The 127,562-nt window shown below is 45.1% G+C and overlaps 3 protein-coding genes across 7 annotated transcripts; all 3 read right to left on the reverse strand.

Annotated features, from left to right (window-relative positions):
• Window positions 1-42,624: 42,624 nt before the first annotated feature.
• GP2 (glycoprotein 2) lies at window positions 42,625-58,894 on the reverse strand. 3 transcript variants are annotated; one of them, XM_028091675.2, is made up of 10 exons: window positions 58,795-58,894; window positions 54,462-54,848; window positions 53,480-53,590; window positions 51,105-51,316; window positions 50,467-50,615; window positions 49,028-49,273; window positions 47,809-47,971; window positions 46,871-46,955; window positions 45,574-45,618; window positions 42,625-42,683 (listed from the first exon to the last, which is right to left on the reverse strand). In XM_028091675.2, the coding sequence occupies exons 1-10, from the start codon at window positions 58,892-58,894 to the stop codon at window positions 42,625-42,627; spliced, it is 1,557 nt and encodes a 518-aa protein (XP_027947476.1). The 3 variants fall into 3 exon arrangements, with proteins under 3 accessions (XP_027947476.1, XP_087873139.1, XP_087873140.1); XM_088017013.1 differs by lacking the exon at window positions 54,462-54,848 and adding an exon at window positions 53,773-53,779 and having other exon boundaries at window positions 58,793-58,876; XM_088017014.1 differs by lacking the exon at window positions 54,462-54,848 and having other exon boundaries at window positions 58,795-58,876.
• A 5,705-nt stretch (window positions 58,895-64,599) lies between these two features.
• UMOD (uromodulin) lies at window positions 64,600-79,792 on the reverse strand. 3 transcript variants are annotated; one of them, XM_088017015.1, is made up of 12 exons: window positions 77,026-77,119; window positions 74,901-75,677; window positions 74,692-74,799; window positions 73,246-73,454; window positions 72,125-72,288; window positions 70,979-71,090; window positions 70,275-70,288; window positions 69,945-70,190; window positions 67,276-67,438; window positions 66,593-66,674; window positions 65,804-65,845; window positions 64,600-64,661 (listed from the first exon to the last, which is right to left on the reverse strand). In XM_088017015.1, the coding sequence occupies exons 1-12, from the start codon at window positions 77,117-77,119 to the stop codon at window positions 64,600-64,602; spliced, it is 2,073 nt and encodes a 690-aa protein (XP_087873141.1). The 3 variants fall into 3 exon arrangements, with proteins under 3 accessions (XP_087873141.1, XP_087873142.1, XP_027947478.1); XM_088017016.1 differs by lacking the exons at window positions 70,275-70,288; window positions 70,979-71,090 and adding an exon at window positions 79,784-79,792 and having other exon boundaries at window positions 72,140-72,288; window positions 77,026-77,110; XM_028091677.2 differs by lacking the exons at window positions 70,275-70,288; window positions 70,979-71,090 and having other exon boundaries at window positions 72,140-72,288.
• Window positions 79,793-84,869: 5,077 nt separating this feature from the next.
• PDILT (protein disulfide isomerase like, testis expressed) lies at window positions 84,870-119,251 on the reverse strand. Its single transcript, XM_028091665.2, has 11 exons — window positions 119,047-119,251; window positions 106,475-106,681; window positions 100,246-100,379; window positions 99,206-99,343; window positions 95,602-95,712; window positions 95,393-95,518; window positions 92,421-92,618; window positions 90,005-90,125; window positions 87,786-87,964; window positions 86,352-86,441; window positions 84,870-85,127 (listed from the first exon to the last, which is right to left on the reverse strand). Exons 1-11 carry the CDS (start codon window positions 119,246-119,248, stop codon window positions 84,870-84,872), a joined length of 1,764 nt encoding a protein of 587 aa, XP_027947466.2. The 5' UTR covers window positions 119,249-119,251.
• Window positions 119,252-127,562: the final 8,311 nt, after the last annotated feature.

Here is a 127,562-nt window from a genome sequence, read left to right on the forward strand (position 1 = left end):
TGCCCAGTGGGAAGTCTGATTCTCCCTTTCCTTTTCCCCCGCCCCCCCCAACTCCTGCTCTCTCTCTCTCTCTCTCTCTCAAATAAGTAAAATGTATATATTTTTAAGATTTTATTTACTTATTTGTCAGAGATAGCACAAGCAAGGGAAGTGACAGGCAGAGGGAGAAGCAGGCTCCCCACCAAGCAAGGAATCCTATGTGGGACTCGATCCCAGGACCCTGGGATCATGATCTGAGCTGAAGGCAGACGTTTAACTGACTGAGCCACCCAGACATCCCTAAATAAATAAAATAAAATAAATTAAGCAGCACCCAAACTTCCATCTCAGCCCAGTTTCTGGGACTCTGGGTTCCATTTTCCTTTGTAGGAAGCTAAGATGCTGGGATGTTGGGAGCTGAATCAGAAAGAATAGTGAGCTTGAATCACACTGTTTATCCATTCATTCACCAAATATTTATTGAGCATGAAGAAGGAGCCAGGCATTAGAGCTTTAGCAATGACTGAGGCATGATCCCTGCTCTCAAAGAGTTCACAGTCCAGTGATGGAGATAAATATGTGAACTGGCAATTATAGTACCACATGCCCGGTAGATAAAACAAAGACATACAAAATGTCATAAACGCAGAGAAAGAGTAGGCTCAATGTGCTTTGGAAAAAGTGTGTCAGACAAGTCTTCCTAGTAGAAAGGATTTTGATATGGATCTTGAAGCATGAATAAAGTTCACTGTGTTGAAAAAGAAAGGCTGGGGATTGGTGGCAAGGACATTCAAAGAATGAGAAGAATATGGAAGGCTTTGATACACCACAGTCTGTAACATGTTTTGAATGTAACAGAAACCCAATAGATATTTGAATGAATACCTAGATAGTTATCTAGAGGGAAGATTTGGAAAGTTGAGGCTGGAAAATAGGCATAGGGTCAAGTTATGAAGGGATTTTAATATCTTCCTATGAATTTGACTTTTCCTTATTTCATAGCTTTGTCAACTCTTGAGCCGAACAAAATTACAAAAGGGAAATCTGTGATGTTAAAACAACTGCATTTTCTAGGCCCTCTTCTTGTCCAATTCTTCAAGATAATTCAACCAAAATTATTTCCTAAAGATTTCCAAATGACCTTATCTGGGAGGGTCTGAAATTGGAGACTCTTATCAGTTAGGATGAGCTAGGTTGTGTTTAGTAACAAACCACTCCATATCTTAGTGCTTAAAATGACAAGGATTTACTGCTTGCTTCTACTACATGAGTTCTTGGGCCACTGAGTTCATTTTGGGATACAGGTAGTTAGAGCCTCTACCACCTGGAGGTGGGAAAGACGTCATGAATTATTTACCAGCTCTTATAGGCATCCATCTGGAATTGGCACAGCTCACTTTCATTCACATTTCATTGGCCACTGCAAGTCACACCAGAAGCATAAGAGCATTTCCCACTTACTGGCTATGTTATTTTAGGCAAGTCACTAAACCTTTCTGAGCTGCTTTTTTCTTTTCAGTTGAAAAAAAAACATAGGATTGGGGTGCTTGACTGACTCAGTTGGTAGAGCATGCGACTCTTGATCTTAGGGTTTTAAGTTCAAGTTCCACTTTGGTGTAAAGAGTACTTAAAAAATAAAATCTTAAAAAAAAAACCCTATAGGATTTAACTCTAAAATTGCATTTTTATTTTTTTTCTCTCTTCTCTTTTCTCCCTCCCTCTCTAAAGATAAAGATGGGGTGGGACATGATTGGGTACAAAAGGGTCAGGTTCTTTCTTGGAGCACAAGCAGACATCCCAATGAGCCTGAGAGCAAAGGATGAAACTTAACCTCAGAGTCCATAAAAAATTTACAGAATTGCAAAGTGCCAAGCAAAAATATAAAAGGGTTCTTTGCACTCCGGGAAATTATTGAAGCCATAAAGATTCCTGCTCTTGCAGATGAGGCAGTTGCTGAGTGGAGCAGAGCAAATCAATAATGTCATACTTCTCACGCGGATCAAAATACTCAAGGAAATATCTGCAAAGTAAGAGTGGGACAAAGTCTGTCTCAGTCAATCACTGTGCTGGGTAATGCCATAGCAGAGCACAGCCTAATAGTCTGGCCTGGAATTTCGAAAGCCAAGAAAGCATTTAATCAAAGTTTGGAGCCATTGTAGATTCTAAAGGATAATTACTCAGCACTCTGGCAGAGGAGAGTCCTGGAGAAAGGATCTGATAGGGGGTTGTGCATATTTAAATGAATGCTGGTTTCATAACTATAAAGAATCCTCAGGTAAGACAGGGACAAGAATAATTCCCTTTTGGAGGACTGAGAAATAAGGCATTGCAAGGTGATGATTATAAAATGTTGTATGTGCATTGCTCACTGTTAGTTATATCCTTTGCGAGGCATGTCCTTTCATTCATTCATTCACTCATTCATTCATTCATCTGACAAAATTTATTAAACATTTACTATGTGACAGGTACACTTTTATGATCTGGGGTACAGCAATGAACTAGACAAACTAGGTGTCTGCTCTCCTAGAGCTTCTGTTGCAGTGGGGAAGACAGATAATAAACAAGAAAATTAATTTTATCATATCAGATAGTGGTAAACACTATGAAGACAATAAAGTAGAGTCATGGGCAAGAGGTCTAGGATGCCCTAGGATGCTCAGGACTTTTCTGAGAGGCGATATTTAAGCTGAAAGATAGAAAGATCCAGGCATGACGTACAGAAGGAAGAACCTTCCAGGCAGAGGAGAACAGCAAGAGCAAAGTTCCTGAAATGGGAACAAACTTGACATGTTTGAGAAACTTCAAGAAGGTCGGTGTTGGGAGGCCAACGGTAAGAGCAGAGGGCAGAAAGGGCTAGAGGGTGTAGAATCCTATAGGCTGTGCTAAGGCACATAATAGGTGCTCAATAAGGGTTTGCTGAATGACTGACTGACTGAAGTGACTGAATGCAAATATCTACCCTGGGTTGTATAGATAATCTGATGATTGTGTTGAGACTAGAATTTGAGATGTAGCCTCAGGGTCTTTACAGAAAATCACAGTAATCCCTGGTAGATTGGGAATAGTAGGAAGTAGTAGATTTTGGCATGATAAATAGTCTATACCTTATATTTATTGAGCCCTTATATTCATACATATTTGACCTTCCCACATTGCTGTAGGTAACCATTATTATCCTTTTTTAATTGATGATGAGACTGAAGCTCAGAGAGTTTGAGCCACTGACCTCAGTGATCACCAGCAGAGAATGGTCAGTGGATTCCTGATCTCTTGATAGACAGCCTTGATTTTGTTCATTGCTATATCCCCAACTCCTAGCAAAGCACCTGATAAATAGCAACCACTCAGTACATTTTGTTGCATGAACAAATAAATCTGTATTTTAACAGAAATGAAACCATATTCTACAATTGGCTTCTCAACCTACTTTTTTCTCACTGTGAATATTGTTTATCATCAGTAAAAGTCTACATCGTCATTTCTAATGGCTGCATCACATATCATTGTATCTCCATTTATTTTACCAATCCCCTATTATTGGGTATTTGGTTGTTTCCATAGTTTTACTATTGCAAACTTTCCTGCTGACAAAAAAATCCATAATCTGACATCTTTGCCCATCTGTCTGATTTGTTCTTGAGATAAACCCCCTGACATGGAAATACTGGATAAAATAGATGCATATTTTAGAAGCTTTGGAGACACAAACTGCCCTTTGGAAAAGCTGGGTCCATGTTAACATGTTCCTTTGGGGATGTTAACCTTCGAGGGGCATGGATAAAGTGCTGTGTGTTTCAAAGGGCAAAACCCAAAAGCACACTTGTTATGTGAGTAAAGAGAGAGAGAGAGAGAGAATCGCACTTAGGCTGGGAGAGAGGCAGTTCAGAGGAGCCCCAATAACAGCCTTCAGGTTTGGAAACCTGAGAGTCTGATTTCAGAAGGCAAAGGACATAACGGAAACCAAACTTCACGAAAAGTAATGTGTTAAGTTTAAATGGTGGAGGCTCTCGGAGAGTGGCCTGGGAGCAGTCAGCCAAGGAGACATTCATGCAGAAGAAAAGTTGTCATGGGGAAGCTATCAGCTGGAAAAATTTATCACTGGAGTCATTTCTGTGAATTGACTTTTGTGGGATTTTCCTCATTTCCTTTTTTCCCCCTTTGGGCGGCACACAGCACATGGGGAATGATGGTAGTCTTTGGAGCTGGGCAGACCTGGGTTTGAACCCAGACTCCATTTACTCACCGTGTGACCTTGGGTTTCCAAACATTTCTGAATCTCAGTTTTCACATCTGTTCATTGGAAATAAAAATAAAACCCTCCTCATAGTATGGATAGAAAATTAGATGACATTATTTCCATGTGTATGATGCAAACGATGAGAACGTGAGAGCCACTGGCTGAAGCCCTTCATGCTCCAGTGTGTCTCCTCGAGTATTTCTGAGAGGCTCTCAGGGGCCCTTCTGAATCACCAATGATTCTATCCTAGTCTCTCCCTCGTGCCACCGTAGTGCTGCCTCCTTGTCAAAGCCCCACGAGTGTCAACATTCTGGTGGCCAGAGCTGTTCTCTGCTGATGACCCCCATGTTACTCTGGCCTTAGGAGAGGGGCACTGTCTCATTCATTCATTTAACACATATTAATGGAGCACCTACCATGTGCCAGGTAATGTCCTAGGTGCTGGACATTCAGGAGTGAGAAAAACCAGACATGGTTCCTGACCCCTGTGGTATTTATAATCTAGTAAAGAAGGACACTGATAGAACAATGCCATGAATAAATATGCTATTACAAATTAAAAATATGATAATTAGAGAGTATCAGGGAGAGCCTACTAAGTCTTGGGGGGGTAGGTGAGAGTTAGGAGAGCCTGGAAGGGTTTTATTGAAGTGACATCCTAGATAATAGCTCAGGGTGAGCAGGAAGGTACAGGCAAAGTTGCTGGGGGCAGACATTCCAGGCAGAGAGAAGGTACGTGCCAAGGCCCTGAGGCAGGAAGAAATGTGACATATTTGAGGAATTGAAGAATGGCCAGAGTGGAAGCTCTGCTTCATCCTAAGTGTGGGGCAGGCACTTTGCCTTTATTCTGCACATTAGAACAGAGACCAAGATGTAGCAACTAACAAGCTTTTACTGACAATTTGAACTAGTTGAAAAGAAGCAAAACAAGAAATTATTTACAATGACCGAACAGGTCCAGATGTGTCCTCAGTTTCCCTTAACTACCTGGCTTTCTTCTCTCTTTCAGCCTGCCTCTCCATGGCTGGACCTGAGTTCCCTCCTTCCCTCACGAGAAATATTCTAGGCATCTCTACACTGTGGAGTCCAGGCCAAACTGACCCCCAGTTCGGAGAGAGGAGATAATTTTCCATCCCTTTCACTTAAGGCTTATTTTCAGAATCCTCATTTCTTGCTTCAGGATTGACCACTCTCGAAGATTTGACTGTGGGAACATTCCTTCTTTTCAGGGGAAACTCCATCCCCATTCACAGTGGTGTACTCTATCCCTGCTACACAGAGAGAACAATCCTACATCCCATATTTTGGGTTATTTCATATTAAGTAAAGTTGGAAATGGGGCATGGACATCCCGGTCTAGATGAGGCTGTTCCTCTGTCAGAGCATTTTATTTTTAGCCTGTTCTTATCACAGGTTCAAAAATCTTGGAGTCTAGTCTCATTTAGGATCACCTTATGTGGCATATATTGCTAGTGTTATCCCAATATCTATTATCCTCTTCTGTAGTAATAGAGCCTCTCATTTCTAACTGGGTCCATGACATCTGGATTGAAGACTATAATTTCCAGCTTCCTTTGCAGCTGGGCATAGTCTTTGACCAAGTTCTGGCCAATGGGAAATGTGCAGCTATGCCATCTATAAGTTCATGTCTTGGAAGGGGGAATTTCTTTCCTACATTCCTCTTACTAGCTGGCTGGAAGGTAGCACTGCACCATCTTAGAAAAGGTGAAGGACGGCAACCCCCAGAGATGGCAGAGCAACAAGATAGAAGGAAACTGGTATTTCTGATATCTTAGAGCCCCCACTCATCTTAGACAGCTTACTCCTGGTCAGTTAAATGAGAGGGAAATAAAATTCAGTATCATTTGACTACTGTAATGTGGGGGTCTCTGTTTTAGTAACCAAACTTACAGGCTAAATAACATAATTTATCATTTATAAGATACATAGCACATAGTAGGTGCTCACTAAATTGTAGCTAACATTTATTTCTAGAGTTCTCCAGCTGACAGTGGGAACAAAATTGCAGGCACTTCAGGAGTATTCATATAGGAATAGCCTTTAAAGCAGGTGCTTTAATGGAGATGGAGCAATATTGGATTAAGATAGATCTTTATGGAAAAAAATGCAAAAGACAGTAATACATTTGGTAAATGTGTGTGGTTGCATAAGACATATTTTATGATGTAATGGGGATTTAAATGTGAATTTTAGTTCGAGCGAGATGAAAGCATTGATTCTCTTGAAAGGGACTGGGGCTGGAGGGGAGGGGAGGAATTGTGGAGAGTCTCTGGAGGCTGTTTAACTTGAAGGTGACCAGCATCCCCTGTGCTGCATCTGATGTCACAGCCCTGTGCTACTTTCCCCCAGTGATTGTGAGTTATGAATCTACAAAGTTGCATTTCTGTTTGACTTCTGTTTATCTGAATCAGTGAGGGGTGTGATGAGAGCTAAGGTTATTCTTAAGGCCCACCGCCCTTCAGAGAAGGAGAAAGGGAGAGAATTAAGGAAGAATTTCAGATTTTCATGGGTTTTCCCAAGTAGCCAAGCACACCAAGATGGACTCGAACCTTCAGAATGGTTGAGCTCTCACCTCAGACTATAGCCTTCTGTCCTGGAGGCCTTTTTGTGAGGGCAGAACCCCAGACCTCCAACAGAAGCCTTGCACTCCAGGCAAAGTGCCTTAACTAGTACCCAGAATCCACTTTCAGGAGACAGAAGCACATGGGTTTTGGATTCAGGAAGCTCTGAGCTCGAATTTGTACTCTGCAGCTTTCCTACCAGGTGTGTGAACTTGGACAAGTAAATTTAACTTTTCTGAGGTTGGGTTTCTTCATTTGTAATATAGGATTGCTATCTTCTTCATATCACTGTTGTAAATGCTTATTATTAATCCCTAAGTTGGTTTGGAAGAACACAGTCTTGAGATGAATTGACCAGCTCATTGAAAATAAATATGCAAGCTTGACAGAGAATATGAAGTTCAACTCTACAGCAAAAATCATTCATCTTCCCTGTGAGATGTCAGGTGGGAATGGGCACTGGACTTAGCAGAGGGAATGGTTTCCAGCCCTTACTCTATATTACTAACTTAATGTTTGACATTAACTGTGTTCTTCCTATCCTCTGGACCTCTGTTTCCTCATCTCTGAAATCCTTTCCATAATTTCTGTTGGTCCAACAAAAGCTGGGCACCAATGGCATGACTTGGTCTTGGTCCTAGAGAGAATCAGTAAAGGCCAAGACTGGATCACATTCCTGATCTGGAGCTTTTTCCAGTGCGTTTAACATCTCATAAACACCAACTTAGCACTCACTCTGTGCTGGGCTTGGTGGTAGGTGCTATGGGTACAAAGATGGATAAACAAGGTCCCAGCCCTCAAAAGGCTTGCAGTTTAGCTCATGAGACACAGACACGATCAAGGTCATTTACCAATGTCCCAGAAATCCCTTTCCTGCTCATCATCACTCCATTTGTGTAGAGAATTCCTGTGAGCCCAGGACAGGCTTGTGGTTCCCAGAGCAGCTACAACCTCACACCTTGCCTCTCACTGATCCCTGAACCTCTCTCTCCACCTCTGGGCCTTTGCACATGCTGTTCCCACCACATGAGACCCTCTTGCTCTTAAGCTGCTTAGTTTGGCTCATTGATACTTATTGGGCATTATATCATGTTAAGGGTCTTCTTTTAATGATCTCTTGAAAACCCAACACACTTTATGAATATGGACTATTATTTTTATTTCCACTTTATAGTTGAGTCAAACTGTGGCACAGGGAAATTTCATTAACTCACTCAGAAAACATGGTTAGGAAGTGGCAGATCTGGGACTTAAACCTGGAGAGTGTGGATGTGCTGAACCATTGAGCAGCTGTGTCCTCTATGTTCCTGCCAGTCTCTTCTTTGGGTAACCCAGATATTCCCAGGCTCCCAAAGCTGAGTCTAACTAGGTCATGACTAACAGTGATCATACCTACTCCACTGGTTGTCACCCCATCTGTATAATAAAGGGCTTTGCGCTCCCCCCAACCCATTCCAGCAGTCTCACCCAGGTTTTGCTGGGAGCCCCAAGGAGGTTTCACATCAGCTCTTAAATGACACTTTCAGGGTATGTTTGTTCCAGGCTTCTTTTCAGTCGCTCCTGCTGGAATCACCTTGACAATAATGTATGTGTCAGAAGGTGTCAGCCAGTGCTCCTCCAGGCTGGAAATCCATAACAACAGCAACAATACCAACATACTTAGCATACACTTTCTGTATACCCAGATAAGCCCTCTCCGTGTATTAACTCACTTACTCCTCGTAGCAAACTTAGGAGGTAGTCATTATTAATATATCCGGTTTACAGACAAGAAAACTTAGGCACAGACAGGTGGAGAGACTTGTTCAAAGTCAATTAGAAAGAAGCAGAGTCAGGATTTGAACCCAGGTCATCCAGCCCATTGCCTGTAGCCTGCCCCACCTTCTTTCCTGAGCAGAAGCTTCACTTGCTGGAATGAGTCAATTGTTGCCTTGCTCTGCATGTGCCCCACTTTGTCCCCTGGCCCTGAAAGCTGTGTTGCCTGGGCCCCCTGAGTCGCACGGATGTTCCTTCAGCATCTCTGCTGCTCACATCTCTCCCCAGGGTTCAGACCCCAGCCTTGAGGCTGATGGCGGCCCCACTTCTTTCTCCCATCTCCACCCATGTCAGTCAGTTCCTGCACATGGATCACCTGGGGGCTGCTGACCTCCCTCCTCATCAGACCTGAGAGATGGATGGCCTGAAGTCCCTTCTCGGATGGAACCCCTGTTACATCAAACAAACAACAGCAACAAGAACTCCTACGAAATCTGCCCACTTGACCAATTATTTTCCCAGTGTCCTCTCTCTTTGCAGGGAGGCTGGAGCCCATCGGAGAGAATATTTATTTACCCAAAGTTCTGAGAACTCTGCCTTTTTTTTTTTTTTTTTAACTTTTTCAAATGGTCATTGTTCAATTGGGAACATCAGAGATTGACTTTTGAAGCCGAAATTATATCCTAGGACCAACTCTGATTTTATGCTGCAGAAGATCTCTAAGGAGAGCTGTGATGAGTATTTCATTTTTTTTTAAGATTTTATTTATTTATTTGACAGAGAGATAGCGATAGCAAGAGCCAGAACACAAGCAGGGGGAGTGGGAGAGGGAGAAGCAGGCTTTCCGCTGAGCAGGGAGCCCGATGCTGGGCTCGATCCCAGCACCCCGGGATCATGACCCAAGCCGAAGGCAGACGCTTAGCGACTGAGCCACCCAGGCGCCCCGAGTATTTCATTTTCTCATGGGGTATGATGGGGAGAGAGACCAGGAGGGTCTAGCCCTTGAAGCTTTCACCTAGAGGTCAATTCCCTCACTGGGTGAAGTCTTTGAAACTAAAGCAAAGCAGAGCAAAGGGGGCGGGGGTAGCAAAGCAGGAGATGAAAGCCTGGAAGCTTTCTGTAAATGCCATCACAGCGCAAGAAGCTTTGGCTCATGATGACTTTCATCATCACAATAACAGGGTTTAAAACCTGAAGCTAGGATTTGTCAGGATGTACCTGGCAGGATCTGAGATCTTGGGTGCTGGAGACTCAGGTTTTGAGGCCTCAGCGGTGGGGAATGATGACAGGGGGTCCAGGATGCTTGGCAGGGACCAAAATCTCACAGGGGCCCAGGGACTCTTCCACATGATTATGTTCACTTCACCTTTCACTTGTGTCTTTCGGTGGTAATGACTGTATCACTTCTTCCCACATCATTTGCCACAATCAATTTCAACTGCTCCTCACCCAAACCTCTGCCAAGAAGAAACTTCTTTAGAATCACTGGGTGAAAAATTAGGCTCAGTTGTTAGTCTGAAGGCTGGTAAATTTCACCGTCTCCCTACAGACAATACATCAAACACAACTGCAAATGGGCTTCAAACACAGGCGTAATGAATTGGCCACATACTTAGGACTTGGAGCTGAGCTTGCAGCTCAAACTGAGTTTTACGTGCATTTCCCTATACTACATTTGGAGCATTTACTTACAAGCCTCAGTGGAGCTTCCAAAAGCCTTAGGGCATCAAAATCTTCTGGACCCGTAAGCTTATTATATGGCCCAGCAATTCCACTGCTAGGTATCTACCCCAGACATTTGGAAACCCATGTGCCTGAAAAATCATGGCAACATTCTTCATAATAGCCTAAAACGGGAAACCCCACAAATACCCATCAACTGGAAAATGGATAAACAAAATGTGGCATATCTATACAGTGGAATGCTACTCAGGCATAAGAAGGAACAAGCTACTGATGCATGCATGACATGGGTGAGCCTAAAAATAATTATGAAACGTTGTGGAAAAAGCCAGACAGAAAAGACTACATAATGTATGATTCCATTTATATGAAATTTCTAGAAAAGGCAAAATTAGAGAGTGCAGACGCTGATCGGTGGTAGTTCGGGACTGCAGCTATGAGCAGGACTGAGAGCAAATGGGCCAGAAGAATAAGGGATAAATCTAAAACCAGGTGGTGGTGATGGTTTCTTCACTGTGGAAATTTACTAAAATGTACTGACCTGTACACTTGCAATGGGTACTTTTCATGATATGTAAATTATATCTCAATAAAGAGATGTGACAAATAAAACCCAAAACCCTCTGGGTTTCCTTCTCTCCTTCTTTTCTTTATTCCTTGCTTTGTTGTTCTGTCTCCCTGGCTCTCCATTCCTCCAAACATTTGCTAAACCTCAGAAATGTTCCTGGCCCTGTTCTGGGCACTGCAGCCACTCATTTGTCCAGTCACTCAGCAAATATTTATTGAGCATCTACTAAGTGCCAGGCACTGGCTTGGGGATTGGGGAGACAGTGGTAAATAAAATGAAGTCCCTCTCTTTATGGAGCATTTCAGTGGGACAGATAGACAGACAGACACATATAAACATCATGTCAGGAAGCCATGCGTGTTTTTAACAGAGAGGGACAGGAGAGGGATTGTAACAGTCATTCTGGATAAGAGTCAGAGCCTGAATGGAGCGAGGGATTGCGCCCTGTGGTTACCTGGGGGGAGGGACAGACTGAGGAATGAGGTGGGGACTTGCTCCCCTTGCCTGAGGAACCAGGAAGGGCAGGGAGGCCAGTGTGGCTGGAGAAGGGGGAGCACCACAAAGAGGGAGGCAGGGGCCAGATCGTTTGGGCCTCTTTTGCCATAGTAAGGACTTTGGGTTTTATTTTAAGAATAAGAAACCTTTATTTATAAAAAGAAGAGTAGAAACTTCTGGATGGTTCAGAGCAGGATACGACCGCATCTGACTTCTATCTTAAAGGGGATTCTGATCCTCTGTCTGCTGTAAGTCATAGACTGAAGGGATAGGAAGTAGTACACAGAGGCTGTTAGGAGGCTGATGCCCAGATGGGAGAGGACGGTGGCTCGCATTCAGCTGGTCGGGGTGAGATGTGCTCAGAAATGAGATCTATTTTGAAGGTAAGCCTGACAGGATTAGACACTGGAGAGCTTGGAGGCTAAAAAGAGCTAATAATGTAGCAGGGGAAACAGAGCTATAAAGGTAATCGCTATAATGCATAGTTATTGAGCATTTACTCTGCTAAACACATCTTCTAATCCTCGCTATGAGGCAGATGTTACCATCATCACCATTTTACAAATGGGAAAAGTGACGTCCCCAAGAGATGAGGCCATTTGCCCAAGGTCAGGCCTCTAGTAAGTGGTGGAGTTGGGCTTGGAACTCAGGCAACCCAACGCAGACCCTACTTTCTTAACTACTCTGCCATATTAACTCTGTGCGCCGAGGGTTAAAGTAGAAGCAAGTACGGGCCAGGTGGGTGGATGCAGGTTGGATGGGAGAAGGCAGACAGGGCTTCCTGGGCGGGGAGAACTTGGACTGTGACCTGAGGAGACAATAGAAGTTCTCCAGGGGACAAGGTGCAGATGCTGTTCCAGGCAGGGGAGGAGCATGGGCAAAGTTATTGGGCATGATCCAGTTTGGCATGAACATAAAATAGCCTATGATTCCACAAGGTTGGAGCATAGGAGACTGGGGAAATGAGTTTGGAGACAGAGGCAGAGGGCAGATCTTCAAGGGCCTCCCATGTCTGGCCAAGGAGTTTGGAATGTCTGGGTGGCCATTGTTCCCCTAAATAGTGGATACATGGCCCAGGCGCTAAGCAAAATGGCTACAGGTGATATACAGGCAAGCACTTTGATTTAGATGGTTGTGAATTTCTTATCTATTCATGTAAATGTGAATTAGAAAAATATATCATTAACTCATCAAATCTGTGCTTTCATAATATTGCTTAGAATGAGGGAAAAGTTTTTGGAAATAGTTGATTGAAAGGAAGATGCTATGTCATTAATAGTATAGTTGGAAGATTATTCATGCTGTATTGTTTGCAGCATCAAAAGATTAGGAACCACCTAATGGCTCATTAGTTGACGACTGGCTGAAGAATGGGGCAAGTGAACACAAATGAGGAAGCTTTTTAATATTCTGACATAAAACAAGTTCTAAGGTGTGTTGTTAAGTCATAAAAACAATTGGAAGAACATTATGTCCTAAATGCTTCATTTTTGTTTACAAAGGGTATGTCTGTGCATGGGTGTGTGTGTTTGTGTATATGTGTATGTGTGTGTCTATTTGCTTACAAATTAGTAGATGTCCTCTGGAAAGACATACAAGAAACTGATACAGGTTGTCTTAGTTGGCTTAGTCTGCTGTAACAAAATACCATAGACAGGGTGGCTTATAAGCAACAGAAATTTATTTCTCACAGTTCTGGAGGCTGGGAAGTCTCAGATCAAGGTACCAGCATGGTTACGTTCTGATGAAGGCCCTCTTCCTGGTTCCCAGCTCCAGCCTTCTCACTGTGTCCTCACACGGTGGAAGGGGCTCAGGATGTCGCTGGAGCCTCTTTTTTCAGGGCACCAACCCATTCATGGAGGTTCCACCCTCATGACGTTGCCCCGCCTTCTAACACCATCACATGGGGGCTAGGATTCCAACATGTGAATGTTGGGGGGGGGGACACAAACATTCACACCATAGCAATGGTGGTTGTCTCTGGGAAAGGGACCTGAGTGAAAGCGGAGGGTTGGAGAGGTTTTACTATGTACCCTTTTTATAATCTTTGCATTTTGAACTATATAAGTGCATTCAAAACAAGGTTCAGTTACTTAATATTAATGCACACATCATCATGGCAAAATATGAAAGTCAGGTGTCTGAACCCCATATGGAGGCAGTGGGGAATCACAGAAGGGCTGAGCAGGTGAGGAGAGTTTCATAATGGGTTTTACTGAGTCATCATTTGTGTGCAGCACTTGGCTTCATTTCTTTCCTTCCACTCCTTTTTGCATCTATGTTCTCATCTTGTTTTAAGAATCCTATGCTCTGGGGCACCTCTACAGAAGTAAGCGCTGTTAATCAGAGTATGTGTCTGTGACTCAGACCTGAACCAGCCCTGCTGTGTCCACGTGGTCTGAACCCCTGGCTGCAGTGACCCTGAGCACTTCAGTGCCAGACCTGGTCTAACCTCTTCCTTCCTGGATGAGCCCAACCAAGTCATTTCCTCCCATCTCTTGAGCCTCAGTTTCTTCTCTGTAGAGTTGAGATGACAGTACTACCTCTGTCCTGGAGATATTGTGAGAAAAAAATATGGTGACATAGGCAAAGGATTTAGCACAGTTCAAGGAAGACATTAAGGATGTAACATACCTCAGCTCTCGTGGGCTGTGGCTTATCAGAAAATGTCCTCTGAATCAAGAAATATTTGAACACTTACGGTAGGTGCTATGGGGTATGTAAAGGAGCCTTTATCCTTGCAGATTTTACAGTTTTGTTACAGAGCCCTAACATCCTCCTGAAAACAAAACATGAAACATGCCAAAAAAAAAAAAAAAGAAAGAAAAGAAAAGAGAAAAAAAGCAATGCTGTATACCATTAGTGGAACTCATAAGTTATTTCAGGAGCTACACAGACGACAATCAGATCACAGAGTGCCTGCATTTCCCCTCTCATATCTTCTTTGGTCTTTCTAAGGTCTCAAGGAGAATGTCTCAGGTAGTGCTGATTTGCCTTGAACACCCTTCTAACATTTGCAAATCTCCCTTCATAACAAAGGGAGAATTTTACCTTTATACCTATTCCTTTATACCTTTTTCCCTGGCATATTTATGGCATTATGTATTTATGGTTTTCTTATAATGGTATTGGATAAAAGAGTAAGTCAACTCTAGTGTTGGTATTACTTGGGTGTAGAAAACATCATGAAGGTGGGACGGGAATGACAGAAAGTTAAGAGTTGTGATTCCAGAGGTGCTGGAAGAATGAGATGTGGAAATTCAGAGGAGGGTCAGAGTGGCCAGAGTGGGTCAGGAAATGTTTCCTGAAGGGGCCTGGGCATGATCTAGGGGTGAAAGAAGAAGGGAAAAGTTCCAGGGAGGGAAGCCAGAAACATGGCATGCTCTCTCCAGACCTCCCGGGAACAGGCTTCCCACACCTGTCTCCCTGTCTTGGTTCCAGTGTCCCTTCCTCAGAGAATCCTTTCCTGACCTCGCTCCAGGTCTGGCCCCCTCTCTTATGCTCTTGCATATCTCTCTCTCTCTCTCTCTCTCTCTCTCTCTCTCTCGTTGCCTTTTTTTTTTTTTTTTTGCTCAGAATACTTGTCATAGTGTGTAATTATGTGTTTACTTGTGTGCTAATTGGATTACTGCTGGAGCCTGCTCCCCACCCCCTGTTACACTATAAGCTTTTCTAAAGCAGAAACTCCGCCTATTTTTGTGACTGGTACATCCCTGATGTCCAGTGGGGTCTTTGGCACAAGGTAGGGACTTAGTCATTTATCTAATCAGTCAGTCCATTAATTCATTCATTAATGGTTGTGTTTTCCACCAAAGGGCAAGGAAAAAAGAACTGGTCCCCAGGGGTCTGAGGCTGTTGTCTAAAGCTCCCGAATGCAAGTATGAAATGTCTTTGAGGCTTTCCTTTTATCTAAGAAGTATACAAGCAGGTGGTATTCTGTGGCACCATAGATTTGTTTGCTTTAATCTAACAGTCATGTTTTCAATTACTCATTGATGAAATAATTTAACTTTTTGCCCTAAAACATGTTCTGGTAAATTGACTTTCCAGGAAGACACACCATCTTCATCCTGTGGCTTCAAACACCCCCACTGCATGCCCCGTTTTGAGAAGCATGTCTTTGGAGGCCTTTTAAGTTTTTTAGCAGATTTCATAGCTGTGATACCAACTCACCGAGGGACAAAGTTGAGTTTGACTCTGGATTCTTTGGGTCTTTTCTCCCATCCCTCTTTGTTTTCCCAGTTTTGCCCACACTTTCTCCTGCTTTTACCCAGTTCTTTCATCTTGTTCCTCTGATGCACAACCTAAAAAGTGTAGGCTCTTTGGCTTGAATCCTTTAGCCCAGAGGCCCTCAAACTTGAATATACATCAGAATCACCAGGGGAGGTAGGAAGGGGGCTTGTAAAAACAGATCACTCAGGTTTCTGATTCAGTTGGTCCCTGTGAGGCCTGAGATTTTGCATTCCTAACAAGTTCCCAGGTGATGTCCATGTTGCTGGTTCAGGGAATACATCTGAGGACTGGTGTTGTCATCTGGACCCTGTTTGCTCATCCAAAGCACCTTGGGGCTTAAAAACCCCAGATATGTAGACCTCCTCCCAGGCCAACTGAATCAGAATCTCTAAAGGGGAGGCTGAGTCACTCATGTATTTAAAGTTGCCTTGGGGCGCCTGGGTGGCTCAGTCGGTTAAGCGTCTGCCTTCAGCTCAGGTCATGATCTCAAGATTCTGGGATCAAGCCCCACATCAGGCTTCCTGCTCAGCGGGGAGTCTGCTTCTCCCTCTCCCTCTGCTGCTCCCCCTACTCATGCTCTCTCTCTGTCAAATAAATAAGTAAAATCTTTAAAAAAAACAAATAAAGTTGCCTTGGAAATTCTAATGCCGTAAAGCCTAGAGAGGTTGTGATTTACCCAAGGTCACACAGCACAATGAGGCAGAGGTAAGACGAGAGCCCAGGATTCAATGGCTCTTAGAACATCTTTCCCATACACTATCATGCACCTGAAATTGCTAGACTCTTTTATATATATTAGCATATCTAACCTTATTTTACAGATAAGGGAACTGAGGCTCAGAGAGGGGAAGTCCCCTGCCTGAGTGGGTGCCAGTACCACCTGCCTTCATATGCTGCCCTCTCTGAGGGGAGTATGGGAAAGGCCTCGGCTCTGAAAGCAGAAACACCTGAACTTGCATTCTGGTTCCATCACTTGGTGGGACTTGGTGACCGGGTGAACTTGACTATCAACCCTCCTGTAAGCCTCAGCCCCTCATCTGTAAAATGGGGCCGATGGTATCTCACCCCATGGAAGGGAAATGCTCTGCTCCTACATGGCCCCATGTCCATCCGTGTCACCTCACACACTGGCTTCCTCACAGCTGCAGTGATGTGCCCTCCGATGGCCCCTCAGAGCCCATTCTGGCACCCCCCCTCCCTGGACCTGGAGATTCTAGAAGAAATCTCCCTCAGCCACTTTGCACGTCTGAAGTTAGCAGTTTTAAGCTCACATTCACACATCATCTCATTTAATCCCTGTAGCTGCATCCAGGGTAGACATCCCTACCCCATTTTCAGAAGGCTACACTGATACTTGGGGGTTGTACTGCTAACAAGGGGCTGGACCAGGAGCAGCATCCAGGATCTGCAGAGACCATGCTCTTAACAGGCAAAATGACCACTGTGTGCCAGCAAATCTGCTCACTTTCAAAATAAGGGCAAAACTCACTCCTTTGAAAAAAATGTATTCATTTTCCAAACCAAAGCAGACAGCAGGAGGCTGGCATCCCCAGCGCAGTTAGTGAGCAGAACCTGCTGCCTTCTCCTCAGTGCCAGCCCTCTCCCCAATCCCCATCTCCATCCTTTGGGGCCAGCTCACACCCACAGCCTCCTGGACACTAACAGCTCCAGTCTGGATGCTGGGGAGCCACTGCCAGGCTTTTGGTGGCTTGGAATTTCTTGAAATCTCTTGGCTCCAAGGGCCACCTGTGTGGTTCATGCTGCCCTCCTGGAAAGCCCCACCCTGTCAACTTCTTGCTTTGCTTGAAATGCTCCCCCCCCCACTCATGCACTACCATGAAGCCAGACTTTGAGGGAAAGTGGAGGTGATGGATGGGGTGGGTCTTCTCCGGACCATCCAGGTGGGACCCCTGGCCAAATCCTGTGGCCTGTAGACTGGAGAAAGGAGAAGTTCATTGTTTTACAACTGGGATTTCTTGTTCACCATTCTTTCTTCTTCTTCTCTTTCTCCTTCTTTCTCTTTCTCCTTCCCTCCCTCTCTCCTTCCTCCCTTTCTTCCTCCCTGAGTTGAAATCAGTGACAAACTGCTCATCCCTGATGGATCCCCTTGAACTTGGACTCACTGAGAAATCTTTCTTCTGGGACCCCCTCAGGGGATGTGAACAAATTGATCTTCAGTCGACCTGCTCCCCACTGCCTTTCTTGCCAAAGCCTTACATCTTTATGCCAAGATAGTCCCCAAGCCTGGGCTTCCTTGGACAGGAGACTCAGCTCAAGAACTATCCTTCTACTGAAGATTTTGGAGTCAGAGAGACCCAAGTTTGCATCCCAGACTGGTCTCTGACCTTTGGTGTCACCCTGGAAATATACTTAACCTCTCTGAGACTGTTTCTTCAACTGGCAATTGGGAATAATAGGCCCACCAGAGTTGTTGAGGAAATCAGATGGGATAGTAAAGTGCCTGGCACCTAATAGGTGCTAGGGTTTTTTTCTACAGTCACCGTGCTCATGAAGCCCTCTTTTTTTTTTTTTTTAAGATTTTTTAAAATTTATTTGACAGAGAGAGACACAGCGAGACAGGGAACACAAACAAGGAGAGTGGGAGGGGGAGAAGCAGGCTTCCCGCGGAGCAGGGAGCCAGATGCAGTGCTTGATCCCAGGACCCTGGGATCATGACCTGAGCCAAAGGCAGACGCTTAACGACTGAGCCACCCAGGCGCCCCGAAGCCCTCTTTCCTATCAGGGCTGATGGGCAGAGTCACTCAGGTGTGACTGATGATAATTTAAAATATCTATATAATGATTGCTACTTTTTAAATGTACTTTCATTTCTATCATCTCGTTTAATGCCTGCAGTAGCAGTACCTGCCCCTGTGTTAATATTCCCCCAAACCCTATATTTCGGAGGAGGAAACTAAGTCTCAGAGAAGCTGTGTAACTTGCCAGCATCAATGAGTCAGTCACTGGCAGGTTCAGCATTCCACTCAAGGTGTGAGAGCTCCAGAGCCTCTAGCCTGTGGCCTGGTAATATGCCAACACACCCTCCTGCCCTGTGGTGTTTGCTTCTTTACAAGAAGCTCAAAAAAGTGGACCCTCTAGTGGCCTTTCAGATCTCCTTAACTGGCCACTGGGGAGACCAACATTGAAGCAGGAAGACATTCCATGGGGGTTCTATAGTCATATCAGAAGGGTGACCCGGCCTCATAAAGCTAACAGGAAAAAAAAGTCGTTGCTTTTTAGAGCTGGAAGGAACCTCTCAGAGAAAAATCTCTTCCCTGCTGGCACTTTCCACATGATGAAGCGGAGGCCTAGAAAGGAATTTAACCCATGCCTTGTGATCCCCTCTACAGGCCTCTCTGTATGATTTGAGGGAAAAAGGTGACACTAGGCTTCTGTACCCTTGAGTCCCCGTGATAGCGGCCAAGAGGTTCCTCCAGCTTTCAGGGGAACCCCGTCCTCCCTCCTTGCCCCATCTTCAAAGGAACTGGGAGGGAGGTGGAAGGATCTCCTCCTATCCCCCACCAGGCCCATTCTCTGGTACTAGGTTGGGGGCTCTGGGGACCCATGTCGTGACTCCAGGAGGCTCATGACATCCCAGGAGGGATGATCCCCCCTCCCCCACACACACTCCCTCACATGCTCCCCACTTCAGGGGAGACAGAGGGGGAGGGAGATGGCAGTGACTGAGAGCTCCATCGAATGCCAAGCATCGATCTGGCTCTGGGCGTTGTCATGGCAACAGCTCTTCCACTCAGGGAGAGATCAGCTCACCACTATGAGGAGACCTTCTCAGCCCCCTCCCCTTTCCAGGCTATTCTTCCCTCTCCTCAGCCCCCCAGTTCCCTGCCCCCAACTCTCCTAGTCACCTTTCTGTCTGCTCTGGACAGTTATCTTGTGCTGCCACCACCCCTCTCCCCTCCATCATCCTCTACCACCCTTCCACCTCCCCTCCCCATCTCTCCTCTCCCTGCACTCTGCCCACCAGCCATCACCCCTCGGGCCTTAGGGCCACCTCTCTCCTGGGCACACAGAGAGATGCAGGGAATGGGAAAGGATGGACTCTCCCTCTGAGCCTGAATGCTTGAGGCAGCCTCTTCCTTCCAGCAGGCTGTTCTCCCCACTGCTCCCCAGTAGGCAGCCTTCTCCAGGGGAGCAGGCAAGATCACTAAACCACTCTGTCTGCCTGAGAGAACCTGGAGAGAAAAGAGCTCAGACTTCCTCTTGGACCATCCTGGGTTCTAGTCCCTACTCTGCCGCTTACTAGCTTTGCAACTGCTGGGAGATTCCGTTTCTTCAGCTAAAAGAGAAAATAACAGTGTGGTAACAGTAGCCACCTCAACAGGTTGTGGGGAGGATAAAATGAGACCAATAGCAGCACACATTTACTGAGCCCTGGCTATGTACCAGATACTATGTATAGGCACCGTATGTGTGTCACTCAATCCTGTGAAATAGCCACATTTATTGTCCCCATTTACAAATGAAGAGCTAAAGCTTAGAAAGATCCTGTAACTCACCAAAGGTCACCAGCCCGGGAGTCCTGTGGGCAGTCTTTGGTCCCAGTGAGACTGAAACCAGGGTTCTTGGGTTTGAACTTTATCCTTTCTTGCACCCAATATTAGGAAAGTGGCAATCAGATTGCCTGGCACACAGTAGGTGGTGGATGTCTATCACACCCTACCCTGACAGTTAATTAATTAAATCATTTGTTATGTGCCTAACATGTCCCAGGTGTTATAAGTACGATGATAAATTACACACAATCTTTGTCCTTGAAAGGCTTAAGAGGCTGTAGCAGGAGATAGTCATGCACCAGCAGCGTGGTATAGGGGTTTGAGCCCAGGCTCTGGAGCCACTAAGTCTGAGTGCAAATATCACCTGCCCAGGGTACCAGCTAAGTGGTCTTAAACACATCACTGTACTTTCCTGGATCCTCATCTCCTCATCTATACAGTGGGGCTTTGAATAGAACCTACCTTACAGAACTGTTGTGAAGATCAAAAAAGAAAATGTACAGACGACCCAGCAGAATGCCCAGGATAGTTAAATCCTCCATAAAAGGGCAATGTCGGTATTTTTATTCCTTGGAGGAATCAGAAAAGGCTACATGAAGGTGGTGAGGCTCTTGCAGAATCTCAGAGGAATGGCTGTTTGCCAGGCAATCCAGGAGGGGCAAGTGATCTAAGGCAAAGGATTCATCTGGAGCGAAGGCATGAGGCAGACTAGTGTGTATGAGGAAGGATGCACAGTGTGAATAGCAATAGCAGTCTTTATGGAGTATTTACTCTGTGCCTGGCATTGCTTTAGGTCAGTGGTTCTCCCTCCTGGCTGCACATTTAAAAAAAACCCTGCAGAGGTTTGTATTTGATCTGTTTTAATATGAATGCTGGCCCTATCCCCAGAGATTCTTACTTAATCGGTCTGGGGTGGCCCACCCATCAGCTCCTTTGGTGATGCAGATATGAATCCAGGATTGCAAAGTTCTGGTCTATGTGTTTTAGAAGTATTAACTCATCTAATTTCCATGTCAACTCTATGAAGTTGGTACCAAGGCTCAGAGAGGTTAAATAACTTGTTTAAAAAAGTTGTAAAGTTGAATTAAGGCAGATCTGACTCCAGGGCCTTCTTAACCACTATGCTGAGGATGGAGAAGAAGGTGTTAAGGGGAAAATCGGAGATAGCAAGATGGAGAGGATGGGGTGGGTGGGTGGGTGGGTAATAGGTGCCATTTGGGCTGCTACTCTGATTGTCAGCTTTGTGACCCCATCTCTTGTGGCACCAGGCATGGATGCCATCTTCCTACAAATATCTCCAACCTGTGTTTCTAGGGATCAGGACCTAGGCTGCCTTGTCCCTAGCCCCAGTCTTCACTGAGATGGGCACTCAAGTTTGAACATATGTATGAACCACCACAGAAGGGGTCTTATTAAAATGCAGATTCTGATTCGGTAGGTCTGGGATGGGCCCTGAGATTCTGCACTTCCAACAGACTCCTAGTAGCTCCCAGCAGCTACTCTGCTGATTTGAGTAGCAAGTGAATAAAAATGCAAATATAATTTTTTTTTTCTATCTGTGGGAGCCCATGTGTGCTTGAACTTGGGGAGAGCTCCCTTCTTTTTTCCCTATGAGTGACTTCCACATCTCTGCGTCCCGTAGAATCTGCCTCCTCACGCTTCAGAAATGACATGCTTTATTTGTGCTTCCCTTAGGTGACACTACAGTATTATCTCAGTATGGTTCTCAAACTTAAGCATGCAGTAAAATCATTTGGTAGGCTTGTGAACATACAGACATACAGATTGCTGGGCCTCATCCCAGAGTTTCCGAGTTAGCAGGTCTGGGTAGGGCCTGAGAATTTGTATTTCTAACAAGTTCCCGGGTGATGCTGATATTGCTGGTCTGGAGACCGCAGTTTGAGAAGGGCTATATCACAGCAGTATCTCCAGGACAGCATTTACATCACCATGTTCATTGTGGTACTGGCTTACATGAAAGAGGTAGTCGGTATGGCGTCAGGATCTCCAGCTTCAAATCCTGGGTGTGCAACTAGCTCCATTAGTGACCATATCTGCTATGGACTGAGTTGGCTGCTTATAATGAAAAACCCAAATAACAATGACTTATACAAAATAGGGGTTCGTTTTGGTCTCATGTGACATAAAATGCAGAGGTAGGTAATCCAGGGTTAATATAGTAGGTCCTGGATGTCATCAATATTCCAGACTCCTAACTTTCTGCTCTCTTCTCTTTAATTTGTGAGATAGCCTCATGAACACAAAATATCCACCTCGGCTCTGGGCCTTCATGTTTGTGTTCCAGAAGAAGAAAGGGGGAAAAGGCAAAGGGTACGCCTAAGTCAAACCTTTTAGGAAGATTTTCTAGAAGCCATACCTAACAACTTCTACTTACATTTCATTGTCCAGAACCCAGTCACATGACATCCCTCCCTAAAAGGGAAGCTGGGAAATAAAGTTTTGTTTTTGTCTTTTTAAAAACTGTGTTAATAATCATCACCAACAAAATCTGGGTTCTGCTCATAAAGATGAAGAAGAAAATGTCTATTGTGCAGATAAGTAGCAGTCCCTAACACAGTTATCCTGGGCAAGCGATTTCCACTCTTGGCCTCCATCTCTGCAAATATAAAATGAAGCTGGACTTGGGCGCCTGGGTGGCTCAGATGGTTAAGCGTCTGCCTTCAGCTCAGGTCATGATCCTAGGGTCCTGGGATCAGGTCCCGCATCGGGCTCCCTGCTCAGAGGGGATCCTGCTTCTCCCTCTGCCTCTTTCTCTCTCTCTCTCTCTCTCTGTCTGTCTCTCATGAATAAATAAATTTTAAAAATCTTAAAAAAAATGAAGTTGGACTTAATGATCAGAGATCCCACTCATCTCCAAGGTTGTCAGATTTCATGACTCTATACCTAAACTTATTTACTAGTGGTATTCAGGGAAAGTGAAAGAGGCCTAGACATTACTCTCATGCAGTACTCCAGGTGTCCTCACTTTTAGGAAATGTCAGAATCTATTTCAGCCTGTCCATCCATTCATGCAGATACCTATTACAAATATTTTTGAGTACCTGCTATCTACTAAGTACTAAGGAAACAGCTGTGACTAAGACAGGTGTGCTCTCCCTGCTCTTCTTGCCCTCTTAGAGCTTACAGTTTGGCTAGAAGACAGACATTAACAAATAATGCTACAAATGTGCAATAAAGTGCTCTAATGAAAGTAAATTACTACATGAGTGCTATAAAGAAGATGTGAGGGTATAATTTAGATGGAGGAGGCAGAGAAAATCTCCCCAAGACTTTATTTTGAAGCTGAGACCAGGAGAAGGAGTCAGTTATGCAAAAAGTCAGAGGAAGTGCGTTCCAGACACAGAGAACAGCAAGTTCAGACACAGGCCCTAAGGCAGAAAAGAGCTGGGCTCATTCTAGGAAATGAAAGATAGCCAGGGTGTCCAAATGTCATCAGTGAGGAGGAGGCTGACATGGAATGAGGATGGAGTGGTCAGTAGATACCACAGTTGCAGCCCCATGTAGGCTCTGGGAAGGAATTTGGATTTTATTCTAAGGACAGTGGGAAGTCATTGGTATGTTTTAGGCAGAGGTGGGACAAGGCTGATAAAATCAAATCTGCATCATTACAGAACCTCTAGATGCTGTATGAATAGAGATTTGAGGGGGGCAGGGTGGAGGTGAAGAGCCCTTTAGAAGGCTATTGCATCTGTCTGAATAGGAGCTGAACAGGGCTTGGATGGGGGTGGTAATGAAAACTGGTCTCATTGAGAGTTATCTGGTATATTTACCTAGCCACCCACTCATCCACCCAGGCATCAATCCACTTATCTATCCATCCATCCCTCCATCCCTCCATCCATCCATCCCCCCATCCATCCAGCCAGCCAGCCACCTATCCGTCCCATCCACCCATCCGTGCACCTATCCATCCATTCATCCATCCACCTACCCAATCAAGAAACATTTATAAAGTGTCTTTAAGTGCCAGATTCTATGCTAGATGTGTTGGGTGAATAAGATGGTTTATTCCCTTTCAGAGTTTGCAAGTTAGAAGGGTAGAGACATACAAACAAATCATCACAGTTCAGCACAGGCCATAATAGCAGTGAGTTCCAAGAGGTGTGGGAAGAGACTCTTACCAGAGGTGATCTGTTTGCCTAGTGCCAATGGAAGGTGAAAAGCCACAGTGTGATTCATAACTCTGGTTGCCAAGGGTGAGGACTTCTCTGGGCCACAGTGAAATAAACACACTTGAGGGCAACAGCAAGATAAGGGGAAGTTGACAGCCTTGGAATTTAGCTTGGGAATAGACAAAAATCCCAGAGGATACTAGGAAGTAGACACATCCAGAACAGATTCAGCTTTCCTATGACTTTATCCTATAGGGTCATTCTGCATGAGTTTGAGGCCTCCTTGCTGACAGCCCATTGGTAATTTATTGGCTGGACTCCAGCGGCTATCAATGAGAGCAGGACTGGCTATCTCTGCTTTAGGCATCAAACAAACCCTTCAAACTAGGATGCCAAGGCTCTGGGAGCAGAGAAACCATGGGGCCAAAAACAGATGGGTTCAGATAAACAGTATAGCATAATGGTCAAGGATGCACATTCTGTAACCCAACTGCCTGGATTCAAATCCTACCTCTACTGTCTGCTAGCCATGTGACCTGGCAAGTTATGTCTTTGTGACTTAGTTTCCCATCTTACAGGAGACTACAATTGTATCTACCTTGTGAGGGCTCAAGGACTTACTATTGCTACAATACTTAGATCAGTCCCTGCAACATGATAGACACTGTTCATGTTTGTTAGTAAGATCTGCTCTTAGTTCTTTCATTCAGCTCTGCAGACGGACTTTCAGGGTGAGACGATGTGTTCCCTGGCTTCCAAGGGACTCGGACCTGGGAATTGCATCCCAGGGGTAACCTTGGAATGTGCTGATATCAGGTGTTGTATTGGGTCAGCTAGAAATCTGTATTTTTCTCCCATTAAACCAAAGCTCCTGGAATGGTTGCCCCAGTGACTTACTTCCTGTTCCTAAGTACCTTGTCACTCATTGCCAAGACTGTCCCTCTACTTTCCCCTTGCTCCAGTAGGTAGAAGGTATACGGTAGTGGAATAAGCTTGGGTTTGGGAGTCAGACTTGTTTCAAGCTGCTCAGCTGTGTGTAGGTAATTCAGCCTCTCTGAGCCCAGTTGGTTTAACTTTAAAGTGGTAAATAGCGCTGAGCTTGCAAGGTCCTGGAATAAAGTGGCTGAGGCCCAAGTTCAGTGACTGGCGCATAGTTAGCGGAGCAGAGAAACTTGAGGGGATAGAAGCCACAAGGATCAGAAAGGCATACAACAGTGGTTGAGTGTGGACTCTGGAACCTGACCTCCTGGGCTCAAATCTTCCAATTTCCTCTGCTTTCATTTGTGTTCCATTTGGGTCTAGAAAACCATGTGCCCAAAGTCATGGCTCCACAGGTGGGACAATGCCAGTGTGTTCTCCTTTGACCATTGGTCCCAGACCTCAGAGCATCTTATCAGGCTCTTCTCTCTGACAAATGAAGGGCTGTCATCCTCCTTTAGATTTGGTAACTGGGCACTAAGTTGTGAAGAACTTGGGCCAAGCAGGTCCAGCTGGTACATTCTGCTACAAAGTCTACCCAACAAAGCGGCCTGTTTTCAGAAGAGTGTGAAGTGAATTAATGCTTGTATATTGGGGTTCACATCCCTTTGTCAAGTTTTTTTTTGTTGTTGTTAAATACAAGATACATGTTGCAGAGAGAACATCAGAATTTGGAGATTACTGGGAGCCAAGAGGAGGGATGATAGCTCGTTCACTGTTTATAATTAGTAATTTCTGCCAATTTCCTTGAAGTTCCAGGCCCTAAGTAACCCTGGGTTCCAATCCCTGCTCTACCTCTTTCTAGCTATGTGATCTTGGACACATTTCTTTTTTTTTTAAATTTTTTATTGTTATGTTAATCACCATATATTACATCATTTGTTTTGGTGTAGTGTTCAATGATTCATTGTTTGTTCATAACACCCAGTGCTCCATGCAGAGTGTGCCCTCTTTAATACCCATCACCAGGCTAACCCATCCCCCCACCCCCTCCCCTCTAGAACCCTCAGTTTGTTTTTCAGAGTCCATCATCTCTCCTGGTTCGTCTCCCCCTCTGACTTACTCCCCTTCATTCTTCCCCTCCTGCTATCTTCTTCTTTTTCTTTTTTCTTAAAATATGTTGCGTTATTTGTTTCAGAAGTACAGATCTGTGATTCAACAGTCTTGCACAATTCACAGCGCTCACCGTAGCACATACCCTCCCTAATGTCTATCACCCAGCCACCCCATCCCTCCCACCCCCAACCACTCCAGTAACACTCAGTTTGTTCCTGAGATTAAGAATTCCTCATATCAGTGAGGTCATATGATACATGTCTTTCTCTGATTGACTTATTTCACTCAGCATAACACCCTCCAGTTCTGTCCACGTCATTGCAAATGGCAAGATCTCATTCCTTTTGATGGCTGCATAATATTCCATTGTGTATATATACCACCTCTTCTTTATCCATTCATCTGTCGATGGACATCTTGGCTCTTTCCACAGTTTGGCTATTGTGGACATTGCTGCTATAAACATTGGGGTGCACGTACCCCTTCGGGTCCCTACATTTGTATCTTTGTGGTAAATACCCAGTAGTGCAATTGCTGGATCGAATGGTAGTTCTATTTTCAACTGTTTGAGGAACCTCCATACTGTTTTCCAGAGGGGTTGCACCAGCTTGCATTCCCACCAGCAGTGTAGGAGGGTTCCCCTTTCTCCACATCCCCGCCAACATCTGTCGTTCCCTGACTTGTTAATTTTAGCCATTCTGACTGGTGTGAGGTGGTATCTCATTGAGGTTTTGATTTGGATTTCCCTGATGCCAAGCGATGTTGAGCACTTTTTCATGTGCCTGTTGGCCATTTGGGTGTCTTCTTTGGAAAAATGTCTGTTCATGTTTTCTGCCCATTTCTTGATTGGATTATTTGTTCTTTGGGTGTTGAGTTTGATAAGTTCTTTATAGATTTTGGATACTAGCCCTTTATCTGATATGTCATTTGCAAATATTTACTCCCATTCTGTCGGTTGTCTTTTGGTTTTGTGGACTGTTTCTTTTGCTGTGCAAAAGCTTTTTATCTTGATGAAATCCCAATAGTTCATTTTTGCCCTGGCTTCCCGTGCCTTTGGCGATGTTTCTAGGAAGAAGTTGCTGCGGCTGAGGTCGAAGAGGTTGCTACCTGTGTTCTCCTTTAGGATTTTGATGGACTCCTGTCTCACGTTTACGTCTTTCAACCATTTGGAGTCTATTTTTGTGTGTGGTGTAAGGAAATGGTCCAGTTTCATTCTTCTGCATGTGGCTGTCCAATTTTCCCAACACCATTTGTTGAAGAGACTGTCTTTTTTCCATTGGACATTCTTTCCTGCTTTGTCAAAGATAAGTTGACCATAGAGTTGAGGGTTCATTTCTGGGCTCTCGATTCTGTTCCATTGATCTATGTGTCTGTTTTTGTGCCAGTACCATACTGTCTTGATGATGACAGCTTTGTAATAGAGCTGGAAGTCCGGAATTGTGATGCCGCCAGCTTTGCTTTTCTTTTTCAAGATTCCTCTGGCTATTCGGGGTCTCTTCTGGTTCCATACAAATTTTAGGATTATTTGTTCCATTTCTTTGAAAAAAGTGGATGGTATTTTGATGGGGATTGCATTGAATGTGTAGATTGCTCTAGGTAGCATTGACATCTTCACAATGTTGGTTCTCCCAATCCATGAGCATGGAACGTTTTTCCATTTCTTTGTGTCTTCTTCAATTTCTTTCCTGAGTATTTTATAGTTTTCTGAGTACAGATCCTTTGCCTCTTTGGTTAAATTTATTTCTAGGTATCTTATGGTTTTGGGTGTAATTGTGAATGGGATCGACTCCTTGATTTGTCTCTCTTCTGTCTTGTTGTTGGTGTATGGGAATGCCACTGATTTCTGTGCATTGATTTTATAGCCTGCTACTTGACTGAATTTCTGTATGAGTTCTAGCAGTTTTGGGGTGGAGTCTTTTGGGTTTTCCACATAAAGTATCATATCATCTGCAAAGAGTGAGAGTTTGACTTCCTCTTTGCCGATTTGGATGCCTTTGATTTCTTTTTGTTGTCTGATTGCTGTGGCTAGGACTATGTTGAATAGCAGTGGTGAGAGTGGACATCCCTGCCGCGTTCCTGACCTTAGGGGAAAAGCTCTCAGCTTTTCCCCATTGAGAATGATATTCGCTGTAGGTTTTTCGTAGATGGCTTTTATGATATTGAGGTATGTACCCTCTATCCCTATACTCCGAAGAGTTTTGATCAAGAAAGGATGCTGTACTTTGTCAAATGCTTTTTCTGCATCTATTGAGAGGATCATATGATTCTTGTTCTTTCTTTTGTTAATGTATTGTATCACGTCGATTGATTTGCGGATGTTGAACCAGCCTTGCAGCCCAGGGATAAATCCCACTTGGTCGTGGTGAATAATCCTTTTAATGTACTGTTGGATCCTATTGGCTAGTATTTTGGTGAGAATTTTTGCATCCATGTTCATCAAGGATATTGGTCTGTAATTCTCCTTTTTGATGGGGTCTTTGTCTGGTTTTGGGATCAAGGTAATGCTGGCCTCATAAAATGAGTTCGGAAGTTTTCCTTCCATTTCTATTTTTTGGAACAGTTTCAGGAGAATAGGTATTAATTCTTCTTTAAATGTCTGAATTTAAATTCAGGATTCACTGAATTCCCCTGGGAAGCCATCTGGCCCTGGGCTTTTGTTTCTTGGGAGATTTTTGATGACTGTTTCAATTTCCTTCGTGATTATAGGTCTGTTCACGTTTTCTATTTCATCCTGGTTCAATTTTGGTAGTGGATACATCTCTAGGAATGCACCCATTTCTTCCAGGTTATCTAATTTGCTGGCATAGAGTTGCTCATAATATGTTCTTATCATTGTTTGTATTTCTTTGGTGTTGGTTGTGATCTCTCCTCTTTCATTCATGATTTTGTTGATTTGGGTCATTTCTCTTTTCTTTTTGATCAGTCTGGCCAGGGGTTTATCAATCTTGTTAATTCTTTCAAAGAACCAGCTCCTAGTTTCGTTGATCTGTTCTACTGTTCTTTTGGTTTCTAGTTCATTGATTTCTGCTCTGATCTTTATGATTTCTCTTCTCCTGCTGGGTTTAGGCTTTCTTTGCTGTTCTTTCTCCAGCTCCTTTAGGTGTAGGGTTAGGTTGTGTATTTGAGACCTTTCTTGTTTCTTGAGAAAGGCTTGTATTGCTATATACTTTCCTCTCAGGACTGCCTTTGCTGTATCCCAAAGATTTTGGACAGTTGTGTTTTCATTTTCATTGGTTTCCATGAATTTTTTAAATTCTTCTTTAATTTCCTGGTTGACCCATTCATTCTTTAGTAAGATGCTCTTTAGCCTCCATGTATTTGAGTTCTTTCCGACTTTCCTCTTGAGATTGAGTTCTAGTTTGAAAGCATGGTGGTCTGAAAATATGCAGGGAATGATCCCAATCTTTTGGTACCGATTGAGACCTGATTTGTGACCTAGGATGTGATCAATTCTGGAGAATGTTCCACGGGCACTAGAGAAGAAAGTGTATTCCGTTGCTTTGGGATGGAATGTTCTGAATATGTCTGTGAAGTCCATTTGATCCAGTGTGTCATTTAAAGCCTTTATTTCCTTGTTGATCTTTTGCTTAGATGATCTGTCCATTTCAGTGAGGGGGGTGTTAAAGTCCCCCGCTATTATTGTATTGTTGTCAATGTGTTTCTTTGCTTTTGTTATTAATTGCCTTATATAATTGGCTGCTCCCATGTTCACTTGGACATATTTCTTAAACTTGACTATACTTCCCTTGTCTGTAAATGAGCTCCATTAGTAATAATAACTACCTCATAAGGTTGTGATGAAGAGCTAATTTGTTTGCCTTTGTCAGAATTCCTAGCCCAATGCCTTGAATTTAGTAGAAACTCAATAAATGCTATGCCTTTTCAAACGGCCACACGTACAATCTGCAGACTTATCTATTGACAGCAGCAGATGATGAACATCTTTATTTAATCCAGTCCCAGATTCTCCTCCTTGCCTCAGGCACATAAACACAGCATATTAATATAACCCTTAGCAGTTTTTAAGTTTTTGCTTGGTTGGCTTGGCTGGGGCTGGGCTGGGGTTGTTGAGGAGCCAATTCACCGGTGTTTATGAGAGTCTTATGCAGACAGACCTGCATGGTAAAACATTTCCAAATTCAGTTACCAGCTGGGCAGTGAAGGCAGCTGTGTTTAGACAAGTCTTGGTTGGAACATACTCCCTGACTCCCACTCTCTGTTCCCTTCTCACATGCTTCTCCCATGACCTGACTCTTCTTCCCAGAAACGAGTCCTATAAAATGGCCTTTGAGAGTCGGGCAAACCTGAATTTGAATGTTGTCCCTGGCACCTACTGTCATATCTTTGACTCCGAGATGACTTTGGTTATAAAACACACCATTTTTTATGTATCACCAAGAGTAAAAGAAAGCTGTGACATGCCATCAACTTATAAAACACGTAACTACTTCAGGTTTCATCAAATGTGAAAAAAAATGTGCTTTTTAGAGTCATTTTCCCTTTCTAAGGAACAGGGTGGGGAAACTAACATTTAGTAAGCACCTACCCTATGTGAGCCCCTTCAGTCATATGCAATTTCATTCTGTCTTCATACTGTGAAAATTAATATGGGGAAACCTCCGTGAAGTATAGTGGGAAGCTAGAAGAGGGAGCCATACCACTCAATGTCAGTTACACCAAGAATTGTCAATTACAGATCCCAACAGAACAATTCTCAATAGGAAAGAGTCATCAATCGCAAGCCCCAACAGGAAAAGAAGTACATGTCCTACCAGAGACTGACTACCGCTGCAACTCAACCACTGAGAAACCATCATCACCTTGAACTCCTGCTTTTCTCCAAGGTATTTTCCTTCAGAACAACCTCTCCCAACTTCCTCCTTCTTCTCCATAAAATAATGTTTCCTCTCCTTTGTTTGTTGGACTTGTCTATGGTTTTGCTGTAGTTTCCATGTCCCAAATTGCAATTTTCTGCTTTTCCCAAGTAAACCCATTTTTGCTGGTAAAATAACTTTTATTTTTAAGATTAACAATAGGAACCCTGTGAGATGGGTATTATCACCATCTCCACTTTACAGAATAAGAAATTGAGGCTCAGGAAAGTTTGGATTTTTCGAAAGGCATATAACTTATGACTGACCAAGCTTGGAATGCTCAGATGTGCTGCCTTCTCTGTGCTGCTTAGTAGTGAGTTTCTCATCACTGAGAGTAATCAAATATAGGATGGATGACCACATGGTGACAATATTGAAGAGGAGAAGACTGGCACAGTCCTCTGTATACTTGTAAAATACATGCATGAATCCCTTTTTTTTTTTTTTTTTGCATGAATCCCTATTTTGCAAAGGGAGAAACAGAGTTTAAGTGACTAATGCAAGTAAATGGACCAGCTGGGCCTTGAACCCAGACCTGTCAAGCTCCAGAATCCTTCTTTCACTGAGTTCTGGGTCTCCTGGAAGGAGTGGAGGAGTTGAAGCAGACAATAAGTAAGTAGACAAGTAAATAAGCAGAGTTATTATAAACATAATTGTTAAGAGCTATTAAATAAAGTGGGTAATACCATAGAGAGGAAATGGGTGGAGAGAGGTCTCTCTCAATGGAGTGATCAGGAAAGGACTCTCAGAAGTCAGGGAAACATTGAACCCTCACACCACCCTGGCTTGAGGATTAAATCTTGTAGTGCATGCAATGCACACAGCATATTTGGCACCTAGAAAGTGCCCAATAATCAGTAGTTATTATTAAGAAAAGTAAGATGCTCCCTTCAAGGTCATTGTGGAAACAAAGGAGCAGCATGCTTTGTCCCACCTCCAAAATCTAGATCCTTTCTCTCATGGAATAGGAGGAAGGAAGGCAATTTGGGGAAGTGAGGGGCTTGGCAAACAGGCCTTGGCCGGCTCAAAGCTACAGCACCCTCGGACAGCTGTCTCATTCAGTGCTTGGTGACTCCCCCGCAGAGTGGAGAATGCCAAGGGGCTAAGAGTCATCTCTGCCTGCCACACAGTAGCTGGGTGACCTTGGGCAAGTCACATCTTCTGTCTAAGCATCTGTTTGCTCATCTGTAAAATGAAGGTTTGGGTCTTCAGAATCAAGTTCCCCTCTGGCTCTTTCTCATTCTGACCAATACCTCCTCCTTCCTTCTGCAGACATGTTCCCACAGTGCCCTCTGTTGGCCATTCAGTAGAGAACAGGGACAGTACGACCTCAGAAAGGTGCTCACTGTGGGAGCCTGGGGAAACCCGGCCTGGTAACTACTTCTCCCCCTGTGGAGGATTTAGAAGCTTTGCGGGCACATACGGATCAGCACGCTAGGATAAGAGTCAGGAAATCTGACTTTCCACAATCACAGAACTTTGGAAAGAGAAACTTAAAGACTATCTCTTGCAACAACAACGTTAGCTAACATCTGTTTAGTGCTAACCATTTACCAGGCATGGGCTAGATGTTACGTGTAAAGTGTTGAGTATAAGAGGTGCAGGGCCTGCTTGAAAGAAGCCAATATCTGCCTTGAGGACCAAAGGATAAGCGCTTACCCATCCTTCAGTGGGGCAGAGATTATGACAGCACGAAAATAGCATGTGCGAAGTCCCTGAAGGAGTATTCAAAGAGCCAAAAGAAGTTGAGTCAAATAGAGACGAGATACTGGAGGCTAAAGTATCTTGAAATGTTAAAAACATGTCTGGTTGAAGTACAACCACCTTGGAAAATCACCTGACAGTATCTACTAAAGCTGAATATACACAGCACCAGAAATGGGGGCCTGTGCTCACTGAAAGGCGTATACAAGAAAGCAGGATGCCTCACAATAGCTGAATACTGGAAACAACCCATATGCCCATCAACAGTAGAAAGGATCAATAAATTAGATCATATTCTTCCGATAGACTAACGTCAGCAGTTAGAATCAGCAAACTGTAATTAAACACAACAACATGGGTCAAGTTCACAAAGATATTGAACATAAGAAGTCAGGCTTGACTGATGAATCACTGACCTCTACCTCTGAAACTAATAATACGTTATATGTTAATTAATTGAATTAAAAAAATAAAGTTAAAAAAAGAAGTCAGGCTCAAAAGATACTATATGAGTCCTCTTATATAAAATTCAAGAAAAGACAAAATGACTCTGTGGTGCTAGTAACTGGGATAGTGGTTGCCTTTGGGAAGGGTTGTAACTGGAGGGGCAGGAAGGGGTCTTCTTGGGGAGTGGGTACTGTTGTATTTCTCAAACTGGGTACTGGTTGCATGTGTTCACTTTGTTAAAATTCATCAAGTTGTGTACATGGGATATGTGCATGATGTGTGTATTATGCACCAATCAAATACAGCAAAAGCACTATGTGGCTACAAAGTGACATTGCTTTTTTCATCACGATCACATGACTGTCACCATCAGCAGGAGCAACACAGCCACAGATATTTTGAGGACAAGGCCCTAAGTGCTACTTTTCCACCTGAGAAACTGCAACCAGAGGGGAACACTTGACAAGGTAACCAGTTCCACTGAGTTCCCGAAGAGCAAAAAAAGGCTGACAAAAGGTCTGGCACACCAGGCTCTTCAGAAAGTGCTTGAAGGAACAAGGGAGGGAGAGTTTGCTCCCAAGCCATCTCTTGAGTTTGGAGCTGCCTCCCTGCCTGGCATTTCAGAACCAGAGAGGCGCTCTCCTGGGTTCTGAACAACCGAGGGTTTTGAGATAAGTTTATCAATGGGAATCTGCCTTGAGACAGCTCCAGGCTGGACAAGAGAGGGCCATGCTGGGGCCAGAAGGTTTGACAGCCACAGCCTGTCAATGACAGAGTCACAGACCATTAAGTGTAGCGGAGGGGATGTTATTAGCTTAATTTACAGATGACCTGAGGGAAGTTAAGTGGCATTCTTAAACTCACACATCAGCAGAAGTCAGCCTGAAATATGGATCTCTTGATTCCTGGTTCAGGGCACTCTGATCACAAAGGGGGTAGGATTAGATCATCTGTAAATCTCCTTTGGGTCTCCTAGGTTCTGTGACTCTTCTGAGTTTCTGTTGAGGGTGAAAGGAGCTTCAGGATGTCTCAGGAAGAGTGGTTTGTTTTTTGTTTTTTGTTTTTGATCATTTAGCCTTGCCACAGTTAATTAGTGGCACACACACACATACACACAGACATGCGCACACACGTACAAATACACGTGCATAGGTCTTGCTGTGATTCTGAGGTAGGTTTTTAGTTGTCATTGCAGAGCCTCATTGGGTCCTGCAAGGGAGGTTGTGTGGCATAGAAAAAGGAGCACATATTTTAAATTTAAGGAAATCTGAGTTCCAGTCGTGAAGTCTATCACCTCCTCACTGTGCAACCTTGAACAAGTTATGTAATGTTCCTTAATCACACCTTCTTCATCTGTAAAATGTGAAATTGGAAGTGCTGACTCACCTATATGCACTGAGTAAATGACAGGCATTTGCTATCTATATGATGTTGAAGGGCATCTTAAACCCCTTTGTGCCTCAGTTTTTTCCTCTGTGAAGTGGGAACATCACCTATCTCAAAGGATTATTGCGGGGATTAAGTTAGATAATAAATGTAAAGTGTTTGGTGCACTGGTTTACACATATTAAGTGCTCATAAAATATTATTCCATGTGCTGAGGGAGGGGATGGTCCCTTCCACATGCTCCCCAGAGTCCTGTTTCTGGCAAACACAAAGATTCTAAAAAATGGTCTCTTCTTGGTCACATCTAAGGGGTAAGAGGGAAAATTGAAGAGGGGCATCTGCGTGGCTCAGTCGGTTAAGCATCTGACTCTCTATTTCGGCTCAGGTCATGACCTCAGGGTCCTGAGATCAAGCCCTGCTTAAGATTCTCTTTCCCTCTGCCCCTCCCCCCTCCCTGTCTTTCAAAAAAGAAAAAAAAGGGCAAATAAAGAGATGTTAGAAGCAGCTTAATACATTAGAATGGGAAAAACAGTAGGTGGTGATGATAATGATGATAATGCTGCAGTTATCCTCTGTATGCTACTTCATGCATTGCATACAGAGGATACTTCACATCCTCCATCTCCTTTATTTCTCTAGCAACCTACCTACTCACTCCCATTGTGAAATATAAGGAATGGGAGTGTTTGCGTGGGTAGTTTGGGACCCAGAGCTAAAGAGTTCTGCCCTTTAAAATTGTAGCTCTTCTCAATGAATTTGGAGCCAGGTTTAGGCATTGAAATGAAATGTGTACAACCAGACCCCTCCCTTTCCCTGCAAACCCAAATCGCCACATTAAAGTCTTCTATGAAACAAAATTAATTCCTCTCTCAGACAGGGGTTCCCAGAGTCTGGTATTTTAAGATGGAATCCACAACAAATGCTTTCTATGCTTCAAAGTCCCTCTCTGTGACTTTCTAAGATTTGATTGCTGATTGGCTGTGAAGGGGAACAGAATTTGCCACCTCAAAATATGCCTTTTTGGCATAAGGATTATTTTGAGCTAGTTATTTATTTTTTTAAACATAAAAAATGCAGACACAGAAGCAGCTCTAAAAACTGAGTAGAAGTTACCCTTTATGTAAGACATTAACACTTATAAGGGAAATCTCCGTTTGAAAGGGTGTCTCCCTCTCTGTGTCAAAGAGGACGACTCTAAATCTCCAGCAACTCTTATCAGTGGGGAAGGCAAAGAGTTAAATCTGCATAACAAACTTACCCTTGTTTACTGTACTTTTCTTGGTAACTTCCCATAGCCAACTCCCCACCCATAATATGTTCTTTTGTCTTTAGCTGGAGATGATATTTAAAAGTGATGGTTTCAGCGTGCCTGGATGGCTCAGTCAGTTGAGCATCGGACTCTTCATTTTGGCTCAGGTCATGATCTCAGGGCCCTTCGTTGGGCTCTGTGCTCAGCAGGAAGTCTGCGGCTCTCTCCCCGCTTCTCCCTTGCCCTTCCCCCCACTCATGCGCACACAGCACACCTGCACGCTCTCTCTCTCAAATAAATAAATTCATAAATAAATAAATAAATCTTTTTAAAAAAGTGATGGTTTGAGCCATATCAGAGAATTACTCAGTTTTCCTGGGTACCCATGTATACAGGAAGTATACATGTTATTAAACTTCTGTTTTTCTCCTGTTAATACTTCTTTTTTTTTATTGAGGGGAATTGTCTCAGCCAAGAATCTAGAAGTATAGAGGTAAAGTTATGTTTCCCCTCCCCCTGCAGCTGTGATATGCATTAAATTCTGGACTTAGTCGTGTGAAACTGAGTAAAGGAGACCTCATTTTAAATGGAATCAGGAGACCAGAAGGGAGAGCTCTTAATGCCCTACCACTGTCCTCAATTGTGACCCTAACAGGAGAGATATATCTTGCATTCCTAGAGTATAGGAAGAAGCCTATACTTTACTGCTCCATCAGGAGGAAGAATGTCTCCCTGCTCAGCAACAAACTCAGCCAATGAGAAAATACCACAACTCAGCCAATGAGGAACCATCACCACCCTGATTCTCACTTTCCTCCAATGTTTCAAAGCAGCCCCTCCCAACTTCCTCCTTTTCTTATTTCCTCTCCTTTGATCTCCCCTCTTGCCTTGGGTTTGCCATAGCTCGCCATGTCCTTAATTGCAATTCCTCTGCTATTCCTGAATAAGCCCATTTTGCTGGTAAATTACTAGCTGTTTTACTTTTAAGGTCAACAGTCTCCCAAGCTCTTTACAGGTTTTGTTTTGCTTTTTTGTTTTTTCCCCCCGGCTGCTAAGTAGTGATTACTTTTGAGTTCTCTCAATTTACTCCCCACCAATAACCACTCTATCAGCTCCGTTAGAGCCCTCCTCAATGAAAAAAAAGAAGAAAAAGCACCCAAACTTTCAGTCAATACTCCCCTGAGGCCAAGGAAGATGGGAACTAAAGGGGGAAGGAAAGCAACCCTTTGTAAGATCAGCTGACAATGGGATGGGGTGAGAGTCTGGGAGAGAGCCAAGAAATCTTGTCTCAGCTTCTGATTTGGTCCTTTCATCATGATTATCCAGGTGAGAAAGTCTCTTTTATTTCTGCAGTTAAGTGGTTCCCTTCTCTCCTGATAGATGACAGTGTGATTATATTGGAAGTAAAGGAGTAAAGAAGAGTGCAGCCTGTGTCTTCATTCAGTCAGCCAGTAATATTTGAATATGGCAAAGCCCCTGTCCTCAAGGAACTAACAGTCTAGGGTGGGGGATGGAAGGCAGATGTAAAAATAGATCATTTCAGATGCAGATGGTGCATGTGATAATAAGGTTCTGTAGAGAAGGGGTCACAAGAGGAGTGCGATCAGATCTAGGCCAGGGAGGAGAGTTAGGATGGCTTCACAGGAGAAACAACCCGAGGGCTGATTAGGGATGTCATCCCTGGGGGAAAGGGCCTTCTGCGCAGCAAGAAGAGCACAGGAGAAGGCAGAGCAGTGTGAACTACGACGAGTCAGGGAACTGTGGAAATTCAGGGCAGCTGAAACATGAGGTATGAAAGGGGTAAGTTAAGTGTAAGTAAGATCTGAAGCTGAAGAGAACAGTCGTGGCTCAGCTGTGGAGGACTTTGTCTGCCCTCTAGCAGGCCAACCTCATCAGACACAAGGTTAAGAGCTGCTGGAGGGATATAAAGAGAGAAGTGAGCTTGCTGTAAATGCTCACTAGCTTTTGGGTAGAGAATGGGTTGGGAGGGGTGAGACTGGAGAAAGCCCACCTGGGAAGCTATTACATCACTTAGGTGAGAGAGGACATTAGTTTAGAGATGACCAGGGTCAGTGCGGTTGAAGAAAAGTGGATGGATTTAGTAAAGTTTTAGAAAGGAGAATCTTCTTTGATGAGGAAGGAAAGCAAAAGGGTGATTTCTAGCCTTTTTGGGGGGAAGAGTTTGAAGAAGAAGAAGGGGTGAGGAGAGATTATGAAATGAGTTAGGTTGGGTGGAACTTATCCTCTGTGACCCCCATTGCAAATCTCTTTTAGATGACCAGCTTTCAGGGGTCCCCTTTCTCCCCATCTTATGCCCACCTGGTGACAGCACATCTTAGAGGATCCTTTATAGGATTAAGAATGAATATCCCACTTGTCTTTTCTGGATCTCCGTTTCCATCTGGAAAGTGAAGGGACTAAACTCCGTGGGACAGATCCTTCCCTCTTCTCCAGAGGGAAGGGTGGACTTCTCCCTTTTCCACATCTTGCAGCAATGTCTGTCCTGATGTCACACTGTTTAGCTTTGGCTGCCTAGAATGTGTATGCCCTGGTTTCCCAAGCAGACCTTAAGCTGCTGGAGAGCAGGGCTGCCTACCCTCCTTGCATCTTCCACCTGCTGCTTCTAGGTGCTCCCCCAGAAGAGAGATGCCAGTTTCCCTGATTGTGGGTCAGGTCCTTTCTCATTTTCTCTTTCGTCCTTTTAGTCCAGAACTCTCAGATGCTGGGTCCCGAGTCTATTTTCACTGTGCCCCCTGGTTTGGACTTCTTGTCCCAGTGCCCATCTGGGCAGGACTAGGGGAAGGAGGAGAGGAAAGCTAATGGGAGAGGAGACATGGTCAGAGTCCTGGCCTTGGGGAGTGGGATCCAGGTCCTGTGTCTTATAGGTATGTATGCATATGTTTCTGTATCTATGAGTGTGTGTACGTGTGTGTGTAGCATAGAATGTGTTTTTTTCTGTACTAAGGTATATGTGTCTGCATCTAAATGACCATGCATAGATTAGCGTGCATGCTAGCATCTGTGTATCCATGAATGTCAGTGCCTGTGTATGTGTGAGGGCCTCTGTGTTGGCAAATGTATGTCCACACGTGTCACTGCATAGGTATGTGTTCCCATGTGCCTGTATGCAAGCAGGTGCATGTGTGGATGGTGGCATGTGTATGAAAATGAGTGCCTCCTGTCTATAGGGGGCCTTTGTGTGTAAACAGAGGCAGAATACAGTGTCTATTAAAGCATATCCTCCAAATACAGGCTACCAAGGCCCAAGCCCTGAATCCATCATTTAAAAGCTATAGGTCCTCAGTCGTTAAGCGTCTGCCTTTGCCTCAGGTCATGATCCCAGAGTCCTGGGATCAAGCCCCACATCGGGGTCCCTGCTCGGCTGGAGGCCTGCTTCTCCCTCTCCCACTCCCCCTGCTTGTGTTCCCTCTCTCGCTGTGTCTCTTTCTATCAAATAAATAAGTATTTAAAAAAAATAAAAGCTATAGGTCCTTAGGTGAGTAATTGCCTTCAAGGCTTGGTTACTCATCTCTAAACTGGGAATAATAGTAGTTCCTACCTTCAATATCTAAGGGGAGGGTGGAATGTTGCATTGCCCATAATGCACTTAGAATAATGCTTGGTGCATAGGACAGGCTAAAAATGTTAGCTGTTAACTAAGTGATTCATGGCAATAAATACGTGACTAGGCCTGAGGGCCCTGGTGAGAATCTCTGTGTGTGGAAATGTCTTTGGGCACATGAGGTTGGTATGTGTTTATGACTCCTGTGTCTGAGGGTCAGGGGGTATGCATACTTGAATGTGACCTGCGCACGAGTGCCTTTGTGTGTGTTTGTGTTGCACCAGATTGTGAGCCTCTAAAGGCAGGGACTATGTTTCGTTCATTATTGTGCCCGGGCCCTTAGATCTGGGATGTAACAATTGCTCAGCAGATTAGTGTTGCCCAAATGAATAAAGTGGACTGGACATTCAGAGATTGTTATATAGTATGCCCGTCTGCAGAAAACAAAAAGCTGTAACTAGCTAGGTAGATTATAAATATATAGGTAGATAGGTGGAGAGAGCAAGGGGGGTAGGTAAAGTAGGGGAGTTTGTGATGGATGGATGGTGGGTGGGTGCATAGATACACACATACATAGTTAGACAGCCAGGGTTGGCTCTGGTTAAGTAGAATCCCATGTGCTTTACACTGGAAGAGATATCAGATGTGATATGTCCCAGGGAGTTCCAGAACTTTGCCCTCCGTAACCCTATGGGTAATCATGGGGTTTCTTTGAGAGCTGGAGGATGAGGGAATCACCGATGGGAGAGCTAAGCCCCCTACCTGACGTCAACAAGAGTCTATTTGTATTTAATGTCTACATATTGGGTATTCATGTAGAAGTGTATTTAAAGAAAGGGTTCCACTATAAATATTAGAGAATCTTGTTCTAGTCCAGCCCCTTTATTCTATAAGAGGGAGAAGATGAACCTCAGAGAAGGGAAGAGGTTAGGGCCCCTGACTTGTCTTTCAGGGGCATTCCCAGTGTACCCCTCCCTTGAAATGTAATAACTTTGAATCCCCTGACTTACTGGGAAACAAGAAGCAATTCCTCCCAAGAAATTCTCTTTAAAAAGTCACTATTAGAATTGTGCAAGACTGTTGAATCACAGATCTGTACTTCTGAAACAAATAATGCAATATATGTTAAGAAAAAAGAAAAAGAAGAAGATAGCAGGAGGGGAAGAATGAAGGGGAGGAAGTCGGAGGGGGAGACGAACCAGGAGAGACGATGGACTCTGAAAAACAAACTGAGGATTCTAGAGGGGAGGGGGTGGGGGGATGGGTTAGCCTGGTGATGGGTATTAAAGAGGGCACATTCTGTGTGGAGCACTGGGTGTTATGCCCAAACAATGAATCATGGAACACTACATCAAAAACTAATGATGTAATGTATGGTGATTAACATAACAATAAAAAATTTTAAAAAAAAGTCACTATTAGGGGCGCCTGGATGGCTCAGTCATTGGGCATCTGCCTTTGGCTCAGGTCGTGATCCCAGGGTCCTGGGATCGAGCCCCACGTCGGGCTCCCTGCTCTGCGGGAGGCCCGCTTCTCCCTCTCCCACTCCCCCTGCTTGTGTTCCCTCTCTCGCTGTGTCTTTCTCTGTCAAATAAATAAATAAAATAGAAAAATAAAAAGTCACTATTAGAGTAGACCTTTGGGGCGTCTATCCAAGAAACACTGCCATGTGTCCGAGACCTGCCTCCTCAGGTTGGCCCCATTGGCTATGTTTGCATTAGATGAGGCCACTCACCTGCCCTAAGATGTTTAGACCAAGGGAAGCATTCTGACCAAACAGGGAAATCACATTCTTCCCTGTACAATTTGAATGTAGGATACCAAGTGCTAGTTGGTCTGTGGCCCCTGAATTAGGAAGTGAGATGAAGCTTCACTGTCCATATTTAATTAAGGCATGATGAATGAACAGGAAGAGCTAGTTTCAGTGCAGGGGGGAATAAAGAAGACACACAAAGATAAGCAGATGTAAAGGCTGTGTGGTTTTGGGAAGACTGACAGATGGAAAGACAGACAAACCTTGGTTTCTGGTGGTTTTCCTTTACAGCCAGGTTGTATCTTCTGTTCTTGGACATTTTGCTCCTATATTCTGATAATTCTCCTTTTGCCTGATTTAATTAGAGTGGGTTTCTGTTTCTTGCAACCACACTATCTCTGAACATGAGAGCACTTTGGAAAGTCTCCTCCTGGCAGATAAACAGGCTCCACTCCCCTGTGGCCTGGTCCTGATCTGATCGTTTTTTCCTGAGGCCAACTTGGAGGGGCCTTGTGTATAGCTATGGGAAGGGGAAGCATTCTCTATTTGTGGCATCTTTGTGGAGTGTTTTATGAGGGCCCATCAGAGGTTTCCAGAAAGGGACTTCACTCATCCCTCAGGCGCTGCTGCTATATCCCCATGGCAGGATTGACACAGCATTTTCCACTGGGACTTCTTGCTTACTTCAGAGCAAGTGCACTACTATTCACAGCTAGAGGTATATTCTGGAGTGACAGCATCTCTGCATCCAAATCAAGCAGTTCCTCCAGCATTTGGGTCCTAGGGTAGGTTTTTGCCTACTCCTAGGCACATCAAAGCATGTCTACGGTATGGTGGGGGACAGGGGAGCAATGGGAACCAGTCTTCCCTGGAGTAGAGTCTCCAAAAGTGGACCCTTTACAACTTATTCCCATGGGCACTATTGAGACCATGACGGAAATACATCAGAGGACACAGATTAAAGCAAGGATCAGTCTGTTCAATTCATCAGCAGTAAGAACAGGGGGGTACTTGGGAAGGAACCATGGGAGGTGCCTTTTTTACAAGCTCATCCCCTTTCTCCCCCGCACCGCCCAATGACACAGCCCCACTTCCCTGGAGTTACAGACTAACACATGATACATTTTTGGTCAAGGCTGGAGCCACAGAAGCACGGAGCAATTCTGGCTCCAAGATCCTGCTAATAAATGAGGAAGTCAGGCCAGGCCAGGCCAACAGGGCCCCACCATGAGAAAAAGAGGGATATACAGGCACAGAGAGTGTTGAGCAAGGGAAATATCTTCCCTTTCCCCAAACCTAGCCTGGCCCAGAGTCTATAAACACCAAGATTGTCTACGTGATTTGGAGAGAGAACCAGCATAGCCGATGGGTGACTGGAAGCCATTGCCAGAGGGAAGAACATGAGCTTCAAGGCCAGTTGCTCATCTGAGCTCTCAGAACAACCCAGCCAGGAGCACAGGCAGGAGAAGCATGGGCCAGGCCACCAGGAACCCTGAAATATAAGAGAGATGTCTGTCAAGTGTTGGGCTTTGTAACTCAACAGCCAAAGCAAGCTAGCCTTTCTATCCTCTACCTTACAAGGACAAGAAAGGCAAAGTATCCTTAATATCTGTTCTAGGCTACAGCCCCTGGGAAGTGGCAAAGGGGTCATGTGGTAGAGGCAAAGCTATCTAATCATCAAACACTTTTTCATATTCCTTTGGGCACATTGGAAGGCAATTTTCCCCCAGCCTCCTTTGCAGGTAGGTGAGATCACATGATTGAATCTGGCCAGTGGAATATGGGTAAAAATTATACATGCCATTTCTAGACCTGGTCCTTAAAACCTCCTACATAATTTTCCATTCTCTCTCATCCACCATCCAGGGACCAGATGCCAAGGATCCAGCAGAGGACTTGCCGGGGACAGTGGAGTTGCCAGAAGTTACCAGAAGGTAAGAGCCTGACTTCCTAATGACTGCAAAGCACAGAACTGCATCCCCCAGTGATTTAGTGGGAAATAAACTATTGTGTAAAGGCACAGAAAGTTGAGGATTGTTTGTCATAGCAGCTAACATTACTTATGCTAATACTAAAGAGGCAGAAAGACACAGAGGTTAATAAACCTCTGAAGCCTGACTTCTTAGCTTAGAATCCCAGCTCTAGAGGTGCCTGGGTGGCTCAGTCAGTTAAGCGTCTGCCTTTGGCTCAGGTCATGATCTCAGGGTCCTGGGATCGAGCCCTGCATCGGGCTCCCTGCTCAGCAGAGAGTCTGCTTCTCCCTCTCCCTCTCCCCCTCACTTGTGCACGCTCTCTCTCTGTCAAATAAATAAATAAAATCTTGAAAAAAGAATCATAGCTCTACAACTAGTTGTGCAGGCCCAGGCAAGTTACTGAGCCTCACCATCTCACCATGACTGAGTTTATCTGTATGCAAAATTGAAATATCACAAGCAGTTCCTACTTCATGTGACTTTTGTAAGGCTTAAGTGAGTAAATTCATATCAAGCATTTAGAACAGTGCCTGGCACATAATAAACACCATATAAGTGTCAGTTTTGAATATTAGACTCTAAGATCTGGGAGGGTTGGGATCATATCTCCTCTGAAAATGACCATATACTCAGTGTTAATGAAGGGTGTGGATCCTGGGTGATAGATGCCTTGTATTTGGGGGCCTTGGGGAGGCATGTGTACCCCCTCCCACTGTACTACAAGATTATAACTTTTTTTCCATCCCACAAATTTCAAAGTAACTTGTTGATGTCCTAGAAGGAAGTGAAGAATATCATAATTTTTTTGAAATATTAGTGTATGACAACCAGTTTGTATTTTTGAAACACAGGCTGATGTTCAGTTAATTTTAAAACGTCAATCATGTTTCTGGGAGATAGCAAACAATGAACACCATAAGTGCCCTCTTGTGGTGGTCTCATTCCACATAAGATTGCTCCTCTTTTCTTCCAGAAGGCTCCAGAATCCACTGCCAACTCTAGAAATTAGTCAGTTTGGCAAACTCTACTGGGAAATCAGGCTGCTGCAGGCACTGCGCTAACCTGAAATATTGGGAGAAGTGAACGAGACGTGAGGTCTGCTCTCAAGCTCCTTTTAGTCTGAGCTCTAACCCCTCTCTCTGATGAGCGCTACTTTTCTGAGCGTTGTCTGAATATTAGCACTAAGTGTGGAGAGGCCATCTTGACCTTATTTGGAAACTTTTAGGCTGTTCTCTAACTGGAGAATTAAGGATGGAAAGAACTTTTTCATGGTGTGCGTTCACCAATATAGGTCATCTGTGTATTGGGAAGAGGGGGCAGTAAAATCTTAGTAGCATTGCTTTCCCTTTGGTCCAAAATACATTTCTTGGATTGGTCTCCCTGTTAAACTCCAGGTCACCCACCAAAACCCCATTCAGATGTTGCCATCTGCTGAAATTCTTGCCTGACCTTATCCAGTACAGTTAATTACTCTTCTTTGTGCTCCTGCCACACTATCTACTTGCTTGTGATTTATTTGCTTATATGACTGTCTCATTTTTGCAATTGTTCATTCCCCTATAGGGCTTGTTCCTTTATTATTTGCAAACCTGGTTCCTTTTTCTCATTGCATTCAAATATCACCTCCTCTGAACATTTTTCTGGCCATTTACCCATTCTGATATTTATTTTTCCTTCTTGCCTTATAAATAGAACCATCAAACATTGGTTCAGGACATGGCCACCCAGAATAAAGATTACATTTCCCAGCTTCCTTTGCAGCCAGGTGTGACTAAGCTTTGGCCAATGAGATGTAAGTGGAAGTATAAGGTTTCAGCTTCCAGGAATGTTCCTTAACACTCTGTGACTTTTTCCATATTCCTTCCATCCTGCTAACTAGATATGAAGATTGGAGCTCTGGCTGCCATCTTGGACCGTGAGGATGAAGAACGTGGACGGGAAGAGCTTAAAAGAACTTGATTCTTGGTGACCTTGTGGTGCCACCCCAGGAGCCCTGGATTGCTTGCCTCTGGACTTCATTTACATGTGAGACGTTATTACCCATGTTGGTAACTTTCTATCATATCACCCTCTTTTCTTTCTAAATTATCTTGTTAACTTTTTATTGCCTGTTTCCCACACTGTAACATAAGCTCCATGAGGGCAGGCACCTGGTGTATCCTGTTCACTATTATATCTGCAGCATCTAAAATGATGCCTGGCACATGGTAGGCACCCAGTAAGTATTTATTGTTAAATGACTGGCCCCTGCACTAGACTATGAGCATCTCAAGAACCACACTTGGAACTGATTCATTTCAGTGTCCATAGTCACCAGCACAGGCTAAATCAATGTGCACTGAATTGAAAAGAAGAAGAAGAGAGGGTTGGGAGGGAGGGCAGCGGGAGAGGCAGGAGATAATGATGTACCTGCAGAGCTGGGGGTTCCGTTCACGACGCCAAGAGATGGAGTGCCTGGGGACAAGAGCAGAGGTGAAGGTTTCCTCAGTCATGTGCCTGTAACTGGCACTGTGGCCATAGCTGCTCCAAGTCCTCCTGGACCCGGCCACCATGGCCACTGACCTGGCCACCCACACTGTTGAGGTGTCTTTTATTTAGCAGTTCCATTTCTAAGCCCATTTCATGCATTTGAAACTTAGTTCTTCCAGCAGATTTATGAGGAAAATATTTGTGTCCCCATTCAACAGATGAGAAGACTGAGGCTCAGTTGACCAAGGCTAAGTTGACCTTGTTGTAGGTAGTAAAGCTGGGATTTGAACTTCCATCTCTCTGATTCCAAAATGAAAGTTCCTAACCCTCCAACTACTCTGTGATACCACATGAAGCTTCAAGTTGAGGGCTCAGTAAAGAGGCAGGACAACTCAGGGCAAAGCCTTTTTTACAAGACAGCCTCAGTTTACTCACCTGGAGAATGGAAGTGGAAATAGTGCTTACCTCCTTAGGCTGTTGTGAGCCTTCCATGTGATGATGCATATAAATGTTTTGTATGGTGCCAGCCACATGGGTTATTACTATTACTGTCATTGCTGTTGTTACTAGCATTACTGCATCCTAATTTCTTTAGGACAAAAAAAAATTGCTTTCATTCTTCTGGGTTTTTTGACTCCTCCATTCCAGCAGGAATAAAAACCACCACAGTAGTGCTAACCCATGGGTAGGATGGATAAGCATTTGTGGGACAGTTAGAAAGCTTCCCCTACATCATGCCCCAGAATATTATAACTGGATTTTGAAAAACAGTCATTCACCAGAAAACAAAGTTGGGTTAGAACCTAGACCTCACCCAAAAGGGGCTGAGGTAAGGGGACCTGGCAGGAGGAATAAGGGAAAGGACATATGCTGTAGAATCAGTCTGAGCTGGGTTCAATTCTAACTCCAGCTCCTCATGAGCTGAGTGATTGGGGTGAGCCACTTAATCCCTCCAAACTTCAGTTTCTTGCCTGTAAAACGGACTCAGTCAGGAGAATGAAGGGATTTGATGGATGATGAAAGCTTAGCCTGGTCTCTAGCACATAGGAGGCTCAGCACAAATGGCAAGTGCTATTATTATTACCCAAAGCACCTCATGGAAAGATAGATTCACTGGTGGGGGCTGCAGTGAGGAGGCAGAAAAGGCTCTAGGTTGTTAGGGTGGTGACCCCAGGCATCTGTGGTTAACTGTCAGAACTTGACCAGTTGGCCTTCTCACCAGAAGTTAGCCACTCACCTCTCCGAGTGATGGGTCCCAAATCTAGAACCTGGGCTGGATTGATAGCCACTACTTCACTGCGGAGTTGACTTCTTGAGCAAGACTGTGGGGATGGAGAAATCTCATATCAAAATTTAAAATCACAGTTCCTATCCAGGCTGTCCCTGCAATGGGACAAGAATCTGGCCCAAGAATGGGACCCCACCCATCATGTGGCCCTGACTCTGAGGCTGTGGTTTTCTCAGTCTAGAAAATTCTTCCTGTCAAGTCAAACAAACATGGGTTTGAATCTCATCTCCACTCTCTTCTAGCTGTCTAATTTGGGACTAATGACTTCACCTCTCTATTACTATTAAGTAATACCTTCTTGGTTGTAAAGGTTAAAATGAATGTGTCTGTAACACCCAGGCACATAGTCAGCACTCAACAAATGCCAACTACTAGCAGGCAGTACCAAACAGGGGTTAAGAGCATGGACACTGGAATTACCTCCCAGCTCTGATGTTTTCTAGCCGTGTTGCCCTTGGGCGGAAGACCTCTCTGAAGCTCAGTGTCCTCATCTGTACCATGAGGTCAATAAAAGAATCTACTTCAAGGGTTGTTGTGAGAATTTAATTAGATAAGGCATATGAAAGTTTTAGTGCAATTCCTGACATGGAATAAGCACTTAAAAGGTCAACTATTATGAAATCATTCGAAATATGTCTTGTGCCCAGGAAACTTAGTGGGCAGGCTCCTTTGTCTAATCTGCTTCCTGTATATAATTATATACACATGGGCTTTTTGGAGATTGAATGTCCATCCATTCATCCTTTTTTCTTTCTTCTCCTCCTTCTTTCTTCCCCTCCCTCCCTCCTTTCCATTCATCCATAATTCCAATAAATATATATGGTGAGACTACCAGGTACCAGGCCCCATATGAAACTCTGAATAGTTCACTCTAAAGAGTTACTCACCGGCTGGCACTGTTCATTAAGGGAATCGCAGAGATGAATCTCACAATGCAGGAAAACTAGGTCATAATTTCCAGCAAACATGAACATCTGAACTGAGAACCGGCTTTCTGAGGACACTCCATTCTCCTCCACACGGATGGTGGAATCATATTGATTTGGGCAGCTGGGAGGGTGACAGGGGCAAGGGTCTAACTTTTAGAACAGCTCAAGGGACCTGAGGCCCTTGGCTGTATCTTTAATCTGTATCCAGTATAAAAACATCATCACAGAGAATTAAAGAGTTCCCTGATTCCCTCCATCCTGACATAGACTTTTATTCCTCCGGGTTTCCTCCAAGAGGTTTATTTTTTTGAGACAGAGAGAGAGCATGTGGGGTGAGGAGGGGCAGAGGGAGAAGGAGAAGCAGACTTCCCACTGCGCACAGAGCCCGATGTGGGGCTCGATCCCAGGACCCTGAGATCATGACCTGAGCCAAAGGCAGATGCTTAACGAACTGAGCCACCCAGGCACCCCTTCTAAGACATTTATTCATCAGCCCATGTGGTTTCAGTTTTGTGGGGTGCAGTCTCTGAGGTGAAATAGACTGCTTCAAATTCCAGCCAGAACCACTTTCTAGCTAAATATCATTAGCAGATGACTTAACCTGTCTGAGCCTCACTTTTCTTGTCTGTAGTGCGGAGACAGTAATCCGTACCTCCTGGGGTGGATGTGAGCATTTAGTGACACAGTGCATGGCACATAACTAATCTCAATGATAAATATTAGCTAATATTGTTACTTACCATGGTTTGAATCATGATCTATGGATATGCCTTTTCCCTTTGTTTTTGCCAGTTAGCAATTTCAATGATATTTTGTCTCATAACACTTATCATGCCATTTTCATGTTGATTAGTCAGTTAGTATCTGTATAATAGCCCATCATTACTTAATGGATCTCTATTTTTGAACTGTGAACCTATTTCCAAAGTTATAAAGGATACTGAAATGAAAAATAATTGGCATTTCTTTATCTTGCTGACCTATTTTGTATTAATGCTTTAGGCTAAAACGTCAGGAGTAATATTCCTGGGTCAAAAGTATGGTCATGATATGTAATGCCAAATTATTTTCCAGAAGAGGTAAGCCAGTTTACACAACTGCCAGGCAGGGCCGTGGTGATCTTTCTGCCCCCCAAAATCCTTTTCAGGCCAAAAGATAACCCAGAGTTGCCCGTTACCCGTTTCTGATGATGAAATATTTCACAGGGTCAGTCTTGTCTTTGGTAGGTGTGGCATAGCAGTTCCTCAACAACAGGTTAAACCGGGAGGTGTCCCCTCTCTCCAAGATGGCTCCCACATAGAGCATGGATTCAACAGTCAGAACAGCTACGGCCCCTTCGTAAGGAGATGTGTAGTTCTGGTCTTGGAACAGGGCCATCCTGACAGTGAACTCTCCATCCCCGTCCACACTGATGTTCAGAGAACTGAGAAGAGGAAAGCCGTAAGAGTGGAAACGTTAGGTTTCCACCAGTGAGAACAAAATAAATCCAGCCCTGCCCTTGTGTGAAGCTATGAAGGTGAAGGCACATCTTTGGTTCCTAAAGGAACTATTCAATCACCCATTTAAATCAAGCATTTAGTATCTGCTAGGCACTAACCTTGACAAGCAGACGAGTGTGTCTCTGGGATCTCCACCCATTCTCCCTGCCTCACAGATCACTCATATCTCCTTCACTCACAGAATAACGGCAAGTGCACACCTCTGTCTTCCCCCCTGTACAATGGGATCAGTCCCGTGGGCTCACCGTTTTTAGCAGCAGTTCTCCTCCCTCTACCAGGGAATCATCCAGTGAAACATCCATTTTAAAAGAGGAATGGCTTTAATTTTTATTTACTATGAAACTTGGGGCCCCAACACAATACAGTCTGAAAACCACTGAACTAGAAAATTACTAGTCCTAATTATGCTACTCTGTGAGCCCAGGAGGCAATGAGGGGATGGAAAGGGCACCATGGAGTTCTGACACCCTCGGAAAATCCCCCAGCAAGTCTATTGGCATCTAAATGCTGAGGAATCCATTCCACAGGGAGACAGTAGTGACCAAAATAGATGAAAGCCTCTTTCAAATGGATCCCCACCCAAATTGCTACTTGGTTCTACTTCTAGTGAATTGAGGGTGCTGTTTATCCAATCAAAGCTGATCCTGGCTTAAATCCCACATCTGCGGGGAAGCCTTCCTGCTCCCACTATCCCCACCCCACGAAGATTAGATCAGGGACCCTTGTTCCCTGATCCCACAACACCCTGTGCTTCTCCCACATTGCACTCATCTCGCTTGTAAATAATGATTGGTATAATTAGTTGCTTAATTCCTGTCTTCCTCAAGATAAATGAAACCGTGGTGTGTTTTTGTTCCTTAGCATATTTAATTAACATTATTTCATGTTGCTGCATTGCTTCTTAATAATAATCTTTAATAGCCACAAAATATTCTGTGTCTGCCTTGTGCATGCTGAACATTAATCTGTGATCAACAAATATTTGCAGATGAATGATGGAAAGAGTGAGAGCTCCTGTAGGAGGTAGGCAGCAATCTGAGGACATCTTAAGCTTTGCCTGAAGTGAATGTGATCAGTGTCAGGGTTATAGATCAAAGGGCAAGGGTCAGTGCTGTACCTTACAATGGGCTGCAGGGCAGTTTGGAGGCTGACTTTCATGTCCAGTGGGTAGGCACACTGGAAATTGATGTTGAGGATGGTGTCTCTGATGATGAACTCATTGGCCACGGAGAGGGTGTTTTTGTAGATGGCATGGGTTCCATTTCTCTTTGGCATAAAAACAAGACCACATATATGTTTATGTGTGTGCAGGTATATCTAGAACTCAGGCCTGCCTGACTGCAAGGTTGATGCTCTCCATCATCCTGCCACCCTGCCTTCTGATCTCCAGGAAGCATGTGGGCCTCTTCCCTTTAGTGGCTCTAATGCCTTATGGGAAGGGGAGTGAGAATCCCAGATCAAAAACTAGAACAGTAATTTTTGGCCCTTGGGGACAGTCAGCAACCACCATGCTTGCTCCCATGTTGACCCCTCCCACATCACCCCTAATTAAAATAATCATTATCATAGCTTACATTTATTGAGCTCAAGCAGCAAACCTGTTCTAAGCTCTTTATGTGAACCAACATGTGTAATCTCACATATTACTAGAGGCCCAGAGAGGCTAAGTGACTTGTCTAAGGTCTCATAGCTACTGAGATAGCTCCACAGCCCAACTCCCCACCCTCTGGCAGCAGTGGTGTAAACACCATTCACCTCCAGAATGTTTCCGCAGGCCCTAGCCTCAGTAGGGCTAGTCACAGATATCCAGTTTCTCTCCTCTCTTTGCGTGATGCTGTTGCAGTTCCAGTCTCGCAGGTAGGCAATGACCTTGTCCCCAAAACCCAGGCCTCCCAGCTGACACTTGTCCAGTGACACCCTGATCTCCTCAGCTCCACAGTTCAGCTGAGGCTGCAAACTGTGGACATCTGAAAAGTTGAGAAGGGGATAGGTGGAGTAGACAGGGCTCTGGAAGCAGTGGGCAGAGCCCACATTCCCTGCCCTTTGGAAAAGCCATCATATCCACTGGGGAGTTGGGTAGACTAATAGGGGCCTGAGACCTAGGTGGGATTCACACCTAGGCTTGTAGTGGGTGAGGTTGGCAAAAAAGCCCCTGGTCCCAGATTTCTAAGCATCCTATGTGCAGGTATAGAGAGGCCTTTCATGTCTTGGGGATTGGGGATCAGGGTCTCTGGGGATCGGGGTCTCTAGAGAAGCAGGACTATCCTGCATTCCAGATTAGAATCAAGGGTAGGTATATACTACTCCTACTCCCTGGCTTTGTGAAGCCAGCGCATCTGACTAGGTTCAAAGCCATTGCTCATTTCTTTCATTCATTCGTTCATTCACTGATTCATTCCATTCATTTGTTCAGCATTTATTCATCAAATGCATCTTGGGCATTTATTGTCTGTACTGTTCTAGGTACTGGGGATACAGCGTTTGTCAAAACTGACAAAATCCCCACCCTTATTTATGGAGCTAACATTCTGATAGGGGGATGGATAGTAAATGAAAAGAAATACCATTTTGATTGTATTCATGAATGCATTGATTCAAATACATTTACTAACCACCTTCTCCATGTGCGAGGCACATTCAACACAAAAATAAAGAAAACATGGACCCAGCCCATGAGGATTGCTTGGTCTTGTGTCAGAATCAGCATGTCAACAGCTTATTAAGGTGCAGTATGATGAAAGTACTAACCAAGTAAGTTCTAGGTGCAGAGGGAAACACAAGAAGGTATATCTGAATCTGTCAGTTATGTCAGGGAAGGATTCACCGAGGGCTGGAACTTGGTCGGGAGTAGGAGTTTTGCAGGTGCATAGGGCAAGTGAGGGGCACCCCTGGCTAAGGGAACAGCAGAGGCAAAAGTGTGGTGATGGGAGAGAGGATGGTGTGTTTACAGAGATGCGGAGCTCAGAGGTACAGGAACTTAGAATGGGCGGGGGTGGAGTGTGAGAGATGGAGAAGTAAGCAAAAGCCAGATCACAATTGGGTTGTGCCTGGAAGCAATGGGGACTTGCTGAATAGCCACTCAGTCATGAAGACTCGAGGCAGGCCACCCGCCCACCCAATCAGAGAGGACCTGCCAAGGATGCCCTTGGAGTCTCCAGGTATAGGAAGAGCATCCTTGAAATCCCAACATCTGATTCTGTGATGGCCCAAATCCTGGGAGACCACCCCAAGCCTCTGGGGGCTTGTCTACCCAATGAGCAGAAAGAGCCTTCATGGAGAGCAGGGTTGTTTCCTTCCAGTCCTTCCCCTCATCCCTAGCCCGCTCCTGCTAGGCACACCCAAGCACCACTTGGTCCACACTGCAGCCCAGTTCTCCAAACACATGCTTGTTCTTGCCCCACTGTCTAGAACACTTTCTTTTCCACAGGGACTAGGAGTGTGCTCAGAGGAAGGCATGCTTATGCCAAGGGCAAGAGTCAAAGGCCCTAATTAGAATTCTAGGAGGGAAGGAAATAATCTCATTGGGAAATTCATTCAACCCCCATCCAGGGCTTAGGGCTTGTTTATGGCGTCTGTACCCATTAGTCATGTGCCTCTGCTTGTTTACGTCCTGGGACAAGAACCTTATCACCTCAAAAGCCTGCCCATTTGGACTGCTTGCCCTGTATGGTGCTTATTTTTACTATTATCTTAGTCCCATTTACAGATGAGGACATTAAGGCTCAGAAAGTCTAGGTGCCTTGTCCCAGGCCCCAGAGAGCTACTACGTCGCAAATTCAGGACTGGCATAGGAGTCTGTACATGTCCTCACATGTAGACTCTGCAGATATTTGAATGCAGCTCCCACGTTTGCAGAGTTCTTGTCCTCAGTACCTTTGTCCCTCATGGGCCAAGCTCACCCATGCCAGAGCTGCTTCCTGAGGCTGCGATCCAAAGACTGACCTGGCAGTTTGTTCCATCCCTGCTCTCCCATCCTTGCAGATGGCTTTGAGAACCTTTTCCCTGACCTCAGTTCCATCCCCACTGACTCTGGTCCACACCTTGTCCTGACCCTCTGCAACTCCCTCCTTGCTGCCTTGCCTGCTCAGACCAGCATCGTTCCCACTGCGCAGACCTGCTGAGCCACTCACCAGAGCTGTTGAGGTCCTGTCTGCAGTAACAGTCCCAGGTGCCATTGAGAAAGCTGCATTCTTCCTCCGGGCGGCAGGCATTCTCACACTCGTTCTTCACAGTGTAGGGGTCTCCAGGGTGAGGCACAGAGGAAGGGGATTAGAATGCAGAACAAAGCGATCTGAGGACACCAAGGCCAACTCTGTCATTCTACCAGGGCCCGGAAGTCCTGCTGCAAGGGTGTGCGATACATAGTGGAAGGGTCAAGTCTCAAACTCAGATTTTCTGATTCCCAGTCCAGTGAAGTGAGAACCCAGAGGCTGCCATCCTAACGCTAACTACGTGGCAGACACTGTTTGAGGACTTTCCACAAATTAGCTCATTCAGTTCTCATGGTAAGTGTATGAAACTGGGTAGCATAATGGTTAGGTATATAGATCATGGAACTAGAGTGTCTGGGTTCAAATCCCAGCTCTGTCATGTTCCTGCTCTGTGACATTGGGACAGCTGCTTAACCTCTCTGTGCCCCAGACCTCTCATCAGGTGTAGTTATATAGTACCTGTATCTCATGAGGCTGGTGAGAGCATTAAATGAGTTCCTAGTCTAAAGCACTTTGGATTGGAGCAGGGACACTATGCATTGGCTGTGACTTTTGCCATCATCCATTTTTTCAGATCAGAAAACTAAAGCTCAGAGAGGTAAATTAAACTGCCCAAATGGGATCTAAATCTGAATGAGCTTGTGTTCTTCATATCATGCTACACATATGGAGATATATATTTATATCAGGAGATTTTGCCCTCAACTCTGAATTTCTGGCTTTCCTTGAAATGTTGGAAGGCCCAGCAACCTTGGGTGACATCCCCACTGGGCAGTAACACGCGGAAGCTGAGTCCAGGCCGTTCCGCTTAGTCTCCCGATCTGCCTCACTCACTGCTGATGCCTGGGCTCCTCACCAGGGGGCCCCACCCCCCAGCCATCCCCGGCTCTCTGCCGCTCACCTGTGCAGTACCTCAGACTACACTTGGGGGTGCCCTGCAGCTGGTACACATGGAACTCGCCTGGGCAGGCCTTCACCAGCACCTTGCTCTTCCAGAGACAGCAGTTGCCGCTCCAGTGGGCACAAGCGGTGCGGGTGACAATGCCCTCCTCCAGGGTGGGGTGAGTCCCATTCAGCCACATAGGGGCATCTGTCTGGCATCGGTACATTGGGACACAGGTCTCTGGCAACCTCACTCCTCCGTCTCCCACAAAGCGGTACCATCCATTCTTGTCCCTGTCACACAGCTGGCCCTGTCCTGTGTACTCCATACTCCGTGAGGGTTCATCCAGGCGGGTGTAATTCTGGCAGGGGTCATAGGAACGAATGAGGGTGGAGTTTCTGTCATCTGGAAAGCAACAGTGCGCTTGGGTTTACTGAGCATCCTCAGAGCCCACAGGATTTTAACCGTCCCCCTCCACACATACACACACACTCTCATTTTGTTTTGTTTTAGAGTGGGAGGGGGCAGGCAGACAGAGAGAGGGAGAGAATCTCAATCAGGCTCCACACTCAGTGCAGAGCCCAGCATGGGGCTTGATCTCACGACTTTGGATCATGACCTGAGCGGAAATCAAGAGTTGGATGCTTAAGCCACTGAGCCACCCAGATGCCCCCCACACACTCTGTTTTGATTTTTGAAGGTGCTTAAGGACCCCAATGAAGAAATGAGGCACACAACCCATTCATTACATGTCGGCCTTCATCATCTTAGGGTCAGAATAATAATGAGGACTTTGTGTGTGATATTTTGTAGGCATTAAGAACACCAAGGGCGGGGTGCCTGGGTGGCTCAGTCGTTAAGCGTCTGCCTTCGGCTCAGGTCATGATCCCAGGGTCCTGGGATCGAGCCCCACATTGGGCTCCCTGCTCAGCGGGAAGCCTGCTTCTCCCTCTCCCACTCCCCCTGCTTGTATTCCCTCTCTCGCTGTCTCTCTCTTTCTGTCAATTAAATAAATAAATAAATAAATCTTTTTAAAAAAAAGAACACCGAGGTCTCCACCCTGCACAATTCCAAGGGGGCATCCTTCACATTGAACTCAGTGCACTCTCTCTGGCTCTCAAGTTGTGCAGTGCTCCCCTCTGTAACCATACACTGTGGTCCTGTCTGACCAATGTATTATAAATATAATACAGGCTCACTGGAAAAACCTCAAAGGTCATTAAAATGAATAAAGTAGAAATGAAAGTTGTCATAAGCCCATTCCATCCCTAGAAGTAACCATAAATTTGCTGTATAGTCTTCAGACTCTTTCTATGCATATGTTTAAAATATAGGGATTTTTAAAAATGGGTTTAATGCTGTACAACTTTTTTTCCCACTTACATATTTTACTTAATACATCATAGACATTACCCCTTATTAATAGGTATAGATCTAACACAAGATTTCTCAACCTGAGCCCTACTGATGTTTGGGGCTGGATAATTCTGTGTTGTGGGTGGCTGTCCCATGCATTGCAGGATGTTTAGCAGCTTTCCTGGGCCCTTCTCATTAGATTCCCGTAGTTCCTTCCTCCTGGAAGTTATCTCCAAGCATTGCCCAAATCACCCCCAGTGGAGAACCACTGCTCTAACAGGACCATTTCTGATTTTGCTCATCTCATGGGGCTTTTTTTTTTTTTTAGATTTATTTATTTATTTTTGAGAGAGAGAGGAGAAGAGAGGGACAGAGGGAGAGGGGAAGGGAGAGAATCTCAAGCAGACTCCCTGCTAAGTACAGAGCCCCATGCAAGGCTCGATCCCACCACCCTGAAAGCATGACCTGAGCCGAAATCAAGAGTTGGCCTCTTAACCGACTGAGCCACCCAGGAGCCCTTGATATCATGTTTTTTGTTTTTGTTTTTGTTTTTAAGATTTTATTTATTTATTTGAGTGAGAGTGAGAGCGCAGGAGTTGGGGGGAGGGGTAGAGGGAGAGGAAGAAGCAGATTCCCCACTGAGCAGGGAGCCCGATGTGGGGTTCTATCTCAGGATCCTGGGATCATGACCAGAGCCAAAGACAGACACTTAACTAACTGAGCCACCCAGGCGCCCCGATCTCATGGTTTTTTTTTTTTTTTTTTTAAGATTTTATTTATTTATTAGAGAGCGAGCAAGAGAGAAACAGCATGAGAGGGGAGAGAGTCAGAGGGAGAAGCAGGCTCCCCACTGAGCCGGGAGCCCGATGTGGGATTCGATCCCAGGATCCCGGGATCATGACCCGAGCCGAAGGCAGTCGCTTAACCAACTGAGCCACCCAGGCGCCCCGATCTCATGGTTTTTAACGGATTCAGGAACTATGATCTATGAGGAGGCTGAGAAGTGAAGGGGTGGATTGGTCAGTCTGGGTTTAAATCCAGCTCCACACCTGCTGGATTTAGGTCATCAAGGATGACCTTGACAGGTGGTTTGACTCCCCTGAGACTCGTCTGCAAAACAACACCTGCAAGTTAGTGGTTGCCAAACTCCCTCCATTCCTAAGCCTCAAGTCACAATGTTTGCCACATCTGTGTCCCCCTGTCCAATTATCTACTTAATATGTTTCTTTCAATGACTCTCTATAAATTTGTTTCATCTTAAGGAATAATATCTGTGATACCATAGGTATGATATACTAGTTACACATTTTTTTTAATTAACATATAATATATTTTTGTTTCAGGGGTACAGGTCTGTGATTCATCAGTCTTACACAATTCACAGCGCTCACCATAGCACATACCCTCCCCAGTGTCCATCACCCAGCCACCCCATCCCTCCCACCCCCCACCACTCCAGCAACCCTCAGTTTGTTTCCTGAGATTAAGAGTCTCTTATGGTTTGTCTTCCTCTCTGGTTTTGTCTTGTTTCGTTTTTCCCTCCCCTCCCCTATGATCCTCTGTCTTGTTTCTCAAATTCCACATATCAGTGAGATCATATGATACTTGTCTTTCTCTGATTGACTTATTTAGCTTAGCATAATACCCTGTAGTTCCATCCACATCATTGCAAATGGCAAGATTTCATTTTTTGATGGCTACATAATATTCCATTGTGTGTCTGTGTGTGTGTGTGTGTGTGTGTGTGTGTGTGTGTGTGTGTGTATCACATCTTCTTTATCCATTCATCTGTTGATGGACATCTAGACTCTTTCCATAGTTTGGCTCTTGTGGACATTGCTGCTAAAAACATTGGTGCATGTTTGATGGTGCATGATCCCTTTGGATCACTACATTTGTATCTTTGGGGTAAATACCCAGTAGTGCAATTGCTGGGTCATAGGGTAGCTCTATTTTCAACTTTTTGAGGAACCTCCATACTGTTTTCCAGAGTGGCTGCACCAGCTTGCATTCCCACCAACAGTGTAGGAGGGTTCCCCTTTTAGTTACACATTTCTGATACGCATGAAAAAATATACATAGCCATTAAAAAATTCTTTAAGAGTTTGCCATGAACCACTGTACTCCTCTCAGGATGTATCCCCCGTTTTAGAGAAATAAAGCCCTAAAGCATTGCTAGAGGATTAAATGAGATAATAAGTATAAAATGCCAAACACAGCCCCTGAGACCTCATAGGAGTTCATGCTGGTTCTCTTCTCCAGTTCTGATTTATTGAACAATGTGAATGCCTGAATTATGGACCAGGTACACACACAGGATCACATTCTTGTAATACACGTTAGAGGGACTTTTTTGAAAAAGAGATTTTCAAGCCTTGCTTACGTATGTACTTATTTTAAGGAAAGGAGTCACTGTACTTGTTGTTCTTGGATTATTTCCTGCACACACACTGTGTTTTCCCAAGGGAGGCCATGAGCTGAGTCCCTCCTTCCCCTCCCCACAGCCCCCTCCACAGGTGACACAGGCAGAAATTTCAGCCTGGTGTTAAGCCTGAGGACCCTTCCTACAAGCATCTAAGATGCCCAGTCCGCAGATCTTTGAAATGATCACCGAGAGATCAGTACCTCTAGTCCTCTCTTTTTACATATGAGCAAGCCTTCAGATGAAGGAGAAGGTGCTTGCCAAAGCGAGGGCACAGAGTGACTAGGTGATTCACGTCCCCATGAATCTGGGCTCTCTGAGCTGCACATATTCTGGGCATGGGAAGTTACGTTAACCGACGCCATGGTCCTTGCAGGGGGGATTTCCGATTTGGCTCTTTGAGAGTTTATGGCTGTAGTTTCCCTCATCTTCCACCCCTTGACTTCTAGCTGCTCAGTCTTCGCTTTAGACATGTCCCTGTTCCCCTCACTGACCCTGAACTGCCTTCTCTGCGCTCCCCCTCTCCCCAGGTATTACGGGGCATATGAGATGGCAGGTAAGCAGAGCACACACCTTGCTGTTCTGTAGATGCCAGGGTCAGAATGCAGGAGGCCAAGGCCAGCCACAAGACATAAGAGCCCATCCTTTCCATAAGCTGAGATGTGCAGGTCATTCAGCAGCATGCAGACTCTCCATGCAGCTAGGGGAAGGGAGAGACTCAGATACAATGAGGGTGACAGAGGTCATTCCTCTGGGGATAAGCTTAAGAAGGGAATTCACATCAGTTCAGCACCATGACTTGTACTCAGGCCCTCGGATACGTTAGCTCATTTAAGGCTCTGAACCCCCCGCCAGGGAAGGTACTATTCTTGCTCCCATTTACAGATAAAGAGGGAGATGAGACTCAGAGCATATTAATCCCAGAAATATTGACTGAGCTCCTCCTACATGCAGGCACTATGCTGGAAGTTAAATAGCTTGCTTAAGGCCACAGGCCCATGTTTGCAGAAACGGACCCATGACTTCTTTCGTGAAGGGCTGTATTGTTTTAAAGCAGGTGTGACTTGCAGAGAGGAGGTGGGGTAGTGAGGGTAGGAGGCTTGCCAAGGGGATGAGATTGACAGCAAGAAAACCAAAGGTAAGCTTAGAGCTGGCTGGCACTGCAGGATGTCCTAGAATCCCTCAGGTTGGTTTCGACTCAAGTAGGGGTATAGGCTCTGGGAGACTGGATAGAGGGAAAGTTACAGTGCTATGAATGTCTACAGACAAAAGTAACAGCTGCTTTCTTAGTTCTGGTGTATTGGGCACTGTCCTAAAAGACTCCTGAAGTGTCCTAGATGCATACAGATTTCCTGTGAGGGTGGGACCATGTCAGACTGTGCCCCCATTGCTTGCTCCTAGCATGGTGTCTGGCACACAAGGGGTGCTCAATAAAGGTCTGAGCAATAATGAATAAGTAAATGGGGATGCGGAGGGCAGAAACAAAGAGCTGTGAAGAGCCTGCCAACACTCAAATTAGTAACAGTCCCTCTTCTGGGAAACTTCCCTCCAACGGGCAAATCGTTGATGACTTCTTAAAGCCTCTGGAAGACTCAAGCTAGACATCTGTTTCTGGAGGGGATACCATGAATATGTTAGGAGAGAGCACCCAGGGCTGGTAATTCTTAGGGATGAGATCCCAAGTAGGTGCCTATGTTCCTGGAGGAGGGACAGGGTGAAGGGGCATCTTTAGACCTGGAGTAGCCAGCAGATGGCTGGAATCATGGTGGAGCTGGACACAGAGTGACATGTGGAGCACTTGACCGGGCTGAAAGTTCTGAAAGTTTCCAGAAACAAACAACCCTAGCACATCCCAGTGGGTCAAGGGCGGTGGGGGAGCCCCCAAGATTGGAAGAAAAGCCTGCTGGGGCTTGCAATAGGACTTACCTTGGGATAAGAACACAGAGCTGTCCTCTTCTGGTCAGCTGTGGGAAAGCCTGCTGTGTACCATACTTTTATTGAAGTTTCCTACCCACGTGGCTCTCCATGATTGGTGCCCAGATAGGACTGGGGTTAATCTCCCAGGTATACATTGGTCTTGTTGGGCGTAGGTAAGATAAGTGATTTACCACAGAAAATAGCGGAAGAATGCACCCCTCGATAAACCAGTGAAGCTGGTGCCATATTTATTACCAGAAACCAAACACTAATCAGAAGGGAGCTTAACACCCAAAGGGAAGTGAGAGAAATCAAACAGGCACTGTTTGCACAATAGATTTCCAATTGTACCTTGTGTTCTTAGCTAATCTTAGAACACTTCTGCTTCTGTCTGGATGCCACTCCACTTGGGGCTAGTTAGAGGAAGGGAATAAATAAGGAAGGGGGGGATGGGTGTTTTCCTATTTTTGGCCCATAGACTCTACCCACCTTCAGATACTCAGTGTTGAGGAGTATGGGAAGGGCCAGTTTGGTGATGCTGAATCATGGAATAATACCAAAGGACAGACCAAATAAGTGTCAGAATCACCTCTCCTCCAATCCCTCCTAATATGTGGGCTACCCTAGAGATTGGAAGGTATGGAACGGAGAGGAAGCCATAGATCTTGGACTTGGAAATGTCAGGCTTGGACCTGGCTTCTATGGCATGGTATTGTGGCATTAATAAGGGAATCGAAGCTTTTGCAGAACAAGTTGTCATTGCTGTTCTGTGTTTCTCTGGGACTCCTGAAGGAGCCAAGGCTACTGAAGGCAGGGAGCACAGGCGTCCTGGCATTGGTAACACTTTCCAGCAAAACCCCAACCTGGGCAAAGAAAAGGTACTACAAGCCACCTTCTCTACTCCTAGTGCATTTGGAGACAAATCCCCTAAATGTGGAACTTAAAACCACCACAAATACAGGATTCCAAAATTCACCTGGGCCCACAAAACAATCAGTTCCTCCTTCCCTCTTCCAACTTCTCCATTCCAGTCTGAACCATGTGGTTAGAGCTACCCTGCTAAGGCCATGTCTTCAGGCATTTTTTTCTGGCCCCTTGTCAGTACATTTTTTTGCTACTTCCTCCAGACACTCTGCATCTCCCTGACTCCCCTGTGCCACTGTCTTCTTGATTAGGATATTCTTGTTCTGTCATTATCCTCTTCCTTCAGATGTCCTCAATAGATCCCATTTTTCTCATCACTCCGTAAACTCTCACTGGAAGGTGCCAAGTTATCTCCTGGTTTCTAGTACCATTGACAGGCTGGTGAGTTTCAGATCTGTATCTCCATTCCGGACCACTCCCTTGAACATTGGATCCATCCACCCAGCTGCCTGCTGGACTTTTCTCCTTGGGCTGAGATGCTTGAGGCACTTTTAACTCAGCAGGTTCAAATCTGAACTCATCCATTCTCGAAATCTCTCCCTTTTCATTACATCGTCTGTCTTAATCCATGGCACCGCTATGCACCTGGTCACCCAAGCTGGAAACCTGGCTCCTTCCTTTCTCCCTCAGTCTCACATTCCCGGTAATTACCACAACTTGTCAGTTTTCAAGTATTTCTTGAATTTGTCTTTCCTTCTTTAGCCCCATTTCACCAACCCTAATTCAGGCTACCGTCATCTTATGAGGGTGATTTTTAACAGGTGCCTAGTGGGTCTCCTTGCTTTCACTCTTTTTCCCCCTTTGATTCTGTTACCTCTCCTTCAGCCAGATGCCATAGCATCACCTCTCAGCATTATCCCCCACTCCTGTCACTTCATGCTTCCTGGGATCTGACCCCTGGCCACAGCTCCTACCTCACCTACAGCTTCTCCCCCACACATTCTATGCTCCAGCCAATCTGTGGCTCTCTGAACTCTTCCCCACCTCCCGACCTTTGCATGTGTTATTCCCTCTGCCCAGATCATACTGTGTCTGGCCTCCTACCACATATTTAGGTCCACCTCTCCCAGGAAGACTTTCCTGAACACCACAGGCTTGCTGGTGCATCTTTTTTCTGCTCCTGTGCCTCTCTGGGCTGATTCCAATCCCACTCAATTACCTACTAATTTATCTGTCTCCCTCTGAAGGCTGTTAAGTTCTTTGTGGACAGGGATCTTGTCTGCAGTTCTAACCAACACCTAGTAAGTACTTGTTGAGTAAACAAATGGAAAAAAAAATAACATATGCATCAGAGCCTCTCCTGTGAGTAATGCCTCAAAATTTATGGCTGTCCAAGTCTTAGTGAAACCTTGCTAGGAAGACAAGATCCTGCCTTAGGGCCTTTGCACTTGCCTGTAATGTTCTTCTTCAGATAACCCCCTGGTTTGTTCTCGTACTTCTCTCAGCTTCTGCTTATCAGAGAGACTTCCCTGACCATCCTATATAAAATAACACCCCATAGCTCTATTCTCTTCCTTGTTTTTTTTCCCCAAAGTGCTTGTCCCCACCTGACATTTCACATATTCTTTAAATGTATCCCCTGCTTTTAAACCTGAGCTCTGGGCGCCTGGGTGGCTCAGTTGGTTAAGTGACTGCCTTCGGCTCAGGTCATGATCCTGGAGTCCTGGGATCGAGTCCCGCATCGGGCTCCTTGCTCAGCAGGGAGTCTGCTTCTCCCTCTGACCCTCTTCCCTCTCGTGCTCTCTATCTCTCATTCTCTCTCTCTCAAGTAAATAAATAAAATCTTTAAAAAAAAATAAAAAAATAAACCTGAGCTCTTTACCATCAAGGTCTCTGTTTTGATTACTTGCTTTTTCCATAGTGCCTGTAAAAGTGCCCGGCATTGAATTTATGTTTAAAATATCTATTGAATATTGAGCTGAATACCTAAAGGATAAAAAAACAAGAAAGTAAAGAAAAAGGAAAGAAAGGAAAAGAAAAGAAAAGTAACAGAGGGACAAAGGGATTGATTCTGGTGTTTTCTTTTCCCTGGCTCTTGCCTTTAGCCCCTGTTTTTATTTTTCTTCATGTTCTGTTGTACCTGGGTCAAAGTGAATATGCACACAATCCAGCCAGGCTCCACTGACCACAGATTGACCATAGACAGGGCTGGGCTCAGCACCGAAGTCCTCCTACATAAAGCTCTTCTATAAAGGCAACAGGTATGGGGATTCCGTGCATGTCTGTGTGTCTGCCTGTGAGGTCCTTTAACTCCAGGTACGCGTCCCCATAGCCCGTTTGCTGATACACACGTGTGGTTTTCCCTGAGGTCAGAAGGCTCTACTAATGCAACAGGGTCTTGGTCTGTCCTGGAAAGCCGCAGCTGGAGTCCTGGGAGGCAGCTGGTATCAGGGCAGACATTTCCCATCAGCATTGGCTTCTGCTGGCCTTGACAAGGAAGTCCCTTAGAATATCTGGATCTCTTGGGCCCAGCAGCCTCTTGGCTTCTGATTGTGCCTTCAGTGAGCCTCCTGGAAGCCCCCTCATGAAGCAGCCCTGCCCAATGTGGGTAGTGGGTCTGCTCTCCACTGCTGCTGTGGCTCTATACACAGGCCTACATCTTCTGGATGGAGAAGGACAAGTGCCCTGGAGGGAGGAGGTCCCTAGGATGGGTCAGTACATCACCTCTAAAGACTGTGAGACTTCTGAAGACAGGGACTGTGTCTGTCTTATTCACTAGTGTCTCCCCAGCACCTGTCATGGTACCTGGCACATACTAGGTGCTCACGTAAATGTTTCTGCAAAGCTGAATGGACCCTGTGAAAGCATCATTATTATCCCCATTATACAGCAGCAGCGGCCCCCAGTTACACCGTCCATGTCTGCCATTTCTCCCACGCCTGCCACATTGTAATCACCATTCAAGTTCTCCCTTTCCTGCCAGACTGTAAGCTCCAGGAGGGGAGGGGCTGTGTGGGGCTCATCCCCTGCTGTATCCCCAGCAGCTAGCACAGGGCTGGCACATAGGAGGTGCTTGGCAAATATTTCTTGAATAAATGGATCGATGGATGAATGAATGAATGAATGGATAGATGAAGCTCAGAGATATCATGTATTTCATTTGACTACACAGCAGAACCAGCTGAAGCCAGTCTCTCCAACCAGGGTGTGAACTCCATGAGTGCAGGGATGCAGTCTGGTTTTTCTCACCACAGGATCCTCAGCACTCTGACCAGTTCCTGTATATAGTAGGTGCTCGATAAATACTTGCTGAATGAATGAATGACTTCAAAGACTGAGCTTTTAAAATTATTATTATTTTGCCACATTCTTTAAGGAGACATGGGACCTTATGTGCAGACACGTCACAAGTCCCATTTTGAGAGAAGGCAGAATTTAAAGATACAGGATATTTTGCGACAGTGAGGATTAAAGGGGGGAAAAGGGGAGCAGGTTAACTGAAGTATGAGCTCCCTTTTCTGTGGCTGGAGCACTAAGCTGCATCATTCCCAGCCAGCAGGAAATGAAGCCACAGAGCACAGGGTTTCCAGCTGTCGATCACTGAGACATCAGGGTCAATGTGGCCCACAGAAGCAGAGGTAGCCAGACCTTCAGGAACCCTGCAAAGAAAGCAATTATAGGGCTGCTGCTAGCACTGATGTGCCTGTGTGCAGAACTAACATAAGATGCCACCTTTAGACTGACCAATTAGGAAAGGACACCCTCTCTGGGCTGATCAGTTAGAAAAGGGAAACTTTCTCTCTATCTGCCCTGAAAACCAATTAGAACAAGGTGCCACTCGGGGTGGAAAAATAGAAAAAGGTGCCCTCCCAGGTGGACCAGATTGAAGAAGACAGCCTTTCTTCTGGCACTAGGATTGGTAGCCCCTCAAAAGGACACTCACATACAGTGCCCAACTTACTCAACCATCCTTGGTGACCTTGGGATATTCACAGAGGACAAGCCTCTTGTCCTTGTCAATATCTGGAATCTTTAGCTCCAAGCTCACTGATACAGAGTTGGCCTAGCTCAGGTAAAACACTATGTTGGTATAACAGCTCTTTCAGATCTAGATGCCAGGAGCCAAGAAGGGCAACATGAATTCACTTTTCATCCAGATTTTCAGACAAGTCTGTGTCTGTGAAAATCAAAGGCCATAAAATGCCACCTGTCCCTAGCCTTTGTGGTCAGAGAGGCAGAGAAACAGGGTTTCTTGTTTGTCTGTGATGTTTATCCCGGAACTAAGCCTGGTCCTTGGCATGTAGTAGCACTCAACATATATTTGTCACCTGTTGAGTGAGTCCTAAAAAAGGTGTTAGAGATGAATCACAAAGCTTCAGGAAGTGCACAAGGTACAGACCTAGTGTACGCATGTCTACTGGGTATAAGTTTGTATAAGTATGTGTATGTCTGTCCCTGCAAATATGCATGCGTGCAACTCCAGCTATCTGTGCATCTGTGTGTGCAAATATGAGCATATGCATGTGACCTGGTGTGTGTGTATGTGTGCAAACATGTTTGGATGATACACATTCTGTGTCTGGGCACACCTGTGTCTGTGTGCACATATGCACTACTGTGGGACAGCACAGGTGTATGTGCATATGTACAGCCCCAGAACCAGGAGTTTCTACAGACACAGTCACCTCTTCAGAGCTCAGGCCAAGCAGGCCAGGCACTCCAGCACATTCTGGGCCCATATATAAAAGCCCCAGAGAAAGGTTCTAGTGCGGGTCCCCCTGGAAAGAGGACCTGAACTTACCCAGGCTGCTGGAAGCAGCCCTTGAGACTACTGCTTGGACATCTGTAAAGGGAAAGAGAAGGATCAGTGCAAGGGGAGGGCATGCAGATGGCAAGAAGCCGGAGACATATCCCTTCAGTTTGCTCTTCTCTTTGCAGCTAGAGTGGTCTTTTTGAAACCCGGGTCCGATCATGTCACTTCCCTGCTTTGGACCCTTCAGGAGTTCCCCGCTATCTTCAGGAGAAAGGCCCCAAACCTTAGCAACAACTGTATGTCCCCCCATGGTCTGGGCCCACCTGCATCAGCTCATCCCATACCATTCTCCTCCTCTTTCCAGCCTGCCTGGCCTTTTCTCAGTTCTTCTAGCAGGCTGCGCTACCCACCCCCTCACCCCTGCCACCACAGGCCCTTTGCCCATGCTGTACCCTCTGCCTGGGATTCTCTTCCCCTCACCCCCTTTCCCTGACCCCTCTTGGTTAATCTCTCCTCAGTCTGAATAATGACTGCTCCACTGGCCTATAAGCTACATGTGAACCGGGTCTGTGTCTGCTTTTGCTCACCACAAGATCCCCAAACACTAGCACAGGGCCTAGCACACAGGGGGTACAAAAACAAATTTGCGCAATGGAATGAATGAATGACTGGGAACTGGTAAAAGGAAGGCAGCTTATAGTCCACCTTGCCCCATAGAATCCACTTGTTCAGGTTCTTCAGAACCCAATAAGTTCCACGTGCCAGGTTCTGTCATCCCTTATCATCTCCAGAGAATATTCCCCACCAGAGACATGGAGGAGGGAGTGGCTCTCTTACTTTTCCGTGTTATGGGACCCAGGTTCAGGACGTGGGTTTGATCTATGCTGCCCCCACCTCGGAATCTGGTCCCGGAGCAGGTCTGCAGGAAGAGGGCAACAAAGAAAGCCTTCCATGAGGGAGACTGAATGTGGTTCTGCCATGGGGAGTGGGCTGCACTCCTCATAGGACCTCCTCCTGCCTCAGGTTGGGGCTTGAGGATGGTCAAGGCAGGAGTTGTCAGGAGATCTGTATACTTGGGCTCATGCCCCACCTCTACCTTTCGTTAGGTTTATGATCTTAGAAAAGTTACTTGAGTTCTCTGAGCTGCTCTCCCCATAAAAAGGGAGCTAATAAAATGCCTCCCCTTTAGTTACTGCAAAGAATTAAAAAGTTAATACAGATAAGGTGCACCTGGTGCTTTAAAATGTCAGCTTCTGTTACCAGAACACAAGCTTGCAGATAAGCCAGAGCATTTGCCAGCCTGTCACATTGCACCGATTCTGCCTGATTTCCTAACAGCTTAGGTCTCCTACCATGCTCTGCCCACCCCATCTTACTGCTCATTCTATTCCTGGACTAAAAGAGAAACACAGCAGAAGTGTTTGTTTTCTTTTAGACCTTGTGGCCAAATGTCTTTGGCTATGGGAGATGGGCAAGGGGGAGATCATGGCAGGCAGCCTGAGGGAGGAGAGGCAACTCACAGGTTTGCATTTTTCAGTAGAGGTGTCGCACAGATACACTTCACAGTGCAGGTAGACCAGGTCGTAGTTCCCGGCAAAACGGAACATCTGGACAGAAAATCGGCCCTGAGGGGACTCCCCGTTCTCCACCACCTGGATGGTTGAGTCCTTAGTGCGTGGACATCTGGGAAGGTTAAGTCATATTACATGGTTGGTTAAGCAGGCACTCTGGAGCCAAACTTCCTGGGTTCAAATCTCGCTCCACCACCTATTAGCTATGTGTCCTTGAGCAACTTAATCTCTCTGTGCCCCAGTTTCCCCATCTATATACAGGAAATACTATTTGTAACCCATATCATAAGATAGCTGGGAAGATTAAATGAGTTAACTTTTCCAAGAGCATGCTTCATATATGACACACAGTAGATGCTACATATCCTAATGCATATATATAATGCTGAAATAAAAATGTCATCAGCACAGGGTTGAAACTATGCTATAAAGTCAGCACCGCTGATTTCCCAGGAAATGACATTCAGGATCATTAGCTGCCATTTGTTGGCTATCTCCTATATGCCTGGTTCTGATGATAACAGTGGACACTTCTAAGTCCTGAGGGGCAGTGACCAAAAGGGAGTGTGTGTGTGTGTGTGTGTGTGTGTGTGTGTGTGTGTGTGTATGTGCACCCATCAGTATACATACACAATTGCACCAAAACTCAAAATTGCATATGCAGAGACTCATGTGTGTGCTGGGCTGGATCAGGATACAAGGGCAGGCGAATTGGTCATTTTCTCCGCTCTTTTACATAAGATTTGCTCAAAATTGATTTAGGAGAGGGGACGGAATGCTGACTGCACAGAGGAGGAACTGAGAAGGGAACTCCCTGCTTTGTGCAGACAATTCAGATCTGTTTGTAAAAGTGCCCACAATAAAAGCTCTGAGGTTCAGGGGACCCACCCCCTGAAAGCTCCACGCACGCAACCTGAGCAGGGCATCCAAGTGTCCCCTCCAGCCCCTTGCTGTCTCCTCAGCTGGCTCTTCCTTATACATCCTGGGATGTTCACCACCCCTCTTGGACTGGTGCTCCCCAACCCAGCTCCCACACACACCCAGACAGAAAAACACAGGCACACTCAGCATTTCTTCCTGCTGCTTTTCCAAAACTTTCCAAGTGTCCCACGACATACATGCTCAATGTTTTCACTAGGAAAAAAAAAGTTTACAAATCCCTACACAGTAGGTATTATTTATGCCAATTTCACATATGAGAACATGAATATTTGGAGAGATGAGATGAATTGTGTCTCCAGACTAAGAAATAGCAAAGCCAAGATATGGACTCAAATCTCCATGATGCTCCGATCTCCATCAATGCCCCTTTCCAAACTTGCTTTTTTGGCCTTACCTAGAAACCACCTTCGTGTATGTTTTCCTGTGTTTCCCAGCATCTGTATTGTTATAATTTACTTGCTGTTTGCATTAAATATACATATATTTTTATTGGAATACATCTGTTTTTTAAAAGAATCTTTAGATCCTGACCACAAATAGCAAGCCAACATCACTTGCCATAAGCACAACATGACCATTTACAGATAAATACAAAGTAAAACAGTGCTATTAAATCTTAGTTATACAAAGTAAAACAGTGCTATTAAATCTTAGTTCGCTCCTGTCACAGCAGAAGGCCCTAAAACAGACTTCTTTCTGTTGCAAAGGGGATTAGCAATAACAGAGAGGTATAAGTGTCAGATGAGCACCCAACTGATACTTTTCCCTTGATGTAACCAGGCAGATTCTAAGAACCGAAACAGGAATAGGTCAGTTCCTTTGGGGGATGCTTTTTCTGACTATGCTATTAAATAGCATATGCCCCTCCCCTTTCCCTGCTTTGGGTTTTTCCTATAGCCCCCTTACTACTGACATGCTACAGATTTCTCTTGTTTAATTATTGGTCCCCCCTCTTAGAATATCAGCTGTATGAAGGCAGAGAGTTTTGTCCCTTCTATTCACTGTGCTATGCACAGAGCCTGGCACACAGTAAGCTTCCAAAGACATCTATTCTGATTTGAATGACAACGTGGATTACTTCCTCACAGTGTGGTCCACGGTTCTCCAGTGCCACCTGTGTCCCCCCTTTTACAACTGGTCCTTGGTTAACTGTATCTCCAGCTCACTCCTCCCAGCCAAGTGCCATCTTGCTTCCTACCCTGGGTGAGTGCACCTTTCAATCCTAACCTTTTCTTGAGTCCTGGACACTTCCAACCTTCTGGTGAAGCCCGTGCCTCCCTCTTCAAAAATAATGTTTTAAGTGCATAAAGTACCTAAGATTATAAAGGAAACCAGTTCAACTGAAGCATAGTTCTTAAAATATTAGAGCATTTGATATATGCATTATATATTTACGTATCTATTATATATAAACACATTTATTTACAAGGATGTATATTTGATAATACATTAAATAATAATTTCTAGTAGAAACTCTAATACTCTAGTAACTAAAAAGTACTGACGTGTAAATGTTTTCATGTGTCCTGCTAATACTGTGGTTTGTTGCCTATGTTCATAATGGATGGTAATGCTAAATTTCAACTAGACATTGTGAATATAAAGATGTACTTTCCCCCAAATCCAAATCCAAAGGCTGCCCCCTCCTGCCCCAGAATTCCATCTACGGGCCTTACCTGTCCTGGATGATGAAATACTTCAAGGGGTCTGTGGCGTTGCCACTGGGTGTGGCATAGCAGTTGGTCATCAGCAGTGCAAACCGGGACAGGTCACCCCCATCCAGCACAGTGCCCACATAGAGAAAGGCCTCTGTGGCCAGGGTCACAGAGGAGCCTTCGTAGGGCTGTGTGTAGGCAGGGCTCTGGAAGAGTGCCATCCGCACGGTGAACATGCCTGTCCCTCCCACACTGATGTTTAGGACGCTACAGGGGGAGAGGAGCTGATGAGAAAACCAGAGCTGAGAACAGCAACAGATGGGCCACCCCTTCTAGTCTGCAGTCCCAGGCCATCCCTGGGATGGCTCTCTGCGTGTTTATTTAGCAGGAGGACTGGATGGCTCTCTGCGTGTTTATTTAGCAGGAGGACTGGAACCCACCAACCACTGCAATGGCTGCCAACTGTGATGAGCAGACATGGGTCACCTCAGGATCTTGTTGAAATGCAGGTTCTGGTTTGGTAGGTTCAGGTGGGGCTCAAGGTTCTGCATTTTAACAAGCTCCCATGTGATGCTGATGCTGCTGATCCACAGACCACATTTTTTGTAACCTGCCCATCTCCTTCACTTGGGGGCCCTTGCCTTCAAGGAGTCCAATAAACAAATTCTCAAGGGAGTCACCTACATTCCTTCTTTGGTCTTAACCTGGAGCAGTTAAAAGGGATGACTATGAGTCCTACAGGCCTAGGTCAGAGTTCTGGGTCCTCCTACAGCAGAAGATAGGAGTTTTGTAAATGGGTTATTTCTAACCACATTGAAAACAGCTACACTGATGAGACTTCGCAGAATGAGCCAATAAAGGACACTGTGAGACTGATAACGCTAGGAAATAAGGCACATGATAAAAACTCAGTAATGTAGAAGTCCATTTTGTAGGTGAGAACTGGGTTATTGGTTTGGACTCAGATTTGGACTAGGGCAAGATTTCCAGCTCAAACCAGAGAGACATCTCCATATAGATGTGTTGCTCCTTGAAGTCTGTCAGGCCTGAGACACGGCCACAGTGCTCCAGGGCACCGCTTGGCCAGGTGGTTCTCCAGCCAAAGGCAGACAATGAACCACCTTCTTCCCCGAAGTCAGCCATGCACCCTCATCAGTGCCTAGTGCCCTTCCCTGAGTCAGGTTGGCCCAAAGAACATGTAGCCATGGATGAGCTTCATAATGAAGGTCATGGTAGAGTGGGGGCTCTGGGCATGATGGCCTAGGTTTGAATCCCAGCTCTGCCACTTACTAGACTCTAACTTTGGACAGGTTACTCAGTCTTCTCTGAGCCTCAATTTCCACATCTGTATAATGGGAACACTACTACTAATAGTAATATTTACACCTCTTAAGGTACTCTAAGATTTCAGTGAGAGGTTTCCTGTAGAGCAGTTAACACAATGCCTGACGTACAGTCAGCTCTTGATAAGTGCTTGTTATACTTACAACTGCAATTTTTTCCAACATCACATTCGCATCATTGGCCTGTGATTCATCCTACTCAGAGATTTTCAATTTTATTTAGCAACAGGATCCTTTTACTACTTTTTTTAATAATAAAATCTCATGTGACACCCAATATGGGTGGAACTTCTCTGGTTCACCCTGTAGGCATCCCCAAACGTATTTCCTTAAAGACCCTCAAACTCTAAGAGGCATTACTTATAAACCCCTCTTTTTTTTTTTTATCAAATTCCTATTTGATTCTTCCTTCCAGAGAAGGAAGGAAACTAAGGTCCAAATATGGCATATGATTTATAGATCATATAAACAGTAGGTCTGGACCAAGAGCCCTCCCTCCTTCCATCTGGTCCAACCACCCTGCCCCTCTAATAAGCCAGAGGCCCTAATATTTAATTCACACATGCCAAGCACTGTTGTGCTTCTAAGAAAGGCAGTATGAGTACTGCTAAATCCATTTCACAGATGAGAAGATTGACACCCAGAGTGGGGCTGTCAATTTCCAAAGCCATCTGATTAGTATGTGACAGAGCCTGGATTTGAATCTGGGTTCCTTCCTTCCAGGCTGGGCTCCGCCATTGGAAAATACTGCCTCCCAGCTGCCCCACCCAGCAACATATGGATGGCAGTTAACAGGGAAGCTGAGGGCCTGGTGGTTAAGAGGTTGTGCGGGTAGAGATGGCCAGGCGCGCTGGGGACCCTCTCTGGCCGCACCTGACCATTGGCTGCATGGAGGTCTTCAAGCTGACTTTCATGTCCAGGGGGTAGGAACACGCAAAGTTGATTTTGATGTTGCGGTCACGGATGATGATCTCATCTGCCAGGTAGAGGGTGTTGCTATACGTGGCATGGGTTTCATTCCTCTGTATTGGGGGGTGGGAGTGGGAGAAAGGGGCATGAGAATCTGAGTGGGACTCAAAGCCAAAGGGGTTTCTCTGGCCACCTGTGAGCTGCCCTCCCAGCTGTCATAATCAAAAGTTATAAGGACAGCAACCATTTATGAACTAGGCCCTGAGCTAAACACTCCTCCTGCATGACTGCATTAGCCTCTTCAATGACCCTAAGAGGCAGGGCTACTAATCTCCCTGCCCCATGATGAGGAGATGGGGGTTCATAGAAGCTGAGTAACTCTTGAGTAACTTGCCCACAGTATGTGGGATCTAATAAGCCTGGGCTCTTCAAATTAGGCCACGCTTCTTCTCAAACACTAAAAACACTAAAAACCACGTCCAGACTCATTATTAATGCTGGAATTTCAAATGCTGTGCTAAGCAAATAACAATTTCTTTCCTCCTTTCTTTTGTCTTCTTTCCTTTTCTTTCTGGGGGATGAGGGAGTTGGAGGAGCAGTATTCCACTCAAATATTGACCTCTGGGTCCCTTTTGAGGAGGTTTCTGGAGGTGAGGTCCTGGTTCTCTGAACAGTGGTGATGCAGACCTTGCCTCTGAGGACCACCCAAGACAGGCAGACCTGCTTCTGAGCCCAGTGCTGATACCTCCTGGCTGAGAAGAATCACTGTCCTATCTGGGCCCTTCTGTTCCCATCTGTAAAATGGGGCACTGTCACCATGGATCATTCTCTTTATTTAAAGCTAACATTTATTGAGCACTTACACTGTGCCTGCCAGTGTCTCAATCACTTCACACACATTAACTCATTTAATCCTCTTAACAACCCTGTGAAGTAGGTACTAGTATCATTATTCTATTTTACAGTTGAGGAAACTGAGGCACAGTCAGGCTCATATGACTAGGAAGTGGTAAAGCTGGGGCTTGAACCAGGCAGTGCTCCAACCCTGTCCCACACTGGCCAGGACATACCATCATCACTGTTCCACAGGGGCCACCCCTGGCTGGGGTCACCACAGATATCCAGTCCCGGTCGCCCCTCTCACGGAAGCCTGAGCACTGGCTGTCACGCAGGTACATGAAAACCTTCTCAAAGCCCAGGCTCTTCAGCTGGCACTTGCTCAGGGACACCTTGATGTCATTGGCTCCACACTCCAGCCTGCGCTCCAGGAGGGAGAGATCTGAAATGGGCAGGGAAGGCAGGATTGGAAACCTGGGACCACAATTCAGCATCCAGCACATCCCCAGAGCCCGGGCCCAGTTGTCAGGCTGGCCACCAGCCGGGGGCACTCAGATTTAGCCCCTGTCTCATCTTGCTGTGGTCTCCTCTCTCATAGGGACGGAGACACAAGACTGGATTCCCAGCATCATTGGATGGATCCACATGGCCAACCATCAGCTCCATGTTACCCTAAGTGTGGACTGTATGCAAAAAACAATATTATTTTCAGGTCATTCACTGCCCCCGCCCCCAGCATTAAATACACTGAGTCTCAGTAAAACAAAACAACAAACAAACACAATAATCGCAGTATCTTTCCATCCTTTCTATATTAAAGAGATAGTCCACACTAGCTACTAATGTTTTTAATGCTATATACTTGCTAATTTCCCTTTTAAAACAACGGAGTGCAGACATCAGGCTAAGTGTTTGGGGCACACAGTGACATCCAGCTGGATTTTTTTTTAACTTTTTAAAATTGAAGTATTACACAGCTGCCGGAATTTAATAATTTTCTTTCATTGTATTCATTTTTACTGTTACCTTCTATCTAAGGTAAGAGTTACTTGCCACAGATAGATGCAGCAGTGGCCTTAAGTATCCCAAGTTTATTTAAAAGAAGAAGGATTCAACCAATTTAAAGAAGAACAAGTTAATAATAAAAACCACAGTCCAGGTAGTACTTGGATAAAACGAAATTGTAAAATTGGTACTAAAATCATGACTGAAGTTTGGGAAATACTATCCTGCTTCAGTCATTGTACATATGGGGAAACTGAGGCTTGGAGACCCACAGAGCCCTGCTCAGGATCCTCTGCTGATCAGAGGAGGGCCCAGCCCTAGAAACCGCAGGCTGGTCACCAGTCCTGTGTTCTTGAGCTGCAGAAATCCGGCTTAGGCAGCCTTTGGCCAACAAGTGGTAGCCACCTGTACTGTGGTGTGGGAGCCTCAGGAGGAAGGCTGGGGGTAAGGAGGTTCCTCAAGCTCTGGGAGCTTTGGGGTCAACTAAAGGGAGCCCAGGAGCCCAGAGAGCTTCTCCTGGTTTTAACAGATATTACTGGACCCACTTTTCACTCAGATGGGATGATATGCATCCCTGCATCATCCCCATATGTCCCCAACTCACACATAGGAATGTGTGCCTCCCCCAGTTGCTGACATTTCTCAACACATTGCCCTCCTCCTACTGGTCTCACCAGTGATGTTGAAGTCCTGTTTGCACTGGCAGCTCCATGTGCCATCATCCGATTTGCAGTCCTCGTCTGTACTGCACTCCTCACATGTCCCCAACACGGAGCTGGGGTCTGCAGGATCACAGACACTGTCAGTCAACAGGGCTGCTCCCCGGTCTCCCGTGGGGCCCACCCAGGTCTGGAGTGGGAGGTAGGGGGAGACGCCCACTCACCTGTGCAATAGGCCAGATAGCACTCGGGGGGCGCGCTTAGGTTGTAGACATAGTAGCCACCAGCACAGGCCTTCACCTGGACAGGCGTGTGCCACAGGCAGCAGTGGCCACTCCAGTGTGCGCAGGCTGTGCGGCTCACTATGCCCTCATCACTGGACGGGTGCGTGCCGTTGAGCCACATGGGCGCGGCCGTGTTGCAGTGCAGGACCGGCACGCAGGTCTCCGCCAGGCGCACACCGCCTGGCCCCATGAAGCGGTACCAGCCGCTCAGGCCCACGTCGCAGGTGTAACCCACCCCATGCTCGGTGCTGCGCCAGTACTCATCCAGGATGCGGTACTCCTGGCACGGGTCCGCGCACACCAGCGCGTCGCCCTCGGGCACGCAGTCCAATCCCGGCCCACAGGAGCCTGGGGAGCACTCGCAGTGTTGCCCGTCCCCCAGGTAGCCCTCGGGACAGACACACGAGTAATTGCCCTTGCTATTGACACAGGTGGCCAGGGCGTGGCAGTGGCTGAGCCCGGGCTCGGCGCACTCATCCATGTCGGTGCAGCCCAGCCCGGGCGTCAGTCGGAAGCCGTCAGGGCAGGTGCACAAGTAGGAGCCCGGCATGTTCACGCAGCTGCTGTCCTCAGAGCAGTTGTGGGCCCCAGGGATGACACATTCATCCAGATCCACGCACACAAGGCCATTGCCAGTGAAACCCACCTGGCAGGAGCATGTTGTGACAGCCCCGTCCTCCATGCAGGTGGCATTGCTGTGACATTCAGAGCAGTTCCCTGTGGATAGAAGAGTCCGGCCTCAGAGTGGGGGCAGCTGGGCCAGTGGTCACTCAGAGAGTCCTCCTGCATCCCTTAGGGTACCATGTTCTTTAAGACTTGGTCCCTGGATGACTCCCTCCCAAACAACTAAACAAAACTCCCCTGATGCTTCCACTGTGCATTCTTCTCTGTTAAGCATTGCTTTCAAAGTATGTCTTCTTTTAAAATATCCACATTTCCACATCCAGAGGAATAATACAGAGTTCTTGACACTTTGGTAGGATTTAGGTGACCCTGTCACCCCTTCCCCACCTTTGAACATTTAATGCCTTTTGCTCAGATCTTCCCTGCCTCCCCTCTGAAGACTTCCCCAACTCTCCCTGACAGGGCAGTCGCACTTTGTGTGACATCCTCCATAGCAATAAACACAGTAAAGATAACGAGCTGTATGCTTTTCACTCATTATCTCATTGAATCATCGCCAATGGCCCTGTGGGATCGCTTTTGTATTTACCCTTATTTTAAAGATAAGCAAACTGAGGTTCAGAGGGTTTAAGCCACTTGCTCTGTTGGTAAGCAGCAGAGCCAGGACAGAAACCTAGGTGGCAGGACCACAGAGTATATGCTCTTAACCTCTTAACCATGACACTGAAATGGCATTTACTGTGCCCCAAAGTACTCCAGCTCAGGGGAGACGCCCAGCTCAGGGGAGATGCCCAACTCCCTTCCCCAGGGAGAAGCTGAAAGCTAGATGAGGATAATGCAAGACCCAATGGAATGACCTCTTAAGAGTGCAGGGGGAGGTGTTTGGGAGCCACTGTGGTGTGTTAGACCTTGACCTTCCAGTAAATTGCCAGGGGATCTTAGTGGTAGTCTAGACTCTTGCCTCCAATGTGTGATCCAAGGACCACAGCATCAGTATTACCTGAGAGCTTGTCAGAAATGCAGAATTTCAGGCCCTATGCAGGGCCTACTGAATCAGAATCTGCACTTTAGCAAAACTCCCATCTGAATCCTGTATACATTAAAGTATAAAAAATGGATTTAGAGGGGCGCCTGGGTGGCTCAGTCGTTAAACGTCTGCCTTCGGCTCAGGTCGTGATCCCAGGGTCCTGGGATCGAGCCCCGCATCGGGATCCCTACTCGGCGGGAAGCCTGCTTCTCCCTCTCCCACTCCCCCTGCTTGTGTTCCCTCTCTTGCTGTATCCCTCTCTCTGTCAAATAAATAAATAAAATCTTAAAAAAAAACAGATTTAGAATAAATCAAATTCTAAGCATGATAGGAGAGGAAGCCAGACCTCCTCTGTTAACAGCAGCATCGTTCCCTGCACACACAAACACACACACACACAACGCCCCCACTTACTTGCTTCCAAGGTGTCAGTGGATGCAGCTATGATGACCCAAGAGGTTACCATGACTACCATCCACACCGAGGTCAGAGAGGAAAGCTGCCCCATTCTTTCTGCTCTTCACAGCTTCTTCTGGTCTGGGGAGAACCTGCCCAAAGGCAAAGACAGGTTGAGCCCTTGGGATTTCCTCCCTGTCTGTGATGCCTGGAGTCCTGTGGAGCAGAGATGGATGGGATAAATGCATGATCTAACTCACTTCCCCACAGTTGGGAAGAGTGCTTTAGTCCTGTGCTGCACGACTCCAGAAGATGCCATTTATATGAACTACAAGAAGTGTACAGTGTGGTGGCCCTTGCTTTGGTGGTTTTCCCATCTGTGACCCCACCCATCCTCCCACCCCCATATTAGCCTCTGCTCCCCCAGTCTCAATGAATCTGGAAGAACTGAGTCTCATTTGGAACAGGAAGCAGCAAGATGGGGTAGTGTGTTCTGGACTCCTCATCTTACTGGAGGCAGCTTTAGGTTTTCACAGCCACTCCTGATCCCCTGATGGGATACTTTCAACTTGCCCAGATCCATTTATCCTTCAACAAACATCTACTGAGTAGCTAGCATGTGCCAAACAGGGAGTTACACACCGAGGCAGGCCATGAATGGGACAGGCAAGACCCCTGACTTCATGCAACCCATATATTGTAAAGAAGTTTCTTCAGATAAGCAACTCCAGAGATGATTAACCTTCACAGTGGATTTTGGTGTTTCCAGAGCAGTCACTTATTATTTCACTCAATTGGTGAAATAATCCTGGGTGGGTATTACTATTGCCTCAATTTTTACAGCAGAAAACTAGGGTAGTAAGTGGTGGTTAAATGTGTGGCACCTGGAGCCTGCCACCAGGACCCAAATCCCTGTTTTACTAATCACTGACAGTGTAACACTGGGCAAGGTATTTCAACTCGCTAATAATTAGTTTCCTCATCTATGAAATATGGATCCTTGCTTTCACAAACTGAGTGCCTATGATGTGCCAGGCTCAGTTTGAAGTCCCTGTGATCAGAGAACTTGTGTTCTGGAGCTGTGTTTTCCAAGCCTTTGTGATCACGATCTGCTATAAGGAAAATACTTCTTGCCATAACCTGGTGTAGTTGCTTGTGTATGTGCATGGGTACACACATGCACACAAAATATAAATTTTATAAAAATCTTAGTATTGTATGCATTGCTTGCTGAAATAGTATCTAACATTTAATTAGAAGAAAATTTTGGATATAATCCACAAACGATTTCATGATCTACTAATGGGTCGTGAAAACACTGTGGCAGATGATAACTGACTGCATATTGTCATGGGGATTAACTAAGATGATATGAGCAAAGCAGGGCCTGGCACATAGCAAATGCTGTTGTTCACTGCTATATCCCCAGTGCCTAGTACATAGTAGGCACTTTGCTAATATTTGTTGAATGAGTGAAGAAATAGTAGTCATTGTTATTAGTAAAGCACAGCCTCGAAGGGAGGGAGATTGACCAACTGAAGATAATGAAGCCAATAGTCAGCAGAGGAATGACCCAATCTAGGTCTGACCCAGGTGTCCAATCTCTTCATTTCCTTCCCCCCTCTCCCAGAGTGGGAATTAGCAGAGAACTAGGTGGGGGGGGGGAAGTGGCTAGGAGAGGAGAGAGCCATAGATAGCCTTACCTGAAGCCACAGAGGTAGAATTAGTCCATTTCCAAGTGTGTGCCTCCTATATATACATCTGCCCCTGGCTGGCAGTCTTTCCTCCAATTATTCTCTGGTTCTGTTTCTTGAGATTGTTTTCTTAAGGGTGGAATATTTTCCCCTGTGGGCACAGTGTTTTCTTTTCCTAGGCTGTCAGATTGTTGTTGTTCTTTTTCCTAATATGTGGACGCCCCAAATGACTGACATTGGGGGTCAAACTTGTGCCCGCAAATATAAGGCCTCTGTTTTGCACCTTTTGATATAAAGAGATTCCTTAGTTAGAAATTAACCGGAAAAGCAGTGCCAAGGTACTAGGCATTTTCTTGGTCAATGAGAGGGACAAGGTGGACCCAAGGAGCCAGGCAGAGGCCAGTATCTGAAGCCAGCCTGCGCTGGGGCAAAAGGGGGTTTTTATTGCCCTCATTAGGACATGCACCTGTGGCCATTTGGGTTTCCTGCCCTGAGTAGGGCACTCTGCTGAAGCACACTCCATCCTCATGGGCTCAGCAGGCTCCTCTATGGTCCGGACATGAGCAGGAGAGGAGGTGAAAATGGTTGAAAGTCAAAGCCTGAAGATAATTGAGACATCACCAGACGAGACCCACTCTGTGAAACAAAGAATCTGAGTTCCCATGAGGATAGGCTCCCTTGGGAGGTGGGTAACTTTGTGACTGAGTAGACTGACTTTTGAGTCCATCCGCCTGGCTCCTGATCAGCCGTTTATTGTGTGCCAGAGGACTCATTTCTTTAATAATCTTCCTGAGGTCATTTTCGTTGTCTGTAAAAGGAAAGTACCCATCTCTTCGAGTTGTTATGGTGGTTAAAGGAGAAGATGCAAGAACAGAGGTGATGTAATGATTCTACCCATGGAAGTCACTGTCAGTGCTGCTTTGCTGATGTACAGTCACAGGGGTCAAAATGGCAGAGACTGGGCTCAATGCCACGGCTCCTGACCGATTCCCATGTAGATGGGAATCCAGTCTAAGAGTCAGTCCCACTGAGAAAAATTGAATGTGTGTAAACTTGGGCTGAGCAGGAAATAGAACAATGACCCATTGCATTTACTTTTTCAGGATCTTTCTCATCTTGTCTCATTTAGTGGTAGGGTAACCATCAGCACTATGCAGTCATCTCAGGATAATTTTGTAGGAGTGAAATTTCTGGGTCAAAGAGGTGGTACAGTTTTAAGAATTTTGATACCTCTTCCCAAACAGCACCCCCAGAGAGAGATTTTTTTTTTAAATAAACTAGTTTAGGGGCGCCTGGGTATCTCAGTCAGTTAAGTATCTGACTTCAGCTCAGGCCGTGATCTTGGGGTCCTGAGATGGAGCTCCGTGTTGGGCTCCCTGCTCAGCGGGGAGTCTGCTTCTCCCTCTCCTTCTGCCCCTCCCCCCACTCGTGCTCGCTCTCTCTCTCTCTCTCTCTCAAATAATAAATAAAATCTTTAAAAAAATAAACTAGTTTATAATCCCATAGTACCAATCCTGAGCATTGTACACTTTCCTTCATCTTTGTCAAAAAAAGAAGTGAGAAATCTCATTGCTTACTTTTGTAATTCTTCAGTGAAAAGGGAAATCATTATCTCTTTGTGTGTGTTACTTATTCTTCTTTCCTGAATTGGCTGTGTCCTTTCTTTCTTTCTTTTTTTTTCCCCTACTGCTTAAGAAGAAAATAAAAGTTCTTAATATTCTTTTTCTCCAATTTTGGATGGTGAATATCATTTCTGGTTGGTGCATATGAGGCCCTGTCTAAACCTGAGTTCGGATGTCCTTAAAGGATTAAAATGGAGGCTCCGGGTGGCTCCTGGAGTTGTCTGGGCAAAGGCCACAGGCAAGAATATGGGGCATTTGTGTTATAGTTTATTCATAAGTCTAATAACCACATTTTTCCAGTTTCTGTACTTGATGCTTGTACATCTTGGGGCTTTGCTTACCCTGGAGGGATTGCCCCTCCCAGGCTAACTAATTCCTAGAGATTGCCAACGGCTGGGTAGAGATCTGCCTTTTACATGCAAACTGACCACCCAGAGGCTCCCCCCCGCCCCACCAGCCCTCCTTTGCTGGGGGCTCTCACACTCAGGGCCACTATTCCCCTGCCTTCATCACCCCAGGGCCAGGCACCAGACAACCGGGACCAGTCCCTCATCCCAAGACCTGCTGAAATTATTTAAACTATCCAGTCCTCAACCTGCTTCCCTGCCTCTCCTGTTCCTTCCCATGGGAACCACAAGAAAGGCTCTTGCTCATGTTTCCCCTCTCCCTTGGCCTCCTGACTGACCCTGGTACTTCTTCGTGTGCCCCCTCCTCTTGGGATCCGGGAATCTAATCAACTATGTTTTCAATGGCATTCGTCTTCTCATCTGTTAGCCTTGTCATATAATAATAACAAAACTTACATTTTAAAACAATAAGCATCACCTGCCCTCAACACAGCTGGAGCATCCTGTGGTGTTCCTCTAGTTGGTTGTTTTTCCACTCTTTCTTCAAAATTCCTACCGTCTCCCAGCCCTACACATTTAATGACATCATGGCATTCTCAGTGGAGTCACTAAGCATTGCCTCCCTCAACTTCTCCATCTTCCTGTCTCTGGATTCATCTTCCACTTCTCCTCTCCCATGATGGAAGCAGCATCCTTCTTCCTGGACTGATAACCTTTTTTCCTCATCTCCACCTACCCCTTCCTCCCATAACTTCCTCTTCTCATAAGCACTTGGAGTATTCTCATCTGCTAGTCCCTTTCTTTCTTTCTTTCTTTCTTTCTTTCTTTCTTTCTTTCTTTCTTTCTTTCTTTCTTTTCTTTCTTTCTTTCTTTCTTTCTTTCTTTCTTTCTTTCTTTCTTTCTTTCTTTCTTTCTTTTCTTTCTTTCTTTCTTTCTTTCTTTCCTTTCTTTCTTTCTTTCTTTCTTTCTTTTCTTTCTTTCTTTCTTTCTTTCTTTCTTTCTCTTTCTTTCTTTCTTTCTTTTTCTTTCTTTCTTTCCTTCTTTCCTTTCTTTTTCTTTTCTTTTCTTTTTTCTTTTTCTTTTCTTTTCTTTCCTCTAGTCCCTTCTGTAGAAAGCTTCCTTTGACCCCATACGCCCTCCAGCCACCATCCTGTTTTCCATCCTTTCATAGCCGAACTTCACAAAAGATTTATCTGCACACTTTCCACTCACATTCATGCTGGTAAGCTTCCTGAACTGCCAGCTCCGTTGACGTTGCTCATCAGGATCACCAAAGACATCCACGTTGCCAAATTCAATCGCTGTTTTTTTTTTCTTTAACTTACTTCCAGAAAAGTAGCCAAAAAATATTTGTTTCTGAACAAACCTTATTCAGTTTATCAGAAGTTCCCATCTTCTTGGAATGCTCGTCCCCTCTTAACTTTTAAACATGGGTAAGAAACTTGATCTTAATAATCTTGACAGTTGTCACTTACTGAGTGCCTCCCTTGGGTCAGAGACTAGGTCGAATGCTTTTACATTTATTGTCTCAGACAATGAGCCACAACACATGTTACCAAGAAGATTGTAGTTCAGAAATATTGAGTTGCTTCCGTGAGATTACCCAGCTAGCACGTGGTAAATCCATACCATAGCCCTTATCTTATCCAGATTTACTTCTATGATGCCTTGCACTCCTTGGGGTAAAAATCATTCCGTGCTCAGCCATGAGGGATAAGTGGTTTCAGGTCTTTTTTTGAGGGAGTGAAGCTAAGGTGTGGAGAAATTTGCTCAACAGAATAGAAAGGCTTTTTGTGAGAGTACTGTGTGTTGGGGCGGGGGGGATAAAAAATGAGCCAAGGGAGATGACTCTCCCAACAGAAGGGTCATCATTGGCCTTACTTACCTATAACTGCTTATCCCAACCTGATCCCCCACTTCCTGAGGCCCCAGATACATATGGGGGACCTGCAGGTAGCACATGCATTCTCTGGCTGGTGGCCTGACTGGGACTCCGTTCCGCATGATTTATTCTTAGTCCCCATGAACCCCTCCTTTGACTAGCAGCCACATAGCCTGAAGGCTGAGGCAGGTGAGCCTCACACCATGTCCTGAATACTAACACCTGCCCCTGTTGGGGCAGTCTGGCTCAGGTGAGTTCCAGGGCCCCAGGCTGTTCCCTGCTTCATCTGGATGTGGACAGGCCAGGTTTAGGGGGGGAAGAGGGAGGCCCAGGAGCTGGGTCAGGAGGCCTGAAGGAGTAAAAACAGCCTTTCTCTTACATGACAGGTGGAAAGTAGAAAGGCCCAGACAGTTTGTAGAGACCTTGGTCTATAAAATAATAGGCCCCTCTTTTCCCAAGAGGAGCCCTATTATCACTTGGCCAAAATGATTATCACAAATCAGCAGCATGAAATCTGTGGTCAGCTGAATGATGACTTCCCAGTACGTCTATGTCCTAATCCTCAGCAGCTGTGAATGGTACCTGACATGACAAAAGAGACCTTGCAGTAGGATTTAAGTTCAGGATCGTGATGTAAGGTTGTCTGGGCAGGCCCGTGGGCTACGGAATGCAGGCAGTCTCCAGAAGCTAGAAAAGGCAAGTCAAGGGATTCTTCCAGAGGGGACCAACCCTGATGATACCTTGACTTTAGCTCAGTGAAAATGACTTCTGATTTCTGGCCTTCAGAGCTGTAAGAAAGCTGGTACTTCTTCGAGCCACTAAATTTGTGGCAATTTGTCAGTGCAATAATAGGAAACTAACACAGAATCTAATTTGTGTCTCCAGGCAACACTGTCAGCACCTCCCCCTTTTGGGATGACAGTGAAATCATGTATCTCAGAGATGGGGTGCTGCCTGATATGAAATTTCATTTTCTGTGGATACTTACTGAGCATCTAGTGTGTCTAAGCAGTGTTCTAGGCATTGGAAATACAGTGGAACAAAATAGATATATCTGCTCTCCAGGGACTTACCCACCAGTGGGGGAAGCAAGCAGTATATTAGTGCACAGCAAAATAAGATGCTTTCAAATATTGGTATCTAGGAAGGCCTCTTTGAGGTGGTGACATTTGAACTGAGGTTTGAAGGATGAAAAATACATCTGCATGAAGATCTGTGGGAGTGTATTACGTGTGCATTTAGGCAGAAGTAACCACCATGAGGAGAGAGAGCACTTGAACTGTTCAAAGAATAGACAGGAAGCATGGCTGGAGCCTAGAAAATGAGAGGGAGAGAGGAAAAAGCAGAAGAGATCTGTGGGGCCAGAAGTTTCCAGGCCTTGAAGGCATGGTAAAACAGACTGGATCTTATTCTAAAAGCGATAAAGATTCCATTATAGAGTTAAAACAGGTGGTGTTGCAAGCCTTCAAGACTATGGCTTTTTAAAAGATCATTTCAGCAACTTTATGGAATATGGATGGGGGTTGGGCAGGGAGGTACAGAATGGCAGTAGAAGCACACAATTTGGGAGACTTCCAGGCCTGAGAATGGTGGGAGGAGGTGGAAGGAAGTGGCTGGAGTCACGCGGAGATAAGTGGGGCGTGTCACTGGATGGAAGGGAGTGGAGTCAGTGCAAGTGGGTGGAGTCACACCAATTGGTGCAGTTACTTTTATGGTAGTAAACGAAGGGACTTGAGCATTATGCTACATGTTGCTGCTTAAGAGAGTGGGTCATTTACTGAGATATAGAAGACTGGGGACATGTTTGGGGCTGGATCTCTTTCTTACTGTGTCAAAATGCAGCATAAATAAATCAGTCCCCACCCTGGGGACTCCAACCTAGTGGAGATGGTGTGCGCATAGTGGTTAAATGCAGTCTCTGGGGTGAGAGTGCCTAGGATCATATCTTAAGGGCTTCCTAACTTGTGTGATCTTGACTAGTTGCTTAACCTCTCTTTGCCTCAGTTTCCCCATATGTGAAATGGGGGTAATGAAAGTGATGTTGTGAGAATCGCATGACTGAGGAGCACGCTGTAAATACTCGTTAATTGTTGCAGTTATGGCTTTGCTTGCAACCCTGTATGAATTCCAGACCAAACGGCTCTTCTAAGGTAGCTCCAACCAGGAAAAGGGTAATGAGTAGAACAGGGCCAAAGACATTCAGGAGTTTTTAATCATCTAGCTTCCATCCACCACAACGATATATAATTTTTTTGGAGTAGATTCCCCTTAGAAAATGATGCCAGGACCTGGGAAATGGCTCTTGGCTTTGAAGAAGCTACAGTTCTTCCTTCACTTTTGGTTTCTTCTCTTGTTTTGGAGGTCCCTTTGGCTTAGCCACCTTCACCTTCTCCTCCTCCTCCTCCTCCTCCTCCTCCTCGGCTGTTTCCTTCTGTCCAGCTGGCTCTTCCAGCACAGTCACATTCTCTAGCTCAAGCAACTTCTGGTCAGGTAACTCTTCCTTGATAAAAGGTACCTTCTTTTCCTCAGCTAATGCCTCCTCTTCTGTCATTTCACTTTGCTCAACAGACAACAGCTATTCAAGAAAAGAAGGGAAGGAGGGAAGAAATAGGATAAAGAAATAAAAAGGCAAGAAATATGTGATAATTGTGATTGTAATTACCAAGCCTTCTTTTATGGGAAATGCCCAGGGAGAGGCACTTGGAGGATCCTCATAGATGCAAAGGCCCATTTGGCTTAGGTGAAGAAGTTCCCAGCCATGGTTTTGCCCCTCCAGAAATAGGGCCTTTGGAAAACCCCATTCCTCCACTTGAAGGCCACAGGTATGGCTGCCCCACGTCTAGCTCCAAGGCTGGACGTGTGACCCAGGCCTCTCATGAAATCCCTATCCAGGACATTTGTTAGGACTACGAAGAAGTAGGTGCTTGCTTTCTTTTTCTTTCTTTCTTTCTTTCTTTTTTTTTTTTTTTACAGAGAGAGGGAGAGAGAGAGACCACCGCCCACAAGCAGGGGGAGAGGCAGGCAGAGGGAGAAGTAGGCTCTCTGATGAGCAGGGAGCCCGAAGCAGGGCTCGATCCCAGAACTCCGGGATTATGACCCGAACAGAAGGCAGACACTTAGCCGACTGACCCACCCAGGCACCCCGGGTGCTTGCTTTCTAAGCTGGGAGGGTATTAGCTTAAAACTGTGGGGCCATCTTTGACCCTCCATGGGGAAGTGACTGCTTGGGAATAAAGCCAACATAGAGGAAAGCAGAGATGGAGAGACAGAAAATGAGTTTGAGCTCCTGGATCCACCTGTGCCTGATGTTCTTACCAGTTATATGGATGAAGTTCCCATTATTGCTTAAACCAAAGAGTAGTGTTTCTGACGTTTGCAACTGAAAGGGTCCTAACTAGTATAGATGGCACCTTCCTGCAGATGGCCTCGCTGAGGCATGAATGGGATTGGGGATTTGGAGAGAATGGGGATGGTTATCCCATCCATCAGGAAAATAATGCCAAAGAGCTGGATCCGTCAAAACATCTGGTTACCAACTCGGGGACGGTGGACCCAGGGAAGCAGCCTTAGGAGACCTTACAGCCTTTCCGTCTGTTTCTAAAGTCTGCTATTTCTGCTTCCTTGTAGTAAGTGCCCTTGAAATAAAATCATTCAGTATAGGTCATTGTTCACCCATCGTCAGAGAACTCCAGAGAGCACAAGATTATGGGACTCTTGGCACACTCTTCCCTAGTTGTGTGAGTTCTTGATGATTCTTTGTGGAACAGAATAATCCTGGGTACTGCCGTTTTTGCCTTACCTCATCCTCATCCTCAATCCTGATCTTGATTTGACTTTCCAGGAAGTCAGAAAAGCCCATCAGGGTGTGTTCTCCTGTATACAGTACAGCCTAGGAAGAAAACAGAACAAGGTCAAAACGGTAGCCTCTTCCTGCAAAATATTCAGGGATTGCTACATAAGATAAATCCAGGGTCAAATTCCTAACAGCCTGAGTACAATGAGCAGATTCCTTAGCTTCTCTGAGCCTCCATTACCATGGCTCTAACATAAGGGTAATACAAATTCCTCCATCATAGGTTCAGAGCACGGACCTCGGAGCCACACCGTCACGGCTCAAACCCCGTGTAACCTCGACGATAACATTACCTACGACATATGTTATTATGAGAATTTAATGAGTTACTATATGAAAAGCACTTAAAACAGTACCCGGCTCACAGTGAGCACTATATATAGTTATTATTGTTATTATTATGACTAGTTATTATTTTACAAAGCGTCTGATACGTTTGTTCAGCCATCCCTAGTTCCCTTTCATCTTTCAGTCTTTAAGATTATGAAGCTGCTTACCGCCCACTGGTTGTCTACACTCCTTTTCAGATAATGGAAGATCTGTGACAGCTCCACCCTCTCAGCCCAGCCTCATTTTCCACAACTCCCCCACGTGCATGTTCTGTACCAGAAGGATGGCCTCTCCTTCACAGCGCTGTGGCCACCCTTCTGCTCACTTCCTCAGGCCTATTACACTTCCTGCCTATAGTTCACACCCCTCTGCTAATCTGATTTAAATCTTCAGCATTCTTTAAAATTCCCTGTCTGCATGGAATATCTGCGCTCCAGAATCTGTCCCCTTCAATTGCAGTTGCAAGTGGAAGTGGGCCCACATCATGACTTCTCTTCCACTCTCCGTCATACTCTTCTTAGGACAGGAACCTTTGCTTGCAGTGCTTTGATGGACACCCTTCCCCAGGTGCCAAAGCAGCACAGAGAGTATGTTCCATGACACTGGCAAAGCTTGGTGATTGTGATACTGGTGTGTAAAAGACATTGACCTGTTTTTCTATCATGTGTTCTTCCGTCTTCTTGTAGCACCCCACCCCCAAGATTCACCTGGAGTTTCCCCCCGCATCTTATTCCATAGAGTCTGGGTAGAGCTCAGCCCCAGTACCAGAGGGCACCAGGCCTGACTTATCAAGACACCCACATCTTCCTGATAACAATGACTGGGTCAGGGAGGAAGAGCTGACCCAAGCTGGACCCAATTCTAGGAAGTCTCGGGACTTTGGGGGAAGCTAATAGAAAGCACTCTTCAATTGAACACGAGAGGATAATGGGGGCTGGAGCCGAGAATGAAGCTGATTTGGTAGAAGGCAGAGCTGGAGATCAAGAGAAACGGGTCCATGATAATGACATAATGATATTTTCAGGTATGTGGGTCCCAAGAGTCCCTCACTTGTTGAGAGTCAGTGGGGAAGAGCCTGAAGAAGGGGTACCGGTCTAGGTACATCAGCTGAATGTCATTTGCCGTGATGTCCATCTTGGCAATGGTGACTGTCGAGTGGTTTTGATACTTTTTGCCCAATTCCTCCAACACTGGGAACAGTGCCTTACACTTTTCCGACCAGGGTGCATCTGGAAGAGAAGGGATGTTGTGCAAGCTCATACTAATAAAGACTGAAAGCCAGTGCTACCCCAGAAACACTGTCACCATGTTCTACTAATGGTCTTGCTATTTTACAAATTGCATTCCGTCTTTCTTTGAATAGTATATTACCTTATTTTACATTTCAACCACAGTACCTGGTCATTATTAAATAAATTAGGAAAAAAAATTATCTTGTCCCCGCTACCCAGACACTAACACTTTGAGCATGCTGGGACATTTTCTTCTATTTTTTTTTTAACATGGCTTTCTACTCCATTTGAAGGAAAAAACATTACACTAGACAATTACTCATGTTCTGCCAGAAATTGTGTGTGTGTGTGTGAGAGAGAGAGCGAGAGAGCACAAGAGTTTTCCAACAGAGGTTAAGCTCACAGCCCAAGGTCACCTAGGTAATTAAGCAGAGGAAGTGGGATTTGAAGTCAGGCTGCTTTGACTTGTGACCATTATACCACATTGCCTTTTAGTCTTTAGGGGCCGTTCCTTTAGCTTTGAGTCAGGCCCAGGCATCTAGCCCTCTGGAGAGAATCGGGGACCAGCTCTAACCTTCCTTGCTCATCATCCCCTTAAAGTTTCTGGCTCTGTGGGAGGGGTGGCCTCAAGGGCCCCGACACTCTACATTTGGATGATCATTCCTCCATTTAGAAACCAAGTGCTTCCATGACCATCTGTTCTCCCCGAAGCTCCCCTGGAGCCGGATGGGCCTGGGTTGGAGCAGAAGGGGGCATAATGGTCGCAGTCCCAGGGGGCCAATCTGACAGGCCTACTTCCAAGACAATGAGGCTCCTTTTGCCTTTTACCAGAACCAAATGGGCATTCTCCTAGCTCTGGTGTCAGTTAAGTATAGAAAAGCCTATCACTTAAAGGCAACAGATCATGGTTATTCAGCCACATGGACCTTAAACACCTCGCCCTGTGGATGAGAGTCCATTTCAGTGAGATTTTTAAAGGCCTGCATGATGCAGTGCAGCCCTCAGGAAGGAATGACATCAGAGCTTGATTTGAACTTTTTGCCTTGCAAGTTATTTACTGTGTGACTTGAGGTAAGGTAATTAATCTTTCTGAGGCTAAGTTCCTTGATTTTTATCATGGGGAAATACACTGGACCTTCCTAAGCGGCTTGTTTTGAGGAGGAAATAAGAGCAGGTGTGTACACAGCCAACTCATGCCTGGCTCAATGTCAGTGCTCGATAAAAGGTAAAATACAAGAGATGTCTGAAGTAACTTCAGCATTATCCTTCTCTGTGTCTCAGGTGGGAGAGAAGTCCCTGGCTATGACTCTCATGTGCAAATCAGAAACAGCAGAGAAAGGGCAATAGTTCTTAGGCAAGTACTGGAAATAATTACAACAATAGGAATAATAATAGCTGTCATTTATCAAGTACTTGCAATATGCCAGACACTGCTAAGCCCTTTACCTGCATGATTTGAGTCTCTGGCTTGGCCACACCAACTCAGGTAGGTTAAATATGGGCCATTTGATAAGTTACATAAAGCCAGAACTGCCATTCTGTACAGCAGTGACCAGCTGAGGCACTGGGGTTAGGCTGCCCAGGATCCAATCCCAGTTGCAGCACTTACTTGCTGCCTGACTTTGGAGGTTTCTTCACCTCCCCGAGACTCTGTTTAATCCTATGCAAAGTGGGAGCAATAATAGTAGCTACTTTCAAAATCATGTTGTGAGGATTAAATGAGATAAAGTATAGAATGGCTTAGCAAAAGGCCTGGTATACCATAGCATCAAATCATTGTTAGCCATCAGCATTATTATTGCTATAAAAGCCACAGGACTGGATTATATGGAAGGTATGTTCCAAGAATTAGATTTTCGGGGAGAGTTGCATTGTAGCTGATAGCATCTTGATCCAAACTCTTTGGATGTTTGAAGACCGTCCTTGGCATGGTGCTTTGATAGATTTTGGAGATTTGGAGGCCCCAGAATTCAGGAGCAGCACTTGAAAAGTAATGTCTGGGCCATTGCCTTCTATGGCCTCGGCAGAGATACTTACAGAACATCACAAATACGTCCCTTTCCTTGTCAAAGACCACTACGTTGAAGTTCTTCCCAACGAGCTGCTTAACTGGCCCCTGGTCCCAATATTTTGGAATGTCTTCACTGGATTGATGTTTCTAGGAAGCAAATTTGAGAGGTCTAACAGTCTCCAGAAAGGGGTTGGCATTTGGGGCTCCCTGCCCTGACAGGAAACAATGGAAAATTTTCTCTTTTAACCACCTTGGGAAAGAGTTTGAAATGCTTGATAATCCAGACTGGATTATTCAGGGCAAATTGAGATCAGAGGGTTGGGGAGGAGGCAGGACTTCAAACTGGGATGAATTCTAGAGTGGCGTTCATGTCTTCAACATCTTAACTGGTTTGTCCCTCCCTCCCCCCAAAATTTAGCTGTTCCCAATTACTCCCAGAATCAAACCCAAGGTAATTTACATGACCTATAAAACCTTTATCACACTTTGGCTCCTACCAGCCTCACCAAGCTCATTACCATTCTTTCCTTGCTTTCTTCTATCATACTGATCTTCTATTTAACTAAGGGCTAGCCTTCTTCCACCTCAGGCTTTTGTTTATGCCATTCTTCTGCCTGGAGGGCCTTCCGCATTCCTCATTCCTGCTCTCTGTTCTTCATCCAGTTAACTCAGGTTTACAATACTTCCCTCATACCCACACCAGCCTCTAGAAGGGAAGATTCTTTTTGAGGGAACATAAAGGAGGGTGGAGGCTGGGCATGGGAGATGGGAAATGATGAAAAAGATGGAAATTAGAAATGGGCCAGATCAGGCATGTGACATCTTGTAAGTCATGTGAAGGGTCATCTCTATTGCAAGAGCATGGGAGGAGGAGACAGACACCTCCTGAGGTAGAGCTCCAGGTAGGTTTGTAGATGTGGTGATGGAAAATGAGGGGCCCCTGTCTTAATGATATATGGTCTTGTACTCAGCTGAGACTGGAATAGGAATGGGGTATGAGGACAAAGACTCAGAGATTCAGAGAATGAACACACTAAGAGAAATTTATACAGAGATGTCAGGACATTTCAGAGAGCCGTTGGGAGGTTTGTGATTCTATGAGGCCAGCCTGCCTCATGGTGGTGTTCTTTTTCTCCAGCATTGGCCTGGAAGAAGTAGGGACATTTAAGTCGGTTCAGCCAGAGTTGTGGTTTTGCCTTGTAAATTCTACAGGGTGTAAAGAAGGTAGAAGGTGGATAAAGGAATAAAGAAGTTCAAGGGAATCATCAGCAGAGCTATGAACCATGGAATCCCAAGTTCATGAAGGAAGGCAGAAAAGAGATTGTGAAAGGGGATCAGGAGATTGGAGACCATGAGAAGGGCAAAGAATTGTAGCGATGTGGATATTAGAAAAAAGAATTAAGAAGATGGGAAGCTTGAAATCAGATTTTCAGAGGGGCTGCCATCTCTAGTGTGTGGCCACAAGAGCAGGTGGCTGGGATGGCATGGACACACCAATGATGAGAAAAGAGAGAGACCAGGGTTTTGGATACTGGCATCTCTGGAAATGATGGCAGAGAAGAGATGGAGGGCAAGTCTGCAATGAGGAACTTAAGTCCCCCGACAGTGAAAGGGACATGACTAGAGGACAGACATGGAGGGAGGGAGCAGGTGATCTAAAGTCCAAATGCATGGGATCTGGGGTTTTGAAGGGAGGAGGAGGAGAAATGACATGGAAGATACCAGCCTCACTGCTTGGCCTGTGATGATGTGCATCAGAGAAAAAATGGCTTTCACTTGAGGAGTGTCTGTACAGGAATGGACAGAAGGTAATGGGAATCCTCAGAGGGAAGGTGACCAAATATTCTGATTTGCTTGGAAAGTTCCAATTTATTCCTGTTGTTCCAGAATACTTTTAAAGAATGCACCCCCCCCCATTAGTCTCAAAAGTGTTCCCATTTGGAAAATAAAAAATATGGTCATCTAATTCAGCAGGGTGGCTGGGGGACATTATAAGTGCTACATAAACAGGAGATACTGTGTTATGTCTGATCCTTCTACAGCCTCTCCTCCCTTTTAGCAAAACAGGCTCCTTTCTTATCCCCCAATAAGAGGTACGTGAAACCTTTGAGGCTAAATCCTGATTGCTTAATACCTCCCCACCCTATCTCCTCTCCCCAAAAATCTATCTATCCTTCAAAGGGAGGAGGAAAAGTGTCTTCTTTCAGAGAATGTTGGCCCTGGGAGTTCCTGCGTTTCAGTTGGGAGTTCCTGCAAAGGAAATGCCTTTCAAAATAAAGAATTAATGGTGGAATTGCAGGGTCAAGACAGGTCAAAAGTTGAAAAGATTGGAGATGGAGAGATAATAGGTGTTTCCCCACTTTGAACCATTCAGATGACCAAAGCCAGCAAAATTATGAAATTTTGTGTTTCTGAGTAAACTTTATCTAAAAACAAACGTACCTTGGCACTTCTGTTCAGGAAGCTGCGGCCAAATTTCTTGAGATTTTCATAGGTTATCTCCTCAGAAGGCATTTTGTACCTTGCATCAGAGCTTAAATTTAGGATTTGGACACATGGCATATTAACCTCTGTAATCCCGAAGTATTTGAAGATATGTCCGTTTCTGCGTTCATCTGCATCCACAAGGATGAAAAGGATCTGCGAAAGAAAATAAAACCTGAGTCTCTGTGGGATTGGAGGTCATGAAAAGGGTAAAGATTTAAACTAGCTAAGGAATCCCTTACTGAGGGAGAGAAACTTGGGAAACCTTGGGAGAGAACTAAGGGAATGCGAATAGCAGGGTCTATGGCTATTTGCATCTGAATGACAGAACAAAGAGGCTCCTTTCCTTAGCTCCTTTCCTTTCCAGGCAGGGGCAGCCCTGTGCCCAGGGCACAGACAGGGATGACCACCAGCCTGGTTTCACCATCCTTGTGCAGGGTACCATCCACACAACCACAGGAAGTCAGGAGATGTTCTGAGCTTTCATTAAGGTCCTTGGGCAAAACAGTAACTGACCCTCTCTGTGCCTGTTTCCTTACCTGTAATGCGGTGATTATAAGAGTATCCACCTTATAGGGTCACTGAGAGAATTAAACAGGACAATGTGTATAGAGACTTGGTTCAGTAACTGGGAGGTAAAAATGCTCAATACATGTCAACTCATTATTATTCTAGATTATTCTTCTGTCAAGGAAAATTCATGACTTCATTCACTCATCATTCAAGAAATATTCGCCGAGTGCCTACTAGGCATTTTGCTAAGCACTGGGGATATAAACTGCCCAAAGCAAATAAGATCTGCCCTCATGGAGTTTATGTTCTAGTGGAAAAGACAGGCAACAAAGGAGTAAACAAATTAATTAAATTCAGGTAGCAATGAGTGTCAATTAGACAGTAAAACAGAGCACCATGATAGAGAATGACCAGGTGGAGTGAGGTACGAGCGCATGGTTAGGTAGGAAGGGCAGGAGTATCTGAGGCGGTGACATTTTAGCCGGGACCTGGGTGATGAGTTCACAAGTCAGGGGAACATGAATCAGGCGTGGAAACTGTCAATGCAAAGGCCTAGGGTCCGGGAGCTTAGAACTTTCTAGAATAGAAAGGAAAGACCAGTGTGGCTTCAGTACCATGAGGGAGAGTCAAGGGAGACAAAGTTAGAGATGTGTCAGAGATGAGATCAGAGCTCCAGTAAGGAGGCTGGCTTTTATCTGAATAAGATGGAAGGCCACTAAAGAATAGTGAGAGCCAGAAAGTGCTACAATAATTTTTAAAAGATGACTCTGGTTGCAGAGAAGAAGCAAGAGGGGAAGCAGGGAGGCCACAGCAAACACTGATACTCTCAGGTCATTCATCTGTCAAAATATTAAGGGTCCTATTATGTGCCCAACACTCTTCACTCTCCTGTGGAGTGGAAAACAAAGCAAAGCTTTAGAACCATCCTTGTATACTTTCAACAAATATTGACTAGCCATGAACAAGATAAGATATGGGGGAATGACCTATCTGAATAATATTCATCCATTTATCTTTGGCTCTAGAATTGATCACAATCAAATGGCATTCAGGAAAGTAGATAGCTGGGGTAAAAGGCCATTTTAGAACCTTATCTCACAATATATGCCCAAACAAACTCCACCTAGATTAAAGAGTTAAATAAAATAATAATAATCTGGAAGAAATATGGCTACGTATTGACTATTATAAGAGCAATAGACGGAAGCAATCAGATCGTGATCAGCTGAATTACATAAAAAATTTTAAATTGAATAAACCAGGAAATGTATTTACAAGAGGTATTTCTGTAATTGGAACAAACTCCCTGGAGAATAGTGTGGTGGGATGTAGCATGAACATTAACCATGTTCACACCCTCATGGCTTTACTGTGTGTTTATTTTGGGTTTCAAAGTTTTAATTGTTTCATTTGAATTTTAGAGTAATTTTTATCAAAAGGAAAGTAATCTGCCATTGCTGTACTTTTTATAAAAAATAAAGAGAAAAGTGAAGTAATTCCCCTCATAGTCCAGGTGGTGGTACAAATAGGTATGGTGCTTGAGAAAAACAGATTTGTTTCTAACGATGATAGCACTGTTCACTGTACATTTGCTCATTGCTTTACCTGTGACACCTCTACTTCTTCCATGAAGTTCTCCATTTTACATTGAAACTCAGTGGCTAAGAAACTCACAAACAAAATCGCTTGTAAGAGGAAGAGAATTTGAACCAGGTCTGTGCAATGCTAAAGCCTTGAGTCTCAGCAGTTACTTATAAGACAACCTGTGCTGCTTCACACCTGCAGGCTGTTCATACTCCCTGACCTCAGGCAGGGGTGTTCTCTCCTCCCCCTCACTTCCAGGCCAAAGACCACCCACACTACAGCCCCTCACTCCTCCTAGAGCATCGTCCATCAGAAAAGCAACCAAACTATCAATGTTCCCATAGTAGACTTTTCAAAAAGATGAGGAAAGGGGCGCTTGGGTGGCTCAGTCGTTAAGCGTCTGCCTTTGGTTCAGGTCATAGTCCCAGGGTCCTGGGATCGAGCCCTGCATCGGGCTCCCTGCACCACGGAGAGCCTGCTTCTCCCTCTCTGCTTGTGTTCCCTCTCTCGCTGTGTCTCTCTCTGTCAAATAAATAAAATCTTAAAAAACAAACAAAAACCCCAAAAAAGATGAGGAAAGAAGAAGTATAGGTATGGCAAAAAAAAAAAAAAAAAAAAAGGAAGAGACACTGGGCAGGAAGAAGGGAGGAAGCTGGTTTAAAATTAAGTAGGAAATAGTATGTAGCATCAGTATGCAAGTAAGGAAACTGGTATGCAAATGAATATGCAAATCATACTGGGCTCAATTTACAATCAGCAGGGCAGGCAAATGGCATTAACGTGTATGGGTCCTGGATACCCATCCAACAAGGGCAATAGCACTTTCCACAAACCTTGTTTGTAAATTCCTTTGATGCCAACTTATAATGCTGCATTATCATACCAAATGACTCCGAGCTTTTGGAGGCGAAGAGCAGCATGTGATTCAGGATGTGCAATTCATAAATCAGGTCCTTATTCTGAAATTACCAGGGAAACAGGTCATCCATGCACACAGCTGCCCCACCCTACCCTTCTCCCAGGGACCCTGTGACTCACTGACCTCGGTGTTGTATTCAATAACAAAATCTGTGAGGTGCTCTTTTATGACTTGATTGAGGACATGTTTGTTGGTAATGTCATTAATAAGCTCTTCGCGTTTCACAATTTTTCCCTTGGACAAAAGGAGAAAAGCATTGGAGGGCAGTAGCTTCCATAATGTAGACAATAAATATAAATAGCACAATTTTCCCCATGGACAAAAGGAGAACACCATAATGACGAGTGTAATCCATAATCTAGGTACTTGGTAAATATGAATGGCCTGGCGGATTAACCTGTGAGTGGAATATGGGTCTGTGGCGGCTGTGAAAATCTCTAATCTACAAAGCAGGGAGTGTGGTCAATGGGTAGCCAGTTGCTTCGTTTTGAAATCCATCCAAATAGTTGTGCTGATGCAGTTTCTTACACACTGCTCCTAACCAGTGACCCTGTGTAAGGGATACTAAGGCAAGCCCATTTCTTTTTTTTTTTTTTAATTTTTTATTGTTATGTTAATCACCTTATATTACATCATTAGTTTTTGATGCAGTGTTCCATGATTCATTGTTTGTTCATAACACCCAGTGCTCCATGCAGAACGTGCCCTCCTCAATACCCATCACCAGGCTAACCCATCCCCCTACCCCCCTCCCCTCTAGAACCCTCAGTTTCTTTTTCAGAGTCCATCATCTCTCATGGTTCGTCTCCCCCTCTGACATACTCCCCTTTTCTTCCTCTCCTGTTATCTTCTTCTTTTTCTTTTTTCTTAAAGTATGTTGTGTTATTTGTTTCAGAAGTACAGATCTGTGATTCAACAGTCTTGCACAATTCACAGCGCTCACCGTAGCACATACCCTCCCCAATGTCCATCACCCAGCCACCCCATCCCTCCCACCCCCAACCACTCCAGTAACACTCAGTTTGTTTCCTGAGATTAAGAATTCCTCATATCAGTGAGGTCATGTGATACATGTCTTTCTCTGATTGACTTATTTCACTCAGCATAACACCCTCCAGTTCTATCCACGTTGTTGCAAATGGCAAGATCTCATTCCTTTTGATAGGCAAGCCCATTTCTGAGAGATGCAGGACTTCTCTGGTAGGTGACGTTGACCAGCTTTCTTAGAACTTCGCTGCAGGCAGGGGACCTTCCTTCCTTCCAAAGGGTCAGACCTACATTGTGGCCTAATGAGTCTCCCCCAGCTCCCTCTGTTTCCTTTCACAGGCATTCCCCCTAATCTTTTGCATGTCTAATCCTGCTTGACGACTGCTTCTCAGAAGGACTGGGATTAACACAGGGAAGGAAATAATTCTCTATAGCTCAGGATCAAAATCTGTGGGCGAAGGAGAACAAAGACGTAGCTCTCTCTGGCTGATTTCTCCCTATGCTGTCTCTTTCTCTTCACCTTCACAGAGCCTACCCTCTAGTCCAAACCTCTTTCCTGGACTCCTGCAAAATCTGCCTAATGGTCTTCCAGTTTCTCCCCTTGTTTCCCTCCAACCCACCCCCCACCTTTAGCCAGAGTGATGCTCTTAGAAAGCAACTCATGTCATTCTCTTGCTCAAATACTTCACAGCCCCTCTTGTCCTTTGGACAAAGCTGAAACTCTTTTCTGGTCATGACAATAGTCTGATAATGTTAATCCGACTTATGGAGAGCATATATTGCACCAACCACAGTTCTAAATATGTTATATGCAAGAACTCATTTAATCCTCATAATGTTCCACTGAGTTATGAATCATTATTTCTCACATTATACAGTTGAGGACATCAAGGCACAGAAAAGTGAAGTGACTTGCCCAAGGTTGCTAAGCGAGTGAGAAGGGGAGCCAAGATTCCAACCCAGAGGTCTGACTCTAGAGCTCATGCTCTTAACCATTAAAATAGACTGACTCTGTCCTAAGTGCATTTTTCAAGTTTGCTCTTTGGTTTTTGATATTGTGATGAGGTTTATTCTGTGGAACTTTTAACATTTTATGTGGTCCAAATTTATCAGTATTTCTTTTCATAATTTCTGGGGTTTTTGTCATGCTTTATAAAAGGACTTTACAGCTCCAAGTTTAGAAAGCAAAGTCCCCTGTTGTTTCTTTGTTATATTTTTAAATCAGAAATCAATCTTCAATTTAACTCTGTGAAAGGAGGATATATCAATTTAGCTTTATTTTTTTTTTCTAAATGGCTACCCAATCCTCTCAACACTAGTCATTGAATAACATATTTTCCCTACTGATCTAAAATATCATCTTTATCATATCACTAGATTTCCATATGTATTTGGATCTCTTTTGGGACTCTGTGTTGTCCCATTCCCAGACACAAATCAGGTTATTTTATTCTCAAACTTAAAACCTTGTAATTAATTCTAAGAGCCTAAGTAAAAATGAAGTGGCTCACAGTCTTAAGCAGGTCTGGGTATCACTTCACCTACCTCCTGGCCCTGGGCAAGTAACCGAACCTCTCTAAGCCATATCTATAAATAACATGATTATTGTAAGGATTTGGCTTTGTGTGGTGAGGGAGTAAGGCATGTTCCAGGAACCAGACTACAGTTTCTAGAGTTAACACTGTTCAATAGAACTTTCTGTGATGATGGAAATGCTCTGTATATCTATGCTGTCCAATATAGTAGCCACTATCCACACATAGCTAGTTTGACTGAGGAGCTAAAATGTTAATTTAATTAATTTTAATGTAAATAGTCATATGGACTAGTAGCTGCCCAATTAGATAGCTCGGATGATCTATTCTCAGATCCCAGAGAGGGAGAGGAGGAAGATGTATAATAGAGGCTAGACTGAGGAAGGCTTTGTGGGCCTTATTAGGGACTTGAGTCTTTATCCTAAGAATAATAGGAAGCCATTAAAGGGCTTTCGGTGGGAAGGAGGTAGGTGGCCATCACTTTTGAGTTTTGGAAAGATCTCTTTAGGGGATAAGAGAGAATGTGGTAGACCAGTGGGTGGATGTTGCATTAAGCTATGGGAGATGATGGTCACTTGACTTAGGATGGTAGCAGGAGAAATAGACTCAAGGGATAGTTTGGATTTAAAATCAGTAGGTTTGGGGTGATGGACTAATTGTGAAGGATGGAGAAGAGGGAGGGGTTAGAATAATGTCTGGGTATTCTGGCTTTGCTCAGATGGGACATTGGAGAAATGGTGACACCATTCATTGAGAGAAAAAGAAAAAACACTGAAAGAGGATTTGGAGGGGAGATTATGATGTTAGGCTTGGTCATGTTGAAACATCTGGTGATGGATATGAAAGTCTGGATATAGAGCAGTATGGCTGGAAATGGGAGATTTGTTAGTCTTGGGTGTGTGGGTGGTAATTGCTGATGGGGGGTGGGTGAGAGAGCAGGGACCAGAAGAAAACACAGGGCAGAGAACTGAGCCTTAATGCATGGCATTCACTGGTTCAAAAAAGGAGGAAGAGCTAACAATGGAAGATGTCTAGAAAGGCCAGAGAAACTCTGGGAGACTGTGATCTCACAAAAGCTGCCTAGTCCAATGCCACTTAGCTCACAAGTGGCAGAACCATAATTTGTACCCAAAGCCTATAGATACATGCATAGTCCACTAGTTTGAGCTGGAGACCCTTCACTAGCAATAAAATCCAAGTCTTACCTTTTTGAACACCAGAACACTGTCAAGGATGACGTGGAAACGTCCAATAGCATTGCTAATTGATATCACTCCAAACGTTAGTTCTGGGAAGTCTTTGATCATATCATAGAACAACTCTGCTACTTCTTCCTCTAAATCCTGTTTGGGGAAGGATGTTTGGTGAGGTTTTGATAGAAAGCAAAACGTCTGGCTTATTTATGGTCAAGGTGGAAACGGTGACCAATTCATCTCCTCACCTTTCCAAGTTTTAGGGTTTTCCTGGGTTCCCTAAGTCCCCTTTCATGAATGTTACATACTCAGAATACTTCTGTGGCTATGACTAAAGCCAAAATAGGCAAATCCACAGAGATTAATGAAAAGAATTGATAAACCCAACTTTTTCCAAGTATCTAGAGTAAGGCTGTTCTAACACACAGGTTGAAACTTTTAAACATTTATTCCTTAATTGCTTTCAGAAAAGGCAGCTGGTTTGACCACATGGATCACCAAATATAAACTTGGTATCAAGATATGGCTGTAGTCACAGCCTTCATTCTATAACCTGAAAGAAAATTGGGGCTGTCAAAAAGTGAGATGAGACAGAAAAAGGTACATACACTCTCTGTGTAAAAATATAATGCCAAAGTTCTGACTTCCGCTGGGGGAAGGGAGGAGCCATCCAAGTTACAGGAAATGAGTAAAGATATATAAGAAACTCATTCTCCACAAGGAAAGATGATTTGCAAATTATTATTCAGTGATATTTTAAATGGACCTCCACAAGATCAGTTATACTGTCAAAACCAATTTAATAAACGTCAATCTCCTCTCCTCCTTCTGCATTCCTGTCCACCTTTCTGGTTAGCTTCTCCTACCACGTCACCTTCCATTCTTTCCTTCTTCATTTTAACACCGCAGTTACTTGGAAAACCAGCTCATTGGAAAAGGAAGAATGGGTATGGCATTAACCCAAATGAAAGACCTCTCCTTACCCCACCCCCACCCAGACACAGGACTTCTCACCAGTCAAAAAGCCACCTCCCACCTCTTGACCCCAGTACCTGGAAGAAGCCGATGATGACCAAAGGCCTAGATTTCACAAACTCTACCACCTGCTGGGTGTTATTGAACAAAAACGCTTTCTGGCTAATTTGTCTTCTCAGCCAAACGACCAAGGCGGTAGATTCAACCACTCCTAGAGAGAGAGACAGTTAAATGGATCCCATAGCAGTTTCCTCTTGAATTGGAGCAAGGCCTGTTTTCTCCAAGTTTAATGAGCAGAAGCCTCTGATCTTGGGTTCCCACCCATTGAAGGCCAAGGTCAGTCTTTCCACTCCTTCCCACTCCAGCCCCAAGGCATGAACATTAACAGCAGCAGCTAACTTCATGGACCACTAACCAAGGACAAGGCACTGTGCTGAGCCATTTGCATATATTACATCCCCGCAACAACCCTACCCTATGGGATATTCTTACCCTCCCCATTTTGCAGATGAGGAAATTGAGGTTAGACTTGCCAATAGCCAGCCACTAGTGAACCTCAGAATTAAACCCAGAAGGAAGCATGCTCAGTCTTCTTATCTACCTTCCAAAGTGACAGGAAGGTGGATTTATTTTTAAAAAATATAAATGGATGAAATGTAAATAAAAATACCAGCTAGCTCTGTGACCTTTGGAAAATTCCATTATCGCCTGTGCTTCCAGTTCCTCAGCTGAGACGCAGATGTCCACTAAGGTCATAGATCCTGACTTCCATTTCTCAGCTATCATATGGGAGGTGCCAAGCACACAAAAATCTTAGCTTTTAAAATTGGGAAACATATACCATATCTGGGGAGATGTAACAGTGTGCTAGAATTACATTAGGCTACAGATGGACGTGTGTTTTTTAGGATCATCAATTCCACACGATGGTAGATATTGTAAAATATTATTTTCTATCAAAGACTGCTATAGAATAGAATGGAGCATTTAAACTGAATTTTTGAGATAAAGCAATGTTTGTTATGAGTAGCTTTGGACTACATCTATATAGGACTTTATTCCTTCATTCATAATTCATTTCTTCACTCATTCATTCATTTGACAAATATGTACTGAGTACCTATTATGTTATCAAGTACTGTGCTTGGTCCTGGGGATATAATGGTGAGCAGAAGCAAACACATTCCCACTGTTTTGCAGCTCTCATTCTTTTGAGTAGGACAGTTGTCAAGTAATTACACAAACAAGTATATAATCACACCCAAAGTAAGTATTCAAAAGCAAAGTTCAATGAGCCTGTAGCAAAGATATGTGACCTAGACTGTGAAGTCAAGGAGGGCTTCCTGGAGGAGATCACTTATGAGCTGAATACTGAAGGATGCATAGGAGTTAATAAGTAGGCAACAATAAGAAGAATGGAATTGAAGAAGGAGGGAGAGTGAAAGGCTTCCAGGCAGAGCAAGCAGCCTGTGCAGGACAAATTGCTGCATGGGGCTTGATGAATGCGAGTGGGTAAATCGACTGGAAAGGACTCTATTTTCAGTGTCTTTGCTTACACTTCCTAAGAACTTAATAAGGCCATTTAAAAAACTTATAATGAGGGGCGCCTGGGTGACTCAGTTAGTTAAGCATCTGCCTTCGGCTCAGGTCATGATCCCAGGACCCTGGGATCAAGCCCCACATTGTGCTCCCTGCTCAGTGGGGAGTCTGCTTCTCCCTCTGCCTGCTGCTACCCCCGCTTGTGCTCTCTGTCTCTCTCACTCTTGCTCTCTATCTCAAATAAATAAATAAATAAATAAAATATTTAAAAAGAATAAAAAACTTACAATGAAGTGTATTTGCATACAGAAAGGTGTACAAATTATAATGTATAGTTTGGTGCATTTTTGCAGAATGAACACACCTGAGTACCACCCAGATCAAGAGAGACCATTACCAGGCTCTTAGAAGTCCCATGGTGCCTCCCTGCCAGCCCCTCACCCACCCCTACCTGAGTGTAACTACTCTTCTAACTTCTAACAGCATGCATTAGTCTGCCTGCTCTTGAACTTCATACACGTGGAATTACACAGTATGTGTTTTGGGGTCTGGCTTTGTTACGTTTGTGAGATTCATCCATATTGTTGCATGTGCTGTGTAGCATTCTGTCGGGTGAATGTTTTATAATTTACTTGTCTATCCTCTGTTGGTGAGCATTTGGGTTGTTTCTAGTTTGGGACTATTAAGAATTAATTTTCGTGCATGTCTCTGGGGGCACGTTGGATGCATTTCTGTTGGGTACATGCCCAGGAGTAGAATTTCTGGTCATAGGGGATGCTGCATTCAGCTTTAGTAGATACCGATCAGGCCATCTTAAAAGCCACAATGAGTCAGGCCCATAGAAGTTCATAGAAGGATGATGTCCTGGCCTCAAGGGACAGAGAGGGGTGGGGGAGGCTTCATGCCACCCCCAGACCACAGCACTCCACCCTGCTGCAGTCCCCCTCTCCTCCTGGATTCAGCCCCAAGGCTGAGTTTCTATTTTCAGTGTTCCCAGCCATCTTTCAGGAAGAAACAAGCACATAGCAGGGAAACAGTTTCTCTTATAGGCATTTGTCTGAAAAAAAAAAAAAATTATGTTATAAGTGTTGTGGAAGGAACAGGTTCCAAAGTCCTGAAAATACCAAAAAAGGTGAACAAAACTCCTCCAAATGCATTTGAATTTCAGGTCATCAGAACCATCACTCTGATCTCATTTTGTGCCACTTCTCCTTCTTGTCCACAATGCAGCCACACCCTCATCCTCCAGCACACCGGGCTTTGGTGTCCTCCAGTCCCTCTACCTGAGCTGCCTTTTCCTCAGTGGTCAGGGCAACTCCTCTGGCTTATTTAGTTTGAGGTTTGGACTTTTCTTACTACCACCACCCCCCTCCCATCAATCATATCATTCTCTAGTTTATGACCTGTTGCATTTTCTTCACTGAATCTTTTTCTGAAGTTATGATTTTTGGCTGGCTTGTTCACTAGCTCCTGTAATGTCTGGCTCATACTAGGTGCTCAAGAAATAATTATAGGATGAATGAGGTGGGGCGCCTGGGTGGCTCAGTCGTTAAGCGTCTGCCTTCGGCTCAGGTCATAATCCCAGGGTCCTGGGATCGAGCCCCACATCGGGCTCCTTGCTCGGCGGGAAGCCTGCTTCTCCCTCTCCCACTCTCCCTGCTTGCATTCCTTCTCTCACTGTGTCTCTCTCTGTCAAATAAATAAAATCTTTAAAAAAAAAAAAGGATGAATGAGGTGGATGAATCATCACATAAGCTGGCTTGAAGGAACTTGATCTTAGGCCATCTTCTCTGGGATGTCTGAGCTCTCTTTGCCCCTCTGAACCCCATGGAGCTGAAGTAGCTCTGAATTTGACAAATAATTTGTTCCTGAATGCCTGCAGATTGGTCCCTGCCCCTGTTGGGCAGGTGTCTCCCCTGGCACTTGGCTCTGAGCCAGAGGACGCAGTAACAACTGAGGTGTGAACGCTACGTCAATGATTGACTGGGGCTGTCTCTCCACTGCATATTTCCAAGCACAAGCTGGGAATGCATCATTAACTGAGGCCCTGGAGCCAACCTGAGTTTCCCTCCCTCCAGAGAGGGGGGCATGACCAAGTTTCCCATCATCAGTCCTTGGGAGACTAGAGGAGAATCAGAAGTCTAGCTTTGACCCAACAAGGACTAAACCCAACTTGCCTCCTAGGAAGGTTTTCATAAAAGCTGGTGCAGGAGACCAGTAAAGCTCTGTCACCTGTCTTAGCTCAGGGAAGCCCTGTCAAGTTGGCAGAACTGGCATTATTCATCCTGTTTAGGAAATGAGAAATTGGAAGGCTGGCTCAAATTCTCATAACTAGTCTTTGTCCTAAATCCAGGCCCTGGCTCCCTCCCAGCACCCCACTGCCTCTTTCCCTGGTTGGAGGTAGCACTGAAGAGGAGGAGGGATAGGCACGCCTAGTAGAAATACAGGCTGGTTCCTTACCCCATGTCTGCCTGCAGTGGGTCCTTGCAATTCCATCCCATTCAAACTCAGAAACTATTCATGAAGAACCTAAGTGTTCCAGGCACTGCACAAGGGTCAGAAAACTAATAGTTTGATAATAACAAGAGCCACATCGGCCATTTATTTTGAGTGCAGCACAACATAGAGCAGGGGTTGGTCAATGACAGCCCATGGGCCAATTTTGACCTGCCAATTGACCTTATAAATAAAGTTTTATCGACACCCATTGGTTTATGTAGGACTGCTTTTCCACTGTATCAGCAGAGTTAAGTAGTTGGGAAAGAGATTGCTTGGCCTTAAGCCCTAAAATATTTATTATCTGGCCCTTTGCAGAAAACACTTGTGGGTCGCAGGGCTTATTAGCTGGGGGGCCTCGAGGAGGTTGTTCCATCTCTCTCTGCAGGTTCCCATCTGTAAAAGCACCTGCCATGCTGGGTTGTTGTGACATATGTAAAGGGGCCCAGAAGAGTGATGGAGCACAGTGAATGGTTCAGATTCATGTCGGGGCTTGTGCCTTACAAACTGGTTTCACCTCATCAGTAACCCTAGGAGGGAGATACTTCCACCATCTCCATTTCACGGAGGAGAAAAATAAGATTTGACAAGAGGGAAGCGATGGTCCTTCCTTCAGGCATGTGGTAAGGATATAAGGCCAGGTGGTGTCTGCCAGTTTGGGCAGCCTCTTCCGAGGACCCACGAGAAGAAGTGACATTGGCTCCTGCCCTGTGCTCTCACTAGACAACGAAGAACAGAATCAGTTCTGTGAAATGAGGGCCTTGAGGGGGAAGCATGGGTGCTGTGGGACTCCAGAGGAGGGCTGGCACCCTGACCAAGTTTGGTCAAAGGGGACTTCCTGGAGGGGGCGGTGATGCAACTTTCCTGCATTGCAGAGGTGCTTTCCTGCATTGCAGAGGTGATCCCGGGCACTGGCTCCTACCAAAAGGGGCGCAGACAGTCTGGAAGTTGCCACATTGTCACCTTTACTGCCTCAAAGAGGAGTCAGACCTCACATCCCCCCCTCATTCCCCACACCCCCAGGCCACCATTGTCCCACAAGCCCCTTGGGAGCCACTGCACTGCCTGGTTTTGTATGTAATCCGCCTTGAAGTTGTCTCTTTTGCGGCTCCTTCCTCTGCGAGTCTGGCCTGTGTCTATGCCCCCTTGTGTCCGCTTTGAGAACTGCAAGGCATCCTGCAGCCCCTGCAGGTGGTAGCTCTCTCTGGGCCCTTTAGTTTTTGCAACAAAACTCAAACAGGCTTATTGCAGACTTGCTGAATGCCAGACCCTGCAGAAGACTATCTCAGTTTCCTGATTCAATCATTCACACATATAATGGGAACATTCTACTAGCATAGAACAGACTGTAATAGGCACATCGGTGTTTGTCAGTTTCGTTCCATCCATGTGTCAGTTTTACACACATTTATGCATTTGTATCCTTAGCATTTTTAAAAATTAGGACCTACCATGTGCCACACTGAGTCACATAATTCTTCAAGCATTCTTGACACCAAGATAGGGCCTGACACAGGGTAGTTTCTCAATAAAAGCATTGAATAAGTGAATGAATGAGTTAATGAATGAAATGGATGATGATAAAGCTCAGGTGTTTGGTAGTCACCCTGCCCGGGTGTTACAGGCCAAATCTGTCTGTTTCATCATCTCCCAGTGTCCCTTTTCTTGGCCTGGGACCCTGTCAAAACCATTCTAAAGTAGAAGATTGGGGCGGGAGGTGGGAGGTGGAGTTAGGAACTCACTCTCTGGTCTCTGGCAGTTTGTGAGGCATGCATCTCACTATCCCACCTCATGGTGTTTCTGAGGCCCACCAGCTGAGATGCAAGCTGTGGTGGAGGCAGCTGTATGTTCACCAAAATTTTATTTTCCTTATGGACACAGATCAGGCCATATTGCTCAACATTTCAATTGAGTGGGGCTATGTAACAGAATTTTGGTCAATGGAATGAGATGTGATGTTTGTCACTTCCAAGCCTGGGTCATGAGCACCACCAGTGGCAATCCTCTACCTCCTTGACCCAACTGCTGGCTAGATACGGAGAAAATGGCAGGGGGCTCAGAGGCCCTAAGGGAAGGCAAAGCCACAGGCTGGAAGGAACCTGGGTCCTTGAAAGATTGTGTGGAGCTGAGCCACCCACCTCTACCCTCTGGCTGCCAGCTGGGCTCTACATGAGCAAGAAATAAACTTGTAAATTCTGTTACACCACTGAAATGCTGGTGTTTGTGTTTCCATAGCTAGCACTGCCTTAACTGACACACAAGGACTGTTACCTTTGCAACTGATGGGTTCTGACCTGTTGCCCTCAAAAAACAGCTTCAACTCTGGGGCCTTCTTAACGTCAAACTCCTTCTGAAGTTCCTTCTCCACCGTGATGTCCACTTTGCCAAAGCCGAGCCCGTTCTTGCCTTTGCCCACGACTTCCACGGCTTTGCCCAGTTCCTCAGCCAGGTTCCTGGATTGCTTGGAGGATGGGTTGTCTGAAAGAGCCAGTATAAATCAAAACTTGCTAGAGCCTCTCCCGCTCCCCATCTCCCGAGAAGGAGGCTGGGTTTCACCTTCTTAGCTCCCGGGCCTTCTTTGTGCTCTGCTGTACTACGTAGATTTTCAGAAATGTGGCAGGATGGGAGGCACATGTTTCATGAAATTGGCCATTTGGGAGGCACATCAGGGTTCTTTGGGCTCAGGAACACTGGAAGCAATACAACTTTGGGCAACTCACTCCAACTCTGTGAGTCGCACTTTCCTCATGAGAAAAATAGTATCGACTATCCCATAGAGTTCTCAGCCAAGTAAGATTTATTTAACAATCAGTTATACAGTGCTTATTAATTTCTAAGACTTTCCATGGATTGAGCCATCTAATCCTCTCAGCACCCCTATGGGGTAGGTATGGTTATTATCTCAATTTTCTAGACGAGGAAACTGATGGGAAGCAAAATGTCCTACTTGCCCAGGGTCCCGTGGCAGTGAGAGATAATAGCCAGGATCTGGAACCACTCATTCGGCTCTCTACTCAGCACTGGTGTGTCAAACTCTCAGCACAGTGCCTGGCACATGATAAGGACATAATGCATTCTTATTACTGCTGTTATTATTATTGTACAATTTCTACGGTCAGAAGTCAGAGGAGAAAGAATGAGGGAGTATGCACGCCATCTGGTGGAAAGTTCCGGAGTTACAGGCCAAATTGAGCCACTCCGGTTGCCCTGTAGCATGAATACATGAGGGGACTCTCAAGAAAGGAAGGTCAGGTGTGGGAAGCAGTTACGATGCTCTCCTCCCCCCTCAGAGCCTGCCCCTTGGGGTAAGTGGTGTCAAAGAGACCTCACACACTCGATTAGGATTCATTGGCCCCTCATATTGCTGGGCAGTGTGGTGGGGGTTACGAGTGGGGAGCCCCTATCTGGAAAACGGCCTCAGGGAGCTGGCGTGGGATTCCTGGCCTAAATGATAGAGGACCAAAAGGCACTCACATTGCCTTCCTTCTTCCTGATAACACAGAGATTGCAGGCCCCTCACAGCCCTGATGTCTGCAGCGGGTGGGCCAAGCCAGGGCCAGGGGTCACTGATTCCCTTTCAAGTCAGAACGCATGCCCTGTGCCAGTCCCCACCCCTCTGCCCTGTCCATCTGGAGCGCACTTGGAGAAGGTACAAATCACTTCCACTTCCTGGGCAAGTTCCAAGTTCCAACAGAGAAGTCTTCTGTAAAGCTAAAGCCAGAAAGCCAGCTCCAGGACAGCTGGTACATGCCCCACTGCCGGGCAGCACACCTGCTCCTGCGATGGAGCCTGAAAGTGAATGATTGTTTTCATTAAATTCCCAATCAATGCACAGGAAGTGGGACTTTTTGCCTCCCCACCACCTGCTTTGTCACCATCATTGTCTTTGATACTGCCAACCCATCACCGGCCAGCAGCTGCTGGCCTGGTGCCCCTGCTCCAGCCCTCAGGCCTCTGCCTGGGCTTCCTTGTGGATCTTGCCCTGCCTGGCTCAGTGGGTGGCTGATTGACAAGGTGTCCAAATCTGAGTCTCTAAGGGAAGCAGCTCCGGGCAAGAAAAACACATGGAATGATTGTCTAAATGGTGGAGCTTGAAGAGGTCCCACACACAGCCCAGTGCTCCTGGGTATCTGGAATGGACGTGAGAGAAACAGTCTGTGATAACAGGAATGCTGGGCTCCTAAAGCTAGCTGGATAGGATCTAACAATAATAGTAATGGTGATTTATCCACACATCCGTCCATCCATCCATCCATTCATCTGATCATTCATCATTCATTCGACAAATCTTTTCTAGGATCTGCCACGTGCCAGACACGGTTCTGGGTACTGGGGATTTAGCAATCAATGGACAAAAATCCCTGCTCTTGTTGGAGAGGACAGAAAGTGAACAACTATATGCTATATTAGATGCTAAGTGCTACGGAGAGAAAAGAAGCAGAGCTGGAGGTTAGGAGTGTCAGGGGGATGGAGTTTAAGTAGGGAGGCTGAAGGAAGCCTCACCAAGAAGAAACATTTTAATAAAGACTGAAGGAGGTGAGGGAGCAGGTTATGTGGGTATGTGGAGGAAGAGAGTTTCCAGGCGGGGGAACCATAAGTGCAAAGGCTCCCACGGTGGGAGTATGTGCGCATGTTTGAGGAATGACAAAGAAGTGGAGCAGAATGAGGGGCCTGGGGGTCAGATGACACAGGGCCTTGTCGGCCACTGAATAGATTTTGGCCCCTCTCTCTGAGGAGTGTGGAAAGATCCTGGAAGGTTTGGGGCAGAGTTAGACATGATCCTACTTACTTTTTAACTGGACTGTACTAAATCTTACATGAACATTAGATGAAAGGGGAAAGAGAGTGGATCCAGGGAGACCAGTTGGAGGCCTCTGTAATAATCCAGACGGTAATGGCTGGAGCCAGGGTAGTGGCAGAGGGAGTGAGAAGTGGTCAGAGTCTGAGAGATTTTGAAGGAGGAGATGACTGACTGGTGGTAGATTCGCCAGATGGGAGGAGATGATAGATTGGATGGGGAGTAGGAATGAATGAGAGGAGTCAAGAATGACAGGTTTTGACCAGAGCAGGCTCCTGCAGCTGATGGTGAGGATGATGATGGTGATGATGGTGGTGGTGACAGTAATGATAACAAGGTAACAACAATGACAAATTATTGAGCACTTACTGTGCCAACCCCGTTGCTATCCCGGTTAATCCTCAGAACAGCCTCTGAGTTATCTACCATTCCAGGTGAGGAATGTTACAGACAAGAAACAGAAGCCCAGAGGTCTTACAGCTAATATGCGTTTAGGCTGAGATTCAACTCCAAGGCTCACTGACTCCCAGATTCACGCTCTGACTGACCATATGGGTGAGCTGGTCTAAAAAAGTTTCCTTTTTCCTGGACGGGAGGGATGGGGGTGGGTTTTCCATCTCCCCTGCTCTAGGTTGGTTTCCATCAGAGCAGAGAGAATCTGTAGAGGCAAATTCACTCTTTATGATTTACAGTCCTGTCTTCCGGTTTCTTTTTAAAATATGCAAATTGGTTTTACTGGTGGGCTCTGCAAACCCAAGTTTGCAAAGGTGAAATGAATGCATATACCTCTCAGGTCTTGGTGCCTATGTCCTGCCCTGGCCAACTGGAAATGCCAGTTTGGCTGGGGTGTGGGAACAATTCCTATGTACATTGTTGCTTGGGCAGAGTGGAGCCCATTGGGTTGTGGATGGGCCGGGAGCCCTCTGCTGGGAGGTGAGACCTCCTGCAAGTACAGCCTTCCTTGGGTCCTAAGCTCTATCTAGACAGAGCTCATTGTCTGACTGGCATATGGTATTCAGTGAACTTCATTAGGTTGTCTTGTAAAACAGAGGCAGTTATAGTGGTTTACAGCACCTGTGGCCTAGGCAGGTTGTTTTTTTAAACATCTTTGTACCTCTGTTTCCTCATCTGCAGAACGGGGATACTAATTGATCCCACACCTTAAGATGATCGTACATAGTAAGACAGGGTGTGCAAAGCTCTGGCACAGAAGTGCCCCCAAATCATTAACCATTATGATGGCATAGGTGGAGAACCCTTGATCTTGCCCTGACCAGGTTCTCTCTGTGAAGGGAGGGTCTTAATGGAAATGTCAGGATCCTCAGCAGATATTCTGGTTCTTGGGGAAAGAGGGACAAGGGTGACGAACACCAAGACATTCCAACACAAGCCTGGGCCTATTGTGTGGCTCTCACATGGGTTTTGGGGTAAGCAAATGGGACCCAGGGTCATATTAGAAGAGGGAATGGCTCTCTGAATGTCTACCTGATGTGTAGATGTGTTAATGGCTAATAGACCTAGAATCAATGTTTGCCTGGGTCTTTAGTAGATAATCCCACGTTCCCTTTTCTAAGCAGCCAGTGTGAGTCAGGGGAGGGGCTGGTGGATGGGAAAGTGAGACTGTAGGGATTGGAAATTAGCTCTCAGCACAGGGAGCTGGAGTATGCCTTTCTTTAGACATTGGTTCTCAATGGGGGGGCATTTGGCCATATCTGGAGACATTTCTGATTGTCACAACTAGAGTGCTACTGACATCTAATGGGTAGAGGTCAGGGATGCCACTAAACATCCTATAATGCATCACACAAGAAAGAATTATCCATCCGGCCAAAGTGTTAATAGCACTGAGGATGAGAAACCCTACTTTAGACCAAGCTCTAGATCAAGCTTGGAAAATATTCTGAGAATAATCCTCTCCCCATCCCATAGGGCCATTATAGTGTATAGAGGTGCTCGCAGATGATAGGAGCTTTGGGATGGTAACCAATCCCTTCTAGTTCCTCAAGCGCCAGCCAACAAATTCCTCTGATCATCCTAATGGCCAGTAAGGCCCTAAAGGACTGTACCTCCTTTGAGATCTTATCTCCCACTTCTCTTCAGCACCTCAGCTTTAGCCATCCTGGCACATTCCCACCCCAGGTCCTTTGCACTTGCTGTTCCCTCTGCCTGAAATGCTCTCCTCCCAGTTATCTGCATAGGTTGCTGCCTTCCTGCCTTCAGGTCCTTGCTGAATTGTCACCTTTCCAGACAACCCTATATAAATTTGCAGCCCCACTTCCACTAACTCTTTGCTCTCTCTGTTGCTCTTCTTTGTTTTTCTCCATAGTGCTTTTAACCCGAAGACATACTACATTCTTTTCTTATTTGTTTACCTCAAGTCTCCCCTCTTTAGGACGTAAGTTCCATGAAGCAAGGCTGTCCATCTGTTTCGTGCCTAGAAGTCTATCTGACACCTAAGAGGTGTTCAATAAATATTGAGCAAATGAATGAATAAATGATGAATAAATAAATAACTATTCCAGTTATCAGCACAGTCTTGTAAGATGGATTGAATACCAGTTTTGATGTCAGACCTGGTCTAAAATTCAGCAAATTTTCCAACCTTTCTGAGAAGTCTTTGCTTCATATGTAAGATGGAGACAGTGAGACTGATTACAGTGCCTGGAATACAGATGCTCAATAAATGGCCGTCGTTGTCATCATCTTCATCACCATCCTCATCATCACCATGATCATCATCTAACCTGCTCCCTGGACTCTTGTTGTCTCTTCTTTAGGGGTACTTCTTAAATGACCCTAGAGACAGCTTCTGATATACCTCATTTTGACTTCTCCCACGAAAGGTAGCTTACTCTTTTCTGCTTGCCTCATTCATGCAGAACATTATGGGCCAAAAGAAAGCTCATTTCATTCCGTCATTCATTCAACATCTCATGCAGGCCTACCAAGCACAATGCCAGATGTTAGTAATCAAGAAGTGAGTGAGATTTGGCCCCTGTCCCTCATGAAGCCCACAAGTTAGAAAGCAGTTTCAATACAGTGTGAGAAGTGCTATGAAAGGGAGGGTACAGAGGGTTGCATCATCATGGAAGGCCTGCTAGCTACTGTAGGTGGGAGTAAGGGTGGACACAGCCTCCTGACAAGGTGGTTTCATGAGCTTAAACCTCACAATCGAGGCAAGGAAATGTAGGAGGACGCTATGGTCAGAGGGAATTTTAAGGGCAAAGGCCCTGGGGCTTGAGCCAGTGTGACCTATCCAGCAACTACAAATTACTCAGAAGCCAAAGGATAGCTCTCAAGTGAAGTGGGGAAGCTGGCTGAGGCTAGACCAAGCAGAGGACGCTGTAGCCATGTTAAAGAGTTTGGGGTCTTAGAAAATCACTGAGGGTTTTTAATCAGGAAGTGACCCAATCAGACTTGCATTTTAGGAAAAAAATATCTGGGGCTCCTGGGTGGCTCAGTTGGTTGGGCGGCTGCCTTCGGCTCAGGTCATGATCCTGGGGTCCTGGAATCGAGCCCCACGTTGCGCTCCATGCTCTGCGGAGAGCCTCCTTCTCCCTCTCCCTCTCCCTCTGCCTGCCGCTCTGCCTATCTGTGCTCTCTATCTCTCTGTCAAATAAATAAAAAAAAAAAGAAAAAATATCTCTGGGTGTGCTGTAAGGACAGCATTGGAGGGGGTGGGCAAATGCTCTAGGAGGCTGCTGCAGTGTTTCAGGTGGGGAACACTGGCTGGAATGAAGGCAGTGGCAAGGGGGTGGGAAGACTGAAGATTGCAGAGGGCCTTAGGAGGTGGTTTCAGCAAGGACCTGGTGATGAGTTAAATGGGACAATAGAGAGGAGTCAAGAATGACCTTGAGATTTCTGATTTTGACATTGGGTAGACAGAGGGGCTGTCAGTTAAGGCAGGGCATGAGAAAAAGCAAGTTGTAGGGAGCAAATAAAAAATGCTGAGTTCTGTTTTGAACACATGTGGCATTTGAGACATGTGAGGAACATGCAAGAGGAAAGGTCCCACCGACCATTGACTCTTGAGCCTGGAGTCCTCAGAGAGCTAAGAAAGTGGGCAGCAGTTAAGGATTTGAGAGTTACTTAATACAGTATGTCCCTGGGACCATATTGGAAAAATCCTTTTTGTAAAGAGCCTATTTATTCCTAGAAAAAAAGAAAACATTTAAAATGCTTTCCCCAAGTGATTAGTTTTTCCAAAGGTCACTTTAGAAGGCCTGCCAGTTTTTGAGAACTCATTTTGATTTAAACATGTATTGGAAGGAATCAGATATTCAAATGTAATGAGCCCGAGTGTCTTTTTTAGATAACAAAATCTCTGCTGGTGTTTACTGCTTTGAAATACTGGCTAGTGGGAATGCTTTAAGTTTCAAGTATTCAATTTGGTTGTCATTTAATGTCATTAAAGAATGTAAAATTGGTTGGCTCTCTCTGTAGCCCCAGATTCAGCATCAGTCCTCAAGTTATGTCAGTTAAAGCCCTAAAGAGCCATGGACTCCCCCTTCTGCCCTGATTAAAACAGTCACTGGGCAGAGATTTGCATTCTCATGCGAACAGGACAGGTTCCTCTGCCTTGTCCGCCTGCTGCGCCATTGTTGGAAGGGTAAATGTGTGTTGATGTACCTTGTGTCATGCAAAGCGTGTGGCTCTAGTTCCTTCAACAGCGAGGGTCCAGGATCAGAGATTAGGACCGCAGCAAAAAAAAAGAAGACGCTGTCTTGTGCTAACCATTAGCTTACAGTTCTGCAGTAGGTAGAGTAGAGCTGCAGGGTTCTCAGTTCTTCCCTGAAGGAAACCATGAAACAGATGTGTAAGTGGTGGCCCACTTCCTGGGGTGGGTGAGGGATGTGGGGAATCGGCTGGAGGAGTCCATCAGCAAAGCAGAAGTGCCTGCCCTGGTCACAGGCTTGTATTAAGAAAATGGCCCAAACCGGATCACCCCTCTAAGGTCTTGTTCCATAGGCTTGAAGTAAAATCCAGCATGTACCCTGGCACAATGAAAGAAACCATTAACAGCCTGGGCTAGATGGAGGTCAGAAGTTTGGAACTATTTTGATGGAATTTTATGCATCAGGCATGCTCTATGTTGGACGGAAGCAAAAATGACCCAATCAGATTTTCCCTTCTGGGAACCATCAAGGTTAAGGGCACAAAAAAAAAATGTTTTTGTTCCACGTTGCTATGAAGAGGCTGCACAAGCCAGCTGAGGAGGCTCTGGGACCCAAGGCAACCGAGCTGCTGAGGCTGTCACATACCCAAACTCCCGCCCTGAAGTAACAACACTCAGAGAGACTGCACCAAGAAGAGACTAGGAGGCCTGAATTTCAGACGGGGGACACAGACTCAAATGCTACAGGGGCGAGGCAGGGTGTGACTGTGTGGGTTTGCTGGGTAGGGATGTGGCAAACTGACAGGCTTATTTTCTGATCAAAAGAAAAAATCATTACCAAGCTCCAGCTACTTGTCACATTGCAAGAATGTGGGCCCGTGCCTCTAGATCTTCTGTTTCTTCAAGAGCAGATGTAAATTCAATTTTAATTGTGAAATGTCTCAATTTTTAAAACAGTGCACAGCCCAAACATAACACCCCTGCTGGCCGTCTTCAGTCCATGGGCTGCCTGTTACATCCTTGATTTCAGGGTTATGGGAAAGAAGAGGAGCCATAAAGACCTGAGAAGTGAAGCAGAGAGATCAAAGGGAACCAGAAGAGAATGGGCTCATGGGCACCAAAGAGCAAAGGGTCTCAGGTTGGGGCTACAAAGAGGTCAAGGAAGGTGAGGACTGACAGTGCCTATTGGATTTGGGAACCAGGTGTCCTTGGAACCTTAACCTGAGCAAACAGTCCATAAAGTCAACCTGATGCAGGAAATCGTTGTTGACATTGCTGCCCAGAAGAGAAGCCTGTTCCTGGTGGTTTAGTGTCTGGAAGAGCTTACACAACCCAACTGCCTCTCAGCCAGCCTAGCTTCAGGTTGTGTTTGAATCAAAGGCTGTGTCCAGGCTCCTATAAGGTACAGTGTGATTAAGGCAGAAAATGTCATGTGTTCCCCAAACCCTGATTCTTTTTCCTCTTCATTTATGCTGCTGGACTGTGTTTCCCAGCCTCTCCTGCAGAGCTGCGGCCCATGGAACACGGGCAGAAGTTACACATACTTCTCACCCTGTAATGTCCATGTGAATCACTTGGGACTCTGACTCAGTAGGTCTAGAATGGGACCTGGTATTTTGCAATTCTGATGAGCTCCTATGTGATGCTGGCACTGCTGGTCCACAGACAGCACTTCAAGGAGCACTGATGTGCACCATTTCCAGGGCTGGCCTGGCCCAGAAGTATGTCCTCTGTCTCTCAATCCATTTGCTGGCTGGAGGCAGAGGACTCAGTGGAGTACTCTAGGCCCTAAGGGATGCTTGAGGCACTGGATGGAAGCAGCCTGGCTGACTGAATGACTATATGGAGCAAAGCTCCTCTGCAGACCTGCCTGAGACTAAGATTTAAGAAGTCAACCTTTGGGCGCCCGGGTAGCTCGGTTGATTAAGCGACTGCCTTCGGCTCAGGTCATGATCCTGGAGTCCCGGGATCGAGTCCCGCATCGGGCTCCCTGCTCAGCGGGGAGTCTGCTTCTACCTCTGACCCTCTTCCCTCTCGTGCTCTCTATCTCTCATTCTCTCTCTCTCAAATAAATAAATAAAAATCTTAAAAAAAAAAAGTCAACCTTTACAAACCTAGATTTGGGAGTTGGTATAGCAGTTAGCTTTCCCTAACACAGTGATCTTTAAAATATCTCATCAAATGGGAACAATGAGGGGCGCCCAGGTGGCTCAGTTGGTTAAGTGTCCAACTCTTGATTTCAGCTCAGGTCATAATCTCAGGGTCGTGAGACTGAGCCCTGCCTTGGGCTCCACGCTGTGCATGGAGTCTGCTTAAGATTCTCTCTCTGTCTCCTTCTGCCCCTCCGCCTGCTTGCACATATTCTGTCTACATATATATTTTTAAAAAAATCAGAACAACAAAAGAGTTTGGTACAAAAGTAGGCAATCAGTTTTAGAATTTATTTCATTAAAGGACTTCATTCATCTACTATTAAAAACTGAGCTACAGTATACAAAGAACTAAGAAGATATTTGGCCCATTTAAGTTAGCCTGCAACCTTGGATCTTGTGGCAAATACTGTGAATCAACCATTCCTGGACCATAGCGATAGAAACCTAAAACATTCCCCGTTTCAAGACTCCTCAGGTTGGGAACAGCCACGGCCCAGTTCTAGCCAATAAGATATAACAAAAGTCACTGGTGGAGCTTCTGGAAAAGTTTTGATTTTTTCTTCAAGGGACGTACACTTAGCTGCCGTGTATTTTGTCCTTTTGCTATTTGCCTGTCTCTCTTTTCCCCTAGCAAAATGTACAATACATCGCAAGAGGTACCTCAGCCATCTTATGACCACAAGCTACAACGTGTCAGGGGTGATGCAAGAAGACAGACGGAGCCTGCATCCTTAACACCATGAAGCTGCTAGGACAGCCATTGACTGCCTATCCCTGGTCTACATATGAGCATATGAGAGAAATCTTGGATTTAAGTCATCATTAGCAGATTCTTTATTCCTTGAGGCTGAATCCAGTCCTAACTGACAGAAAGTTGATGATCTGTTTTGTGCCCCAGGGCCACGGGAGGATGAGGACTCATTTACTGAGCATCTTCCCTGTGTCGGATCCTTCATAGATAACCCTCAGTCAACCCGTACAATGACTGCACCACTTCTGTTATTCCAACTCCACAGATGAAGGTGAGATACAAAGAAATGTACCCTAGGCCACCTATCTAGGTCATGGCAGTATTGGGTTTCACACTCAGGCTGGCCTGGCTCCCATACTTGTATACTTTACCCCAAACCTTGATGTCACTTACAGACAAAAGTGTGTGGGTGATTCAAGTTAAAAAACAAATAAACATTTTCCAGAAAAAAAAAACCAAAAAAACAAAAAAAAACAAATAAACAAACCCACAAAAAAACACGTAGGGATTTACTAGTGCTTGGCATGTGGTCTTTGATAATTACTGATGTCAGCAACAATAGATTTCAAAGTGCTCACTCCACTGCTCTGGCTGCAGATTGCCCATCACTGGGCATCACTGGGAGGCCAAATAACAAAGATTTCTCTCACTTCAAGCCAAACTTCAAGCTTCAAGATGCATTTGCTTTGACCTGGAGACCCATGTGCATTCCAGGATGCAAGGATGCAGGAGCCAAGACCAAGGAGGCTGCTCAACTGGTTTGCAGCCAAACCACCCTTTCTGAGGACAAGTCCAAGCTGTCACTTCTCCATGAGGCACCCAATGTATACCATTTTAGACTCTTCTAATGGCATGAATATCATTTTAAAGAGTTTCTCCTGCTTTGTGACAGTCCTGACTTCTGACAAAGTCTTTGAGAGCAGAAACCAAGACCCCTTTTCTCTGGGGCTCCCAAAGGGCCCGCCCAAGGCCTGGCACTGAGTAAGCTGAGTAAAAGTGGGGTGAATCAGAATGCAATAATAACAGTTTCTGCCCAATGAATGCTCACTAGGCACTAATGAATGCATGTTTGAGCCCATTTTCATCACCACAACAACCAGCAAGGGAAAAATCATTAACGCTTTTGTGCAGAGGAGGAATCTCAAAATGATGATAAAAAAATGACAGCCAATATCTTCTTAAGCTCTTACTGTGCACCAGGCACTGTGCTAAGCACCCTAGGAATTATATCATATTATTAAATTCCCCATTTTACAGCCAGTAAAGAGAGGCTCAGAGCGATCAAGGTCACCTGCTCAAGGTCACCTCGCCAATAAGTGGCAGAGCCCAGCATTTGAGCCTAGGACCGTGAACCTCTCATCCCAGTACATGCATTGGTCAGACTGGAGAGAAAAGGAAGCCTGTGAGGGGTCAGTGTTCGAGGAAGGCAAACTGACAGATGGGAGAAAAGGCGACACCAGAGCATCAGCCAAGAAGAGGGGAGGAGAGGCTGCATGGAAAGGGGCAGCACCCACCCTGCACTGCCCTGCCCAGCTCTGGAACCTCAGGCACTGCCTGGCCTCCAGGAACCTGGGTGCTAGTCAGGCCAGGTACATCCTGGAAAAGCAGGCCTTGGGGATTGACACGGATCCAGACACTCCCCAGAAGAGGCTCTGAAGGATTCTGGAATCCAGTGTTCACATCTGCTTTCTGCACCCTTGCAATCCTTGCAGGTGGGAAGTGGTGTAGCACAGGGTCTGCAGTCCCCACTTGTGAGCTGTGTGACTTTGGGCAAATCGCTTGGCCTCTTTGAGCTTCTGTCTCCTCAGCTATAAAGTAGGGAGACAAATGGTGCCACCACACTGGCTTGTTGTGAGGATTACCTGACTTAACATGTAGTGGGACACTCAGGACAATGCCCAGCACACAGTAAGTGCTGACTATGTGAAAGCTGACTTGAAAATCCCTCCTACCCTGCCCCAAGGCACAGCTCTGTGCCCAGGACCTAAGGAAAAGAAGAAATGTCTACTCTTGCAAAGAACAACAGCCCAAAGAACAAAAGTGGACAGGCAGAGTTCAGATAAAGGTGATGGTCTGCAAATTTTTGCTTAAGAGCTTGCCCATAACTGCCACCATTTATTGTTCTCTGGTTGCATTCCAGCTACTTGACATACTCCCTCATTTCATCTTTACAACAGTCCAGTATGGTCATGATGCTCGTGCCCATTTTACAGAGGGGAAAGTTGAGTTTCAGAATATATAGATACCTAAGAGTGAAGCTTGACTTTTTACCTTCAGTGGGACTGAGGAGCAACATGTAAATCAAGACTAAAGTGGCAACATCGTATCTTGCAAATTGCTTAACCTCCCTTGGACCTCAGTATTCTCATCTAGAAATTGGGAATGAGAGTATATACATACTATTTTTAAATAATGATATGTGTTCTCATGTGTTTAACAACATATAAAATTCCCCTGGCTGCCGGGAGCAAGGAGGCAGATCTTACCCCACCCATCGCCCACCACCCAGGAGTGGGGGACACTCACGAAAAAGCACCATGAGGAAGCGGGTCTGATTCAGCATCTGGGTCAGGCCAGCAGGTGTTAGCACTAGTAGGTTGCCTTCCTCCACAATATGCAAGGGCTGGGATATGTTGATGCTGTCTTCCTTGACGTCCTCCTCTGGCAAGCCCTGGACAGTGGAGACGCAAGAGGCCGCTAGCAGCAGGAACATCCATAGCGGCTTCATGGCTGTCCTTCAGGGGCACAAAGAGGAACAGGAGCCCTTATCAGCGCACGTGGCAGGTGTCACGTCATCACTCCCTGCCCAGCCAGTTTGTGTATGGAGAACATGGCCTGAGCATGGCCCACTGCCTCCCTAGTGGTGCTCACAGCTTGGCAGTGGCACTGGAAGAGAGGCAAAGTGTTAGCTTAACTTCAGCGCCTGTATAAATTGCACGGGAATAGCTCAGAGCAGCAGGGCCCCAGTCAGAGCAGCAAGAATCCAAATTGCACTCCAGCCACTTGAGCCCACTGGCTCCCCCAGACAATAGGTGAGACTTTTGCAGAGATGAATCCCACTCCAGAGTCCTAGGGTGAGCCGCTGAGCCTCAGAGATAACTGGTCCAGTTCCCTATCACAGCCTCTGCTTCATGCTCCTGCAGCTCCTACTTGGATGCCCCCTTATGATAGGAAGCTCACTACCTCACTTCCCATTAATGTACCCCATTTGCTATTTGAACAGATTTTCTCAACTGTAATTTCTTTTAAAAGTCGTAACAAAAAGTGACATAAAAAGTCACACTTGTAAAAATCCCAAACAATATAATAAAAATATTAAGTAGAAAATAAAATCTCTCTCATAATCCCACCTCTGAGAAAGCTACTATTAACAGTTTGGAATGAATTCCTATACATGTTGAAAATTCCTATATAAATGCACATTTGAATGTACAATTTTAAACACAAATGGAGTCAGCTAATGCATATTGTTCAGCATCCTGGTTTTCTTAATAATATGAAATATATCCTATGTATATGAAATATATCCTGTATATATCCTATAAAAGTATAAAAGTACATTTTAGATCTATGACATGATTTCCTTTCCTAATTCTTTCCCTTTGTTTTATTTATTTATTTATTTATTTATTTATTTATTTATTTATTTTGCAATTTTTAACTGTTAGAATGGTCTGGGTCAGAAGCTTCCTTTCTGACTTTCCCTCATTATGTCTTCCCTAACAACCTAGAGCATGGCCTCACCTCCTCAGATCTTCGCAAGTACTCCTCAAGCACAGAGCTGTTTCTCTGTGTGGCACAGACTATATGAGTGTCTTAAATGAGAAGACCTATAGCAGTGTATTCTAGGTCACACCTTCATATTAAATTTATAAGGATCTCAACTTCTTCGTTGACTGCTGGCATTTATGGTAGGAAAATGAACAAGTGGCGTGAATAAATACGTGAATGAATGAATAAATACTTGATATTTGCCTGGGAAGTATGCTTGTCAAACTATCGGAAGGTTTTTAAAAAATAGATCTAATGTAATTTTTTGGCCTAAAATGTAGAGAATCGTCACCAATTCTAGCACTAAACTTTATAAGTACCTATAGCTTAATGTACTTGTCATGTGCCAGGCACTGTTCTAGCGCTTTTCCATACTGTTGTATCTCTTATGACAACCCTCTGAGGTAGGGATAGTACTACTGTAATCCTCATTTAATGAGTGTAGTAAGGCAGAGAGAGGTTAAGTAATTTGCCCAAGGCCACACAGCTAGTAGGTGTAAAGGCCATATTTATTTGTTTACTATTATTTTTAAAATTCTTTATTGAAACTCAATTTAGTTAACATATACTGCATTATTAATTTCAGGGGTAGAATTTAGTGATTTATCGGTTTGCATATAAAACCCAGTGCTCATTCCATCAAATGCCCTCCTTAATGCCCATCACCCAGTTACCCACCACCCACCTCCTCTCCGGCAACCCTCAGTTTATTTCGTAGAGTTCAGTCTCCTATGGTTTGCCTCCCTCCTTGTTTTAATCTTATTTTATTTTTTCTTCCCTTCCCCTGTGTTCATCTGTTTTGTTTCTTAAATTCCACATATAAGTGAAATCATATGGTAGCTGTCTTTCTCTGACTGACTTATCTCGCTCAGCATAATGCCCTCCAGTTCCATCCACCTTGTTGCAAATGGCAAGATTTCATTCTTTTTGGTCGCTGAGTAATATTCCATTATATATCTATATACCACATCTTCTTTATCCATTCATCTGTCGATGAACATCTGGGCTCTTTCCATATCTCGGCTATTGTGGACATTGCTGCTATAAACATTGGGGTGCAGTGCCCCTTGAGGCCTCTTTTAGGCAAACAGCCTTGAGCAATAGAATGTAGACAGAGCCCATAGCGACCCCCTGGCTGAATACAGACAGGCCCATTAGATGACCCATCTTAAAATATCCATAGGCCGTAACTAATCAATGGGCTACTTACAACCAGGCACTGGTACCAGACAAGGGGGAATTCCTTACATCGCCATACCTCATTGTTCCCCTTTTAAAACAGCCCCCACCCACACCTCCTTGCAGACAGCCTCTCCTGCTGCTGTCCTGCCCGCCACTCCCTTGTGGTGTATTCAGTAAACTTCGGTCTCTTTTGTTCTGCTTCGGGTGAGTCCTTTCAACCTCTGTGCCACCATCTTCCACTGCATCGTTGCCCCACATTTGGGGGCAGATAGTCTAGCTATCGAACCACAGTGATGTACTGCCTCTCTAGTGCCCCACTGCAAAATGCATGCAGTGAACAGGGGCACCCGGGTGGCACAGTCAGTTAAGCGTCTGACTCTTGGTTTCAGTTCAGGTCATGATCTCATGGGTTGTGAGATTGAGTCCCACGTGGGGCACCAAGCTCAGTGTGGAGTCTGCTTGTCCCTCTCTCTCCCCCTCTGCCCCTCCCCTTCTACCCCTCCCCCCTGCACATGCATGCTCTCTAAAATAAACAAGTAAGATCTTCTTTAAAAAAATGAATGCTGTGAACAATATTTTGAGACCTTAGTGGAAGCTCCCCACCCTGATATGCTTTACCCTCCATCTTTCAATGGAGTCCTGCCTCAGGACGGGAGGCCTGAGACTGCAGCAGAGAACAGAATCAGATTTTTGATTTTGGGGTTGTGAAACGGGCCTTTGAAACTCATAGCAGGGACCAGGCACTTGCAAGCCAGGGCTTCAATTGCAAATATGGGTTGTGTTTTTTGTTCTTGTTTTTGTTTTGAAAGAAAGAGGTTCTGAGTCCCCCATGGTTTATGCTTTGAAGTCTTTTTTTCAGGAACTGAGGACAAGAGATCAAATGCTGTAACAAAAGATGCTCTATTGCTCTTATCTTATTGTTCGGGAAATTCCAAGGTTTTGAGAGCTGTGAGCCAGGAACTATGGATAAAGACCAAATCTACATGAGAAATATATTTGGTCATCTGAATGCCCAAATATATATATTTCTTATGTTAAAACACAAAATAAAAAAAGAGCCCCAAATTGAATCATTTGAGCCCCTCCCCTCTCCAATGGCAAACAAGACTTAATTATAGTTTCAACCTATTCCGGGAATATGACCTTCCAAAAGTCAACCTGAAATTTCCTGTTTAGCAGTGGTAAGATAATCTGCTTGATGAAAAAACCCCCAAAAAACAAACAAACCCCTGCCTTTCCCTTCTCCCACAAAAGATGTCCTTGCCTGAAAAAATCCTTTCTTTTCTTTTACTAATAACATCTTCCCACACCCTCCTGCCTATAACCACCTTCCATTTTGTACAACCCCTGGGGGCATCTCTCTACTGGCTGGATTGGATGCTGTCCAATTCATGAATTGCTTAATAAAGCCAACTAGATCTTCAAATTTACGAGGTTGAATTTTGTTGTTTAACACTTACAAATCACAGTATCACAGGGGCCCTACCCTGTTTCTCCTCTGCACTGAAACCCCAACCTCGACTCTTTGCTGACCATTTTAGACCCAATACCATGCTAGCCAATAATACTAAGTACAAATCACTATGTATTAAGCTAGTATTTGAGCTTTACACTTACCATCTTGTTAACCATCACAGCATGTCTATGAGGTAGGTGATGTGGGAAGCAAAGGCAAAAGAAAAATTAAATTGCCTTACCACTTACAGTCCATTAACAAGTCCTTGAAACAGACAGAGTGACATTCCTCCAGGAACTCAGCTGCCTTGGTGTTACTATTTTGCTCAGGGCAAAAGGCAGCCTTAGCCAATCCCCAGGGTCCTGTGAGTCTACTTTAACATACAAAAATTCCTTTGGAAACTTCTTTATCTCTACCCCCCAAGATATATGTTGACAGTCATCCTCCAAGCATATGACCCACTGATATGCATCTGAAGGGTCTCATGACTAAGGTTTTACTAGACAGTAATAAAAGACCTTTTCCTAACAATAGCTAGCCCCCTCAAGGTCCTGGAATCCTTGCTTCCAAAATTCTTTAGAGACTTAAGCTATCCCTAGCCCCCCCCCAGCTTGAAAATATATAATTGACCACTCCTCATGATCCCAGTGCAGTTTTTTTCTGCCCACGGGTCCTGTCCCCATGCTTTAATAAAACCACCTTTTTGCACCAAAGACATCTCAAGAATTCCTTCTTGGCCGTTGGTTCCGAACCCAACATTTCCTACATCAGTAGGTATAATTATGATGCCCCACTCATGAAGGTGGAGTTTCCTACAAGACCACCCAGCAGGTAGATGAAGGAGCACAGGGGCTCAGGTACCAATGTCTATGTTCTAAATCAGAGTTCAGCAAACTGGCCTGCTGCCTGTTCTTACAAATACAGTGTTATTGGATCACAGCCACGCCCATTCTTTTGCTGTTGTATGGCTGCTTTTATTACAGTGGGCAAGTTGAGTAGTTGCAACAGAGACCATTTGTGGGCCAGCAATGCCAAAAATATTTATCACCTGGCTGTCTCCCAGAAAAGTTTGCAAACTTCGGGTCTAAGTCACCACACTGCCCACATGCCCACACCTCACACTCACCCCTCAAATCTTGGACTCCTCAAATTTGTGAGTCCATTATTAGAGCTTAGCATCTCCATCTGTAGAATGGGTGAATAGTGCCTGCCTCCCAGGGTAGTTGCAAGGATATGATAAAAAACTTGTATTCCATTAGCCCTTCTTATCCCGGGATACACATTAAAATCCCACTGGGAGCTTTTTTATTGTTTTTTTTTTAATTTTTATTGTTATGTTAATCACCATACTTTACATCATTAGTTTTTGATGTAGTGTTCCATGATTCATTGTTTGTGTATAACACCCAGTGCTCCACGCAGAATGTGCCCTCTTTAATACCCATCACCAGGCTAACCCATCTCCCCACCCCGGGAGCTTTTTTATTTTTTTATTTTTTTATTTTTTATTTATTTATTTATTTTAAAGATTTTATTTATTTATTTGAGTGAGAGAGAATGAGAGATAGAGAGCACGAGAGGGAAGAGGGTCAGAGGAAGAAGCAGACTCCCCGCCGAGCAGGGAGCCCGATGTGGGACTCGATCCCGGGACTCCAGGATCATGACCTGAGCCGAAGGCAGTCGCTCAACCAACTGAGCCACCCAGGCACCCCCGGGAGCTTTTTTAAACAGTACTGATGCCAGGCCTCAACCCAGACCGGTTAATTCAGAATCACTCAGGGTGTGGTCCAGTTATCTGTATGTTTTAAAAGCTCCCCAAATGATCTTTTTCTTTTAACTTTCTATTTGAAAGAATTTGAATGCAAGCAAAAATAGAGAAAATGGTCAACGCTTCCCAACGTACCTGTCACTCAACTTACTGTCACCACCAGTCTGTCTTACTCTTGTCACTCCCTGCCATGGACTATTTTGAAGCCAGTCTCATGGATTACATTAGTTCATCCATAAATAATCCGCTATGAATCTCTGAAAGATAGGGTGTTTTTTTTTTAAATAAAACATAACCACCAAACCATTGTCCTACTTAACAGAATGAATGACAACCTCTTATCAAATATCCAGACAGTATGAGAATTACCCTAGTTATCTCATAATTTAAGGTTTGTTTGAATCGGGATCCAAATGAGATCCATGTGTTGTCATTGATAGCCCCAGGTAATTCTGTCTTGCAGTCTGTAGGTTGAGAACCACACAGTCAAATGAAATCAATGCAGGCAAGTCATCTAGCCAGAATGGACAGTAAAACATCTGAGTGTCAGCCAGGCCAACCACGGCTACTTTGGGCTCTCCCTCCCGTTCTCCCCTCACAGGCCTTTGACGAGAATATTCCCACATACAAATGGCCAACCGACACATGAAAAGATGCTCAACATCACTCATAGTCAGGGAAATACAAATCAAAACCACAAGGAAATATCACCTCTCCCCTGTCAGAATGACTAGAATCAAAAAGACAAGAAACAGCAGGCGTTGGTGAGGATGTGGAGCAAAAGGAACCCTTGTGAACTGTTGGTGGGAATGTGCACTGGTGCAGCCACTGTGGAAAACAATGTGGAGGTTCCTCGAGAAGTTGAAACTGGAATTACCATATGATCCAATAATTCCACTACTGGGTATTTACCCAAAGAAAACGAAAACACTAATTTGAAAGGATAATGCAACCCTATGTTTACTGCAGCATTATTTACAATAGCCAAGATCTGGAAGCAGCCCAAATGTCCATCCGTAGATGAATGGATAAAGAAGGTGTGGTGTATGTATACATACATATACACAATGGAGTATTAGCCACAAAAAAGAATGAAATCTTGCCATTTGCGACAAAATGGATGGAGCTAGAGAGTATCATGCTAAGTGAAATAAGTCAGACAAAGACAAATACCATAAGATTTCACTCATATGTGCAATATGAGACAAAACAAATGAATAAACAAAGAAAAAGAAAAGACAAACAGACTCTTAAATACAGAAAACAAAGAGATAGTTCCCAGAGGGGAGGTTGGTGGGGGGGTGGGTAAACAGGTGATGGGGATTAAGAGTACCCTTATGATGAGCACTGAGTAATGTATAGAAATGTTGAATCATATTGTACACCAGAAACTAATATAATACTGTAGGTCAATTATACTTAAAATAATGTAAAAATAAAAAACTTATAAATACTTATAAAAAAACAAACAGGGATGGCTGGGTGGCTCCGTTGGTTAAGCGTCTGCCTTTGGCTCATGTCATGATCCCAGAGTCCTGGAATCGAGTTCCACAGCAGGCTCCTTGCTCGGTGGGGAGCCTGCTTCTCCCTCGGCCTGCCGCTCCCCCTGCTTGTGCTCTTTCTCTCTCTCAATCTTTCTGACAAATAAATAAAAATCTTTAAACAAACAAACAGAGTATTCTCAGGGGTTTCTGATCAATTCATGGAGATGGGGCAATGGGAGGCCCCTGAGGAGGTAGCAGGTTTCCTGCTAACCTGGGCAGGTTTGAGTACAAGCCTAGAAGGCTTCCAGTGCTTCAGGCCTCACAGGATGGAGACTTCTCCACCAGGTCCCTGCCTGGTGGAGAAATCCCTCCATGGTCAAATTATTGTGGACCCTGGTGACAACTCCTATTCATTCACTCATTCACTCACTCACTCATTCATTCATTCATTCATTCATATATATATATATATATATAAAACAAGGTCAAATATATCTTGAGGTCTTAATAAATACATGCTAAGTACCATTCTAGGCACTGGGGATAGAGAAGTGAACAAAATAGACCATACCCCTTGTGTTCGTGGAGCTGACACTCTACAAGAGGGGAACATAGTGAATGAGATAAAGGAATGAGAATACATGACTATCTGTCAGATGCTGATGAGCGCTAAGGCCAAAAAGCCCATCAGGGAAGATTTGAAAGTGAGCGCGTGAAAGGGGGCACGTTGACTTTAAATACAGTGACCATGAGAACTTCACTCAGAAGTTGCTGTTTGACTCGTTAAAAGCAAGACAACAGGCCCCAAATGGAGTCGCTTTTGGTGAGTCCCATGTCACCAAACTGAGACTTAACTTAGTTACAGTCTTCGGCTCTCCCAGAAATGGAATATTAAACCACTCAATCAGCAGTCACCTGATCAGCACTAGTTAGATCATCTGCCACCCCCTAAAGGAAAGCGACCTTGTAATTACCAACCAGACTTTTTGTCTAGTATAATTTCCTTGTTCCCGCTCCCTTCAGCCTATAAAAGTCTTCCGTTTTGTACAGCTCCTCAGAGCTCTTTTCCATCTGCTAGTTGGGATGCTGCCTGATTCATGAATCACTGAACAAAGCCAATAAGATCTTTAAAATTTATTTTGTTCAACAGACTGAAGGGAGCAAGGAAGTGAACTATATGCATTTCTGGGAAAAGAGTGGGAGGGGGCAGGTTCTCTCTCTCTCTCTCTGCCCCCCCACCCCCACCCCCTTTCCACACACAACCCCTTGCTCTCTCTCCTGAGACCCTCTCTGGCCACAGCTCAGCTCATCACAGGGCTCCCCCTCAAATTCTGGACCCCATTCTGATTCCAACCCCTGTCGCTGTGCCCTTAGCCCCACC

This window comes from Eumetopias jubatus, unplaced genomic scaffold (genome assembly GCF_037043125.1).
Source record: "Eumetopias jubatus isolate StellerSeaLion01/CBP00866 unplaced genomic scaffold, mEumJub1_p1.0 scaffold_12, whole genome shotgun sequence".
Classification (NCBI taxonomy): domain Eukaryota; kingdom Metazoa; phylum Chordata; class Mammalia; order Carnivora; family Otariidae; genus Eumetopias; species Eumetopias jubatus.

Excerpts from the sequence above, each read along its gene's own strand:
- GP2 (XM_028091675.2), bottom strand. The coding sequence starts at position 58,894 with ATGACCTGCACATCTCAGCTTATGGAAAGGATGGGCTCTTATGTCTTG. Across the intron at positions 51,317-53,479 it reads ACAGGACCTCAACAGCTCTG|ATGTCCACAGTTTGCAGCCT; the intron begins GTGAGTGGCTCA and ends TCAACTTTTCAG. Across the intron at positions 42,684-45,573 it reads CGGAACCCCCAGCTCTGCAG|GGTTCCTGGTGGCCTGGCCC; the intron begins GTACATCATTAT and ends CTTATATTTCAG.
- UMOD (XM_088017015.1), bottom strand. The coding sequence starts at position 77,119 with ATGGGGCAGCTTTCCTCTCTGACCTCGGTGTGGATGGTAGTCATGGTA. Across the intron at positions 72,289-73,245 it reads CCTGTGGAACAGTGATGATG|AGGAATGAAACCCATGCCAC; the intron begins GTATGTCCTGGC and ends CCCCCAATACAG. Across the intron at positions 67,439-69,944 it reads TATTTCATCATCCAGGACAG|ATGTCCACGCACTAAGGACT; the intron begins GTAAGGCCCGTA and ends TAACCTTCCCAG.
- PDILT (XM_028091665.2), bottom strand. The coding sequence starts at position 119,248 with ATGAAGCCGCTATGGATGTTCCTGCTGCTAGCGGCCTCTTGCGTCTCC. Across the intron at positions 100,380-106,474 it reads AGAACCCATCAGTTGCAAAG|GAGTGGTTGAATCTACCGCC; the intron begins GTAACAGTCCTT and ends CTCTCTCTCTAG. Across the intron at positions 99,344-100,245 it reads TCATCATCGGCTTCTTCCAG|GATTTAGAGGAAGAAGTAGC; the intron begins GTACTGGGGTCA and ends TTCCCCAAACAG.